Genomic DNA, 144,179 nt, shown 5'->3' with positions numbered 1-144,179 from the left:
CTGATATTAACTGCCTTCAAGACAATGAGTTTGCCTAGAATTCTGTCCTTTGTACTCAGAAGTTCAAATACAGATAACCATCATTGGCTGAATCAAAGTTGTTGGGACATCCATTCAGTCATGGGTCGTCTCTGGTTTGCCAATTTTTGGTTCAATATAATTTTTCACCTTTTTCTGCACTCTTAGCATAAGAATCAAATTCAACTATTATTTCAGTTGCCCAACTGCACCCTGTTGTACCAACTTTGTCAAGCAATACAGATTTTGGTGTAATATGATAGAAATGTTTAAAATTATAAAAGGATGGGGCAGGGTAGACAGAAGCTTCCAATAGTTGAGAGGACCAGAGCAAGGGGCCATAGACACAACAGATTTAGAATGGAAAGCAAGAGAGACTACTTTATACAGAGAGTTGTGATGGCTGGCAACATTCAAAATTAGATTGAATAGGTGGATAAAGGAGAAAAAATCTTGAAGGGATATGGGAAGAGGAAAGCGAGGGTTATGGGTACAGGACGGGTAAATATGGTCGGGGCTATTTTCTCGTGTAGAGGGTAAAAACCGACATGGAATTGATTGGGCTGATTGGCCTGTTTCCATGTTATAATTTCTATGTATAACTTTGTGCCATTTACTATGTACAAAATGTCTATCCAGGTCTGTATGAAATCTAAGTATAAATTTTAAAAGAAAATAAGAAAATATTTCTTTTTTTATGTTAGTTCCTGAGATCTGGGCATTGCTGGCAAAGTCAGCTTTTGTTGCCAATCCCTAATTGGTGGCAGTTAGCCGACTTCTTGCAGTTTGTGTGGTGAAGGTACTCCCACAGTGCTGTTACGGAGGGAGTTCCAGAAGTTTGACCCAGTGACGATGAAGGAACGGCGATATATTTCCAAGTCAGGATGGTGTGTGACTTGGAGGGGAACTTGGATGTGATGGTGCTCCCATGCACCTGCTGCCCTTGTCCTTCTATGTAGTAGAGGTCATGGGTTTGGGAGGTTGTGTCGAAGAAACCTTGGCGAGTTGCTGCAATGTATCTTTTAGGTGGTACAAACTGCAGCTGAGGTGCGCCGGTGGTTGAGGGAGTGAATATTTAAGGTAGTGGATTGTGTGTCAATGAAGCGGGCTGTTTTGTTCTGGATGGTGTTGAACTTCTTGAGTGTTGTTGGAGCTGCACTCATCCAGGCAAGTGGAGAGTATTCCATCACACTCCTGACTTGTAGATGGTGGAAAGGCTTTGGAGAGTCTGGAGGTGAGACACTCATTGCAGAATACCCAGTCTCTAACCTGTTCTCGTAGCCACAGTATTTATGTGGCTATTCTAGTTAAGTTTCTGGTCAATGGTGAGCTCCAGGATGTTGATGGTGGGGGATTCAACGCTGGTAATGCTGTTGAATGTCATGAGCCGGTGATTAGACTCTCGCTTGTTGGAGATAGTTATTGCCTGGCATTTGTGTGGGGTGAATGTTACTTGCCACTTATCAGCCCAAGCCTGAATGTCATTGAGGTCTTGTTGCATGCAGGCATGGACTACTTCATTATCTGAGGAGTTGTGAATGTAACTGAACACTCTGCAATCATCAGCGAACATCCCCACTTCATTGTTGAAGCAACTAAAGGTGGTTGGGCCAGGACACTGCCCCAAGGAGCTCTTGCAGCGATGTACTGGGGCTGAAACGATTGGCCTCTAACAATCACAACCATCTTCCTCATGCTAGGTATGACTCCAGCCAGAGGAAAGTGTTCCCCCATTATTCCCATTGACTTCACTTTTACTCTTATTAAGAGAAACTACCTGATACTATTGTTAGATGGTTACATGCAATAAAGATCCCATGGCAATAATCCTGCAAATATTTCTTCTTCAGAATGAGAGGGTGAATCAGAAAATAAAATGTTGTCAGGAATATAACTGTATTAATAGTTGAAAAGATCAATCTAGCTTTCAGAAAAATGATGTGGTCGATTTTGTTCTCTCTATTACCCACACTGACCGATGTGCCAAATGGTCTCCTTCTGTGCCGTAAATTTCTATGATTCCAGGTTGGCTGCAAGTTTGCAACAAGAGCCTCTTGTGGCTGAAGTGGTCCTCATCTCATGACAAGAGTGTCTGCTGTAGGCTGCATCTCTTGTGTGGTCCTGCGTCCCGCGCAGTCTGGCCCTGTCTCTTGTGTGCTATTTGAGCAGAGGAGCTTGGCGGGAGGCCTGGCATGCCCTGCTATCCTGAGAGAGCAGCATCATGTTAGATGACTGCAGCCATGCTACTGCCACTGGGCCCAGTCACAGAGTGGCCACTGATCAGCATGGGGCAGTTTTAATGATTGCCGCCAGATCCTGAAAATCCCAAGAGAGTGATCTTTAAATTCTGCATGGATTCTTCTAGTCTGCTACCATAACCCCTAGAGAAACAGGTAAATAGCTAAAACTGTTCAGTTACTCTGTTTATCTGGGATTTATGCTAGTCTACCGCCAATGGCAAACCCCCTGCAAAATCAGAGCAATTTGCCAGGATGGAAGAAACTTGCAGGATTTAAAAGCCTTCAGCAATTTAAGGTGGCAGCAGCATCTTCAAAGGTTCAGAAGCCTCCAGCTTTACATCAGCTTGTTGAGCTGCACTGAACTCACCCGACGAATTCTGGTGAGTGAAAGTCCTGCCATCTCGATGTTCCAACCTCCCAGATGGATCCGAGTAAAATCAGGACCTCTGTGTATAAAGGACATGGGAAGTTAAAATGAAGAAATGTTTTACAAGAAATGGGGGATCTCTTATTTAATAGATTCCCTCAAAATAGAATGATAAATGACACATAGGCCTAAACTAGGATCTAACTGCCAGAGTTGACTGTGGTCATGTGGCCCTAATCCAGGAATTAACAAATGTCAAAGCTGCAAGCAGTTACACACCATGACATCAGAAGGGGGTGGAAATTGTTATGAAGAAAGCACGAAATGCCACCATCGTTATTTCTCATCAGAATAAGGCGGGGATAATTTTATGGGCAAGATTAACATTTATTGACCTGGAATTTGTGGTCCGGATGACAGCGAATTGGCAGCGTTCACCATCATTCCGCCTTTGAAACTGCCCGCAACTTCTGGATTTGGCGCATGCGCAGACTGCTGCGGAAATCCTCAAGTTGCGGTCTGTGATTCACTGCTCCGACACAGACTGTGCTGTGCTGTGCCTGCCCCACACCGCCCCCCCCCCTCCCCTGCCCCCGGCCACAGAGCCGGCAATCAATGTAATCTCTCAAATTAGGAATACTGACAAAATCTTCGGCTCTTCCACAATCATTACGCTGTTAAATTCCCCACTAAAGGTTAGACCCAAAGATACTTTGATAAAGATACTTTGACAAAGATAAAGGTGTAACTGCGGTTTTAACAGCCTTTTGTCTGCGAAACAATGGTTATGGCCCTGTAAAAATAATTTTCATTTTGTAAAGTGTCAAATTTATCAACTTAAACAAAAATTAAAAATTTTAAGAAACTTAAAAAAGATATATATTTTTTAAAGTTTGTTTATCTTTATTTCATGTTTTCTCTCTCACATTTTTAAGAGCTTACTCACTTCCATGTTTGCTGTCTGTGAGAATTCTGCGTTATGATTAGCTTCTTAGACAGCTTGTTGATGTCACAGCAGTTCACACAAGGGGATCCTCACTACAGATCCTCACTGATTTCAATTACGCATCGGAAAACCCAAACTTCTTGATGCAGAGATCGCGAGATCTTTGTGCGAAACTTACTTCGGGGCCAGTGATGAATACCTTTGCTTCGCCGCTGACTACAAATTCAGGGCCTGTAAAATTTCCTGGAAAGTTTCAGTGGGCCCGAGTTTGGTCAAACCTGTGTTCCGCCCATGTACCATCGAAAGTATCTTGACGGTACTTTGGGTGGAAGTTTGGTGGAAAAATGGAAAGAAAAACGGCTGGTGGAAAAATTGGGCGTTACACACCAATTCCGGATGGCAGCGAGCGGTAGGTCGCATTCTGGGCATGCGATCCTCCACAACGTAATGCCGAGGATAGAGTCGGGCCCAGGGAGGGGGTAACGGGAAAAACTATTACAAATCCTTCAGAGGACCCTCTCCAACAAAATTGCTGCAAATGAAATGAAGAAAACCAGTTTACTAATCTTTTTTTGCAGGTCTTCATACTTACTATTCAGGTAAGACCAGCCTCCACGCGGCAGTCTTTTCCGCTGCTGGAGCGGAGGACCACCCGGACCGATCTCGGAAGGGAGCGGGCGGGAGGACTTTTGTCAGCATTGCACGCCAGCGCACGCCAGCAGATGCTTCCCAGCAGTCTTCTCCCTCCACTGGCGTGAGGGCCTCACCAAACTTGCTCGGAGGGGAGAATGCCGAAAAAAAGGAGACTGCTGAGAAAACTCGGCAGCAGCCGACGGTAAGTTCACCAAATTCGGGCCCAGTGTAACTACAGTGTAAGAGTGGAGTTGTGTTGTTTCTTCATGAGGAAATCCCCAAGTAATTGATTATGTCAATTTTATGCCAAAACACCGCTAAGCACGAATTTCCTCGATTAATTGTGCCGCTCCCAGGTACGCCCACTGAAATCTCCATTTAGCTCATTAACATAACTTTTCTGAAACATGCGCAGAAATGATGATTTGGATGGCTTCATGAGAATCATCCCTCCCAACCCCAATACATCAACTGTCCTGCAATCCTTATCAACACCATCTTTAGTACCATCATCCAGTTGTCTTCCTTTGATCTAGTCTTATGGGTCTTGCCCTCGCTTCACAAGATATATTAACACCAACACAAAATGCTTTTATCCAACAACTCAATTCCACCTGTGTAAAATATTTTACAGGAATAATTAAGAATTATCCTTACTATGTGCTCGTTTACCTATTATAGTGCTCCTGCCAAGTGTTTCCCTAATGGCTGCAGCTTTGGGGATGGAAAGCTGCTGAGATTCCATTGAGGACACTTCAGTTGGCTGTGGTGGGTAACCTCGAGCAGCTCTGGGTCTTGAGAGCCCATTTGCAGACTTCAGTGTGGGCTAGGGCAGTCTGGCCCAGCTGACTGTGTGGCACCGACAAGAATACTGGTGGAGTGGGCGTGCTGTCATTCTGAAGGATCACAGCAAATGCTTCTCGCATAACGCCAAGATCATTCTCTAGGATTACTACTGGGCATGAGAACAGAATGTAGGACTGATGTGACGTCCTGGAAGCTTCACCATGGTGGGTGTCACTTTCACGTTCAGGGAGCTGACTACTCGCTTCTTGTTGGACAGAATGGTCTCCATGCTCTACATGAATATAAGAACATAAGAAATAGGAGCAGGAGTAGGCCATACGGCCCCTCGAGCCTGCTCTGCCATTTTATACGATCTTGGCTGATCCAATCATGGACTCAGGTCCACTTCCCTGTCCGCTCCCCATAACCCCTTATTCCCTTATCGGTTAAGAAACTGTCTCTTTCTGTCGTAAATTTATTCAATGTCCCAGCTTCCACAGCTCTCTGAGGTAATGAATTCCACAGATTTACAACCCTCTGAGAATACATTTCTCCTCTTCTCAGTTTTAAATGGGCGGCCCCTTATTCTAAGATCATGCCCTCTAGTTCGAGTCTCCCCATCAGTGGAAACATTCTCTCTGCATCCACATTGTCAAGCCCCCGCATAATCGTAAACATTTCGATTAAGATCACCTCTCAATCTTCTGAATTCCAATGTAGAGGCCCAACCTACTCAACCTTTCCTCATAGGTTAACTTCCTCATCTCCGGAATCAACCAGGTGAACCTTCTCTGAATTGCCTCCAAAGCAAGTATATCCTTTCGTAAATATGGAAACCAAAACCGTACACAGTATTCCAGGTGTGGCCTCACCAATCCCCTGTATAACTGTAGCAAGATGTCCCTGATTTTATACTCCATCCCCTTTCCAATAAAGGCCAAGATTCCATTGGCCTTCCTGATCACTTGCTGTACCTGCAAAGTAACCTTTTGTGTTTCATCACAAGTACCCCCCAGTTCGCGCTGTACTGCAGCACTTTGCAATCTTTCTCCATTTAAATAATAACTTGCTCTTTGATTTTTTTTCTGCCAAAGTGCATGACCTCACACTTTCCAACATTATACTCCATCTGCCAATTTTTTTCCCACTCACTTAGCCTGTCTATGTCTTTTTGCAGATTTTTTGTGTCCTCCTCACACATTGTTTTCTCTCCCAATTTTGTATCATCAGCAAACTTGGCTACATTACACTCTGTCCCTTTTTCCAAGTCGTTAATATAGATTTTAAATAGTTGGGGTTCCAGCACTGATCCCTGCGGCACCTCACTAGTTACTGATTGCCAACCCAAGAATGAACCATTTATCCCGACTCTCTGTTTTCTGTTCGTCAGCCAATCCTCTATCCATGCTAATATATTACCCCCACTCCCGTGAACCTTTATCTTGTGCAGTAACCTTTGATGTGGCACCTTGTCAAATGCCTTCTGGAAGTCCAAATGCACCACATCCAAAGGTTCCCCTTAATCCACCCTGTTCATTACATCCTCAAAGAATTCCAGCAAATTTGTCAAAAATGACTTCCCCTTCATAAAGCCATGCTGACTCTGCCTGACCGAATTATGCTTTTCCAAGTGTCCCCGACACAAGTTGGAGCTAGGCTCCTCCATGCTCTAAGACATTGTGCATCGGTTCACTGGCAGGCTGCCTAGTGTTCCTAGCATTTCCTGGTGTATGTCCCCAGCAGCCTCTTTCGGTAGACTGGGAACTCGAAGTCAGCAGCTGAGACATCTGCAACAGAGCTAGTATGCGATCTCGCCCTTAAGTGAGCTGACACCTGCGGCATCCTATCGCCCTTCCCTAGCTCCTGCATGCTTGTGGCCCATGATTCACCACATGAAGAGCCCATCTCTAGCCTGCCTACCATCTAAAGTACGCGTAGTCCCAATCTCTGTGTGAATAAATGAAGAAGTTGAAGTGCGGTGCAGTGATTGTAAGAGGTGAAGGAAAGTGAGGCTGCAGTTCGTGCAGGTCTGATGAAAGAGTAGTTGAGCTAAGAAGTAAATTTCTTTCCTTAACAGATCTGGTGAGACCATTGAACTTCTTTCAACATTGCTGCCCTGTCCTGGATGCAAAGCTCTTGGCATTAACCTCTTCAGTGGCCTTTTCCCACTGGTGGTGGAGGTGTTGCCTGGAAGGTTTTCTGCCACCAACCCCCTACCCGACAGGAACAGGATCTCACTCCTCCTGTTCACTGTCTGGACCAGGGACTTCAAAGCTACATCAGAAAACCTAGGTGCCCTCTGTTATGTTCAGAATAACTCCACAAGGCTGTATATTGTAAGCTCAAACTGTTGTGATCTTGGTCTCTTTAATGTGACTCCAGAGTGAGGAAGCAGCATGGTAGATAACCTTTTATACCTGCTTACCCAGGGTGCACAGGTGACCCTTAGGTCTCCCACAGGTGTGCCCCCTGTTGACAAGTCTTACGTATTGGTGAGGTTTACATACATACATAACATCACTCCCTCCCAAAGTCTTATGTACAAGTTATTTGCAAGTTGAGGCGATCCGGCGCTCTGCATTCCGGGGTCGATCGCCTGAGTTGAAGTCCTGGCATGGGTGAGTTGGTCGGCCGCGCACGGCCGCGCAGCTGGTCTGATCGGACTGACGGGCATGGTGGGTTCATACTCGTGGTTGACCGCGAGGTCGATTGTGTTAGTGGGTCGCTGGAGGCCAGGTCCTTTCACAGTGGTTCCTGGTTATCTGTAGTTCGCAGTTTGGCCTGGTCCAAAAGCTTTCTGTGTTTTCCCATTACATGGTTTCAAAACAAACAGTCCATTTTCATCATAAACACTCCATTCCCCTCTTTGGCTAATACAGTGCCATGAACATGGTCTACATCATTTATTCTGATGTCGCGTGGAGGAGCCAAGCGATCATGGTACATTCTGTGCTGATAGCATACGGAAGGCTCCGTTCTGAGTGATTCTGTCCGGTGATGGCATAGCACATGGGATAGCCAGGTCTGTAGGGAGTCCACTGTGACACGTGTGATGCTTGGCTTTATGATTTGGGCTGCCTGCTCCGGATTCTTGTCGCTGACACGACCTCCCGCCACGATTGAAAGTCTCAAAGCCATATCGGCCATCCTTGGCTTGTCGCAGGAGGCCCTGGACCACTGACTGTGTGTAGCCTCCCTTCCTTTCTTTGCAATGTTGCAGGGTTGCCCCATAGAGGGGAATCTGATAAGAAGAGCATTTTGTCTTTGCGACAGATAAGCTGCAACATCCTATCCATTGTTTCGCCGTTAGCAGGTGGTAACGTGGGATCCTGGCTGGTCCAGATCCTAAACTGGGGGGCCATTACGGTTGACCCCTCGCTTTCTAGCACTTCCATAACAACGAGCAGGTCTGCGGGCTGCGCCATTTTCACCCCGGCGGTGGGCAACGTTAGCTAACTGAGGGCATCAGCGCCGTTTTCAGTGCTTGGCCCATGGCAGACCATGTTACAGTGCACAGACAGTGTTAGACATATTCGAAACAAAGCATTGATAATGATGCCTCTGCCCTTCAAAAACCATGAGATTGGCAGCTTGTCTGACTTGAGCAAATATTGGGACGTCTCTTTTGTCCCGTGAACACAGGCTACTGCCTTGGTTAACTTATTGGATACATGTACAACCGGTTGGGGCTCACCCGCTACTTTGGCTTGCTGCACAACATGCCCAACCCCGTGTGATAACACATCATTTGCTACAAGTACTTTGTCAGATACATATACAACCGGTTGGTGTTCGCCTGCTACTTTGGGGGCCAGGTCCTTTCACAATGGTTCCTGGTTATCTGTAGTTCGCAGTTTGGTCTAGTCCAAATGCTTTCTGCGTTTACCCCTGACCCCATATGATAATACATCATTGGCCGCGAAAGAGCGCTCACATGGGTTACACAGTGCAAACAACTTATTAGAACATCGTGGGTTCCTGGCCTTCTCAGCAATTGCCCCTTTACCTTTGCCCCAAGCCCAGTCGTCTTCCTTGCTGGGCAACACATGCCTCTGTTTCATTGTGGTGACATCCCGTGGTATGGGCGCTCTCTCGTCCAGTGGTCTGGATGCACTTTCGTCCCATATTCTGGACGCACTCTCATCCCGTGGTCTGGATGCTCTTTCGTTCCGTGGTCTGGACGTGCTCTCATTCGTGTCCGTGATGCCGACTGCCACGATCTTCCTCCCCAGGGATTTTGCCTCTGGCATCAGCAAGACGCATTCGGATCTTTTCGGCCGGAGTCCCACTCTGCTTGGTCGACCTGGAGCCTCTTCCATCGTCGCGAAAGGGTCGTCGGCTTTGGGTGGTGGGTACCGCGCCTGTACCACTGCTCGGTTGATCTTTACCTCCTTGTGGTCGTGATGAACGGCCTGTGCCCCAGGGATCTGCACTTTGATGCCTGGTTCAGCTGAAGGTGGGGGCTTGCTCAGCCTTTGAGCAAGGGAGATGTTGTTCACTGGAGAAGGTACACAGAGGTCTTCTAACGAATCTTCCCCATCCACCTTCTACCAAGCAGCGTGGCCCATCACCTGAAACAATCTACAGTGGTAAATCGTGCACCGCTCCCTCATGGGATACTCTTATGTCCGCACTACCAATAACTGGTATCAGTTCCTTGGTGTAGGTGCGCAGCTTTGCCTGAATTGAGATTAGCTTGGGTCATTGGCCACGAAGTACTGGTCGAGATGCTCAACGAAGGCTTCCCAATCATCACCCTCAACAAATCTCTCAAGAATACCAACAGCAGCCATTACCGCGTGAAAGTTTGTGATCCATTACTCGTCGCCAATTTGTTATGTTCAGAATAACTCCACAAGACTGTATTGTAAGCTCAAACTGTTGTGACCTTGGTTTCTTTAATGTGACTCCAGAGTGAGGAAGCAGCATGGTGGCAAGTCTTATATTGGTGAGGTTTACATACATACATAACACCCTCCTTGGATCCGTCTCAACAGTACAAAGAATAATGATTTCATAATTGCACCACTTCTCTGACTCAGAACTCCTGGAGCTGCTGGAGGGGCAAAGAAGATAACAACAACAACAGCAACAAAAACTTGCATTTATATTGTGTTTTTAACGTAATAAAACATCTCAAGGTGCTTCACAGGAATATTATCAATCAAAATTTGATACCGAGCCACATAAGGAGATATTAGGGCAGATATGCACAAGATTGGTCAAGAGGTAGGTTTTAAGGAGTGTCTTAAAGGAGGGCCTTGGTGAGACCACACCTGGAATACTGTGTATAGTTTTGGTCTCCTTATCTAAGGAAGGATAAACTTGCCGTAGAGGGAGTGCAAACAAAGGTTCACTAAACTGATTCCTAGGATGAGGGTATTGTCCTATGAGGAGAGATTAAGTAGACTAGGTCTATATTCTTTGGAGTTTAGAAGAATCAGACAGGAAGCAGAGAGTAGGGATAAACGGGTCCTTCTCAGAATGGCAGGTAGTGACTAGTGGGGTGCCGCAGAACTCAGTGCTGGGACCCCAGCTATTTACAGTATACATCAATGATTTAGATGAAGAAATTGAGTGTAATATTTCCAAGTTTGCAGATGACACTAAGCTGGGTGGCGGTGTGAGCTGTGAGGAGGATGGTAAGAGTCTGCAGGGTGACTTGGACAGGTTAGGTAAGTGGGCAAATGCATGACAGATGCAGTATAATGTGGATAAATATGAGGTTATCCACTTTGGTGGCAAAAACATGAAGGCAGAATATTATCTGAATGGCGGCAGATTAGGAAAAGGGGAGGTGCAACGAGACCTGGGTGTCATGGTACATCAGTCATTGAAAGTTGGCATGCAGGTACAGCAGGTGGTGAAGAAAGCAAATGGCATGTTAGCCTTCATAGCTCGGGGATTTGAGTATAGGAGCAGGGAGGTCTTACTGCAGTTGTACAGGGCCTTAGTGAGGCCTCACCTGGAATATTGTGTTCAAGTTTGGTCTCCTAATCTGAGGAAGGATGTTCTTGCTATTGAGGGAGTGCAGCGAAGGTTCACCAGACTGATTCCCGGGATGGCAGGACTGACATATGAGGAGAGACTGGATCGACTGGGCCTGTATTCACTGGAGTTTAGAAGAATGAAAGGGGATCTCATAGAAACATATAAAATTCTGACGGGACTGGAAAGGTTACAAGCAGGAAGAATGTTCCCGATGTTGGGGAAGTCGAGAACCAGGGGTTACAGTCTTAAGATAAGGGGTAAGCCATTTAGGACTGAGATGAGGAGAAACGTCTTCACTCAGAGAGTTGTTAACCTCTGGAATTCTCTACCGCAGAGAGTTGTTGATGCCAGTTCGTTAGATATATTCAAGAAGGAGTTAGATATGGCCTGACGGCTAAAGGAATCAAGGGGTATGGAGAGAAAGCAGGAAAGGGGTACTGAGGTGAATGATCAGCCATGATCTTATTGAATGATGGTGCAGGCTCAAAGGGCCGAATGGCCGCCTCCTGCACCTATTTTCTATGTTTCTATGTTTCTATGTTTCTATCTTATTGAAACACATAAAGTCAGTTTAATTTTCAAATGGCATATCCTATGAACTGTTGAGTTCCAAAATGGAAGCAGTGGCTTCAAGTCAGTGTTGCACACTGATTCACATCATGATCTGCCTGTACAGTATGCTGCTGGTAGTCATTAGGTGCACGCGCGCAAACCTCTTTACCAAGATAGCGTCCTGCGCACTTCCTGTTGAAAGTGTATGCGCGCATCTACGACCCCACTTTGAAAACTTAGATGGGAATGCAGCTTGTAAAAAATGAGAACTTAGCTGTCCAATTTATCCTCCATCTTACTGGGGAGCATGATGAATATCGAGATGCACGGACTTCCCTCATCCATGGTTTTAATTTCCCCTATCATTCCTACATTACAACAGTGACTACAGTCCAATATTACTTCATCGATTGTAAAGCGCTTTGAGATGTCCAGTGGTCATGCAATCCAAGTCTTTCTTTCTTTATCAAGTTGAGATTATCCATTTCAATATATATGTCCCTGTCGCTATCTTACTTTTGGTAGGTGTCTCACAAAAGTGCATGTTGTGTGGTTTACATTTTTTGACAGCTATCAGTGATTCCCTATGAGGTCCAATTGGTACTAGTCTTCTGCATTGTAACAGTCAGTAACAATTTGGATTAACTTGTTTTCTTCTTAAAAATGTTTAGATGCATTAAGACAGGCTTTTAATCTAAACAGAATTAAGATGTTTTTAAAAAGGGCTTTGGTTTGTTGACGGAAACTACTTTGAAATACTTCTTCCAGTATTCGTCCCTGAAAGGTTAAATCTCACCCACAGTCTTTGATCAATAGATAAAATCAAATCAGGATTAGCTACCATTCTATAGGGTGAATCCGCTTTTGATTTCCTTCAGTTCCCATGACAAACAGAATGTATGACCGGGCTAAAAGAGTTAATCCCTCCAAACACACACAGTAAAAGGGCATGGTCACAGCTGTGTGGATTAGCAAGATGCGCCAAGTAAATAATCTTTTTATGCAGCAAAAGATTCAAGTGTTTTAGACTGACTTAGGCTTCAGGAGGATGTGGGTTAAAGTAGACCTAGAAAGTGCGTAATTAATGAGTGCAACAACTCCAGAGGCTGCATTGGTTTATTGGCAATCAAAATTAATAGATGTTTGGAAATCTATACAAGTTGTAACAAAAGTCATTGCACTCCAAAAGGTGAAGGGCTTTGAGATGTTTTAACATAATAAGGCAATACGTCAAATCTAATTATTATATACAATGAACAATGAGCAATTTGTGAGACTTAATTCATTGACATAACATGTTGTAATGGCCATTTTCTAATTCCTGTCAAAACAAAGCAGATTTTGTTTTGCATCTAAGGCTTTTCCTCTACGGAAAAGCAGACTCAAATATAAAGCAAGGAATGTACAGGTAACTGTGATAAGCTTTTACACATATTGGATGTCCAGGCTACACTGCACAGGACTATTGCTTATTTTTGAGACACACCACCCAGAATAAAGTGTAGCAAACCACTAAAGGCTTCAGCAAGCTGAACAACCCAAACTGAATCTCTACTGTACAAAATAATTGTACACAAAAGAATAAATGAAAAAAAATTGTGTTTGCTAACAGGTCACAGCCATGAAATTTAGAAAGAATTAATATCCCAAGCAGGATGTGGAATGGTGGTTTTATTTTCCAGATAGTCTTGGAAGTTTGTGGGTGGGTGGTCACTCCACTTTAGCAGTGATGTTATGTCTGATCTCTTCTCAATCTTGATTATGTAGTTCCAATTTTGACCATTTCCTGAATAGGGGAACCTCCTTAGAATATTGACCTTTTTTGTGATTATCTAAACCTTAGGGAATTGTGATCAGTACACTTTTACTGGTTAGGTCTAGTCCTTTTAGCATAAAAATACTTAGATACCAATTATATTTTAGTATTGCAAGTTAATTTACTTCTAACAAACATTAAGTCACCCAAAGTTTCAATCTATTGCTATTAGAAGGCATTGAGTAAAAAGTGGTGAAATGTTGGTGAATTAAGCTAATAGACTATGTTAGATTCATAGAATGATACACCGCAGAAGGAGGCCATTCCGACCATCGTGCTTGTGCTGGCTATTTAGTAGAGCTATCCAATTAATCCCTCTCCCCTACTCTATCCCCATTGCCATGTATTTTTTTCTCTTCAAGTATTTATCTAATTCACTTTTGACTGTCAGTATTGAATCTACTTCCACCAGTGCATTCCAGATCATACCAACTCGCTATGTAAAAAACATTGCTCTGGTTCTTTTGCCAATTACCTTAAATCTGTGTTCTCTGGTTACTTACCCTTCTGCCACTGGAAACAGTTTCTTGTTATTTAGTCTATCAAAATAGTTCAAGATTTTGAACACCTCTATCAAATTTCCTCTAAACCTTTTCTGCTCTAAGGAGAATAACCCCAGCTTCTCCAGTCTCTCCACTGAAGTACTTGATCCCTGGTACCATTGCAGTAAGTCTCTTCTGTACCCCCTCTAAGTCCTTGACATCCTTCTTACTAATAATCACCCTTCTCCCGCCCCCTCATTGTATCATCGAATCATTTCTTAAATAACTCCAGGGTTTTAGCCTTCACTCTATCTGAAAGTTTATTCCACATGTTGATCACTCTTTGTGGGAAGTAGAATTTCCTGAACTTACTTATATTAGTTTGAATCTGTGACCCCGATTTTCAATTTTGCTTAAAAACAGGCATGCAGGGGCTAGGGCATGTGCTGCACGTGCCTGTACATGTGGTTGCAAGGACCATGTGAAATCGGTACTGGCAGCTCATTCTTATGACTCAAGCATGTAGTCAGCGCTACCTGGCTGCGCATCTGTCTGAGAGGGAGGGAAATTGGGCTTGACTGATGCCACTTAAAGAAAGCCAACACCTCTTAAAGGGGAGGTGATATCTGATGACAGACAGCGGGGAAACTGCATGTGGAGAAAGGAAGGGGAGACTCTATGGGTTCAAAAGGACAGATTGTGTTTGATCAATTTACTGGATTTGTTTGAAGCAGATAAGGGTGAGATAGTGGATTTTATCCACCAGGAATTCAGGAAGGTAGATGACAGCGTCCCACAAGATAGGCCATTTCACAAGGAGTGTATCCATGGGATAGATGAGAAAGTATCAGGCTGGATTGGCTCGGCTGAAAGGAAGATGTCAAAGGGAGGCAGTGCATGGAGGTCACAGTTGAAACTGGTTGTCAGTAGACTCCTTACTGGGATCAGTGTTAGAACCACTGCTATTTATATTTTTTATAAATGACTTAGAATATTGTCCAAGATTGCAGATAACACCAGCAATGATCAATGATGTTAACCAATGTGCGATTATCCTAAGGGATCTAGACAAACTAGATCAATAGGCAGAGAGGTGACAGATGAAGTTCACTGCCAAGAAGTCCAAAATCTTGTAGATAGAATGGCAATGGCAGCAACAGCACTTACCTGTAACAACCCTCTTGATGGTGTCTTACAAAATGGCTGATTAAATACACTGACATACAGAAATCTTCCAACATTGGCTGTTGGGTCTATTGAGTTGTCAAATATTGAACCAACACTGTCACCAAAACTGTACTATTCATCTGAATCCTCTTTGGCATTAAAGCCCATCTAGCAATACTATCAGTAATCTGTACATCCGTGGTTGGTGTTGAACAGTATGATACAGCCATACTGGAACTCACCAAACACTGACCAGGCTGATTCCTGTTACATGGGGACATTAACCTTGGTGGAATCCCAAACTATTCCAGATCTAACTACTCCATTTGAAAACATTGTCTCATTGTGAAATGCTTGCTAAATTTAACAGCACTTCTGTCCTAACCAGCCCACCATTAACTCCAGTAAATTGCTCCAGATCTCAATGGTCTCCATGCTACTCTCTCTAACCCTAGAAATATGTTCCATATTAATATGTCCTTACTATACAGTAAAAATGCACACGAGGCCCATACTAGAGAGAATGTCACTCTGTGACAGTAACCTTTATTAACCAGCACTGAAGTGGAGAAGATGGGTGGAGCTTCCCCTTTTATACCTGAAAGTCCAGGTTAGGAGTGTCTTCCACAAGTTCACCACCTAGTGGTCAGTGTTCTCACGGTGTACAACTTAGGTCAGTTTATACATGGATTACAATGACAGTTGAATACATGGCATCACCTCCCCCCCCAAAGTCTTATTGGGATCACAGGTTAAGCCTCTCTGGTGGTTTACGCTTCCTTGTAGAGCGCCTGAATTGGGGCTCCAGTTGTTGGGCGCTGGCCTGAGTGTCTGCTGTTTGCGGTGCCTCAGGCCTGTCCGGACTGCCCACAGTGACTGGGCTCTCCTCCACTTGGTTCCGGTGTTCGGTCACCTGTGGTGGAGTGAACTCCACAACGTGTTCTTCCTCTGCTTCTTCTATGGGGTTGTTGAACCTCCTTTTTGTTTGATCCACGTGTTTGCGGCAGATTTATCCATTGGTAAGTTTAACTGCCAGAATCCTATTCCCCTCTTTAGCAATCACAGTGCCTGCGAGCCATTTAGGCCCTGCAGCGTAGTTGAGGACAAAGACAGGGTCATTGACATCAATACATCGCGCCTTTGCATTCCCGTCATTGTGACCGGTGCCTGCTCTCAACAATTTCTTTCATGGTGCGGTGTATAAGGGATAACCTGGTTTTGAGCATCCTTATCATTAGCAGTTCTGCGGGTAGAACCCCTGTGAGCGAGTGTGGTCGGGATCTATTGGACAACAGGAGGCGTGATAAGCAGCTTTGTAGGGAACCCCCTTGGATTCTGAGCATCGCCTGTTTGATTATCAGCACTGCTTGTTCCGCCTGGCTGTTTGAGGCCGGCTTGAACAGTGCCGTTCTGAAATGGTTGATACTATTTCCTGCCATGACGTCCTGGAATTCAATGCTGGTAAAGCACGGGTCATTGGCGCTGACCAAGACGTCCGGTAGACCACGGGTGGCGAACAATGCCCGTAGACTTTCTACCGTGGCAGAGGATGTGCTTGAATTGAGAATGTCACACTCGATCCATTTGGAGTAGGCATCTACTACAACCAAAAACATTTTACCCATGAAAGGACCTGCGTAGTCCACATGGATGCGTGACCATAACTTGGCGGGCCAGGACCAGTGGCTAAGGGGGGCTTCCCTGGATGCATTGCCCAGCTGGGCACACGTATTGCACCTGCGAACACAAAGTTCCAGGTCTGCATCTATCCCTGGCTACCAAACGTGTGACCTGGCAATTGCCTTCATCATGACTATGCCCGGGTGCTCAATGTGGAGTTCTTGGATGAACGCTTCTCTGCCCATCTGGGGCATGAGTACTCGGTTTCCCCATAGTAGGCATTCGGCCTGAATCAAGAGTTCATTCTTGCGCCTGTGAAATGGTTTGAATTCCTCAGGGAATGCCCCGTACGTGGCTGCCCAGTCCCCATTCGGGACACATTTCTTGACTAAAAACAGTAGCGGGTCTCTATTTGTCCAGACTTTGATCTGACGGGCTGCCACGGGTGAGCCTTCGCTTTCGAAAGCTTCAACAGCCATGACCATCTCAGCAGCATGCTCGGTTGCCCCCTCGGTGGTGGCTAGTGGGAGCCTGCTGAGTGCATCAGCGCAGTTTTCAGTGCCCGGTCTGTGCCGAATGGTATAGTCATAGGCGGCTAACGTGAGTGCCCACCTCTGTATGCGGGCCGACGCATTTGCATTTATGGCCTTGTTGTCGGCCAAAAGGGACGTTAGGGGTTTGTGATCTGTCTCCAGCTCAAATTTCCTGCCAAACAGGTACTGGTGCATTTTTTTTTGCTGCACATACACATGCAAGCGCTTCCTTTTCTACCATCCCGTAGCCCCTTTCTGCCTGGGACAGGCTTCTGGAGGCATAAGCTACCGGCTGTAACTGACCCTTAGCATTAACAACACACACCCGACCCCATAGGACGACGCATCGTACGTTAAAACAACTTTCTTACATTGCTCATATAGCGTTAACAGATTGTTGGAGCATAACAAATTGCGTGCTCTATCAAAAGCCCTTTCCTGCCTGACCCCCAGACCCATTCGTGACCTTTGCGTAGGAGCACGTGTAGCTCTAGCAGCGTGCTCAATTTGGGAAGAAAGTTACCAAAATAGTTCAGGAGCCCCAGGAACGAACGTAGCTCCGTCGTGTTACGGGGTCTGGGTGCTCCTCTGGATCGCTTCCGTTTTGGACGCGGTAGGTCTGATCCCGTCTGCTGCTACCCTCATCCCCAGGAATTCTACCTCTGGAGTTAGGAAGACGCACTTCGCCTTTTTCAGTCGCAGACCTACCCGATCCAGTCTGCATAGCATCTCCTCCAGGTTGTGGAGGTGTTCTTCAGTGTCGCAACCCGTGATGAGGATGTCGTCTTGAAAAACCACCGTCCTTGGAATCGACTTGAGGAGACTTTCCATGTTTCGTTCAAAGATCGTGGCGGCCGAGCGAATTCCGAATGGACATCTGTTGTGCTCAAACAACCCCTTGTGTGTCGTGATGGTGGTCAGTTCTTCGACTCACGCGCCAGCTCCTGGGTCATGTAAGCTGAGGTCAGGTCCAATTTTGAAAAAAGTTTGCCACCGGATAGCGTCGCAAAGAGGTCCTCTGCTCTCGGTAGCGGGTACTGGTCTTGGAGTGACACCCGATTGATGGTGGCCTTGTAATCACCACATATCCTGACCGACCCATCCGCCTTGAACAGCGGCACAATCGGGCTCGCCCAGTCACTGAATTCGACTGGCGAGATGATGCCTTCCGTCAGCAGGCGGTCCAATTCGCCTTCCATCTTTTCCTGCATCACGTACGGCACCGCTCTGACCTTGTGGTGTACTGGCCTGGCGTCCGGGTTTATGTGAATCACTACCTTGGTCCCTATGAAAGTGCCAATGCTGGGTTGAAATAGTGAGTCAAATTTGTCCAGGACCTGTGAGCATGATACTCGCTCCACAGAAGAAATTGCATTGACATCGCCCCATTTCCAGTTCATGACAGCAAGCCAACTCCTTCCCAGCAGTGCGGGACCGTCCCCTGAGACAATCCAGAGTGGCAACCTGTTCTCCGAATCTTTGTGGGCCATGACTACCGTGGCGCTGCCTAGCACCGGAATGATCTCCTTTGTATATGTCCGTAGCTGTGCGTCAATCAGCAATAATTTTGGCCTCCTGGCCTTGGACGCCCACAACTTGTCGAACTGTTTGATACTCATCAGGGACTGGCTGGCCCCCGTGTCTAGCTCCATTGATACTGGGATGCCATTGAGGAGCACTTTCATCATTATCGGTGGCATCCTGGTGTATGAACTGTATATGTGCTCCACATGAACTCGCTGAACTTCAGTTTCCAGCGAGTACCCCCAGTGTCCATTTGGCCTCGTAGGGCTTACATCGGGCCCATCCTCCTCATACATGAACCTGACGTTGCAGTTTCTGCAGGTATATTGCTGATACCTGCAAGCTCTGGCTGTGTGTTTGCCTCCACACCTCCAACATGAGCCATTGTTGGAAACAAAAGGTCCATTACCAGTTGATCGTCTCTGACTGTCTCTGTAACTGTCCTTAAACGCACCATTGACCGGTGTTGATGGCCCCATTACTGGCCGCATTGTCCCTTGCGATGGCATGAATCGCCGTTCAGTTAGCCATTGTCTCTGTTGAATTCCCCCTTTGGGTTCGACTACATGCTCAGGCATGTCCGATTGCTCCTGTCTGCCTGGAGAACTGTGTGCCGCATTAACAATGTTGACTCCCTGTCCATTTGCTGCATTTAAAACAAGATTTTTGTCAAACATCATTCTGGTCTCTTCTTCCCCTGAGATAAATGTCTGGGCCATCAAAGCCGCCGTTTCCAGGGTCAAGTCTTTGGTTTCAATCAGTTTCCTGAAAACCCCAGCGTGTCCGATGCCCTCAATGAAAAAGTCTCGCAGCATCTCCGCTCTGCATGCATCTGGGAACTTACATAGGCTCGCCAGTTGCCGGAGGTCTGCCACGAAGTCTGGAACGCTTTGCCCTTCTTGCCGCCGGTGCATGTAAAACCGGTGTCTCGCCATGTGCATGCTGCTTGCCAGTTTAAAGTGTTCCCCAATCAACTTACTGAGCTCTTCAAAAGTCTTGTCCGCCGGCTTCTCTGGCGCTAGAAGGTCCTTCATCAGGGAGTACGTCCTGGATCCACAAACCGTCAGGAGATGAGCCCTACGTTTGTCGGCCGAATCCTGTCCCAGCCATTCCTTAGTGACGAAACTTTGCCGTAGTCTCTCAATAAAATCATCCCAATCATCACCTACACAGTACCTCTCGTCTGTGCTGCTAGTAGCCATGCTCGCGTGGTTTAAATCCCAGTTTCTCGTCGCCAATAATATGGCCTTACTATACAGTACAAATGCACACGAGGCCCATACCAGAGAGAAGGTCACTCTGTGACAGTAACCTTTATTAGCCAGCACTAAAGTGGAGAAGATGGGTGGAGTGTCCCCTTTTATACCTGAAAGTCCATGTTAGGAGTGTCTCCCACAAGTTCACCACCTAGTGGTCAGTGTTCTCACGGTGTACAACGTAGGTCAGTTTATACATGGATTGCAATGACAGTTGAATACATGACACATATCATCATCATAGGCAGTCCCTCAGAATCGAGGAAGAATTGCTTCCACTCCTAAAGAGAGTTCTTTGGTGGCTGAACAGTTCATCAGGAGAGCCACCGACCCTGTCACAGGTGGGACAGATATTCGTCGGGGGAAGGAAGGGTGTGGGATTGATTTGTCACACGCTCCTTCCCCTGCCTGCGCCTGACCTTTTCAAGCTGGCAGCGTTAAGATTCGAAGAGCTCAACGCTCTCCAAGATATATTTTCTCCACCTAGGGCAGTCTTCAGCCAGGGTTTCCCAGGTGTCATTGGTGATGTCGCACTTCACCAGTGAGGCTTTGAGGGTATCCTTGTAACATTTCCACTGTCCACCTTTGGCTCGTTTGCTGTGAAGGAGCTCCGTGTAGAGCAATTGCTTAGGGAGTCTTGTGTCTGGCATGTGGACTAAGTGGCCTGCACAGCGAAGCTGATCAAGAGTGGTTAGTGCTTCAATGCTGGGGATGTTAGCCTGGACGAGGACACTGATGTTGGTGCGTCTGTCTTCCCAGGGGATTTGCAGCATCTTGCGGAGACATCGTTGGTGATATATCTCCAGCGACTTGATGTACATCGTCCATACCTCCGATCCATACAGGAGGGCGGGTATTACTACAGCCCTGTAGACCATGAGCTTGGTGGAAGGTTTGAGGGCCTGATCTTCAAACTCTTTTCCTCAAGTGGCCAAAGGCTGCACTGGCGCACTGGAGGTGATGTTGAATCTCCGCATCAATGTCTGCCTTTGTTGACAAGAGGCTCCCGAGGTATGGGAAGTGGTCCACGTTGTCGTGCCGTGAATCTTGATGACTGGGGAGCAGTGCTGTGCGACGAGGACAGGCTGGTGGAGGACCTTTGTCTTACGGATGTTAAGCGTAAGGCCCATGCTTTCATATGCCTCGGTGAATACATCGACTATATCCTGGAGTTCAGCCTCAGAATGTGTGCAGACGCAGGAGTCGTCCGCATGCTGCAGCTCAACGACAGAAGTTTGGGTGATCTTGGACCTTGCCTGGAGGCGGCATAGGTTCAACAACTTCCCACTAGTTCTGTAAATTAGCCCCACTCCAGCGGGGAGCTTGTTAACAGTGAGGTGGAGCATGGCAGCGAGGAAGATTGAGAAGAGGGCTGGAGCGATGACGCAGCCCTGTTTAAGCCCGGTCCGGACGTAGATTGGGTCTGTAATGGATCCGCTGGTAAGGATCACGGCCTGTATGTCGTCGTGGAGCAGGCGAAGGATGTTGACAAACTTTCGGGATATCCAAAACGGAGGAGGATGCTCCATAAGCCCTCACGGTCGACAGTGTCAAAGGCCTTTGTAAGATCAAAAAAGGCCATGTATAAGGGCTGGCACTGCTCCCTGCATTTTTCCTGCAGCTGTCGTGCTGCAACGATCATGTCCGTTGTTCCCCGTAGGGGACGAAATTCACACTGTGATTCTGGGAGGGGAGCTCCTCGGCCACAGGGAGAAGATGGTTGAGGAGAACTCTAGTGACTGGAGAACTTCAGTGGTTGATAGCAGGGAGATTCCCCTGTCGTTGCTGCAGTCGGATTTGTTCCCCTTTTTAAAAATGGACATGATCACTGCATCTCTCAGATCTCCCGGCATGCTCTCCTCCCTCCAGATGAGAGAGATGAGGTCATGTATCTGCGCCAACAGCGTCTCTCCACCATATTTTAGCTCCTCAGCAGGAATTCCATCTGCACCCGTAGCCTTGTTATTTTTTAGCTGTTTTATGGCTTTTCCTACCTAGTGCAACGTTGGGGTGGTGGTGGTGGGTCGCATGCTGCGGGATGGTGTTGAGAACACTCGAGTCAAAGGCAGAGTCTCGATTGAGGAGATCCTTGAAGTGCTCCTTCCAGCGGGCCCTGACAGTCTCGGTGTCCTTGATGAGTGTTTCCCCGTTCTTGGCCAGGAGTGGGGTGGGGCCTTGGGAATTTGGACCGTAGGGGCCTTGACTGCAATGAAGAATCCTCGTGTGTCATGGCTGTTGGCTAGATGTTGTATCACCTGCGCTTTCTCCATCCACCACCTGTTCTTTAGGTCCCGGGTTTTTTGTTGGACCTCAGCCTTGAGCCGTCTGTAACGTTGTTTTGTAGCTCCCGAGTTGGGTTGTTGCTTGAGGCTCAGAAATGCTCTGTGCTTACGATCTATTAGCTCTTAGATCTCCTGATCATTTTCATCAAACCAGTCCAGATGTTTTCTGGCTGAGTAACCAAGTGTCTCTTCACAGGCAATGGTTATGGAGACCTGGAAGGCAGACCAAGTGCTATGGGCATTCAGCATCTCAGGGTCATCAAGGCACGCCAGGTTAGCTATGAGGCGCTGGCTGTATAGGGCTCTCTTAGCTGGGTCTTTAAGTGCCCTGGTATTAACTTTTTTGCGGCACTGGTCCTGCTGTCCCTCCGCTTTGGGGCTATGTTAATATCGATGATGGATTGGATTAGGCGATGGTCCGTCCAGCAGTCATCAGCTCCTGTCATGGCACAGGTGATGCGCACATCCTTGCGATCCCTGGCTCGGACAATGATATAGTCGTGCAGGTGCCAGTGTTTGGAGCGAGGGTGTTGCCATGATGTCTTTTATTTGTCTCTCTGGCGGAACAGGGTGTTGGTGATGAGGAGTTTGTGTTCTAGACATTTTGTCAGGAGTAGGATGCCATTGGAGTTGGATTTCCTTAACCCCTTTCTGCCAATCACGCCTCCCCAGAGGGCTGTGTATTTGCCGACCCTGGCATTATCGTCACCCTGGCAGGACAGGGATGTCTCGAGGTTGGAATAAAAACCCTCTCTAGCCTCATCCGTTGCATCGAGTGTTGGGGCGTACGCACTGATGACTGTTGCGCATTGGTTCCGGGTCAGGGTAGGCGAAGGGTCATGAGACATTCGTTAAACCCGCAGGGGTCACCTTTGAGGCGGCCGACCAGTTCATTTTTGACGGCAAAGCCGACTCCATGAAGGCGGCATTCTTCCTCTGGTTTTCCTTTCCAGAAAAAGGTATAACCTCCACCATGTTCCTTGAGCTGGCCTTCCCCTGCCCGCCGGGTCTCTCTTAGGGCAGTGACGTTGATGTTAAAGTGTCTAAGTTCCCGGGCAACTATGGCGGTGCGGCGTTCCGGCCTGTTGCTGTTGGAATTGTCCATTAGGGTCCTGACATTCCAGGTCTCGAACTTGATATTAGATGAGTGGAAGATGCCTGTGCATGATTTCTTTTAGCGTGGGGTGGTCGTTGCATACCGACTACCACACGGGCTTAGCTGAGCAAGGTCTTGGTCCAGTGGTAAGGTGGTCCAAGACAACTGACGACCAGGCACTGCTGTATGGGCCTGATTGCCTCCGGCGAGATATTGGCCGCAAGCTCGGCGCTGAGTAGCTGAGATATCTGGGAGCTGAGATATGTTCCATACCCGGGAGCTGAGATATGTTCCATACCCAGATATCTAATACCAGCATTTTCCCTATGTTCTCACAATATACTCCAAACATAGGACATTTGAAGACCACAGGCATTGTCCTCTAATTCTGTCCCTCTCTCTCTCTCTCTCTCTCTCTCTCTCTCTCTCTCTCACACCAAACTCTTTAAAGTCAGGATTCTTCCATGCTATTTATGGTATACAGTCAGGAGGGAGTGGCCTTAGGAGTCCTCAACATTGACTCTGGACCCCATAAAGTCTCATGGCTTCAGGTCAAGCATGGGCAAGGAAACCTTCTGCTGATTGTTGAACACCACTTGGAAACAACGCTGAGGGTAGCAAGGGCACAGAATATACTCTGGGTGGGGAACTTCAAAGTTCATCACCAAGTGTGGCTCACTATTGACCAAGCTGGCCGAGTCCTGAAGGACATAGCTGCCAGACTGGGCCTGCGGCAGATGTTGGGATAACCAACACAAGGGAAAAACCTACTTGACCTTGTCCTCACCAATCTGCCTGTCACAGATGCATTTGTCCATGACAGCATTGGTAGCAGTGACCACCGTACAATCCTTATAAGTCCCATCAGGAAAATAGAATCTGGACTGGTGTATTCTAATTTAATATAAAAACAGAGAATGCTGGAAATCTCAGCAGGTCAGGCAGTATCTGTGGAGAGAAAAACAAAGTTAATGTTTCGGGTCGACGACCCTTCGTCAGAACTGCGGAATGTCCTAAAAGAGTACATTCTTTAGCACTGAAAGGGGGAGGGGAAGGAAGTACAAAAGGGAAGGTCTGTGATGGGGTGGAAGACAGGAGAGATTAGAGAAACAAAAGGGATGATGGGCCAAATTGAAATGGTAATGGCAGAAGTCAGAAAAAGGTTGATCTGGATAGGGTGTGAATGGCGTAGTAATGACCAGCTGCCATTAGAGCCAAAGATAGGTTTTGCTTTTGTACTCTTAATTAATGTCCTATGTTTTGTCTGAGGCATCCTATGATATTGTACAAGCAGTGTCCCAGTTACATAGGGAAAAAATGTAACCCAACTCTTTAAGAAAGGAGGGAGAGAGAAAACCGAGAACTCTTCTTAGGCAGTCCCTCGGAATCGAGGATGACTTGCTTCCATACTAAAAATGAGTTCTCATATGACTGATAAGTCCTATGTGGAACCTATAATCTCTGTCACAGGTGGGGCAAACAGTGGTTGAAGGAATGGGTGGCTGGGGTGCCTGGGTTGCCGTGTGCTCCTTCCGCTGTTTACACTTGGCTTCAGCATGCTCTCAGTTTAGAGACTCGAGGTGTTCAGTGCCTTCCCGGATGCTTTTCCTCCACTTTGTGCGGTCTTGGGCGAGGGATTCCCAGGTGTCGGTGGGGATGTTGCACTTTTTCAAGGAGGCTTTGACGGTGTCCTTGAAGCGCTTCCTCTGCCCATGGGGCTTGCTTGCAATGTTGGAGTTCCGAGTAGATTGCTTGTTTTGGGAGTCTCGTATCGGGCATGCGGATGATGTGCCCACCCAACGGAGCTGATCGAGCGTGGTCAGTGCTTCGATGCTGTGGATGTTGGCCTAATCGAGAATGCTGATGCTGTTGCGCCTATCCTGCCAATGGATTTGCAGGATCTTGCGGAGGCAGCACCGATGGTACTTCTCCAGAGCTTTGAGGTGCCTGCTGTAAATAGTTCATGTCTTTGAGGCAGATAGGAGGGCGGGTATCACTACTGCTCTGTAGACCATGAGCTTGGTGCCGGGTTTGAGGTCGTGGTCTTCAAACACTCTCTTCCTCAGGTGACCGAAGGCTGCACTGGCACATTGTTGGACTTCGGCATCAACGTCTGCCCTTGTTGACAGTAGGTTCCCAAATGGTCCACCTTGTCCAAGGCCTCGTCGTGGATTTTGATAATCGGGGAGCAGTGCTGCACAAAGGGGGCAGGTTGGTAGAGGACATTTGTCTTACGGATGTTTAGTATAAGGCCCATGCTTTGGTGAAGGTATTGATAATGGCTTGGCGTTCGGCCTCCGAGTGTACGCAGACACACGTGTCGTCTGCCTACTGTAATTAGAGACAAAGAGAAGTTTTGCTTTTGTACTCTTATTTAATGCCCTATGTTTTGTCTAAGGCAGCCCATGATGTTGTAAAAACAGTGTCTCAATTACATAGGGAAAAAATATAACCCCACTAAGAAAGGAGGGAGAGAGAAAACAGGGAACTACAGACCAGTTAGCCCGACATCAGTAGTAGGGAAAATGATAGAATCTATTATTAAGGATGTGGTCACAGGGAAATTAGAAAAGAATAATAAGATTGGGCAGTCAGCACGGATTTATTGAAAGGGAAATCATGTTTGACAAATCTGATAGAATTTTTTCAGGTTGTAACTAGCAGAATAGATAAGGGGGGACCAGTGGCTGAGTGTGTTTGGATTTTCAGAAGGCATTCGATAAGGTGCCACAGAAGAGGTTATTAAACAAAATTAGGGTTCATGGAAATGGGGGTAATGTACTAGCATGAATTGAGGATTGGGTAATAGCCAGAGTAGGAATAAACGGGTCATGTTTGGGTTGGCAGGCTGTAACTAGTGGGGTACTGCAAAGATCAGTGCTGGGCTTCAATTATTCACAATATATCTCCATATTATAAAATGGATATAGATGCACTGGAGAATGTAAAAGAAGATTCACTAGAACGATTCTAGAACTGAAAGGTTATACCTATCAGGAAAAATTGAACAAGCTAGGGCTCTTTTCTCTAGAAAAGAGAAGACTGAGGGGTGACCTGATAGAGACCTTTAAAATTATGAAAAGCCTTGATAGGATAGGTGTAGAGAGAAGATGGTTCCACTTGTGCAGGAGTCCAACATTAGGGGGCATAAATATAAGATAGACGAATAAATCCAATAGGGAATTCAGGAGAAACTTCTTTACCCAGAGAGTGGTGTCGCGTACAAGTCCCAGAAATTATGGTGTGGCGTAAGTAATGGGGTAAGTCACTTGATTCATAATTTCCTCTTTGTCCTGTATGATATAGCTGGGTCATTGCAATGGTGCAAGTCTGCAGGAAATTCTGGGCTGAAGTATCAGAGGATCGCCAAGATATGCGCAAGTACATCGCAGATAAAAAGGCGAAGGCCCAGGAGCAGCATGGGCCAGCCCACACTGCGATATGTGTGTGCACTAAGTCCGTGCAGCAGAGCTGGTCTCCAGTCGTCTTGGTTAGTCCTTGCCACTGGACCAAGACCTAGCTCTGTCAAGCCCGTGTGGTGGCTGGTGTGCAACGGCCACCACACGTTAAAAAAATCCAAGCAAAGGCATCTTCCACCCTTCAGGATGTAGTTCGGGACCTGGAATATTAGGTTCTTCATTGAAACACCTGTGAACTCATCCCTTTTTGGCGTAGAAGCAAGTCATCCTCGATACAAGGGACCACCTATGATGATATCAATGATTTGAATGAAGTGAGTAAATGTAACATAGTCAAGTTTGATGATGATCCAAAGTTAGGTGGAATATAAGTTGTGAAGAGGCTTCAGGGTGCTTATAGACAGGCTAAGTGATTGGGCAAGAATATGGCAAATGGAATATAATGTGGAGAAATGTGAAGTTATCCACTTTGGTAGGAAAAATAGAAAAACAGTGTATTTTTTAAATAGTGAGAGATTGGCAAATATTGGTGTTCAGAGGTACCTGGGTGTTCTTGTACATGAATCACTGAAAGTTAACATGCAGGTACAGCAAGCAATTTAAGAAAGCAAACGTCATTTTGGCCTTTATTACAAGAGGATTTGAGTATGAGTAAAGATGTCTTCCAGGAATTATATAGGGCCTGGTGAGATCACACTTGGAGTATTGTGTATAGTTTTGGTCTCCTTACCTAAGGAAGGATATACTTGCCATAGAGGGGGTGCAACAAAGGTTCACCAGACTGATTCCTGGGATGGGGGATTGTCCTATGAAGAGAGATTGAATAGACTAGGCCTATATTCTCTAGAGTTTAGAAGAATGAGAGGTGATCTCATTGAAACATACAACATTCTTATAGGGCTTGAGATGCAGGGAGGATGTTTCCCCTGGTTGGGGAATCTAGAACTAGGGGTCACAGTCTCAGAATAAGGGGTCGGTCATTAAGGACTGAGATGAGGAGAAATGTCTTCACTCAGTGGGTGGTGAATCTTTGTAATTATGTACCCCAGAGGGCTGTGGTCACTCAGCTGTTGAGTATATTCAAGATAGAGATTGCTAGATTTTTGGATATTAAGGGAATCAAGGAATATGGGGACAGTGCAGGCAAGTGGAGTTGAGGTAGAAGATCAGCCATGATATTGAATGGCGGAGCAGACTCGAGGGGCCAAGTGGCCTACTTCTGCTCTTATTTCTTATGTTCTTATGAGTCAGAAGGCCATGTGCACAAGCCTCACCCCAGAGACTTGAACACACAGGCTGACACTCCAGTGCAGTATTGAGTGAATGCTGCACTGTCAGTGGTACCGTCTTTCAGATGAGATGTTAAATAGAGGACCAGTCTGCCCTCTCAGGTGGATGCAAAAGACCCATTTAAAGAAGAACAAGGGAGTTCTCCTGGTATTACTCAACCAACACCACTAAAACAGATTAACTAGTCATTAACTGTAGGGAAATCAAGGGATATGGGGATCGGGCGGGAAAGTGGAGTTGAGGTCGAAGATCAGCCATGATCTTATTGAATGGTGGAGCAGGCTTGAAGCGCCGTAGGGCCTACTCTTACTCCCAATTCTTATGTTCCTATGTTATTCAGCCAACTTCTCGACACGCCAATAGCCATAATTTAAATATGTGAAGAAAACTGTCTCGTCAGGTGGAAATGATTTCCTGATGACTATACTGACAATTTGTTCTGCCCAATTTCACAATTCCCCTCCCCGAGGCTTTAAATGGCATATTTAAATCTATAAATATACACATGGGGGTTATGAAGGTTACTTACTCAGGAAGCATGGGCTAGTACTTTTTTAAAGTCAGAGACCAGGAAATTGGAACCATTTGTGCCAGCCATTTAAAAAAAAAAGTCTGCTGCCATACGTCTGCCCACTTCCGGCGGGTCCCGCGTCGGCCGTCATTTTGGGCAAATCGGCAGCTTGCTGTTGCCTGCGTTCATTACAGATATGGAAATGAGGCAGATTATGAAGTGAATGAGTGTGCAACACTGATTCGATGCACAATCTGGAATTTTAGGCATCGCCTTTCCTTTTAACGCCCTCTCCAAATCATGACCAGGTGACCATGCGTTCGGCAGCAGGAAGGGCCCCCTAACCGTACGATTTAAAGAGACCACAACAACATGCAGCTGATTTGCTTTTTCATTTCTACTGGCTCTGTAAGTGTTTGCAACTGTTGTGAGCTTTCTACAGTTATTTAAAGTTCATGAGGTGACAGGGAATGTTGCTGTAAGTGGAAAGGGCTTTACTTCTCATTTTAAGGGGTTTTCTCAGACCACTTGTTCCCAGTCTTGAATCTCAATTGCAATCCCCCTCGCGCTTGAGTATGAAAGGGAGATGAAGTGGAGACAGCAAATAAGAGCGGGACAAGATGCTCACAGAGAGAGGAGGAGGAGGGGCAGGAGGGCTCTCAGCAGAAGGCCTTATCCAGTGAGGTCTTCCGAGAGCACTTCTCCGACCTGCACATAAACCAGAAGCAGTGTGTTCGGAGGCTCCACTTCACCAAGGAGATGGTCACAGAACTCTGCCAATTCCTCCAACCAGACTTACAGCCTCAGAGCAGGACGATGATGACACTGCCATTGGTCCTCAAGGTCACCGTGGCCCTCAATTGTTTCGCTGCCGGTTCCTTCCAGTCTGGAACAGGAGAGATAGCCAACATCTCCCAGTTCGCTGCCATTACTGCATCCTGGAGGTCACAGAGGCTCTGTACTCCAGGAGAAGGGACTTTATAGAATCATACAAATTTACAGCCCGGAAGGAAGTCATTTCAGCCCATCGTGTCCATGCTGGTCGACAAAGAGCTATCCAGCCTAATCCCACTTATCAGCTCTTGATCCATAGCCTTGTAGGTTACGGCATTCAAGCGCACATCCAAGTACTTCTTAAATGTGATGAGGGTTGCTGCCTCTGCCACCCTTTCAGGCAGTGAGTTCCAGACCACCACCACTCTCTGGGTGAAAACATTTCCTCTCAAATCTCCTCTAAACCTCTTACCAATTACTTTAAATCTGGTTGTTGACACTTCTGCTGAAGGAAATAGGACTTTCCTATCCACTCTATCTAGGCCCCTCATAACTGTATACACCTCAATAAGGCCTCCCCTCCGACTTCTTTGTTCCAAAGAAACCCAGTCTATCCAATCTTTCCTCATAGCTAAAATTCTCCAGTCCAGGCAGCATCCTCATAAATCTCCTCTGTACCCTCTCTAGTGCAATCACATCTTTCCTGTAATGTGGAGACCAGAACTGCACACAGTATTCCAGCTGCAGCCCAATTAGTGTTTTATATAGTTCAAGCATAACCTCTCTGCTCTTGTATTCTGTGCCTCAGCTAATAAAGGCAAGTGTTCTGTATGCCTTTTTAACCACCTTATCTAACTGGCTTGCTACCTTCAGGGAACTGTGGACATGCACTCCAAGGTACCTTTGTTCCTCTACACTTCTCAATGTCCTACCATTTAATGTGTATTCCCTTTCCTTGTTAGCCCTCCCCAAATGCATCACCTCACACTTCTCCGGGTTGAATTCAATTTGCCACTGTTCTGCCAACCTGACCAGTTCTTCTTGCAGTCTACAGCTTTCTACTTCATTATCAACCACACAGCCAATTTTTGTATCATCTGCAAACTTCTTAATCATACTCCCTACATTGAAGTTTAAATCATTGATATATAACACAAAAAGCAAGGGACCTAATACTGAGCCCTGCGAGACCACACTTGAAACAGCCTTCCAGTCACAAAAACCATCAACCATTACCTTTTGCTTCCTGCCTCCGAGCCAATTTTGCTTGAATCCCATGGGCTTTTACTTTTGTGACCAGTCTGCCATGTGGGACCTTTACAAAAGCCTTGCTAAAATCCTTATACCCACTACATCAAACGCACTACCCTCATTGACCCTCTTTGTTATCGCCTCAAACAATTCAATAAAGTTAGTCAGAAACTATCTTCCTTTAACAAATCCATGCTGACTGTCCTTGATTAATCCGTGTCTTTCTAAATGAACATAAGAACATAAGAAATAGGAACAAGAGTAGGCTATACGGCCCCTCGAGCCTGCACTGCCATTCAATAAGATTATGGCTGATCTGATCATGGACTCAGCTCCACTCCGCCGCCCACTCCCCATTACCCCATATCCCCTTATCTTTTAAGAAACTGTCTATTTCTGTCTTAAATTTAGTCAATGTCCCAGCTTCCACAGCTCTCTGAGGCAGCGAATTCCACAGATTTACAACCCTCTGAGAGAAGAAATTCCTCCTCATCTCTGTTTTAAATGGGTGGCTCCTTATTCTAAGATCATGCCCTCTAGTTCCAGTCTACCCCAACAGTGGAAACATCCTCTCTGCATCCACCTTATCAAGCCCCCTCATAATCTTATACATTTCGATAAGATCACCTCTCATTCTTCTGAATTCCAATGAGTAGAGGCCCAACCTACTCAATCTTTCCTCATGAGTCAACCCCTTCTTCCCCGGAATCAACCCAGTGAACCTTGTCTGAAGTGCGTCCAAAGCAAGTATATCCTTTTGTAAATATGGAAACCAAAACTGCACGCAGTATTCCAGATGTGGCCTTACCACACCTTGTATAGCTGTAGCAAGACTTAACTGCTTTTATACTCCATCCCCTTTGCAATAAAGGCCAAGATGCCATTGGCCTTCCTGATCACTTGCTGTACCTGCATACTATCCTTTTGTGTTTCATGCACAAGTACCCCCAGGTCCCGCTGTACTGCGGCACTTTGCAATCTTTCTCTATTTAAATAATAACTTGCTCTTTGATTTTTTTCTGCCAAAGTGCATGACCTCACACTTTCCAACATTATACTCCATCTGCCAAATTTTTTCCCACTCACTTAGCCTGTCTATGTCCTTTTGCAGATTTTTTGTGTTCTCCTCATACGTTGCTTTTCCTCTAAGATTTATCCTGTCGCTCAGAATTTTTTCCAATAATTTTCCACCGAGCTTAGGCTGACTGGCCTGTAATTACTCGGTCTATCCCTTTCTCCCTTTTTAAACAAAGGTACAACATTAGCAACACTCCAGTCCTCTGGCACCACACCTGTAGCCAGAGAGTATTGAAAAATGATGGTCAGAGCCTCTGCTATTTACTCTTTTGCTTCTCTTAACAGCCTGGAATACATTTCATCCGGGCCTGGGGATTTATCTACTTTCAAAGCTGATAAATCCCTTAATACTTCCTCTCTCACTATGTTTATTTCATCTAATATTTCACACTCCTCCTCTCTGCAATGTCTGCATCGCCCTCTCTTTTGTGAAAACGGACGCAAAATTTTCATTAAGAACCATACCCACATCTTCCACCTTCACACACAGATTACCTTTATGGTCTCTTATAGGCCCTACTCTGTGTTTAGTTTTCCTCTTGCTCTTAATGTATTAATAAAACATCTTTGGGTTTACTTGCCAACATTCTTTAATGCTCTCTCTTTGCTTTCCTGATATCTTTTTTAATTGCACCCTTGCACTTTTTATACTCCTCTAGAGTTTCTGCAGTATTGAGCCCTCGGTATCTGTCATAAGCCTTCCTTTTTTTCTTTATCCTACCCTCTATGCTCCTTGACATCCAGGGGACTCTAGATTAGTTAGTCCTACCCTTTTTCTTTAAGCGAACATACTTGCTTTGAACCCTCAAGATCTCCTCCTTGAATGCCTCCCAATGCTTTGACATTGACTTACCTTCAAGTAGCTGTTTCCAGTCCACTTTGGCTAAATCACCTTTCAGCTCAGCAAAGTTGGCTTTCCCCCAAATGAGAACTTTTATTCCTGGTCTATCTTTGTCTTTTTCCATAACTATCCTAAATCTAACTGAATTATTATCACTAGCACCAAAATACTCTCCCACTGATACCCTTTCCACGTGCCCAGCTTCATTCTAGAACTGCACCCTCCCTTGTTGGGCTTGCTACATACTGGCTGGAAAAAGTTCTCCTGAATGCAATTTTAGGAATTCTGCACCCTCTCTAACTTTCACACTAATTCTATCCCAGTTAATATTAGGGTAGTTGAAATCTACCCATGATTTCATTATCTTCTCTCTATACAGAGAGAAGCAGGAGGGGCACGCACATGGCTTTGCAGCCATCACATACCAATCCTGAGCTGTTTGTAACCGCAAAGGCTACAAACCTTTGAGCACACCCAGCGTATCATGATGGTGACTGCCCGATCTCCTGGCACCAGTCATGCTGCTTCCATCCTACGCCAGTCTGTGTGCCAGCACTCTTCCAGTCGCCATGTTAAACAGAGACAAGGGGGCCAAAATTCAGCCTCCTGATAAGCCCTGTGACCATCAGAAAGCGGCGGCCATGCGGCGGTGTCGATTTGTGGTTGAATAGCCGCCATTTGCAAAATTCTTCTCAGGGTTTTTGCAGCGGTGTGGAGATCCGCCCCACTCCCCGCACTTCCACCCCTGCAGATGCATCATTAAAGATGTCATCAGAGTGGGCACCGCAGCCTCTCTGCCCCGGAAGCTAAATTCAGTTTTTATAGTCAACTGGCCGTCTTTTGGTGCCTCAGTGCATTGTGCTGGCTCAAGATCGCCAGCGTGCATCTCCTTTTTTTTTGTCCAATATTTTTTTTGAGTTCTCAAAACTTTGTCACTCGCCCTTTTCATAGCAGCATTGAATGCTAGTGTGTTGGGGGCCTCAATTTGTACTCTACTGAGGCCTCATTATGGAGGTTGAGTTTGCAGAGGCAATGGGCTCAATGCTGGCAGCGGAACGCCTCCTGTACATTGTGCGTGGCAGGGAGACACGCAGGAGAAGGCAACGCCGTCTGCAACAGCTCCAGAGGCAGCAGGCAAGGGAGGCAGCAGCCATTGATGCTCAACATAGAGACGGGCCTGGAAATGGCGACAGACCTCAATGCAGAGAGGTTGACCAGGAAGGACCTGCTGTGAGGAGGAGGGTCAGGTACACTGAACCCCCGCACCAGAGAGTGAACGAGATAGAAAGAAGGCAGGATGCACAGGAGGCAGATGCTTGCCAGCAGCAGGCTGCAGAGGCCGAGGAGCATGAAGAGCATGAGGGAGAAGGCAATGAGCCAGCTGCCATTGGAGGAGCCGACCATAGAGTTGGGGGAAGAAGGCCCCATCGTGCAAGGGTCAACAGGCAGCAGTTTTCCTTCATTGACCTTACGGATTACCAACGTCTCCACAAACTTAGATTCAGGAAGGATATATTCAGGGAGCTGTGCAATCTCCTGCAGTCAGATGTGCAGCCCCAGACAAGGCTGAGGATAGCTCTGAGCATCGCAACCAAAGTAACCATAGCACTAAATGTCTAGGCAACTGGCTCTTTCCAATCTGTAACTGCAGACATTTTGAACATTTTTCAGTTCTCCGCCCATCGCTCAATCCGTCAAGTGACAGATGCTCTCTATAAGAAGGCGCGAATACATTTCTTTCCCGATGAGCAGGGAGAAGCAGATGGAGCGGCAGACCAGATTTCTGCGCATTGCGGGCTTCCCCAGGGTACAGGGCGACATAGACGGCACCTGTGTCGCATTGAGGGCTCCACAAACCAATGCAGAAATGTTCATCAACCGAAAGGGATTCCACTCGCTCAACGTGCAGCTGGTGTGCGACCACCAGCACAAGATCATGGCAGTTGATGCCCGGTATCCTGGCAGCAGCCACGGTGCCTTCATCCTGCACAAGACCGGTGTGCCTGCCATGTTTTCCGGGCCAAACCAAGATTGCGACTGGCTGCTTGGAGACAAGGGCTACCCACTGTGCACTTGTCTGCTGTCTCCCCTTCACAACCCCAGGACTGCTGCGCAGCAATCGTACAATGACCCTCATTCAACCAACTGGTGCATCATTGAGCAGACCATTAGAATCCTTAAACAGAGCTTCCGATGCTTGGATCACTCTGGTGGAGTGTTGCAGTAGTCACCTGAGCGGGTCTCCCTATTCGTGGTCATCTGCTGCATAGTTCACAACCTGGCAATCATGAGGGCACAACCATTGGAGGATGAGCCAGCAGTACCACCTGAGTAGGAGGAGGAGGCGCAGGAGAGGGAGGAGGAACAGGATGCGTGTTGCTGGCCAAGCAGGAGACGTTGTCGCTATCCCAACCCTGCAAAGGAAGTGCAGACCTGTCTCATTGCTGCTCATTTCTGATGAATTAATGGCCACTTCATCCTTCATCGTTGCATTTCCATGGCCATCCCAATGAGCCCTTTCACACATCATTGCCCACAGTGAAATAATACACCTGCACAAATATGGGAGCACAAAATAAAGAATTATTATAGAATAAAGAAAAGTGCAAAAAACATACACATAATCATTTATCACCCTTGTGCATCTCCTTATAACCCCTCTTACGCAAGCCTATTCTCGAACTACGCCGCAGTGTCTCCCCTGTGGCTGCCTCATGGGTCAGGTGCTGTGTTTCAGGTGTAGAAGCTACAGATGTCCTTCTAGGACCAGCTCAGGACTTGGTTGGGCCGGCTGCAGACTGGTCAGCACCCTCCTCGGTGCGTTCAGTCGGCCTTGGCTCTGGCAAGTCCAAGCTTCTCGGCAAGGGCGGAGTGACAGGTCTGGGGTCAGGAATGCTGTGATCCTGAGAGAGCACATCATCATCATCCTGGTCCGAGGAGCCTGTGCCACTCCCCAGGGGCAGAACATCACCATCACCACCAATCTGAGGGAGCGCAGGTCGGTGGTGTGGCGAGGCACCGGAAGGTCCCCCGTGGCCGTGGCGGACCCAGCCATGATGGCAGCAGTCAGATCTCACGTGGCATCCAACTGAGACTGCATAAGAGCAGACACAGTCTCAAAGCCACCAGCAGTAAGATATTCCGTGGCCAGTGCCCAGAGTATATAAGAGTATTCTGAGCTACCAGGGCCGCGGCCATCCTATCCAAAGCAGCACTCAGACACACGTTCCCTTGTGCCTGTGCTGTAATGGCAGCTGCCACATCGCCAATGAGTCACGACATCACAGCTGGATCCGCACAGTCATTCTGGGAGTCTACCATCGTCTGCACACTGGCAATGGTGGGCTCCATGGTGCGCGCAGAGCTGTCCACAATGCGGGAGGCGGACTCCTCCATGCTCCTGACCACTTGCGACAGCCTCTCCCATACCCTTGCCAATGGCCTCCACCCTTCTTTCATAAGCCCAACATCGATGGACTCGTTTGCGTCCTCTGCAGCAGAACTCGCATGCAGACTCGCCCCCTGGAGAGATGGCACCCGAGGTTCCCTTTGCCCCTCACCACGCTGCAGCCCGCTAGGCCCTGGTGCAACACCCTGTGCAAACCCGTCTGTTATCTCTAACTGATCGGACCGCATACTCCCAATATCTGAGCTGGCGCATGTGACTGTAGGAAGCAGTGACGTCGTGCTGCCAGCAGTATCCCCTTCTTCCTCTGCCTCCTCGGACAACACGCCAACATATGGAGTGGCCTCCAGGGTGTCGTCCAGGCTCACGCTCACAATTGCCTCTACGCTGTCGGCATGGCCATGGCTGCCAGTGCCCTCTTGGCTCTCCTCCAGGCTTTGGCTCCCAATATCCTCATCAGCCTGCTCATGGCCACGGTTGCCATTGCTCTTAAGGCTGTCTTCCTGGCTTGGCTTCCCAATATCATCATCAGCCTCTCCCTGGTTTCGGCTCCCAGTGCCCTCAAGGCTGTATTCCTGGCTTGCCATCCCATTCGCATCAGCGCTCTGTCCCTGGTCTTGGCTCAGACTCGAGCTCTCATCTGCAAGTATAAATGGCACAAGGGCTGCCGTGAATGGGAGCTAGGGCATTGACGAATGCAGGCTGCAACTTGCACACTATCAGCAAACGTGCGGCAGGCACTGGCGCTTTCAGGGAGAGATAATATTAAAGGAAGGCCTTCACTTACCAATGCTGCCCCCAGCGGGATCGGCACGACCGGTGGCCACAGGGAAGGCAACATGGGGGCCCACTAGCATCTGGAACCTTTCTTTCAGTGGAGTGAGCCGCTGTATATCTGCCTCGCCACCACCAGTCCTCTGTTGATCCACACAGTGTGAGAACCCTTCGCCTGCAAAACAAAGAAGGCTTGCTGAGTGGCAGTGTCATGAGGCCTCAGCAATGAGTGCACAAGTGTGTGTCCATGACATGCATGTGTAACATGAAAGGGAGCCTCCATTGTGAGAACGGACACATATATATACAGACCTCAACAAACAAATGCTGGTTCATTGACTATATAGTGAAGGTTGGAAATAAGAAAAGAATGAAGGAGAGGCTCACAAATGGAAGGTCAGAATTGGGAGGAATCAAGTACTCGCTTTCATCAGGCGAATTATATCATTCAGCCTTTTGCGGCATTGGGTTGCAGTCAAGTCATGAATGGAGGTCCCCAAGACCTCCTCAGCAATCTCGCTCCAGACATTCATGAACACATCGCAAGTCGCTCTGCCTGTATTGGGGTACAGGACGTTCCTCCTTCCCTCCACGGCCCCCATGAGGGTCTCCAGTTCAGCGTTGGAAAATCTGCTTGCTACTGCCGCATGAGCCATGGCCTCCGCTCAAATGGCTTCCCTGCTCAGAGCCTAGCAGAAATGCTGAATTTCACTCCAATGGCCACCGAAACCATTGCGGTGGTAAGGACCATCATCCATATGCCCGACACGAGACTCCCTAAGCAAGCGCTCTACTCGGAACTCCTACATGGTGCGCAGAAGAAATTTTTCAAGGACACCCTCAAAGCCTCCTTGATAAAGTGTAACATCCCCACTGGCACCTGGGAATCCCTGACCCAAGACCGCCCAAAGTGGAGGAAGAGCATCCGGGAGGACGTTGGGCACCTCCGAGTCTTGTCGCCGAGAGCATGCAGAAACCAAGCGCAGATAGCGGAAGGAGCATGTGGCAAATCAGACTCCCCACCCACCCTTTCCTTCAACCACTGTCTGCCCCACCTGTGACAGAGACTGTAATTCCTGTAGTGAACTGTACAGCCACCTGAGAACTCACTTTTAGAGTGGAAGCAAGTCTTCCTCGATTTCGAGGGACTGCCTATGATGATGATGAATGTCCAGCAAAAAGCGGTACATGTGCCCCATTTTGGGCGGAGGTGAATTTTTACCCCAAGGGCTCTCGGCACTGCACCTGGCTGATGACCCCCCTCTGCAACCCCACCACTCGTGGCCAGCAATCATATAATGAGAGCCATGTTGCCACACGGAACCTCATCAAGCAGGCAATCTCGGTGCTCAAGCAATGGTTCCGCTGCCTCGACTGCTCGGGTGACCTACTCTAGTGTTCCTACGAAAGGCTCCCCCAGTGGCTGCAGCATGGCTGGTGGCAAGCTGCTAATTTTCAGTGGGGGAGACTGCAGATGGCCTTGCAGGATGACCTCAAGTAACTCTGGGAGGTATGGGTGGCAGTCTGGGCTGGCTGGCTAACAGGCAGCAGCAAGAGCACTAGTGGAGTGACAGTGGTGTGAGTACGAATGCTATCATCCTGATCCCCCGGGGAGTAGGGTGCGGCGGGGTGGGGGGGAGGGGTACCTCAGTATTCCTAGACATCTGTTGGGGGACAGAATACTAGGGTGCTGTGAGACCCTACAAGCCCCTTTCCACACTCGTAAACCCAGCCACAATGACAGCAGTCTGAGCTTCTACTGCAGCAGTGAGATGTTCAGTCGCTTCCGCCTGTGCTGCAATGGAAGCTGCGACATCGCTCCCATCACACACAGCATCATGGTTGGGTCCACAAGATCTCTCATACAGTTGCCCATCATTTCCATCCTGGAAACCATGGGCTCCAAGCTCCGTGCAATGTTGGTGCCAGACTTCTCCATGCTCATTGACAGTGACAAGAGGCTCTCTGGCAGGCCTGCCATTGACACAAGCATTTCTCTGTGCGTGCCCATCACCCTTCTTCTGAAGGCCGCCCCATCAAGGTCATCTGAATCCTGTGCAGCAGAACTCGTGCAACAAATTCAGCCTCCGGGGAACTGGCACCAATGCTACCCTTTCCCCCAGGCCTGACTGCGGCTTACTCATGCCCATGACTCAACATGTGCAGATCCCACCCCTATACAACCCTCTAAAGTATGCGCAGTGCCATTTTCTGAGTGGGTGACTGCGAGTGTCAGATGCAGTGATGGTGTTTCTTCTTCTCCTTCACTCTCCTCCTGGGGAACTTCCCAGAATTCCTTGAATTTTGGGGAGGTCCCAGCAGATTGTAAAATCGCAAATATAACGCCCCTATTTAAAAAAGGAGGCAGACAGAAAGCAGGAAACTATGGACCAGTTAGCCTAACATCTGTTATTGGCAAAATGCTGGAGTCCAGTATTAACGAAGCAGTAGCAGGACATTTGGAAAAGCATAATTCAATCAAGCAGAGTCAGCATGGTTTTATGAAAGAGAAATCGTGTTTGACACATTTTCCGGAGTTCTTTGAGGATGTAACGAGCAGGGTGGATAAGGAGGAACCAGTGGATGTGGTGTATTTGGATTTCCAGAAGGCATTCGATAAGGTGCCACATAAAAGGTTACTGCACAAGATAAAAGTTCACGGGGTTGGGGGTAACATATTAGCATGAATAGAGGATTGGCTAACTAACAGAAAACAGTCGGGATAAATGGGTCATTTTCCAGTTGACAAAGAATAACTATTGGGGTGCCGCAGGATTCAGTGCTGGGGCCTCAACTATTTACAATCTATATTAATGACTTGGATGAAGGGACCGAGTGTAATATAGACAAGTTTGCTGATGATACAAATATGGGCGGGAAAACAAATTGTAAGGAAGACACAAAAAATCTGCAAAGGAATATAGACAGACTAAGTGAGTGGGCAAAAATTTGTCAGATGAAGTACAATGTGGGAAAATGTGAGGTTATCAACTTTGGCAGAAAAAATAGAAATGCAAATTATAATTTAAATGGAGAAAAATTGCGAAATGCTGCAGTACAGAGGGACCTGGGGGTCCTTGTGCATGAAACACAAAAAGTTCGTATGCAGGTTTCGCAAGTAATCAGGAAGGCAAATGGAATGTTGGCCTTTATTGCAAGGGGAATAGAGTATAAAAGCAGAGAAGTCCTGCTACAACTGTACAGGGTATTGGTGAGGCCACAACTAGAGTACTGCATGCAGTTTTGGTCTCCATATTGAAGGAAGGAAGCATTGGAGGCTGTTCAGAAAAGGTTCACTAGGTTGATTCCGGAGATGAGGGGGTTGACTTACGAAGATAGGTTGAGTAGGTTGGGCCTATACTCATTGGAGTTCAGAAGAATGAGAGGTGATCTTATCAAAACATACAAGATAATGAGGGGACTCGACAAGGTGGATGCAGAGAGGATATTTCCACTCATCGGGGAAACTAAAACTCGGGGACGTAGTCTCAGAATAAGGAGTCGCCCATTTAAAACTGAGATGAGGAGGAGTTTCTTCCCTCAGAGGGTTGTAAATCTGTGGAATTCTCTGCCCCAGAGAGCTGTGGAAGCTGGGTCATTGAATATATTTATGGTGGAGATAGACAGATTTTTGAGCGATAAGGGAATAAGGGGTTATGGGGAGCGGGTAGGGAGGTGGAGCTGAGTCCATTATCAGATCAGCCATGATCTTATTGAATGGCAGAGCAGGCCCGAGGGGTCAAATGGCCTACTCCTGTTCCTATTTCTTATGTTCTCCTCCATCACTTCGCTGACTGGCTCTGCTGGTGGGACTTCTTGGTCATCTGAAAGGAGAATGGCACAAGGGTAGGGTTGTAGTGAGGTGAAATAGGGAAAAGCAAAATATCAATGGATACACCATCACCAGCTTTTAAGTGAGAAGACTTTATCGGATGAGGGGGAAGTGGGATGTGAGAATTAGGTATGAGCATATCATCATCATCAACTTCGCCACTCAACGCAGACTCAGTAACGGCCTCAGCAATGATCCCCAGCACTGCTTTTTCCAGCTCTGTCAGGTTCTGCAAACAGGCTTCGCCTCCACCCATCTGCTGCTGCTCCCAATGGTTATGAGTGACCTTGGCCTGCAAGAGAAAGGGAAGTGTGATAGTGAGTGTGGTGCAATGTGTTTATGTGATGTGCCTTCCATGGTGAAGTAGCTGGCAATGTGTGCAAGGTGTTAGATGTGGGTGTGAGTCTTGCAGCAGTGGTAAATGTGAGAAAGTGAAATGAAACTATGATTATGAGGTGTGAGTGGTGATTGTTCAAGATTGTTGGTAGATGAGTGATGAGGGTGTGGTGCATTGAGAAGTATGCGATACTTTCAGTGTAGATGGTGGAATATGGCATTTAAAGATGCATTCACTCACCTTGACCACTCATCTGAGGTCATTAAACTTCTGCACTGGATCCTGGTCCCGAGAACAACACTCGTCACACTAGCGCATTCAGCTATCTCTTCCCACAGCCTTATGCTGTTCTGCCTTGAAGGCCACCTCCCCCCTGCTGGTAGAGGACCTGACATTGTCTTTGAACCCCCAGGACCAAGTCCTCCAATGCTGCATCAGAAAACCCCTTGACCTCTCTTTTAGCTGTTGAGCCATGACTCTCTCCACAATGACAATGCGGTGCCTCTGCAACAAAGCCTCTTCTTTTTAAGTAGTGTAGAGAGCCTAGGCATATTTTATTGGCCAGTAGACTGCACCCTGTGCTATATTCTTACGACAGCACTAAAGCACACACATACAAGATGGCTCTTACTGGGAACTGGATGCTTTTATTGTATTGACATGAGTAGCTGCATTACCACGGTAGTCCACTAGATGGAGCAGTAGTCCACTAGGTGGAGCTATATTACACTTCTCCCTCCATAATGAAGAAGTAATCATAATAAAATGAAATAATCATCTTACATAACCTGCATGGTTATACACAACAAAAGATATGGGGCTAGATTTTACACTTTTGTGCAGATTGCCCAAAAATGGGCGTTATTTCCGGTGTGGGCGGTAAAAATGGGTTTTCAGATCACCGGCTTCTCGCCCATTCTCAAAGCACCTAGTCTCCATTTTTTAAATTGGGTGTTACCGCGAGCGATATGAAATGGGCGGTAGCGTTAAATCTCTGATCTTCTGCCGTAAAGTGTCGCTGTCCTTAGCAAAAGCATGGCAACACTCGATTCCCGCGATTCAGGAGGTCAAAGGTCATCATGACATGCACAGAAGAGGAGACCGAGAGAGAGGGAGCAGAGAGGGACTGAAAGCGTGTGTGGCTGTGGTGTGTGCTTGTCTGGCTGTTGTGGGAGGCACGAGGGAGATTCACCAGCAGCAAAAAGCCTACTAAGCACCAAGAACATAGTTGGCACCGAGTTTTTGTTCAACAAATAAGATATAACATGGAAGGGATGGAGGAGGCCCTGGAGCTGGTAGCCAGGAACACTGGTGGCAGCAGGCTCCCAGTGGTCCTGGAGCATGGCACTGTACTCCAAGGTGCCGCACCCCCATTGCCAATGAAACATGAGAGCCAGGAGCAACATCTTGCTTCTGACTCGGAGCACATTCCACCTCGGGACCGTCCTCTCCCGTATCCATCCAAGCAGCGGTTCGGCCGTCATTCCACACCCCCCTGCCCCCCACACTGAAGCATCACCTGAGGAGCTCCTCGGCCAGGCAGCTTGGAGTCAGGAGGGGAAGGGGAAGGGGTAGAGGTGGGGAGGAGAAGTTGGCGGGGGGCGGGGGTGTGGTGGTGAAGGGCTTTTTTTTGACGTAAGAGTCTTGCAGCTATCATGCCACCACGGGCCCTTTCATGCGGTCTACAGTGGGGCGGGGACATGGCTTCGGCGTCAGCCTGATTGTCTGGGCCGATGTCAGCATCCACCTCCTCATCCTCCTCTTTCTCTCTCTGGTGAGGTGGACTGTCAGATTCTTCAGGCAATTCTTGTCCCCTCCTGATAGCCAAGTTGTGCAGCATGGAGCACACCACCACAAATTGAGCTACCTGCTCAGGATGGTATTGGAGCTCACCTCCTGAGTGGTCCAGGCATCTAAAGCGCTGCTTACGCACTCCAATGGTTTTCTCAACGATATTGCAAGTGGCTCTGTGGCTCTCGTTGTATCGCCTCTCGGCTTTGGTGTGGGTGTCACGCAGTGGGGTGTCATCAGCCAGGTGGTGAGGCCATATCCTTTGTCACCAAACATCCAGCATTGATCTTGTGGCTGATTGTTAAACAAGTCAGACACAGTGCTCTCACCCAGAACATAGTTGGCAGGTTAGATGTAGGAAGAATGTTCCCGATGTTGGGGAAGTCCAGAATCAGGGGTCACAGTCTAAGAATAAGGGGTAAGCCATTTAGGACCGAGATGAGGAGAAACTTCTTCACTCAGAGAGTTGTTAACCTCTAGAATTCTCTATCGCAGAGAGTTTTTGATGCCAGTTCATTAGATATAGTCAAGAGGGAGTTAGATATGGCCCTGACGGCTAAAGGGATCAAGGGGTATAGAGAGAAAGCAGGAAAGGGGTACTGAGGTGAATGATCAGCCATGATCTTATTGAATGGTGGTGCAGGCTCGAAGGGCCAAATGGCCTACTCCTGCACCTATTTTCTATGTTTCTATGTTTCTAAGTTTCTATGATGTGAGCATTATGGATGCTGCCCAGATATTTAGCATTTACTGCCATTATAATTTGCTGGTGGTCGACAACCAATTGGACATTCAGGGAGTGGAATCCCTTGTGGTTCCTGAAAACCTCTATATCCTGAAGAGGTGCCCACATCACAATGTGCATACAGTCTATTGCTCCCTGCACCTTGGGGAAGTTAGCAATTCAGGAGGATCCTAAAGTCGTTTAAGTCTGAGCCTCCCTGATCATAGGAAAGCTGATCAAGTCCATCCTGTGTGCGTACAGGGCTTCAGTGACTTGTCTAATGCAGCAATGTGTGGCATGCTGAGACAGACCCCAAATGTCACCAGCTGAGGCCTGAAAAGAACCCGACACGCAGAATGACAGTGCCGCGGTGACTTTGACCTCGACGGACAGTGCAGTACTGATGGTGCTGGCAGGCTGCAGATCTCCCTTTATGAGCTGGCATACCTCAGTGATGACCTCTTTGTGGAAGCGCAGTCTCCGAAGGCAGGTAATGTCAGGCAAGTCGAGGTAAGACTGCTTCTCCCTATACTTGTGGGGGGAGTAACGTCTGGTCTTCCTCATCAGTCTAGCACATCTTACAACGGGCACATAATGCTGTAGAGTGTACCTTCGGCCATCTCAAGTCTGCAGCATGTAATTGGTCATCAAGAGAGGGTGAGAAAGGACAGGCCCCATTGCAATAGCTCTTTGTTTTCCACTGATTGGTCACAAAGAATGAATGTCCCGACGAAGACACCTATTAATTTCCAATCGTTCACAGTATGATAAATTTGTTTGTACAGATGTTCACAGCACCTCCAAAGACCTGCAGAGTACATCCGACCTCACCAGAGGTTGAAGCAGAGCAGCCTTTTAAATGATGCGACATGTGATTTAGAACATGGCGTCCATAATGCTGTGAGTAGTTCCGGTTAGTTCCACTTTTTCCAGGCAGTTTTTTGGGCCAGCGATACTGTGGGCGATATGTGTGCGAGGTGGAGAAAGTGATAGAAACATAGAAACATAGAAAATAAATGCAGGAGTAGGCCATTCGGCCCTTCGAGCCTGCACCGCCATTCAATAAGATCATGGCTGATCATTCCTTCAGTACACCTTTCCTGCTTTCTCTCCATACCCCTTGATCCCCTTAACTGTAAGAGCCATATCTAACTCCCTCTTGAATATATCCAATGAACTGGCATCAACAAATCTCTGTGGCAGGGAATTCCACAGGTCAACAACTCTCTGAGTGAAGAAGTTTCTCCCCATCTCAGTCCTAAATGGCCTACCCCTTATCCTAAGACTATGTCCCCTGGTTCTGGACTTCCCCAACATCGAGAACATTCTTCCTGCATCTAATCTGTCCAGTCCCGTCAGAATCTTATATGTTTCATTCTTCTAAACTACAGTGAATACAGGCCCAGTTGATCCAGTCTCTCCTCATAGGTCAGTCCTGCCATCCCGGGAATCAGTCTGGTGAACCTTCGCTGCACTCCCTCAATAGCAAGAACGTCATTCCTCAGATTAGGAAACCAAAACTGAACACAGTATTCCAGGTGAGGCCTCACTAAGGCCCTGTACAGCTGCAGTAAGACCTCCCTGCTCCTATATTCAAATCCCCGAGCTATGCAGGCCAACATACCATTTGTCTTCTTTACCGATGGCTTTACCTGCGTGCCCACTTTCAGTGACTGATGAACCATGACACCCACGTCTCGTTGCACCTCCCCTTTTTCTAGTCTGCCGCCATTCAGATAATATTTTGCCTTCGTGTTTTTGCCCCCAAAATGGATAACCTCACATTTATCCACATTATACTGCATCTGCCAATCTGCCATGCATTTGCCCACTCACCTAACCTGTCCAAGTCACCCTGCAGCCTCTTAGCATCCTCCTCACAGCTCACATCGCCACCTAGCTTAGTGTCATCTGCAAACTTGGAGATATTACACTCAATTCCTTCATCTAAATCATTAATGTCTAAATATTGGGGGTCCCAGCACTGAGCCCTGCGGCACCCCACTGCCTGCCATTCTGAAAAGGACCCGTTTATCCCAACTCTCTGCTTCCTGTCTGCCAACCAGTTCTCTATCCACGTCAGTACATTACCCCCAATACCATGCGCTTTGATTTTGTACACCAATCTCTTGTGCGGGACCTTGTCAAAAGCCTTTTGAAAGTCCAAATACACCACATCCACTAGTTCTCCCTTGTCCACTCTACTAGTTACATCCTCAAAAAATTCCAGAAGATTCGTCAAGCATGATTTCCCTTTAATAAATCCATGCTGACTCGGTCCGATCCTGTCACTGCTTTACAAATGCGCTGCTATTTCATCCTTAATGATTGATTCCAACATTTTCCCCATTACTGATGTCAGGCTAACCGGTCTATAATTACCCGCTTTCTCTCTCCCTCCTTTTTTAAAAAGTGGCATTACATTAGCTACCCTCCAGTCCATAGGAACTGATCCAGAGTTGATAGATTGTTGGAAAATGATCACCAATGAATCCACTATTTCTAGGGCCATTTCCTTAAGTACTCTGAGTTGCAGACTATCAGGACCCGGGGATTTATCGGCCTTTAATCCCATCAATTTCCTTATCATAATTTTCCGCCTAATAAGGATATCTTTCAGTTCCTCATTCTCACTAGACCCACTGTCCCCTAGTACATTCGGAAGGTTATTTGTATCTTCCTTTGTGAAGACAGAATCGAAGTATTGGTTCAATTGGTCTGCCATTTCTTTGTTCCCCATTAAAAATTCACCCAAATCCGACTGCAAGGGACCTACGTTTATCTTTACTAATCTTTTTCTCTTCACATATTTATAGAAGCTTTTGCAGTCAGTTTTTATGTTCCCTGCAAGCTTCCTCTCTTACTCTATTTTCCCCTTCTTAATTAAACCCTTAGTCCTCCTCTGTTGAATTCTAAATTTCTCCCAGTCCTCAGGTTTATTGCTTTTTCTAGCCAATTTATATGTCTCTTCCTTGGTTTTAATACTATCCTTAATTTCCCTTGTTAGCCATGGTTGAGCCACCTTCCCAGTTTTATTTTTACTCCAGACAGGGATGTACAATTGCTGTAGTTCATCCATGTGATCTTTAAATGTTTGCCATTGCTTATCCTCCGTCAACCCTTTAAGTATCCTCTGCCAGTCTGTTCTAGCCAATTCACACCTCATACCGTTGAAGTTACCTTTCCTTAAGTTCAGGACCCTAGTTTCCGAATTAACTTTGTCACTCTCCATCTTAATAAAGAATTCTACCATATTATGGTCACTTTTCCCCAAAGGGCCTCGCACAACAAGATTGCTAATTAGTCCCTTCTCATTACACATCACCCAGTCTAGGATGGCCAGCTCTCTGGTTGGTTCCTCGACATATTGGTCTCGAAAACCATCTCTGATACACTCCAGGAAATCCTGCTCCACCGCATTGCTACCAGTTAGGTTAGCCCAATCTATATGTAGATTAAAGTTGCCCATGATTACTGCTGTACCTTTATTGCACACATCCCTAATTTCTTGTTTGATGCTGTCCCCAACCTCACTACTACTATTTGGTGGTCTATACACAACTCCCACTAGCGTTTTCTGCCACTTGGAATTCCGCAGCTCCACCCATACCGATTCCACATCATGCAGGCTAATGTCCTTCCTTACAATTGCATTGATTTCCTCTTTAACTAGCAATTCCACCCTGCCTCCGTTTCCTTTCTGTCTATCCTTCCTAAGTGCTGAATACCCCTGGATGTCACCCTGGAGCCATGTCTCCATGATGCCAATCACATCGTATCCGTTAACTGCTATCTGCACAGTTAATTCATCCACCTTATTCTGAATACTCCTCGCATTGAGGCACAGAGCCTTCAGGCTTGTCTTTTTAACACACTTTGCCCCTTTGAATCTTGCTGTAATGTGGCCCTTTTTGCTTTTTGCTTTGGGTTTCTCTGCCCTCCATTTTTACTATTCTCCTTTCTATCTTTTGCTTCTATCCCCTTCTATTTCACTCTGTCTCCCTGCATAGGTTCCCATCCCCCTGCCATATTAGTTTAACTCCTCCCCAACAGCACTAGCAAACACTCCCCCGAGGACATTGGTTCCGATCCTGCCCAGGTGCAGACCGTCTGGTTTGTACTGGTCCCACCTCCCCCAGAACCGGTTCCAATGTCCCAGGAATTTGAATCCCTCCCTTCTGCACCATTTCTCAAGCCACGTATTCATCTGAGCTATCCTGCGATTCCTACTCTGACTAGCACGTGGCACTGGTAGGAATCCTGAGATTACTACTTTTGAGGTCCTACTTTTTAATTTAACTCCTAGCTCCCTAATTCGTCTCGTAAGACCTCATCACGTTTTTTATCTATATCGTTGGTACCTATATGCATCACGACAACTGGCTGTTCACCCTCCCTTTTCAGAATGTCCTGCACTCGCTCCGAGACATCCTTGACCCTTGCACCAGGGAGGCAACATACCATCCTGGAGTCTCGGTTGCGGCCGCAGAAATACCTATCTATTCCCCTTACAATTGAATCCCCTATCACTATCGCTCTCCCACTCTTTTTCCTGCCCTCCTGTGCAGCAGAGCCAGCCACAGTTCCTTGAACTTGGCTGCTGCTGCTCTCCCCTGATGAGTCATCCCCCTCAACAGTACCCAAAGCGGTGTATCTGTTTTGCAGGGGGATGACCGCACGGGACCCCTGCACTACCTTCCTTGCTCTTCCTGTTGGTCTTCCATTTCCTATCTGCCTGTGGGCCCTTTACCTGTGATAAGACCAACTTACTAAACGTGCTATTCACGTCATTCTCAGCATCTGGGCGATCTCCTGGGCGGCGTGTAGTTTTGGCAAATGTGATCTTTACGTCAAAAAAAAGTGGGCGGGTGGTATTATTTTTTTCCCGGCGTTACGCACATGGGGAAAGTAACGCTCAGCGATAAGTCTCTGAAAAATGCCTGTCAGTTTCCATTTTGTGGCTAAATGGGCAATATCTGGGCGTTATATGTCATTTCAGCGGTAAAATGGCTGTTAAGTGGGCTTTAAGCATGCAAAAAAAGTGGAAAATCTAGCCCATGGACTTATTTTGCCATATTTACAAATCAAATTTAACCACTGGTTTTCTGTTTTGAAGAGGATGCCTTTGCTCTCGAACAGAACTTCCCAAACTTGGTATCGAACTTCGATTCATTCTAGGCTGAGCCTGAGGAGAATTTTACTCTAATGGATGCCCTTGATCTACATTTGAACTCTCTGCAACTTCAGATTGTTTGTCTGCCTGACTTGGATTCGGTCTTAAATTCTGACATTCTCTTAGACTTGTTTCCAGTACATCTGATGTCGGATTTGCTACTAGTACTCTACTTGTCATCAGAAATAATCGAATCATTCCAACTTTCAACTCCTTCCACATCTGTAGGTAAAATATGATCAATGTGAACAAACCTAACCTGTCCATGATCAAACATCTTGACCAAATATGTATGAGAGCCACATATCTTCACTACTCTTCCTGGTAACCACTTTAATCATTTATGGTGATGGTTCTTCACTCGAACCTTCTGATTCAATTTCAAATCTCTTACTCTACCTCTATCATGATTCTCATTCTGTCTTAATTGTTTCTCTTCTACTGACTGTGCCAAGTATGGCATTAACAACGAGAACCTGCTTCATGGCTATCGTTTGAGAAACAACTCTGCTGGTGTTTCACCAGTAGTTGTATGAGTATTACGATAAGTAATTAAAAAATTTGCCAATTTGTGGTCCAACGACAGCTGTCGTTTCTTTGGATTTGGATCCAACATTTGATTGATGTGGGCATGTTTTACCATTGATACTCTACGCTCTGCTGCACCATTTGAAGCTGGGTGATACGGTAGAATCTTGGTATGCTTCACACCATTTCTGCTCATGAACTTGTGCAAATTCTTCTGAACAAAATTGCGGCCCATTATCAGACACAATTTCTTCTGGGAGGCCAGCTGAAGAAAATAATCTTTGTAAATTGTCTAGCGTTTTACTAGTTGTTATTTTCTGCATCGGAAACATCTGTACCCACTTTGAATGGCCATCAATCATAATGAACAATTGTTGTCCCTCCAGCTCAGCAAATTCTATATGTAACCTTTGCCACACCCTGGGAGGTCATTTCCATGCTTAGAATGGTACTGATGGTGGTTCCTTGCTTACCGATTGACATATTGGACACTGACTAATGATGTACTCTATGGTCTAGATTTTCCATTATTTTGGCATGCATAACGCCCACTTAACATCCATTTTAACGCTGAAATGAGGTCTAACGTCCATACATCGCCCATTTAGCCACAAAATGGAAACTGACGCCCATTTTTCGGACACTTATCGGCGAGCGTTACTTTCGGCATGTACGTAACGCTGGGAAAAAATAATACTACCCACCCACTTTTTTTGGCAATAATCATCAGAATGGGCGAAATCAAAGCCCATAATATTACCCAGGATTACTTTCGGCATTTAATTAACGCCGAGATTCAATAATACCGATCGGCCACTTTTTTTTGTTATAAAGATCACATTTGACAAAACTAATGCCCAGTATATCGCCCAGCTTTCACCACCTCGCACACATCTCGCCCACAATATCACTGGCCCAAAACACCGCTCTGAAAAAGTTGAACTGTTCTGAACTAATCACAGCAGTGTGGACGCCATTTTTCAAATCGCAGGTTGCTTCATTGAAAAAGCTGCTTCAACTTCGGGGGAGTTTGGATTTACTCTGGAGTTCCTCTCAGGTGATGTGACCATCTGAACAGACATCTTTTCATACTGTGGACGATTGGGTTTTAATGTAGGTGTCTTTTAGTGTGGAAATGTATTGCTTGTGAACAATCGGCATTATACTTTTATTGGAATGGGGCCAGCCATTTCTCAGCCTGCATCAATTACAACACAGATACTGCAGAGTGCAAATGGCTCAACGTCTAATGCTCAGCATTATGTGCCCAATCTAAGACATGCCAAACTGAGGAGGAGGTCCAGATCATACACACCCTGCACTTACAGAGAGAAGCGGTCTTACCTCTGAGAACACCTGCCTTCGGAGACTGCGCTTCCACAAAGCGGTGATCAGTGAAATATGCCAGCTCATTAGGGCAGATCTTCAACCTGCCAGCACCTTCAGGACATCACTGTCCATCGAGGTCAAGGTCACTGCGGCACTGTCATTCTAAGTGCCCGGTTCCTTTTGGGCCTCCGCGGTTGACATTTCCCCTCTGTCTCACCATGCCACACATTGCTGCATTGGACAGGTCACGGATGCCCTGTACGTGCGTAGGATGGACTTTATCAGCTTCCCTATGACCACAGAGGCTCAGACTGACAGGGCTGGAGCATTCTACCGCATTGCTAAGTTCCCCAAGCTGCAGGGAGCAATACAGTGTACTCACATCGCCAAGCGGGTACCTTCTCAGGACCCAGATGTTTTTCGCAAAAGAAAAGGAGTTCACTCCCTGAAGGTCCAACTAGTCGTCGACCACAGCCAGATAATTATGGCAGTGAACGCCAAATGTCCGGCAGCTTCGATGAGACTCACATCCTGCGTGAGAGCGCTGTCTCTGACATGTTTAACAGTCAGCCACAAGGACAATGCTGGATGCTTGGTGACAAATTATATGGTCTCGCCACCTGGCTGATGACCCCCCTGCGTGACACCCACACCGAGACTGAGAAGCGATACAACGAGAGCCACAGAGCCGAATGCAATGTGGTCCAGAAAACAATTAGTGTGCTTAAGCAGCACTTTAGATGCCTGGAGCATTCAGGAGGGGAGCTACAATACAACCCTGAGCAAGCAGCTCAATTCGTGGTCGTGTGCTCCATGCTGCACAACCTGGCTATCAGGAGGGGACAAGAAATGCCAGAAGGGACTGATGGTCCACCTCAGGAGGGAGAGGAAGAGGAGGACAAGGGGCTGGATGCTGACCTCGGGCCAGACAATCAGGCTGACTATGCAACCATGCCCACGACCCCTCCAGACCGCAGGAAAGGGACCGTGGTGGCTACATAGCTGCAAGACTCTTACGTCAGGAGCTCATAAATGAGCGATTTTCCTGAAAGAACGTTGCTGTTATTGACAAAGCTGACACACTGCTGTGTGTGCAGCTCAGACATCAATGATGGACATCACTTTGGTGCCAGTTAAAGTTTAAGTTGATTCAAGTTAAGTGTAATTATACCCTTTCATGTTAAGGAATCACCAAAGTGGAACGGTCCAGCTATCTGAGACAATGCGCAACGAGGTTATATTGAATAAAAAATATTTAAAACGACCATTGGTCTGAAATCATAAGTATCATGGGCAAAAACACCCCACCCCACCTCACTTTTTCAAACATTGACATCACTCAAATGGTCAACATGTCCAGCAACACAGAACACAAATGCAAACCAACAGGGTGGCCCCCTCCCCCCATACATTACAACAAATTGCATACACTGAGATGGGGATATAACAAAGCCATCACCTGCGGACATGCACCTCACTTTCCTTCCCCCTCCCCTTCTTCTCCCCACCTCCACCCATTCCTTTCCTCGCTCCTCGCCGCCTGGCCGAGGAGGTCCTCAGGTGATGCCTCATTGGGGGGGATGAAGGCAGAGCCGATGGTTGCACGGGTACGGGAGCGAGGGGTACAGAGGTGGGAACATTCTCGGATCTTGCTCCTGCCTCCCATCTGTCGTTGGCACTGGGGGTGCAGAACCTAGGGTGGAGTGCCGCGCTCTGGGACCACTGGGAGGCCTATGACACGAGTGTTCCTGGCTATTGCCTCCAGGGCCTCCGCCATCCGCGGAACGTACTCCGTCATGGTGCCGGATATGCCCCCCAATGCATTTAGGATCTGGTCACCTATATCTACAGTTCTCTTGGACAACTTTACCATCTCTCCGCTCTCATCTGGCGTGTCCACGAAACCTCCGTGGGGTCGGCGCCGTCCTGGGGACAAATGGGGTGCATGTGGCAAGGTGCTTGGGTCTGGTACCTCCAGAGTGGAGGCGGGAATGGCCGGAAGAGCACAAGATGGCCTTGGGGTGGAATGCTTTCTGGAGCCTGGCAATGCACACTCCACAAAGTCCACGCTCTCATCCATTCAGAACAGACCCAGCTCATTGATGGGCGAGAATCGGACCTTCTCAGCAGCAGACGGAGGATCGTCCGCCGAGTCCGGCCCCGCACCCCCAACTTCTGGCCTCCCTGGTCTTGCCTTGGGACTCGCTGCTGGCTGAGCTGCAAAACACAAATGAGGTTATTCGAGAAGGGGGTGCTAGGGTCACAAGGTGAGTCCAGCGCTACACACAGCATATGCATGACAAAAGCACCACCCCTATCAAAATCATCACAGACATCACATTTCATGACCATATTTTGCATTGCAATGATTCTCATGAGGCCAGCATTATTTATAGGAAAATTTTAGAAATCATCTATATATTATTGTTCGGATATGAGTGAGTGTGGCATAAATTGACTTTACATCACGCAATGGTGTATACTTTAATCACGTGGCATTACTTCAGGGTCTGCAACTGCCTGCGTGGCCATCCGGGTGTGCCTCCCCATTAGTGCGAGCACCTGCTCCTCCATGACAGTGATGTCGCCGGTGACTGGTGGCCCCCCACCCATTCGCCTCTGCTCGGACCTATTCATCAAGAGCTTCTTCTGTAAAAGGTAACAGGACGACATGGCATGAGCTCATTGCATGATATCATTGCTAGGTACTGTCACAGAGACTGATACAACACATAACCGACAGATGTAATCATGATTATTATGATAATTATCATTCTTTACCTAAAGACGTGCACCATGACCGCAGGTTATGAGTACAACATTCTTGGTAAAAGTGAAAGACCTCACATCTGATGATAGTCACTCATGACTCTTACAAATCAAATTATATAAATACATAAGTATATGTCAATCAATGTAATACTTACTCTTGCGGATCCGACAAGGTTGTTCCATCGCTTGCGGCATTGGTTGCCCTCACGCACCTTGTTGGTCGCCAATGAGACCACCTCTGCTATCTGGACCCATATTTTCTGGTAGGCCTTTGGGGTGGGCTTCCCAGGCCTTCCCTGCATCAAATCACCCCAACATGACTCGACCTCCTGCAGGAGGGAGGCATTTGCCTCGTCCGAGAACCTCCTCGCTCTTTTGCATCCTCCAATGTGTTCCTTTCCCAACTCACTGCTCTTGCCAGCATCAGTCTCCACAGCATGCTGTGTTGCCTCCTCCTCTCCCTCCATTAAAGGCACCAAATTCAGAAAAATATCTGGCTGGTAACAGCTAATTTTTTTTGTCACAATTTGCTATAAAGCTTGAAACTCTCCCTCCTTCCTCCCAAAGCAGCCACACCACACCCACACACGCCTTCAGTCCCTCTCAGCTCCGTCTCTCTCTGTCTCCTTTTTTGCCCATGTAATAATGACCCTTGACCTCCTGAATCACAGGAATCGAGCATTGCCATGCCATTGCTAAGTGACACTTTACGGCAGAAGGTCAAAGAGATTTAACGCTAATGCCCATTTCATATTGCTCGCGGTAAAATGGAGACTAGGGGCTTTGAAAATGGGCAACAAGCCGGCGAACTGAAAACCCATTTTTACCACCCACGCCGGAAATAACATCCATTTTTGGGAAATCTGCACAGAAGTGTAAAACCTAGCCCTATATCTTTATGTAGACCAGCCCACCATAAGTAACTGCGGCAAAACTCTTAGTCAAGCACATTCTCAGGTGCTGGTCATGAAGATCTCCTCATAATTTGGACCTGAACTTATTTGGAATAACTACTCTTGCACCTCACATGATACAATCTTTATCCACTGACAATTCATTCCTACGAATAAAGTATGGATTAATATCGTTCTCTGATACCAGCCATGTAATCATACACCTTTGACATAACTGGGTCACGTTTGTTTGCTCTATCAATCTCTTCAGCTGGGACTGGCAGTTCATCAATATATGAAAAATAGAACACTTCTTCCCCGTTGGGTGTAACTTGTGATGGGGATGGCAACCTGGACATAGCATCAGCATCACCATCTGATTTAGGTACAATAACAATGGGTGTAGTCCAATTACTTAGATCTACCTTAGAGATAAAAGGCTCAATTTTGCCCAAGCCCGTTTTTTTGCATAGTGCCAGAGTTACGTTCTTTTTTCTAGGCCAGAAATGCACCAAAAATATTTGTCCGAGTTTCCCCACTGTATTTTTCAAATTTGGCACCATGCAGCGTGTTCAGTCACCTCAGGGGGTGGAGCCTGCTGTCTGCACTGAAAAAACAATGTTGCACCTTCTGCGCATGAGCGATAAAAAAGGATGTTTTTGATGTGATCCCAATGAGCGTGCATGTGCAGTACAGCTCCGGTTCTGCAATCGGCCATTTTTAAAGAGCCCGTTGTGTGTGTGAGAACATTGAGTGCTGTGTGAGAGCATTGGAAAAATTAGAGCTGCAATACAATATGCAACGCAGTGCAAGAATCAAAAATTTCTTACAAGCTGAAGTTGAGGTACTAGTTACTGTGATTGAGGCCAGATGGCAGGAGCTGGACACCAGCAGAGGTCACATAAACTTTTGAATAAAATATATTTTACATTAAATCTGAATCATTTTCATTATTTATTCCATTATTAACACAAATTTTGGAAATCAAGAAGAGTCATTTCCATTATTTGTTCGATTATTAACACAACTTTTAAAGTAAACAAGAATCATTTCACTCAGAGAGTTGTGAGCATGTGGAATTCTCTACCACAGAAAGTTGTTGAGGCCAGTTCGTTAGATATATTCGAAAGGGAGTTATATGTGGCCCTTACAGTTAAAGGGATCAAGGGGTATGGAGAGAAAGCAGGAATGGGGTACTGAAGTGCATGATCAGCCATGATCATATTGAATGGTGGTGCAGGCTCGAATGGCCTACTCCTGCACCTATTTTCTATGTTTCTATGTTTCTATTTCCATCATTTGTCCCATTAACACAACTCATCAGTATGGAACAGGTCCAAACAGTAAACATAGTTCCTGTGGAATAGTTGTCGCTGAGCCTTCAGAAAGCAAAGCGTTCATGGATGAGCTGCTGGCGCAAGGCTCAAGCAATCGTTAAAGGGGCACGACGGCCCGCCCTCCTCTGCCGTCATGCTCCGGGTTCAGGTAATTGCATGGCTTCCTCGTACTCGTCATCTGCATCTTCCTCTTCATTATCATGTCACTCTCACCACAGGTGGGTCTTCTCCTAACAGCTGCTGCTGCCTCATGATGGCTAAGTTATGCAGCATGCAGCACACAACAGTGAACTGATTGACAATCTCAGGGGAATATAGCAAATAGCCTCCGGAATGGTCCGGGCATCGGAAACGCTGTTTCAAGATGCCAATGGTTCTCTCTATGATGCTGCGCGATACAATATGCGACATGTTGTATTCCCGGTCAGCTTCCGTCCGGGTTACGCATAGGGGCGTCATGAGCCAGGTGGCGAGACCGTACCCTTTGTCTCCCAGTAGCCAGCTCTGCCGTTCTGGCTGCTGCTGAAAGATGGCATTTTAACGCTGTCATAACATTAAAAAATCGTAACTAACTCAGTTACGCAGGCACAGATTCCTGGGGGAAACTTTAATTTAAATACCTACGCCAAAAAAAACGGCGCCGCCAAAAAAACAGTGCAAATGACCAGGGAAAATTGAGCCCAATGTTCTCAGTTTTTAGTCTTTTGAGTTCTTGCTCAACTTTCTCCTTGAGTGTGTATGGTACGGGATGTGGCTTGCAGTAAACTGGTCTAACGTCCTTCTGTACCCTGACACTTGCCTTGAAACCTTGGTTTAGACTGCCTGTTTCACAGAAGACCTTTGGATACTGTTTGATGACATCATCCTTTGATGTAATCCTCATTTCAACACGAAAAATCTAATTCCAAACCAGCTTCAGTGATCCCAACCAAATTCTCTACCATAAAGGCAGGCTTGTCTCCTGCCGCTACTAAGAGAGGCAAGCTCTGAAAGTGTCCCTTGTACTTCACCGGTACAGTGATACGTCCTACCACAGGGATTTGCTCTCCTGAGTAACCTCGCAGCTCTATCTTCGACTTCTCCAGTGGAAAATCCCGCAATTTGTTAAGGTATAACGATTCCGGTACTACGCTCACGGATGCAGCATTGTCGATTTCCATAGTTATCCTGGTTCCTGCAACATCTACTTGGATGACGATACTTCATGAATCATTGTTAGATACCCTTGTGCTCCTGTTGACGTAAAACTCCAAAACCTCCTCATACTGTTTCTTCTTTTCAAGGCTATGTAGTCTCTGACGATTTCTACTTATAGCATTGAACATCAGTTTACTCTTCAGTCGGCATGCCTTCACTAGATGCCCAGTTTTCTTGCAGAAGAAAAACTCTGCCTTCACATATGGACAATTTTGAGCAATGAGTTGTCCCAGACACCGATGGCACGATTTCAATTCACTGTTACCTTGGTCAGTTGCTGAGGCTTTGGGGCCCAAATGCCTTTTACTTTTAACCTGAAGCCGATTCACCTTGGTCATCTGATCACTGGAAATGGTGCGAAGTTCTCAGGTGTATTGCTCGGCCATATCCATCGACATAGCTGTCTGACAAGCTAAATCAAAAGTCAAGTTCGGAGTTGTCAACAACTTCCATCTGATTCTTCATTTTTCATCCCACAAACAAAGCGGTCACGCTCGGTCCTGAAAGTTTCCGAAATGACATTGAAAGGAAAACTTTTTTAATGCTCCAATGTACTCACTGGTACTTTCATCAGTTAATTGATTTAGTATTCCAAAATGATAACTTTCAGCAATTTCCAGAGGCTCAGGATTGTAGTGTGAGGTTATGCACTTTGGCAGAAAAAAATCAAAGAGCAAGTTATTCGTTAAAATTTGTACTTGCTTAGAATCTCTGTCAATAAGAACATTAGAAATAGGAGCGGGAGTAGGAGTTGCCCTTCCAGCCCCTCGAATCTGCTCCACCATTTAATACTCGGGTCCACTTTCCTGCCCGCTCCCCATAATCCCTTGCTCCCTTATCGGTTAAGAAACTGTCTATCTCTGGCTTATATTTATTCAATGGCCCAGCTTCCACAGATCTCTGAGGCAGCGAATTCTACAGTTTACAACCATCTGAAAGAAGAAATTCCTCCTCATCTCAGTTTTAAATAGGCGGTCCCTTATTCTAAGATTATGCCCTCTAGTTCTAGTCTCCCCTATCAGTGGAAACATTCTCTCTGTATCCACCTTATCAAGCCCCCTCAAAATCTTATATGTTTCGATAAGATAACCCCTCATTCTTCTGAATTCCAATGAGTAGAGGCCCAACCTATTCAACCTTTCCTCATAAGTCAACCCCCTCAACTCCGGAATCAACCTAGTGAACCTTCTCTGAACTGCCTCCAAATCAAGTATATCCTTTCTTAAATATGGAAACCAAAACTGTACGCAGTATTCCAGGTGTGGCCTCACCAATACCCTGCATAACTGTAGCAAGACTTCCCTGCTTTTATATTCCATCCCCTTTGCAATGAAGGCCAAGATTCCATTGGCTTTCCTGATCACTTGCTGTACCTGCATACTAACCTTTTGTGTTTCATGTACCAGGACCTCCAGGTCCCGTTATACTATAGCACTTTGCAAATTTTCTCCATTTAAATAATAACTTGCTCTTTGATTTTTTTTCTGCCAAAGTGCGTAACCTCACACTTTCTAACATTATACTCCATCTGCCAAATTTTTGCCCACTCACATAGCCTGTCTATGTCCTTTTGCAGGATTTTTGTGTCCTCCTCACACATTGCTTTTTCTCCCATCTTTGTATCATCAGCAAACTTGGCTACTTTACACACGGTCCCTTCTTCCAAGTTGTTAATATAGATTGTAAATAGTTGGGGTCCCAGCACTGATTCCTGCGGCACCCCACTAGTTGCTGATTGCCAACCCAAGAATAAACCATTTAGATTGGCTAACTAACTTCTCTGTTAGTTAGCCAATCCTCTATCCGTGCTAATATATTACCCCTAACCCCGTGAATTTTATCTTGTGCAGTAACCTTTTATGTGGCACCTTGTCAAATGCCTTCTGGAAGTCCAAATACACCACATCTACTGGTTCCCCTTTATCCACCCTGTTCTTTACATCGTCAAAAGAATTCCAGCAAATTTGTCAAACATGACTTCCCCTTCATAAATCCATGCTGACTCTGCCTGACTGAATTATGTTTTTCCAAATGTCCTGCTACTGCTTCTTTAATAATGAACTCCAACATTTTCCCAACCACAGATGTTAGGCTAACTGGTCTATAGTTTCCTGCTTTTTGTCTGCCTCCTTTTTTAAATAGGGCATTACATTTGCAGTTTTCCAATCTGCTGGGACCACCCCAGAATCCAGTGAATTTTGGTAAATTACAACCAATGCATCCACTATCCCTGCTGCTACTTCTCTTAAGACCCTAGGATGAAAACCATCAGGTCCAGGGGATTTATCCATCTTTAGTCCCATTATCTTACTGAGTACCACCTCCTTAGTGATTGTGAGTTGATAATGGTGTGTCCTTTGGCTTAATAGGAACAAGCACATTTTTCAGGGTTTCATACACCTCGGAGCCTGCTTCAGTCAAGAAAATAGCCCCTTTTCTTTCTATCACCACCCAGTTATGGTTTATATCATCGGGGACTTCGAGGATATTATTTGCGGTGAAAAACATTTCTAGCCGCTCCACATATGCTCCGAAGTCTCTCGATCATGATGGAAATCACCCAAGCACCCTATTATTCCCATCGACGCGTCTATTTGGACTCCAGTTCAGCCAAGTGTGCTTGAAATTTACCTTGAATTTTTAGTTGTGCTGCAAAACAAAGAACCTTTCAAAGTCTCTCTATTGGTTGGCTGGATCATCCACCAAAGAAATTTCAGCTAGGGAATCTGATTATCCTACTCTCGTTCACTATCTTCTTACGACATCACTAAAGCACACTTATTGGGAACTTGTCAGATGACCTTGTCACATGATGCTTTTATTGTATTTGCATGTGTAGCTGCATTACCACAGTAGTCCACCAGGTGGAGTAATATTACACATCCAACATTGGCCCGCCATTCAGCATTAAGCCAATCAGCAACGTGTTTAGCGTTGAGATCAGTGCTGCAATCATAATAATGAGCAGGCAGTACAAATTTTGCATGCTGCCTGTACCACTTGGAATGGCATTGCGCTGCCCGCGCCCATTTTCGGGTCTCATCCAATTTCTAGGCCAGACACTTCTTTTTAGCTCTCCAGTTTTCTCTGCTCCCTTCATCTTCTACAATCATTGGCTCTTGCTGGGTAGGGTTCCAGGGGCATGGGCATTATCTACTACTCCTAGTTGCTATTATTCATTGTAAACCTTGGAAATCAGTGTCAGTAGTCTATTCAACTATAGGAGGTGCCACAGCCAAGCCCAACCCTAGCTTCATTCAATATCCATGAACATGCAGGCCCTGACTGAATCTGGTTATCCCCTCTCTTTCCCAGGAACACAAGCCTAGAAATTCGACATTGCCAACCTTATATTTATCTACATTATACTCCATCTGCCAGCTTATTGCCCATTCATTTAACCTGACTATATCCATTTGCAGACTCTTTGTGACCTCAGACCAGAGCTCAGGGTCAGTGAATATATCTTCGAAAGCTGTTTCCATCCCACTGCACCACTCGGCTCACACATTTCTCAATGCACAACTAACCCCATACCCCCAATCATTCACCTTCCAACAATCTGTACCAAACAATTTGGCACACCTCCTATTCCTAGCTTCACCTCACCCCCTTGGAGGAGCCGGTGCTGGCCATTCTTGGTAGAGGCATTACTGAGATTTGGCTAGCGGTGGGGCTAACAGGATATAAGCTGCTGATATCCCCATGCGTTATCCTCCTTCTGGCTTTCCCACCCTCCCCTCACCATAATTCCACCCTTGTGACTTTCTCACTTCACACACCCAAGAAATGCAGCTTGCCCAGCCAGTGATTAACCAAGAAGAGAGAGAGGGGAGTGAAGAAGAAGAAGAAGAAGAAAAAACACCTTCACTCAATTTAACTCCCAGCCACCAGGTCCTCAGGCCATTTGCAGTCTCCCCCACTGAAAGTCAGCAGCCTTCCACCAGCCATGCTGCAGCCACTGGGGTAGCACTGCATGACATCATTAGGATAGGCAAAGGCACACACAAGACAGTCACTAAGGGAATGCATAGGGTGATTAGTTGATTTCTTGATATATTGGATGGATAGATATATAGGGTTGGATGAAAAGCTTGCTTTGTGACGGCTTTTATTTCGCATTGTGGTCAAGAGGACACGACGATAATCAGTAACAGAGGGAAGGTAAGGTGTGGGACTAATGTGGAAAGGGGAATTGGGGTTGTGGTCACTGGTATTTGGATTTCCAGAAGGTATTTGATAAGGTGCCAGATAAAAGGTTACTGCACAAGATAAAAGCACACGGGGTTGGGGACAGGGCCGGATTAACCCATAGGCAAATAAGGCTATAGCCTGAGCCCCTCATATTTTTTAGGCCCTCGACGTTAGGCACTAATTTTTATATCATTAACCCTAAATCTTTGTCACAAGGTTGGTTAAGCAATATCATATATAACTGCATAATTATATCTTCAAAATATTGTGTCCTTATGGCTCAAAGTGTGTATAAAATTCTGTGACAATCTTGAAACATATATAAATATCCCCCCAAAATTCACCCAGAGAGTCATATGTGCTGTTCATAGGTTAAATGCATAAATAATATCAGGTTTGACCATTGTGAATGCCTACAAAAGGATGAAGAATTTTCATTTATCTTTTGAAAGTGGCAATGTAGATGTCTAAGTCAAATGTCAAAAGAATTTAGTAGAGTAAGTATGTCCTCATAGCTACCCCTAGATATCCCTCATAGATACCCCCTAGATATCCTACTAGAAACTACTAGAGGTAAAACAGCAACATTCCAAATTAAGTCTGAAAGACTATCGGGACAAAATTGGTGAAGGCTATGGCCCGCCCAAGTGCCGCCCAAAGGACCGCCGATAGCCTCCGAGAGACCGGGCGGTACTTTGCCTGGAAGATTCCTCTAAAAGAGGTGGCAGTACCGCCCGGCGGCAAAACAATGGCTTACGCCATCAATCTGGGCGGCAGTGGGTGGGAGCTCTCAATCTTGGTGACAAAGGCTCTTGTCGCCCAATTGCAGCTGAGGATAGAATCGGGCCCAGAGAGGGTGGAAGACCTGCAAATAAAAATCATAGGAAACAAAAAAAAACACCGGAACATCTTCACGGGACCCCATCCAGGTATGTCCCTGTAAAAAAAACATTTTCAATATTTTCAATCACCTTTCTTTCCCTTCTTCATACCTACCGTCGGGATTAGAACAGCCTTCCCTCTGCTGGTGCCGACTCCCACCGCACCAATCTGGCACCTCGGTAGACGGGAGGTCACTTGCGCTACTTGGCCGCCACAGGACGTTGGCAGGCAGTTCTCGGCGGTACTCCCCTCCCGCCTGCTCCAGCCCAAGTGGAAACTGGGAGCGAGAGGAAACCGGAGGCAAAACTCGGCAGCAGCAGGTGGCAGTGGGCGGTAAGGCCACCAATATCAGGTCCTATATTGGAATTCTGAGCATTGAGCATTGAGAGTGAAATTGTCAGGTCTTTAAATTTTGATGATATTACTCACGAGTTTGCCACAGCTAAGGCCAGGAAAAAAACCTGTCTTTGTTTGAAGAGACGTATTCAGAGAATTTTTTGTTTGATATCGCAGTTTAAGCAAAGAAGAAACCAATCTCTGCTTGAACTGTATACTGTTTTTGCTGGGTTTTTTTAATGTACATGGCATTGATTTTCATAATTTGTTTGCCACAGTCAAGGCCAGGAACTTACCAGTCTTTGTTTGAAAAGATGTATTCAGAGAATTTTTTGTTTGATATCACAGTTTAAAACCAAGAAGAAACCATTCTCTGTTTAAATTGTATGCTTTTTTTTAATGTACAAAGCTTTGATTTTTGTTCATTGTTAAATTTGGATAAATGTACAATTATATTTGTCTGATGATTTTATGAATTGTATGCAATATATAGTACTTTCTGTAGGGGGTGGTGTGTGGGGTCAGGTTCACCTCTGACGTTCTGAGCGGTTCGAATCGCTCCCACTCCCTGGGTTCTAGACTCTGGATTTATTTGGGGGATGTGATAAAGTGCAAGAGACAACAGGTTTGGTGCAAAAGAACTTTGATTTTATTAAAGGCAAGAAAATACAATGTCAAACTTATAATCACTCAAGTAAAGAACAGTATATCACACATTCAAAGGGGTTACAGTGAATAATACACCTCCCACCTCCCAATGCCTAACACTGACTAGATTAAACTCCAGGGCAAACAGGGACTATGCTCACCGATCCTTTACTGGTAGTTGGCGGTGGTTCATGATTTCGGGGTTCTCTGGATTCTGTAGGTACTGCTTGCCGTACCCCGAACATCGTAGAAGACTTCTTACTGCACAATCTTCAGTTGGGTGGTGTCCGCTGATGCGGTAGGGCGCGTTTTGGACTTATGGGGTAAGTACCCACTTTCTTTCGTTAGAAATAGGTTCAAAGTCTCTTTAGGTAATCTTTTCGCCTGTTGGTAGTCAGGCCTAGGTTGCAGAGTGAAAACTTTCGATTCTTCGGTTTCTTCCTTGCGGAGTTTTGTTTTCGAAGTTGGTCGATCGCGGTGTCTTTGGTGGTACCACGTTGGCTGTGGTCGGTTGCTGCCACGATGGTGATGTTCTTCCTTCCTTTTCGGTTGCAGAACGTCGAGGTTGGAGAAGCTAGTTAAAACTGCTGCGGTGATCTTTGTCCCTTCTTGATGCTCTATAATGCTATGCTACTGTGTGCATACCTTCTGCTAAGCATGCCTAACAGTGTCTTCTGAAGCAAAAGCATACCCTTTGTTAAAGCATGGCTCAGTTATACTTTTGGAACTGTTCTAATCTTCATGCCAAATCAGCCCGGATTCTTTGTTTAATTTTGGCGTGCTTGATATTTCTTTGTCATTATTTTGGCGGGCTCATTAAATGTTAACCTATCTCGGATGTGTCGGACTTTTAAATCTGTTTTCTTGATGGGAATATTAGCTTTGGTATTTGCAATGTCTATCTGTGCTTGGGTTATTTCATGTGGGTTGGATATGCCATTGTTATTATGTATGCGCTGGAATGGTTTTCCAGATCAGGATGCTGGTTAGCTATCTCTGGGTCAATTGTTGCTATGTTAATGTCTCCTGGGGAGAAGGGTTTTCGAGTATCCACAATTCTCCAGACAATTTGCTTTAGCTTCAATACCCCAGACAGCTTCAATACTCAAACTGCCTTCTTTGAAGGATAGTCCCTTTAGTTCTTAGCCCTGTCCACACAAACTGCTTTGTAAAATCCAAATTCGATTAAAGTTTGTAGTTTCTTCCATATGCACTTTAGGATCTTAAACTTTCTGGTAGATAGTTCCAAATTAAATTTCCTTTCCAATGAGTCCAAACACTGGGGGGGGGGTTCTCCCCCGAATTTTGCAACCCTTCAGTCCTCCCTGTGAAACTCTACACACTTGAGTGTCATGCTAGGCGAGCAAAATTCCTGATCTCCCGAGAGTCAACCTTCCCTGTATTTACCTATCTAAAATTTTAACGTGCATCCCCACTTGAAATGCAATGCGGCGAGGACAGGCTGGTGTAGGACCTTTGTCTTACTAATGTTTAGCGTAAGGCCCATGCTTTCATAAGCCTCGGTGAATACGTCGACTATGTCCTGGAGTTCAGCCTCTGTGTGTGCAAAGACGCAGGCGTCATCCGCTCAATGACAGAGGTTGAAGTGGTCTTGGACCTGGCCTGGAGGCAGCGAAGGTTGAACAGCTTCCCACTGGTTCTGTAGTTTAGCTCCACTCCAGCGGGGAGCTTATCAACTGTGAGATGGAGCATGGCAGCGAGGAAGATTGAGAAGAGGGTTGGGTGATGACGCAGTCCTGCTTGACCCCGGTCCGGACATGAATTGGGTCTGTAATGGATCCGTTGGTAAGAATCACGACCTACATGTCGTCGTGGAGCAAGCGGAGTATGGTGACGTACTTTTGGGGGCATCCGAAATAGAGGAGGACGCTCCATAGACCCTCGCAGTTGACAGTGTCAAAGGTCTTTGTAAGGTCGAAGAAAGCCATGTATAAGGGCTGACGCTGTTCCCTTCATTTTTCCTGCAGCTGTCGCGCTGCAAAAATCATGTCCGTTGTTCCCCGTAGGGGACGAAATCCGCACTGCGACTCCGGGAGGAGCTCCTCAGTCACGGGGAGAAGACGGTTGAGGAGGACTCTAGCGACGACTTTCCCAGTGGCTGATAGCAGGGAGATTCCTCTATAGTTGCCGCAGTCGGACTTGTCCCCTTTTTTAAAGATAGTCATGATCACTGCATCTCTAAGATCTCCCGGCATGCTCTCCTCCCTCCAGATGAGAGAGATGAGGTTGTGTATTCACGCCAGTAGTGTCTCTCCGCCATACTTCAGAGCCTCATCAGGGATTCCATCCGCTCCCGTAGCCTTGTTGTTTTTTAGCTGTCTTATGACCTTTTCTACCTCATGCAGTGTTGGGGTCTCACTGAGGTGGTGGCGGGTAGCATGCTGCAGAATGGAGTCGAGAATACTCGAGTCAAAGGCAGAGTCTCGGTAGAGGAGATCTTCGAAGTGTACCTTCCAGCGGGCCCTGACTGCCTTGGCCAGGAATGGGGTGGGGCCTTGGGAGTTTGGTCCGTATGTGGCCTTGACTGCGGTGAAGAATCCTCGCACATCATGGCTGTCAGCCAGCTGCTGTATCTCCATCCACCACCTGTTCTTTAGGTCCCGAGTTTTTTGTTGGACCTTAGCCTTTAGCTGTCTGTAATGCTGCTTTGCTGCTCCTGAGTTGGGTTGCTGTTTAAGGCTCAGAAATGCCCTGTGCTTGCAGTCTATTAGTTCTTGAATCTCCTAATCATTCTGATCAAACCAGTCCTGGTGTTTCCTGGTTGAGTGACAGAGCGTCTCCTTGCAGACACTTGTTATGGAGGCCTGGAGGACAGACCAAGCCTGTGGGCATTCTGCGTCTTGGGGTCATCAAGGCACGCCAGGTTAGCTGAGAGGCGCTGACTGTAAAAGGCTCTCTTAGCTGGGTCCTTAAGTATTGACTTTTTTGCGACACTGCTTCTGCTGCCCCCTTCACTTTGGGGCTATGTTGATGTCAATGATGGATCTGATTAGGCGGTGGTCCATCCAGCAGTCATCAGCTCCTGTCATGGCGCGGGTGATGCGCACATCCTTGCGATCCCTGGCTCGGACGATGACATAGTCGAGCAGGTGCCAGTGTTTGGAGCAAGGGTGTTGCCACGATGCCTTGTATTTGTCCCTCTGTCGAAACAAGTATTGGTGATGACAAGTTCATGCTCTAGACATTTTGTCAGGAGCAGGGTACTGCTGGAGTTGGCTTTACCTACCCCCTCTCTGCCAATCACACCTCCCCAGAGGTCTGTGTCCCTGCCGACCCTGGCGATGAAGTCGCCGAGGAGGATCAGTTTGTCACCCGCGAGGACGCAGGGCAGGGATTTTTCGAGGTTGGTGTAAAAACCCTCTTTGGCCTCATCTGCTGCATCGAGTGTTGGGGCGTAAGCACTGATGACTGTGGTGCACTGGTTCCAGGATAGGGTGAGTCGAAGCGACATGAGCCGTTCATTAGTCCCACAGGGGGAGTCTTTGAGGCGGTCGACCAGCTCGTTTTTGAAGGTGAAGCCGACTCCGTGGAGGCGGCGTTCTGCCTCTGATTTCTCTTTCCAAAAGAAGGTGTAACCTCCATCTTGTTCCTTGAGCTGGCCTTCCCCTGCCTGCCGGATCTCACTTAGGGCGGCGATGTCGATATCAAAGCGTCTAAGTTCCCGGGCAACTATGGTGGTGCGGCGTTCCGGTCTGTCGCTGTTGGGGTTGTCCATGTACGTCCTGACATTCCAGGTCCCGAACTTCATGTTAGAGGAGTGGAAGATGCCTGTGCGTGATTTCTTTTAACGTGGGGTGATCGTTGCACGCCGGCTACCACACGGACTTAGCTGAGCAAGGTCTTGGTCCAGTGGCAAGGGGGTCCAGGATGACTGGAGACCAGGCACTGCTATATGGGCCTAATTGCCTATGGCGAGGTGTTGGCCGCAGGCTCGGTGCACTGGGGTTCAGAATGGGGGGGCAGGGGGGGTCACAGCCATTATACTCACCACATGCTGGAGGAGGAGAGGAGGCCAGGCCATCAGTGGGGAAGGAGAGGTCCAGGGGGAGGTGGAGGCCCGATAGCCAGATCCAGCCGCCCAGTCGCCGCAGGAGGTCCAGCCGGGAGGTCCAGGTCACGTCGAGTCGTCCAGTCGCCGCAGAAGGTCCAGCTGGGAGGCCCAGGTCGTGCTGAGTCAGCAGGAGGTCCAGCCGGGAAACGCCGATGTGCAGTGTGGTGGAAGGCCTAAGGTAGGCCTGAACTTTTAGGAATCGCGGGGTTGGGGTTAGGGGCTAGGGTGTGAATTTAAGTCTTTAAGATCCCCTATTGGGGTCTATTAGGGCTAGGGCTGGGGCTTGGGGAAGTTTAGGCAGCGGGAGGGGGGAGGTTGAGGGCCGAGGAGCTGTCTAGCAGGGGAGCTCCCGAGGGAGCTGCTGCCCCGACGTCCATCTTACGCAATATAAAGGTACATAGTCAAACACAATTTTAAGTACAGTAAAAGAAAGGTACACAGTCAAACATATTTTTCCGTAACATTCTTACAACACTCGTTTTCTGCGTTTTTACAGCAGGTGAAAATTAAAACAAATCAAACATGGTAGTATGGTGTCACCCCTCCCTGCGCGATCCCCAAGTTTGGCCAAGGACCGTACACCACCCTTTGGTGTCTGACCTGACGGCCTCTGCGTTTCACTCGGCAAGTGAGACACCATAAGTAAAGAATAATTGCGAGCTGACAGACAACCAAAACGTGGGAAGCGATTCTGATCCCGGCAGGAACTTTCTGAAAATGTCCCATCAAGGTGGAATTGTGATCTCTAGAATCTTTCTCCCTATCTCAATTGTTTTCTGTTCCAGAGTATAGAAATGTTTTTGCGAGATTATTACAGCTTTTAGTAGAGCGGTAAGATGTTCGGGTAGAGGGGGAATTTCATAGCCAAAATGTGTAACATAATCCTGCAGGTTTGTGATGTTTTCTCTCACAGTGAGGTGAACAGTGGAGGGTTCAGGAATGTGGACAATCCGTTCCTGGACCACTTGAACTGATGCCTCAGGTTTGAAGCAAAAACTGCTGTCATTGACCGGACACCAGAAGTGTTCATGCTGGTAGTGGGGCGCACTGGTGGTGACACAATATGTCCCACCCCCTCTGTATGCTACCTGTGGGGAACATGGTCTTGTGCCATTACCTCCATGGTGCAGTTAATAGGCTGTGCGCCAGCTGCTTTAAACCCACAATGTGATTTAGAATGGGCACTCAAGTACTGGGGACACAGTATTATGTGTGCACCCCGGCTCCGGCACCTGGAGAGGTCAGTACTCGTCATAGCGTGCTCCCACTTTATGACATACGGTGGGACTGCTGTGAAACGAACGTGTGCACCTCCTTCAATGACTCCAATATTCTCCACCCTGCATACCGGTGCGGGTCAGGCTGACCCACCCATGACCGGCATCGTTAGTACTATCCCCATGATGGTATGATTAGAACGCCCGCAATCTACTGGGACAGGGTAGGCTTCAGAAGCTAGGCGGAACTGGCATGGGCTTAGTGAATTACTGTACGGGTGGAGGGCTGCGAGATACTTGTTATTGATCCAGGAGGGGACTAAACCTTGTTTTAAATCCTCCAGGTTGTTGCGGCCCTCGCCCAACAACCATGCCCCATACAGCACGCACACCTCGTTCTGTGCAGCCTGGTCCGAAGCGTTTCTATCCTCCCGCATGAGTGCATTCACTGTCTGTGCATGTTTTTCCAGCTCAGCCACAATTTCTTTTAAATGGACCATCATAGCCTGGTCCTCATGTAGCTCTGAGCCTACTACTGTGTTTTCTTCTTTTAGGATCTTTCTCATTTGGTTCTTTAGACCATTTATCTGCATTTGCATCTAGGCTATTTATCACAGAGGATCCTGTATTATATGTAGTAAAAATGTCATTCAAGGTTCCCTTTCTAGGTCGCTCCGTGCCCATGGTGTGTCCCTAGCATATAGGGTGTATACATTCCCAAAGTCTAACTCGTAAAATTTCTTGAACATTTCTCTGAGTAGTGCCTGGTATAGCTGGTCTGTTTCCTTCGGGCACCATGCAGATAAGTGCACCTCGGTAAGGTTTAAAATTACTGAAACTACTGCATAGTGTACCCCCTGGTATAACACCTTTTCGGTCGGTACCAAAACTAATCCGTTCCCTGTCCCTTGATGGTGGTAGGACACCTTTCTATTATTGTGCGCATTGGCGGGGTTATGGGCAGGGGTTTCTTAATGTGTGCTCTAAGTTCGGTGGCGTTAATTGGGAGTGGGGAGTGTGGGACCGCGCACCCATGTAGACTGGAATCCCACCCCATCCCTTCCCCGTCATCTTGCCATTGCCTGGCGAAGGCGATTGATATGCCTGCTGGACAGATCTCCTCTGACCCCTACATGCAGACGTAACTTCCCTGTTCAGACTCCCACACACCTTCACTCCTCCCCGTGTCCCCGTGATGGTATGGTACGTGTCATTACCGAGAGTTTCCCAGTCAGATTCCAGGTCCCCGCGTCCTTGCTCAGCTTCCTGAGCCACCAACATCTACCCAGGGGAACCTGCCCTTTGCAAGCCAAACACACACGTTTTCCCTCCGTAACACTGACCCATGCAGCAACGACCCATATCCTGGGGCATGGAAAGGACGCCTCCCCATAGGTAAACCCTTCCTGGCTGGATTAGCGGGTGGAATTAGACCCCAGCCACCCTGGCCACCTCCCTTCATGGGTATAAACGGCGAGCTCTTCCACACCCGGTGTGCCGCCCCCTGTAGTCACGATCGGTGCTCTCTCTCCTGAGCACCCATAAATGAAGGATTCTTCACATCGCCTCTGGCCTCTGGGTTTCCAGCAGGGCCGGTAGTAAGTCGGCCTGTACCGCAGGACCAGGAGTGTCCTGACCGGAGTTGGGTCTGAGTCCCACACTTTTGGGGGAACGTCCCCTCCGGTGCTACAGCACAGTCCACTGCCCCTCTAGCTGCAGTCTGTGGGTCTGCCACGTCCCCTTTGGCACGGCTCCCTGTTTCTGGCTGTCCTTTATGCTTAGCTGCTATCCCGGGGTTGAAAAGTTTGCACTGGTTTATGTGGAACCACTTTGTACGGCAGGGCATTTTCACGGCATAGACCATGGGGCTTGTCTTGTTGACAATGTGGAACGGTCCCATGTACAGCACCTCAAAAGCCCCTACTCGAGCGTAGTTCCTTACCATGACCTGGTCCTCTATCTCCCACTCGTGGTGTTTGCAGGGCTCTAGCAGCAGTCAGTTGCTCCGATGCTGTTTTCCCATGTTGTTAGCAGCCTGCCAGTGAATCTGTTTAAGGTGTTCAAACAGATTCCTGACAAAGCTGTCCCGGTTCACTTCCCTGAGTTGACCTTCGTGAGTACCGGGGCTAATACATGGGTGGGGGTTCGCATGGCTCTGCCGGTCATGAGCTCGTATGGGGAGTACCCCGTGATCTTTAACTGGCTGGCCCGAATCCCCATGAGGACCAGTGGTAGGTCCTCTACCCAACTCCTGGGTGAGTCCCCTGTCTCTTTACGCAACCTTTCTTTTATAGTATGGTTTAAACGCTCCACAGACCCGAATGACTGCGGGTTGTGGGCGACATGCCATTTCCCTTTGATGCCGAGCACCTTAAGGGTCTCCTGCATCACCTGCATGGTGAAGTGACTCCCCCGGTCGGACTCCACATACTATGGTAGACCCCATCGGGAGACCACCTCCCTTACCAGGATCCTAGCTGTTCCCAGAACAGTAGCTGTTCGGCATGGGAAGGCTTCCACCCATTTGGCGAACACGTCCACTAATACTAGGCAATACTTATAGCCTCCCTGGGCGGTGTGTAGGGGCCCGATGTAATTGATTTGGATCGACTGCCAGGGTCCCCCCACCCTCCTGTTATGTCCCATAGTCACCTTCCTTTTCTTGGGGGGGTCAGGGTTGTTGGCAGCACACACCAGACAGCTGGCGCAGAACTCGCGGATGTCTTTCCTGAGTCCCGGCCACCACTCTGCCTGTTCCACCCTTTGCCAGATGGCCTCATGTCCGGAGTGTCCTGCTCCTGGACCCTCGAGGGCCAGCTGCAGGAATTCTCTCCGGTGTTGTTGCGGCACTACCCATTGCTCCCCCCTGAACAGCATGCCTTATTTAATGGCAATAGCTGCGGTGCCGTACGGGGCGTCTACCCTTTCCCCTTTAGCTAGCGTGTTCAGGATAGTTTTGAGGATGGGGTCTTGGGTCTGAACCGTTTTCAGGTCCGGGGGCAAAGCTACCACTACCCTTCCTGTCGTCCCAATCCTGCCCGACTGCTGCAATAGGCCTGGGTTGTACGGGTCCCAGAGCTTGCCCGTGCGGGCACCTTGCTTGGCCAACATGTCAGCCTGCTGTTTTCCCTCGCTATGGGGTTCAGTGGTGGAATGTGCCTTCACTTTATGTATATAGACCTTTCCTTCCTCCCCCACAGCTGTCATGATCTTTTCCAGTAAAGGCTTAATTGCCCGGGGTCTCCCATCTGTGGAGGTGTACCCGCGGCGAGACCAGATAGCCAGATACTCCATAGACGAATTGCATGTGAACATACTGTCCGAGCAAATCGTGTATGGGGTAGGGAATTCTTCGGGGTGTGTGACCACATACACCACCGCAGACAGTTCAGCATGCTGGGCACTCATAGAACTGGGGAGTTTAATCGCCAGGGCAATGCCTGCCTCAGGGTCATAAACTCCACAGCCTGTGAGTCATTCGCCCGCAGATACCGTGCTCGAACTGTCCAAATAGATCTCTCGGCCTGTGGGGTGTAACCCGGCCCGAAAGCCTATGTTAATTTCCCATACCCCTTCTACGGAACGCCGGTGGGCAATCCCTGGATAGAAAATGTTGGCTGCGAGTCTTGGCTCGCAGAGACCCTTTACCCTTAGGTCCATCTGGGAGAGGAGTAGGGTCCAGCGAGCAATGCGGGCACTGCTCACCGCCCCGTCCTTGATTCTCCCGACCAGGAGCATTTGGGTGGGCGAATGGTGGGTAAGGAGTGTGATAGGGGACCCCCCCTGTGAAGATCAGTGATCTTTTCACAGCCCAGTGAGTGGCTAGGACGTGCCTTTCACAGTTGGAGTATCCCTTCTCCACGTCCGTGAGTATTGTGGAGGAGTAGACCACTGGCCTCAGCCGGTCGTGCCGCTCTTGGAGCAGTACTGCGCTCAGGCTGTCCCCGTTGGCTGCTACCTCCAGGAAGAACTCTTTACCCCCATCAATAGCCCCTAGAGCTGGCGCGGTCTGCAGGTCTTTCTTGAGTTGGATAAATGCTGCCTCGCAACCTTTGTCCCATTCCCACTCCACTCCCTTGTGTAGGAGTCAGAGCAGAGGGGCTGCTGTGGCTGCATAATCTTCAATGAAATCTCTGCAGTACCCGGTTAGCCCTAGAAAAGATCTTATTCCTGTTACTGCGTTGGGGGCTGGTAACTTATGCACTGTTTCCCTTCTAGCTTTGTCAATGGCCCTTTCCCCAGCGCGCATGGCCAGCCCCAGGATTTTTACTTCCTTCAGGCCGATCTGTGCCTTCTTGGGATTCACATTAAACCCTTCTTCTTTCAGCAGCTTCAGCAGCTCAGCCAGCAGTGGGCCATACTCCTCCCCCTCGTTGGTGAACAGGAGCAGGTCATCTACATACTGTACTAACTGCTGGGGTCTGCTGAAGCTCTTTAAACAGTTGGCCATACATTGGTGGAAAATGCTAGGGCTGTTGTGGAAGCCCTGAGGGAGACAGTTCCAAGTGTATTGCTGTCCTTTAAAGGTAAATGCAAACTTGTACTGGTCTTCTCTTCTTACAGGTATGGACCAAAACCCGTTGGAAATATCCAGCACCGTGAAGGTGGTCGCAGAGGCTGGAATACTTCCAATGAGGTCGGCGATGGCAGCAACGGTGGGTGCACAGGCGGGGATGTTACGGTTGAGTACTCGATAGTCCACAGTGGCTCTCCAGGGGTTGTCCAGTTTCTTAACCGGCCACAATGGAGAGTTCACATGGGTAGCTATTGGTCTCAATACCCCCTGTTTAACCAGCGAACCCAAGGCTGTTTCCATGTCTGCCTCCGCCTCCCTGGGGAAGTTATACTGTTTCTGCGATCGGGTCGTGGGGATCCCCATCTATGCTAACCTCGACCCTGTTTATCCTTCCACAGTCATGTTTGTGAGTGGCAAAAGCTGCAAGGTTTGCCCTCACATACTCTTGGTACTCCATCAGAGTGTTACTGACCAGTGATTCAAGGTCGTAACCCTCCTTTGGCTTCATGGTGCACACCGTCCCTTTTCCCCGTTTTTCTGGGATAACCATCACCTCACTCTCCTGTCCCATACATATTGACCCCCAAAGACAGTGGTTTCTTAAATCCACTAGGATCCCGTGGCCTAGAATGAAGTCAGCCCCCAGGATCCCCCTTCCTTCCTGTTCCCACTTCATCAGGACACAAGTCCACTTGATGTGGAGGGTTCCCAAACGAATAGAGAGTGGAATGGAGAATGAGCCAGTCTGCTCGGCGCCTGTGAAACTCACCAAGCTGTAGGGGACCCCGCTAGACAGAGGTGAGGCGGTGGGGTTAGCTGCATAGATGAGGGTGCTTGATGCACCGGTATCCAGCAGGTAAGTCCCTTTCACCTTTTCCACTTCCATCTGAACGGTCATTGTTTTGGCTGGGATGGGGCAGATGGGATTTCGGTACCAGTGGCGGCGGCCAACCTCCCAGGGCCATCTAGCATTGTACAGAGCGCAGTCATGAATGTATCAAACATGTGGGGAGGGACTGGCTTCTCGGTCTCAGTCGTTTGGGCAGGGGCTGGAGAATTCTTCCCTGTGCAACTCTTCCATGGGTTTCGACAATCCTTTCTCCGGTGCCCACTCTTTCTGCACCCGAAGCAGGTACCTTTTGTATCGGAGGGGTTGCCCCCCCTCGTGGCGCCATTCGCTCTTATCCTGACTAGGTCTGATTTTGTGGACCCTTCCCTTGGATGGGTGCTCTTCCGTCCCCCTGCCATTCCGGTAGGCTAGGGTCAGTTGCCTGACCACTCCCTGTTCGGTGGCCTGGGGATCTCTCGGGTCAAATGAGGCCTCAGCCTTTGTTCTTATTCGTGGCAAACTGTTTGCCACCAGGCTTCGGAGCCAATGGACTCTCTCATCCCGGCTTAGGTGATTCCGGTTGAGGTCCCCTGCACAAGCACTCTGGTACACAGGCCACAGTCTGTCTGTGAAAGCCTGTGGGGTTTCCCCTATGAGCTGCACTGTTTTCTCTACTCTGGAGAAGAGACTCCTGTCATTACAGCCCATGGCTTCTAGAATGTCTTCCTGGATGGCGGCACATGTCCTCTGCCCCCTTTTGCTCTTGGCAGAGATGCACTGGTACAGCTTGCCGTCCAGTGAGAGGAGGAGAATCTTTGCTATCTCGGCATCATCGGACCCATTAATATCCCCTGCCTGTTCCACATCCATAAAGTGAACCGAGGGGTCTCCCTTTGGAGTGAGCTTTCCCAGGTGGCTTATCATAGTCCTAAGCTGTTGGGTAGTGTGGGGAACCACAAACTGACTTTCCAGAGGCCCCTGACCCCCAGCACCGGTGGGAGGGCCGAACTTCTGCTGCCGGACCGGGCACATCGGCCCCGGCTCTGGCTCTTCCTACTCTGGCTCGCCCACCCCTCCCTGCTGCCAAAACGAGCTGAACCTCAGCATCACAGGTGGTGGTCCATTATCCCTGTCCGCCCTGTAACCCGTTCGCCCCTCCTGCTGCTGAATCGGTATAGTCACCGGTGCCTCAAGTGGTGGTTGAACAGTTTCCTCCTTCTCGTCCAGGTTTACCTGGGCTGTACCTGGGTTTATTAGGCATACCATGCCTTTGGCCTTGGACAGTGCAAGAGTTAAACTCTTGATTTGTTGCTGACAGGGACCGTGGTCTCCTGATTCGAACCCATTAGAGCTAGCTACTTTATATGCTGCCTGTACGTCGCTTAACTTCTCCTCCAGCTCTTTTACTTGAAGGGTGAGGCGAGTGTTTTCCTCCCGCAGTATCTTTTCATTATTCCTAACCTCAGTAACCTGACACTGAAAATAATCCTGACTGTTCTTAAACCTTTCCATTAGCTGTGCCTTTCCATGTTTTAGCTTACAGAGTTCTCCCCATAACCTTTCTCCTGCCATAGCCCTTTCATTTGATGTCTCTGCACATTCCCATAGTTCTGCCTGTAGTGACTTGATGCTTTTGTCTAGGAGTTAGACCTGTCGCTGTCGACAGACCAACCAAATAGCCTTTTCTACTGATTCTTTATGGTCCTTGCTTGCTGTCCACTGGGCTGCAGCGTCTCCCGGATGCTCAGCGCGCAATAGACCAAGCACCCATTCCTTAGTGACATTCACTTTCTTATACACATCGGAGGAAATCCTCTCTTCCATATTGGTTCTTTCTTCCAAAACAGCACTCTCTGCACCACATCCCTCACACCAGAGTCCTGCTGCAGTCGCCATTTCTGTAGGGGGTGGTGTGTGGTGTCAGGTTCACCTCTGACCTTCTGAGCGGTTTGAATCGCTCCCACTCCCTGGGTTCCAGACTCTGAATTTATTTGGGAGATGTGATAAAGTGCAAGAGACAACTGGTTTGGTGCAAAAGAACTTCGATTTTATTAAAGGCAAGAAAATACAATGTCAAACTTATAATCACTGAATGAAAGAACAGTACATCACACATTCAAAGGGGTTACAGTGAATAATACACCTCCCACCTCCCAATGCCGAACACTGACTAGATTAAACTCCAGGGCAAACAGGGACTATGCTCACCAATCCTTTACTGGTAGTTGGCGGTGGTTCACGATTTCGGGTTCGCTGGATTCTGTAGGTACTGCTTGCCATACCCCGAATATCGGAGAAGACTTCTTGCTGCGCAATCTTCAGTTAGGTGGTGTCGGCTGATGCGGTAGGGCGCGTTTTGGACTTATGGGGTAAGTACCCACTTTCTTTCGTTAGAAATAGGTTCAAAGTCTCTTAGGTAATCTTTTCCCCTGTTGGCAGTCAGGCCTAGGTTGTAGTGTGGAAACTTTCGATTCTTCGGTTTCTTCCTTGCAGGGTTTTGTTTTCGAAGTTGGTCGATCGTGGTGTCTTTGGTGGTACCACGTTGGCTGTGGTCGGTTGCTGCCACGATGGTGATGTTCTTCCTTCCTTTTCGGTTGCAGAACGTTGAGGCTGGAGAAGCTAGTTAAAACTGCTGTGGTGATCTTTGTCCCTTCTTGATGCTCTATAATGCTATGCTGCTGTGTGCATATCTTCTGCTAAGCATCCCTAGCAGTGTCTTCTGAAGCAAAAGCATACCTTTTGTTAAAGCATGGCTCAGTTATACTTTTGGAACTGTTCTAATCTTCGCGCCAAATCAGCCCGGATTCTTTGTTTAATTTTAGCGGACTTGTTATTTCTTTGTCATATTTTGGCGGGCTCATTAAATGTTAAGCTGGGTCAGATGTGTCAATCTTTTAAATCTGTTTTTTTGATGGGAATATTAGCTTTGGTATTTGCAATGTCTGTCTGTGCTTGGGTTTTTTCATGCTGGCTGGATGTGCCATTGTTATTATGTATGCGCTGGAATGGTTTTCCAGATCGGGATGATGGTTAGCTATCTCTGGGTCAATTGTTGCTATGTTAATATCACCTGGGGAGAAGGGTTTTCGAGTATCCACAATTCTCCAGACAATTTGCTTTAGCTTCAGTACCCCAGACAGCTTCAAATACTCAAACTGGCTTCTTTGAAGGATAGTCCCTTTAGTTCTTAGCCCTGTCCACACAAACTCAATCTGCTTTGTAAAATCCCAAATCCGATTAAAGTTCGTAGTTTCTTCCATATGCACATTAGGATCTCAAACTTTCTGGTAGATTGTTCCACTTTAAATTTTCTTTCCAATGAGTCCAAACACTGGGGCGGGGGGGGGGGGTTCTCCGCTGAATTTCGCAACTCTTCAATATATAGACCCTTCCCTCCTATTAGCCTTAAGTTTCTCATAGCCTTAATCCGGTCCTGGTTGGGGGTAATATATCAGCATGGATGGAGGATTGGCTAACTAACAGAAAACAGAGAGTCAGGATAAATGGGCCATTTTCAGGTTGCCAAACTGTAACTAGCAGGGTGCCACAGGGATCAGTGCTGGGGCCTCAACTATTTACAATCTATATTAATGAATTGGATGAAGGGACCGAGTATAATGTAGCCAAAATTGCTGATGATACAAAGCTAGGTGGAAAAGCAAGTTGTATGGAGGACGCAAATAATCTGTAAAGGGATATAGATCGGCTATATATAGAGTGGGCAAAAAATTGGCGGATGGAGTTGTAATGTTGGAAAATGTGAGGTTATCCACTTGGATAGAAAAAATAAAAAAGCAAATTATTATTTAAACGGGGAGAGATTACAAAATGCTGAGGTACAGAGGGATCTGGGGGTCTTTGGATATGAAACACAAAGTGTTAGCATGCAGGTAAAGCAAGTAATTAAGAAGGCAAATGGAATGTTGGCCTTTATTGGAAGGGATATGGAGTATAAAAGTAGGGAAGTCCTGCTATAACTGTACAGGGCGTTGATGAGACCACACCTGGAGTACTGCGTACAGTTTTGGTCTCCTCATTTAAAGAAGGATATACTTGCATTGGAGGCAGTTCAGAGAAGGTTCACGAGGTTGATTTCTGAGATGAGGGGGTTGACTTATGAAGAAAGGTTGAGCAGGTTGGACCTATACTCATTGAAGTTTAGAAAACTGAGAGGTGAAACGAACAAGATTCTGAGGGGGCTTGTCAGAGTAGATGCAGAGAAGATGTTTCCCCTCATGGGGGAATCTAGAACTAGGGGGCATAGTTTCAGAATAAGGGGTCGCCTTAGAAATGAGGAGGAATTTCTTCCCTCAGGAAGTTGTGAATCTTTGGAGTTCTCTACCCCAGAGAGCTGTGGATGCTGGTTCATTGAATATATTTAAGGTGGAGATAGGCAGATTTTTGAATGATAAGGGAGACAAGGGTTATGGGGAGCAGGCGGGGAAGTGGAGTTGAGGCCAAGATCAGATCAGCCATAATCTTATTGAATGGCGGAGCAGGCTCAAGGGGCCAAATGGCCAAATCCTGCTCCGATTTCTTATGTTCTTATTGTTATATATGTGGACCTGAATTTACTCTGTACATCCCATAATCCCTTGGGAGCACAGGTATTTAAGAAAGCTTCACAGGTTGGGGAGGCAATAAAAGACTACGGTAACACTTTACTTTGAGCTCACAGTGTTCAGTCTGACTCTTTCTCCATACACAACTGGCAATGAGCTACAGATAGCGAACCCAAAGATGCAGAGAACAGTGGGCATCCTGGAGAAATTCTCGGAGGGAGATGATTGGGAAACTTTTGTGGAGCGACTCAACCAATACTTCGTGGCCAACGAGCTAGATGGGGAAGAGAGTGCTGCCAAACGAAGGGCGATCCTCCTCACCGTCTGTGGGGCACCAACATATGGCCTCATGAAGAATCTGCTCACTCCAGTGAAACCCACAGAGAAATCGTACGACGCGTTGTGCACACTGGTCCGAGAGCATTTGAACCCGAAGGAAAGCGTTCTGCCCTACAAAAGGTCTGAAGGCCAGGAAGTGGCAAGTTATGTCACCGAGCTAAAACGCCTTGCAGGTCATTGCGAATTTGAAGGACATTTGGAGCACATGCTCAGAGACTTTTTCATACTTGGCATTGGCCACGAAACCATACTTCGCAAACTTTTGACTGTACAGACCTCAACCTTGAGTAAGGCCATAGCAATAGCCCAGGCGTTCATTGCCACCAGTGACAATACGAAGCAAATCTCTCAGCACACAAGTGCTGCTACAAGTACTGTGAACAAAGTGATGTTGTTTTCAAATCGTAATGTACAGGGCGGGTCACACATACCTGCAGCTGCATGTCCGCAGATGTCTCAGAGTCCACCATCAAGGGTGATGAATGCAAGGCCATTAACACCTTGTTGGCGCTGTGGGGGGTGATCATCGTTTCCATTCATGCCGATTCAAAGAGTACGTTTGCAAGGGCTGTGGAACAATGGGACACCTCCAACATATGTGCAGGCGAGCTGCTAATCCAGTTAAACCTGCAAACCACCATATTGCAAAGGTGGACAGATCCACGGAGGATCACAACGAACCAGAGCCTCAGATAGAGGAGGCAGAGGTACATGGGGTGCACACATTCACCACGAATTGTCCCCCGATAATGCTGAATGTTGAATGAAATGGACTCTCGGTGTCAATGGAGCTGGACACGGGCATGAGCCAGTCCATCATGGGCAAAAAGACTTTCGAAAGGTTGTGATGTAACAAGGCCTCAAGGTTAGTCTTAACTCCAGTTCACATGAAACCAAGAACTTACACTAAAGAACTGATTCCTGTAATCGGCAGTGCTACCGTAAAGGTCTCCTACGATGGAGCGGTGCACAAGCTACCACTCTGGGTGGTACCGGGCGATGGTCCCACGCTGCTCGGCAGGAGCTGGCTGGGAAAGATACGCTGGAACTGGGACGATGTCCGAGCGCTATAGCCCGCTGACAACACTTTGTGTGCCCAGGTCTTAAACAAATTTCCTTCGCTGTTCGAACCAGGAATCAGGAAATTCCAAGGAGCAAAAGTGCAGATCCACCTAATTCCGGGGTCGCGACCCATCCATCACAAGGCGAGAGCAGTACCGTACATGATGAGAGAAAGGGTAGAGATCGAGCTAGACCGGCTGCAAAGAGAGGGCATCATTTCACCGATCAAGTTCAGCGAGTGGGCCAGTCCTATTGTCCCAGTCCTCAAGGGAGACTGCATTGTCAGAATCTGTGGCAATTACAAAGTAATTATCAATCGTTTCTCCACTACCAAAGGCCGATGACCTCTTTGCAATGCTGGCGGGAGGAAAGACGTTCACGAAGCTGGATCTGACTTCAGCCTACATGACGCAGGAACTGGAGGAATCATCGAAGGCCCTCACCTGCATCAATACGCACAAAGGTCTTTTTGTTTATAACAGATGCCCATTTGGAATCCGATCAGCGGCGGCGATATTCCAGAGAAACATGGAAAGTTTACTGAAGTCGGTCCCGCACACCGTGGTCTTACAGGATGACATCTTGGTCACAGGTCGGAACACAGTCGAGCACCTGCAGAACCTGGAGGAGGTTCTTAGTCGACTCAACCGCGTGGGGCTCAGGTTAAAATGCTCAAAGTGCACTTTCCTGGCGCTTGAAGTGGAGTTCTCGGGAAGGAGGATTGCGACGGATGGCATCAGGCCCACCAACGCGAAGACGGAGGCAATCGAGAACGCACCGAGGCCACAGAATATGACGGAGCTGCGGTCGTTTTTGGGACTCTTGAACTACTTTGGTAACTTCTTACCAGGTCTCAGCACCCTGCTAGAACCACTACATGTCTTATTACGAAAAGGGGGCGAATGGGTTTGGGGCAAAAGCCAAGAAAATGCCTTTGTAAAAGCGAGAAAATTGTTATGCTCAAACAAATTGCTTGTGTTGTATGATCCATGTAAGCATTTGGTACCAGCATGTGATGCGTCGTCATATGGCGTCGGGTGTGTATTGCAACAAGCTAATGATTTTGGGAAACTGCAACCGGTTGCTTATGCATCCAGGAGTCTGTCTAAGGCTGAGAGAGCCTACAGCATGATTGAAAAAGAAGCATTAGCATGTGTCTATGGGGTAAAGAAAATTCATCAATACCTGTTTGGGCTAAAATTCGAATTGGAAACTGACCACAAGCCACTTATATCCCTGTTTTCCGAGAGTAAAGGGATAAATACCAACGCCTCGGCCTGCATCCAGAGATGGGCACTCACGTTGTCCGCATACAACTATGCCATCCGCCACAGGCCAGGCACAGAAAACTGCGCCGATGCTCTCAGTAGGCTGCCATTGCCCACTACGGGGGTGAAAATGGCACAGCCCGCAGATCTAGCCATGGTTATGGAAGCATTTGAGAGTGAGCAATCACCCGGCAGATCAAAACCTGGACAAGCCAGGACCCCTTATTATCTCTAGTCAAAAGCTGTGTGCTTCACGGGAGCTGGTCCAGTGTCCCAGTGGAAATGCAGGAAGAGATAAAGCCATTCCAGCGGCGCAAAGGTGAAATGTCTATACAGGCAGACTGCCTTCTGTGGGGCAATCGAGTACTGATCCCCAAGAAGGGCAAAGACACCTTCATCAATGACCTCCACAGTATTCACCCAGGCAACGTAATGATGAAAGCGATAGCCAGATCCCACGTGTGGTGGCCCGGTATCGATGCGGACTTAGAGTCCTGCATTCACAGATGTAATACATGCTCGCAGTTAAGCAATGTACCCAGGGAGGCGCCGCTAAGTTTATGGTCTTGGCCCTCCAAACCGGATGTCTAGGGTACATGTCGACTATGCAGGCCCGCTCTTGGGTAAAATGTTCCTTGTGGTTGTCGACGCGTATTCCAAGTGGATTGAATGTGAGATAATGTCGGCTAGCACGTCCGCTGCCACTACTGAAAGCCTGCAGGCCATGTTTGCCACTCACGGCCTACCCGATGTCCTAGTGAGCGACAATGGGCCATGTTTTACCAGTGCTGAGTTCAAAAAATTCATGACCCGTAACGGGATCAAACATGTCACATCTGCCCTGTTTAAACCAGCATCCAATGGTTAGGCAGAGAGAGCAGTGCAAACCATCAAGCAAGGCTTGAAGAGCGTAACTGAAGACTCACTACAGACTCGCCGATCCCGAGTCCTGCTTAGCTACTGCACGAGACCCCACTCACTCACTGGGATCCCACCTGCTGAACTGCTCATGAAAAGAGCACTTAAGACAAGACTCTCGTTAGTTCACCCTGATCTACATGAACAGGTAGAGAGCAGGCAGCTTCAACAAAGTGCATACCATGATAGCGCAAATGTGTCACGCGAGATTGAAATCAATGATCCTGTATTTGTATTAAATTATGGACAAGGTCCCAAGTGGCTTCCCGGCACTGCTGTGGCCAAAGAGGGGAGCAGGGTGTTTCGGGTCAAACTTTCAAATGGACTCATTCATCGGAAACATTTGGACCAAATCAAGCTCAGATTCAAGGACTATCCTGAGCAACCCACCTTGGACCCTACCTTTTTTGATCTCCCAACATACACACCAGTGGCAACCAGCACCACGGTTGACCACGAAGCAGAACCCATCATCCACAGAAGCCCTACAGGGCCCAACACACCAGGCAGCCCAGCAAGGCCAGCTGCACAGCAGCCCAACGAGGGCCCAACAAATGATTCAACAACACCAGCTTTCACACCGAGACGATCAACCAGGGCAAAAAGGGCCCCAGATCGACTCACATTTTAAATAGTTACACTATTGACTTTGGGGGGAGTGTTGTTATATATGTGGACTTGTATTTACTCTGTACAGCCACCAGAGGGTTCATCCCCTGGAGTCCCAAGAGATCCCATAATCCCTTGGGAGCACTGGTATTTAAGGAGACTTCACAGGTTGGGAAGGCACTCTGGAGACCTGCAATAAAAGACTAAGGTCACACTTTACTTTGAGCTCACAGTGTTCAGTCTGACTCTTTCTCCATATACAACACGTATGGTCTTATGTACCACAGGCAGATGATTCCATCCCATATATCCTGGCCAGAAAGTGGCTGTCTGGGTTGCCTCCTTTTTTCCTCTTCTGCTTCCTCCTCTTCTGCATCTTCCTCTTCTGGGTCGTCCTCTGCCCTCTGCGAGCAGCTGCTGTAAATCTGAAATAAAAGCAGAAAATATTGAAAATATCAGCAGGTCAGGCAGCATTTCAACCTGGGACAGAAATTCCCCAATGCCCCGATTGGAGGCGGTAACTGACTCGGGCGGGACGTCCTATGCCCAGTGCAGAAGTCCTGCCCCAGCCGCGAAATTGTAGTTACCATCCCTCAGAGCACAATCTCATGTGCTCCACTTGCTCTTGGGGCGGGTTCTGGGGCACGATCGGCAGCGCTACGTGGGCTGATGTGTTTCAATGCCCTACTCCTTCGGTTAAAGGAGAGGGCCGCTGCACACTCTGCCGGGCCTCTAATGGCCTCCACTGCACGATGGCGGCCCAGACCATGCAACAGAGCACGAAGTCAGACTGAGAAGGTGAGTCAGCCAAACAGATAAGATAGTGGCACGGGATGCTCCCAACCTCCTCTTTAACTTCCGTCCCGTGAGCGGATGTCGGCCCGGTTCACGATTCGCGACGCTTGTGCTGACACCGCTCGCAGCAGCTTCGCAGGGCAATTTCCACTGCGGGGTGGAAAGGAGTTGGTGCACAGCGCTAAGGTGTCACCGTGCATAGCGACGATGTCAGCGCTGATTGCGTGGCGGTCCAGGGCGTTACCTGCGGGGTGCGGTGCTAACGTGGCAACATCTCCGCTAACTCCTGCGCAATTTTGCAGGAGCCGGTAGTGCCCCCCCCCACACCCCAGGTGAAAATGGGCGTCGCAAAAAGAGGCAATTTTGACCCCTGTTTCTCTCTACATGGATGCTGCCTAACCTGTTGACAATTTTCAGCATTTTCTATCTTCTCAGAGGCCTTCCTTTCCCATCAAAGGCCTTGCAAGCATCCAGCAACACTCCCTGCACACTTAAAAAACTTTTAACATGTATTGCATCAAGCCTTTACTTCAATAAATTAAAAGAAATCCAGTCCAAAAGCTCAATGCAAACTTACCTGAAAGATGTTTATGTCCCCTTCAGAAGTGCCGATAGCGTCTTTGTCAGTCTGCTGCACACTCACTTTTCAGGGTGAGCTTACACAATCAATAAACCCCTGAGCCATTGCCATAACTCGAGGTCTGAGCTTAATCCATAAAATAATCTTTTAACTGCCATCATTGATTGCCAATGCAGCTTAAGGTTGGATTGCAAAATCTTCCCAAACAATTAATTGGGCTCAATTTTGCCCAAGCCCATTTTCTGGCGTATTGCCAGAGTTACGCCAGGTTTTCTAGGCCAGAAATGCGCCAGAAATATTTTGCCAAAGTTTCCCCGATGTATAATTCAAATTTGGTGCTGCGCAGCGTGTCCAGTCGCCTCGGGAGGTGGAACCTGCTGTCTACGCTGAAAAAAACGATGTCGCACATCCTGCGCATGCGCGACAAAAAAGTGATGTTTTTGACATTACTTCAATGGATGTGCATGCGCAGTACAGCTCCAGGTTGGCAATCAGCCTTTTTTAAAGAGCCAGTTGTGTGAGAAGGAGTGCTGTGTGAGAACATTGGAAAAATCAGATCTGCAGCAATACAAGATGCAACGCGGTGCAAGAACCAAGAATTTCTTACAGGATGAAGTGGAGACACTAGTTACTGTGATTGAGATCAAATGGCAGGAGTTGGACATCAGCAGAGGTCACATGAAATTTCCACCCAAAGAAATGAAAAAACGCTGGAACCAAGTTGCAAAAGATTACTGTGCAATGGTGACCACCACGAGATCTGGAGGCCAGTGTAAAAAGAAGTGGCAGGACCTTGGTCAAGTAGTTAGTGTTATATCTTTAGATGCTCTGATAATGACTCCATGAGGCAATGTGTTGTACTTGAACTGTAGTGACCTTAGTCCTTTATTGATAACTCCAGAGTGAGGATCACACCTGGTGGCCTGCCTTTTATACTGGCCTGGCACATCTGTACAGATAACCTACAAGTCTCCCACTGAGGTGCCCCCTGGTGGCACCTCACTACAAGCAGTAACCATGTAGGATACATGATATCACTCTCCCCCAAGCCTTTAGTACAAATCGCCTTCATGTATTGACTGTGCTCTGGGCTTAGCTCTATCTGGTTGACCCTTGGAGGGTCATTTCCATCTTGGGTGAGTAGGTGATGTTTCGTTGGCAGTAGAGGTGCTGGTGGTTTCTGTTTGTGTGTCCATGACCACGCCATTCTCTCCTCCCCCCCACCCCCCCCGCCACATATAGGTTATGCCGGTGGTTCATTACATTCATATGCATTCAAGTCCAAAAAATAATTGCACTTGCATCATTACATTTGAGGTACAGTTGTGAGGCAAGTACATTTGACTGGTGAGGTACATACTTGATATATACTTGGAATCAGTACTGGTGTGTGAGGACAAACTAGTTCCAGAACTGCTGGATGGTGTCCAGGTAGTCTGGTGGTAGTGCGGTGCCCAGTGCTGGCAGTGGGAACCCGGTTGGCTCAATTTGCCTGTTTTCGGGGCCATTGTCGTTGCTCCTAGCGTCGGGCAGGTCCACAGATGCCTGTGACCTCCCTGTCCTTTCCTTGTGCCCTGGGTCACTGCTGCTCCCTGAGAAGCAGTCGTCTAGCAATGTGCAGGGAACTGCTGACTCGCTTGCTTGGGCGTTATTTGGTTTGGGATCCTGGCTGATCCCAGTCCCATTTGGGAGAACCGTTGCGGGTGGCCCTTTGTTCCCAGGTGTAGCCTTGGTCGTGATAGTGTCTGGAGGCTGCACCTTAGCGTGGTTTGTTCTTTCAGGCTCATGGCGGTTGGTGCCATTGGGTGCCTGAGAAGTGGAGCCGATCAGGGGCAGGGTATCAATACCAGTGCCGTTGCCCTCCTGAGATAGCTTGCTCTGCGGCTTGTATGTATTGGCTGCTTGTGGCCACAGTCCATGGTGCATAACTCTGGTCCCAGGGATGCAGGCTACTACATTGGGTAGCTCGCTGGACCTGTGTGCTCCCGATGCGTGTCTGCCTGCTATGTTGACTGTATGCAGTTGAAATCCTACATTGCACAACATTTCATTACTCATTGTAAATAACCTGCAGCTCCGGTCGCGATCTTTTTCTTTGCTTATTGCATGTACATAGCTCTGATCATCAATTGCACATTTTACATCTAACTCACAGTTGCTCTTACATTGATTGAGAGTGTGGAACTGTGCCTTTAAATGTAGTGAGTTGCAGGCTTCCTTTAAGAAAGCCTTGTTATCTTTTCCCCAATCCTCTTCTCCGTTTGGTGCCACGTGTTGCTCCATCAGCGCTGCACTTCATGGTCTGGCCACGGCCATCTTTTTCTTCAACGCATCACCTCTGGTTTGGGCGCCATCTTTCCTCCATCCATGATGTCGTCTGCGATGATCCTTTTCTCCCGGGTTCTGCCACCGAAGCTGGAAAGTCGCCTTTGGATTTTCTTCCTCCGAAGTCCTGCCACTGGAGCCTGGAAGGTGCGTTCAGGTTGTCTCAGCTGGATCATCTCCACGCAGTCGTGCTGAGCGGTCTGTGCCCCGGGTGCTGTGCTGGTCTGCTCTCTGGTGCCGGATCCAACCTCAGGTGGAGGCTTGCTTTGCCTCTGAGCGCGGGGGATGTCGATCGCTGGAGGGATGAAATCTTCCCAACTCCAATGGATCTTCTCCATCCACCTTCTTCCGAGTAGCATTGGTCCATCACCTGCAACAATCCATAGAGGTAACATGTGCACCGCGCCATCATGGAGTACCTTTACATCCGCACTACCAACGACTGGGATCAGTTCATCATTGTAGGTGCGCAGCTTTGCCTGAACCAGGACCAACTTGGGTCATTCAGTTTGATTGTCCCATAGCCTCTCAAAGGCTTCTTGATTCATTATTGATTGGCTTGTCCCCGTGTCCACTTCTATGAAGACTGGAATGCCACTTATCTCGACTTCCATCCTCAACAAGTGGTGCAGGTAAACATGCTATATACCTCATCGTGGGGCTGAGCTGCCTCTCTGACTATCGCTTCATAATCCACACTGGATTCATGGCCATCTGCAGACTCTTCATCAACACAGCGAGTCATATTTCTTTTACACATTCGCTGGAGGTGGCCCTTTGTGCTGCAGCCTTTACACACATAGTCTTTAAAACGGCACTGGTGAGCTCTGTGATTCCCTCCGCAACGCCAGCATGGTGCTACTCGATTAGCACCTCTCACCCCTGAGTTAAGGGACTCGGGGGCCTGTTCTCTCTTTCCTGAGAAGGTTCACGTTCTACAGTCCAGCCTCTAAAAGGCGCCAATCTGTGCACAGTACTTGCCAGGTTTGAATCCTGAGGATGAGTCATCTGCCTAGAGCCACAGGTCAAGGTCATGAATGCTTGGCTCAAGGAGATGGCCTTCTACAGTGTGACTATGGTATCCGCAGACAGTAGCTTATGAAGAAGGGCCTCATGGCCGATTCCAATGACAAAGATATCCCGCAGCGCTTCGGTGAGGTGGTCGCCAAAATCACACGGTGCCGCCAGCCTCCTGAGGTCTGCAGCATATTTCGTGATTTCCTGACCTTCGGGCCGTCGGTAGGTGTAAAACCGGTGTCTGGCTGTGAGGATGCTCTCTTTGGGCTTGAATTGTTCTTGGATCAGCGTTACAAGCTCCTTGTACGTCCTGGTCATTGTCTTCGCTGGTGCCAGCAAGTCCCTGACGAGTCAATAGACGGTGGGCCCACAACTAGCAGGATAGCTCTGCGCTTATCAGCCAGTGTGGCCGGATTGTCGCCTGCCAGGTCATTTGCTGTGAAGAAATGGTCGAGCCTCTCCCAATCATCACCATTGGTGAACTGCTGCAACGTACCAAAGGTAGCCATTTTCGCGTGAAGGTCCGTAATCTCGTGGCAATTGTTATGTCTTTAGATGTTCTGATAATGACTCTACGAGGCAATGTTGTACTTGAACTGTAGTGACCTTAGTCCTTTATTGATAACTCCAGAGTGAGGATCACACCTGGTGGCCTGCCTTTTATAATGGCCTGGCACACCTGTAGAGGTAATCTACAAGTCTCCCACTGAGGTGCCCCCTGGGCACACCCTGTAATAGTACAAGCAATAACCATGTAGGATACATGACAGTTAATGTAAGTAATATTTTCATTCATTCAATGGAAGTGCCATTGTAAATGTGACCAGCTGTATATGTCCCACCCAGCAGAAAGAAACCCTCTCTAAAAAGTTGCATTTTCAGCTTTGCAAAGGAAGGTGGCACACAATAAAAGGGAAAGAACCCGAACAGGAGGAGGCCCAGCAAATCTGCAGCCACTGACACCATTGGAAGAGAGGGTTGCTGCTTTAATGGGTCCTGCCTGGAGAAAAGCAACCATCATTGCACAAGCTGGGCCCACACTCGAGGGAGAGGGTAAGTCCTGCAAATTCCACAGTCTGGCTTTGCTAAATGTTAAGTACTGCGAGGACGAGCCATGCTTCGGTTCATGGGGATGTCTCCATCAGTTACACTTCGGTTGATGCAATGTGCTATCATTCATCGTGGTCCTTCATATCAGCCTGCTGCCTGGCCTGTGTGAGCCTACTCATACCACCCTGCCCCCTCCTCTGCTGCTAACCATTTGTCTGTTCTGTTATATTTTGCTGAACTTGAGGCCGACCCTGATGATTCAGAAGAAGATTCAGATGAGGACGAGCCTGAAGAGGAGAACATCTTCCAATCCCACCTTCCAGATCAAGAGCATGGGGATGAGGTTGAGGGGGCGGTGGAGGGGATGGAGATGGATGATGCGCCCACCGTTTTCCTGACTTTGATGGAGGTGCTGCCCATTGAGGTGCCTGCCCCTTCAGTGACGAGTGATTTGAGTGTTGATGACATTCCATGGTTTCCTAAGGTCCGAGGCTGTGGATCCCAGAGGTGGGGTGCAGCGAGGCACACCCAGGGCCCCACCATCCGAGGCTGCGGGTCCCAGTGGTGTGGTGCAGCGAGGCACAACCACGGCCCCAGCTTCAGAGGCTGTGGGTCCCAGTGGTGGGGCGTGAGCCACACCCAGGGTGAGAAGGGGAAGTAGAGCTCAATAGCGTTCTCCTGAGGTGCAGGATCTAACAGATGTGGTTCAGATGATGGTAATGAGTGGGGAGATCATTGACATTATGCGATCACTCCTGGACACCATCAGTGGGACGGGTGATGAGGTAGCGGGACTGTTGGGAGAAGTAACAGCAATCCCACAAGAAATGGGAATGATGTCCGGGACTATGAGTGAGTGAATATCTCAGTCAGCAGAAACCATGTCAGTGACCATGAGGAAGGGAATGTCACAGGTAGCTGAGACAGTTTTGCTCAACATGAGGGAGGGAATGTTGCAGGTCGTTGAGACACTGTCAGAGTGCATGAGCAACCGCATGTTGGAGTTAGCTGCTGCAATAAGGGAACACGCCCAGACCCCACGACCATTGACAGAATCAACTGCCATTCCCACTCCAATCCCCACACCGGCCTCTGAAGAGCCCCAAGCCGGGCCCTCCACATTGTCGCCTGTCGCCCCCCCGCCCCCAACAAGGCCGCACTACCCGAGATCTTAGAAAGAATAAGCTTGGTACCAACCCCAGAAACACTGTGCCACCGCCTGCGGGCAGGGGTGGTGGAGTCACCAAGAACAAGTGCGGCGGGCGATCTTAGAATAAAGTGGAGGAGAGATGGGCGCAGCCTTTCTTTGCTGCTGCTGTTGTTGTTGTTATTATTGTTACTGTTGTAACTGTGGTCTCAAATTAAAATATTTTTGTAAGTTATGTAAATTTACAAGTTTAAAAGTTAGTCAGTGATATGAAAGTTTTTAAGTGATCTTAAAGTTTGTAAGTGATCGTAACTGAAAACTTTAAAGTTGATACAAGAATAATTTTATAGTTAAGTTAAGTACAAAGAACTGTTTGTTAAACTTTTGAATAAAATATATTTTAAATTAAATCGAAATCATTTTCATTATTTGTTCCATTATTAACACAGCAGGCAGGACAGGTTCTTTGTTCTCTCTGCCCGAGATCTGTATGGATGGACCACACCCAGATCTTGTGACTTCTCTCCCCCCGCTCCCCCAACCTCATTACAGTCTTATGCCTAGGGCAGCAGCCTTCCGATCGCCACATCCCTCCCCCCTCCTCCCCGGGCTTGTTTTCCAGCCGAGCCCCACGCCCCTGTGTCTGGGCGCGGGGCCGATTCTGACGCTACGAGCCCCGCTCCAGCCCTGCTTGAAGATGTTCGGTGGTGGCGTGTGAGTAAAAAATACATGAAAACTTCAGAAATCCAAGAAACTTCCATGTACTCCGTTGAAAGGTTAAAAAAAAAAGTTGAACTTTATTATGGATATTTAAAGTGTTCTTGAATCCCTCCAAAATCTTCGATGAGAAACAATGGCGTCTTTCAGCTCAGCGCCGATTTTTCACCGTGCGTTGCTTTCTGTTAATTCACCAGAAGGTTTTTCGGGAGTGGCTAGATACGCCGACCTAGGATAAAAACATTTCGGGCAAACTGTGAAAAATGCTGAAAACTAACTGACGCAGACATGAGGGAGTGATGTCAAAAAAACTTAACATAGAAAAATGGTAACTAAAGCAGTTACATCGGCGCAGACTCCAGGGGGAAACTTTGAATTAAATAATTACGTCAGAAAAAACGGCACGCCAAAAAAACGGCGCAAATGACCCAGGAAAATTGAGCCCCCTTTCTTGGATATATATCTCCTTTCCTTCATTGTCACTGGAATCCAAGAATTCCTTGCATAACAACATTGAGGAAGGACCATCACCACAAAGACTGCAGCGGTTCAAGAAGAAGGTCCACCATCACCATCTCAAGAGCAACTAGGGATTAACAGTAAAAACACTTTACAATCACGTCTCAGACATCTCCTTACAAAGACAAAAAGCCCAACCTCTGCAGCATTTTTTCATAACTCAGATTACCTAACACTGGGATTCAATCTTGTGGCTGCACTGCCTCCAACATTTGAAAATCTCCCTTGTGCCTCGGAGACCAGAACTGAACACAATACTCATGGTGCAGTCTGACCAGAGCGCTGTGCAATTTGATCATTACATAAACATAAGAACATAAGAAATAGGAGCAGGAGTAGGCCATACGGCCCCTCGAGCTGCTCCACCATTTAATACGATCTTGGCTGATCCGATCATGGACTCAGGTCCACTTTCCTGCCCACTCCCCATAACCCCTTAGTCCCTTATCGGTTAAGAAACTGTCTATCTCTGTCTTAAATTTATTCAATGTCCCAGCTTCCACAGCTCTCTGAGGCAGCGAATTCCACAGATCCACAACCCTCTGAGAAAAGAAATTCCTCCTCATCTCAGTTTTAAATGGGTGGCCCCTTATTCTAAGATTATGTCCTCTAGTTCTAGTCTCCCCCATCAGTGGAAACATCCTCTCTGCATCCACCTTGTCAAGCCCCCTCATAATCTTATACGTTCCAATAAGATTACCTCTCATTCTTCTGAATTCCAATGAGTAGAGGCCCAACCTACTCAACCTTTCCTCATAAGTCAGCCCCCTCATCTCCGGAATCACCCTAGTGAACATTCTCTGAGCTGCCTCCAAAGCAAGTATATCTTTTCGTAAATATGAAAACTGCATGCAGTATTCCAGGTGTGGCCTCACCAATACCTTATATAGCTGTAGCAAGACTTCCCTGCTTTTATACTCCATCCCCTGTGCAATAAAGGCCAAGATTCCATTGGCCTTCCTGATCACTTGCTGTACCTGCATACTATACTTTTGTGTTTCATGCACAAGTACCCCAAGTCCCGCTGAACTGCAACATTTTGCAATCTTTCTCCATTTAAATAATAACATGCTCTTTGATTTTTTCATTGTATTCAACTGTTATACCTATATAGTTCAACATTCCATTGACTTTGTTGATTGCTGCTCTGAGTTGGTTGGCTGTGCTTAGCATCAAAACTATTAAGACAAGGTCAAGAAATTGAAACCTTTAGTGCCGTTAAGGCTGGTTTGGAAGAAAACAGGCAACCTCCTCGTTTCCACCTGATTCTGGTGAAGAACGCAGCGGCCGCCATTTTGGGCAGGTCGGCAGCGCTGCCATTGCTTGCGCTCACTTCCCATATTGAAATGATGCATATTGTGACGTCATTCGGCATGCAATGCCTGAATTGAAGGACGATCTGTGATTTTTGGACATTCTTAATAACGCCCTCTCCAAACCACAACAGAGTTACTGCCAGCACTTCTTAAAGGGACACATGAAACTTTCAGGTAAGTTTAGATTTTTTCTTTTGTACTGGTTTATTTACATTTTATTGGAGTAGTGGCTTGGTGCAAGACATTTAAAAAGTTGTTAAAGTGTGAAGGGAGTGCAGGGATTGCTACTGGATGTTTGCACGGCTTTGGCTTTTAAAGGAAGGTCTCTGGGAACACCACTTGCTCCCAGTCCTGGGAGCTCTAGTTGCAGATCACCTTGGGCTAAAGCATGACATGCAGATGAAGCACAGGCAGCAAAGGGGACAAGCTGCTCACAGAGGGAGGAGGAGGAAGAGGAAAAAGCAGAAGTGGATGAATCGGAAGGAAGGAGGCAACCTAGACAACCCCTTTCTGGCCGGGATATCTGGAATCGAATCATCTGCCTGCAGCACCAGTGACCATAACCCCAATTCCCCTTTCATAATTTGTCCCACACCTTACCCTCTCTCAGTTACTGACCATCACAGCGTCCTTTTGGCCATAATGCTGAAATAAAAGCCACCACAAAGCAAGCTTTCCAATCCAAATCTATTCATATATGCATCGAATATTACATCAAAAAATCAACTAGTCACCCTTGTGCATTCTCTTTGCGACTGTCTTGCCTGTACCTTTGCCTACCCTAGTGCTCCTGTGCAGTGCTACCCCAGTGACTGAAGTATGGCTGGTGGAAGGCTGCTGACTTTCACTGGGGGAGACTGCAGATGGTCGTGTAGGATGACCTCGAGGAGCTGGTGGCTGGGAGTATGAAATCGAGTGATGGTGTTTCTTTTCATTATTCTTCTTTACTCTCCTCTCCCTCTTCTTGTTGACTCATTGCCTGGGTAGGCTGGATTTCTTGGATTCCACTCCCACAATGTGCAACCGGTGTGTAACCATAGGCAACTCATCATGCAGGTTATTGCCTGGTATCATGGCAGCAGTCACGATGCTTTCATTCTGCGGCACTCCTCTGTGCTAGCTGCATTTCAACCACCATGGCAAAGCAAAGGATGGCTACTGGGTGACAAGGGCTATTTGCTGCCAACATGGATTAGGACTTCAGATCTCAAACTACAAACACATGTGCAGCAAGCATGCAACGAGAGCTGTGCTGCCATAAGAAATCTGATAGAGCACATAATTGGTGTCCTGAAGCAACGGTTCCGCTGCCTGGTCTGCTCTGGAGGAGCCCTGTAGTACTCGGCTGAGTGGGTCTCAAGGTTTGTCATTGTATGTTGCATGCTGCACAACCTTGCCATCATGAGGGAACAGCCTTTGCTACCACATATCAGGCAAGAAGCTAAGGAACAGGAGCATGAGGAGGACGAGGCAGAGGTGGAGGGAGAGGAAGTTGAGGATGAGGAAGGGAGACTGCAACCTAGACAGCTCCTTTATGGCCGGAAAGTATGTGGACAACTAATTTTAGAACGATACCAGTAATCTCTACCCTAATTTCCCATTCATCAACAGTCCCACACTTCTGACCATCACATCATCTTCTTGCCCACAATACAAAAATAAAAGCCAACACAAAATACATATTCTAATCCAATTTTATAAAATTAATATTGCATACAACAATAAACTAATCACCCTTCTCCAGTTCCTTAGTGCTTGTCTTCTGTGTGCCTTTGCCTATCCTAGTGCTCCCACGAGGTGTTGCCCCAGTGGCTGCAGCATGGCTGGAGGAAGGCTGCTGACTTGCAGTGGGGGAGATTGCAGATGGCCTTGGAGGACAACCTCAAGTAGCTCTGGGCCGAGAAGGCCCGGTTGTAGTCTACATCACCTCGGCATGGGCGTCAGGAGTCTGGGCTGGCTGGCTGATAGGAAACACAACAGCAAGGGCAGAGTGGCATGCGAACATGAATGTTGTCATCCTGAGAGAGGACAGCAGGTTTGAGCTCCAAGGAACCACTGCCACTCCCCCAGAGTGCTGCCTCAGTAATCCTAGTAATCAGTTAGAAGACAGATTGCTGGACTGCTGTGACGCCCTGCAAGCCCCTTTGAACACTGATATCCAGATCTGTGATGGCAGCTGTCTGAGTTTCCGCTGTAGCACTCAGTCGTTGGGTGACTGCTGCTTGTGCTGCAATGGAAGCTGATACATCAGCCATCAGACACTGCATCATAGTTGGTTCCACAAGTGTGCTGATGGAGTTGGCCATCATTTCCATGCTGGAAATCATGGGTTCCAAGCTCTGCACAAAGCCCTGTGAAAGGTTGGTGCCGGACTCCTCCATGCTCCTTGACATTGAATGCAAGCTTTCTGGCAGGTTTCCCAATGCACCAATCATTTTGGTGTGTACTCCCATCAGCCTTTATCTGTAGCCTGACCCATCAAAGTCCTCATCTGAGTCCTCTGCAAAAGAAATTGTGTGCGACCACGCCCTCTGGTGAGCTGGAACCTGCACTATCCTTGCCCCCTGCCCTAGCTGCAGATCACTTGTGTCCAGTGTCTCACCATGAGCAGATCCTGCCTCTATGCATCCTCTAAATTACGCACAGTGTCATTATCTGAGCTGGTGGCTGCGAGTGTGAAATCGAGTGATGACAGTGTGTCTTTATCTTCACTATCTTTCTGCTCTTCCACAACTGCCTGGACAGGTTACAGTTCTTGGGTGTCTGAAAGAAGAAAGGCAGAAAGGTAAGGTTGTGGTGGGGGGTGGGGGGGGGAAGTGGTGCATGCTTACACCATCTGCAGATTGTAGGATGAGGGGAAGCGGGATGTGAGAAGGAGCATTAGGTATGAGGATACCATCACCTTCAATGGATTTAGCCCCACCAGCGGCCACAGCCTCAGCAATGGCCCTTCCAATAATGGCCAGCACAATCTTCTGCATGGGGGTTAGAACATGCAGGCGCACCTCTTCTCTTCAGCTAGTTCCTGCTGCATCAGGTTGTGTGCCACCTTCTCCTGCAAAAGAGAGGGAAATGCGTCAGTGAGTGTCATGCAATATGTTTGGATGTCATGGTTGAATAGCTGGCAGTGTGTGCAAGCTGTGAGATGTACTGCAAGTGATCAGGAAGGCCAATGGTCTCTTGACTTTTATTGCAAAGGGGATGGAATATAAAAGCAGGGAAGTCTTGCTATAGTTATACAGGGTATTGGTGAAGCCACACCTGGAATACTGCGTGCAGTTTTGTTTTCCATATTTACGAAAGGATATACTTGCTTTGGAGGCAGTTCAGAGAAGGTTCACTAGGTTGATTCCGGGGATGAGGGGGTTGACTTATGAGGAAAGGTTGAGTAGGTTGGGCCTCTACTCATTGGAATTCAGAAGAATGAGAGGTGATCTTATCAAAACGTATAAGATTCTGAGGGGGGCTTGACAAGGTGGATGCAGAGAGGATGTTTCCACTGATGGGGGAGACTAGAACTAGAGGGCACGATCTTAGAATAAGGGCCCACCCATTTAAAATAGAGATGAGGAGAAATTTCTTCTCTGAGGGTTATAAATCTGTGGAATTTGCTGCCTCAGAGAGCTGTGGAAGCTGACACATTGAATGAATTTAAGAGAGAATTAGACAGTTTCTTAAATGATAAGGGGATAAGGGGTTATGGGAAGCGGGTGGGGAAGTGGAGCTGAGTCCATGATCAGATCAGCCATGATCTTATTGAATGGTGGAGCAGGCTCGAGGGGCCGTATGGCCGACTCCTGATCCTATTTCTTATGTTCTTATGTTCTTATGTGGGTGTGAGGCTTGCAGAAGTGCTAAATGTGTGAAGGTGAGGTGAAGCATATGAATGTTAAGTATGATTCCTGATTGATAGAGATTCTTGGTAGGTGAGTGATGTTGGTGTGGTGAGTTGAGCAGTGGCTGAGACTAGTAGTGCAGTTGGTATGATATGGCATTTGAAGATGCATTCACTGGCCTTGGCCACTCATGTGAGGTCATTAAACTTCTTGCAGCACTGCATCCAGGTTCTTGGGGCTATACTCCTGGCATTGATCTCTGCGGCTATCTGTTCCCACTGCCTTCCCATCATGTGTTTGGAAGGCCTTCTGCCTCCCTTAGGATACAAGACATCTCTCCTCCTTTTGACCTTCTCCACCAAGACCTCCAGCGCAGCATCCAAAAACCTGGGCGCCCATTTTGTCCCATGGCCAGCCATTCTTCTCTCTTTCTCAGGTCAGATTCATTTGCAGAATGACTCCCAGCTCCTGCTCCAGCCACAATACACCTCCCCTTTAATTAGTGCAGACTAGCTTTAATTAGTGCAGACTAGATTTCATTAATGCAAGCTAGCTTTAATTAGTGCAGGCTAGCTTTAAGTAATACAGGTTAGTAACGATATTGGGCCACATACTGATGTATGCAGCCAATGAACAGCATGGATAGTGCTGGATGCTTGCAAAAACCATTATAATTGGTGAGCAGCTCGAAATTGGTGTGCTGCCTGCATTACACCAACCACGTGCGGGTTAATTGGGCATCACAAACCCTGCGTCTGTTTTTGGGGGCTAATCAATTTAAGCCCCACTTCCACTACTTGAGAAAAGAAATAAATTGTATTTATATAGTGCCTTTCCTGATCTCAGGACGCCTAAGCACTTTAAAGCAAATTATGTACTTTTTTGAAGTCTAGTCATTTGTAAGGTAGGGATCAAATGAATACAGTGCCATCTTTTTTATCATTAACACAACCTGTCCCAGCTTTGTAATATTAATTCTTTAGCTGTAACATGCATACAATTTACGGAGTTGACAGCCCCCGTGTACAAGAATGGCACAGCATTAAACAAACCACACAATAATAGATGTCATGCACTGTTGCCTTTTTCCATATACAGTTAGGGTACAATAGATGTCCACATTCCAATTCTCTCAGTAATTAAGGTAACTTTCATGATTAAAACAAAATTAATGCTATAGGCTGTTTAACAGTATTAGTATAGGCCTTGGTAACATTTGCTGATTCATTGTTAGAATAAAGGTTCAATAATTAAATTAGTTATAATTGTTCATGACAATAGTCCAATGACTGACACCATGTAGATTATTACAGTATTATACGAGCTTAATATCAAAAGTTACACCAGCAGTTCATAACTTATACCTCATAAAATATGTGAAGTGCATAAGACTAATTTCTGAACCTTTTTCAGAATTAAAAAAAAATTAACAGCACAATTTTTAGGACCAACTTTTTAAGGAAATCGTTACTTCCTTAAACTCTGCTTGCAAACCCATAGAATGAACTCAAGTTTCCCCTGCAGCAAGGGTCTACATGCTGTCACTTTTCTTGACTACCTAAAGCTTTAATTTACTTTCTGGAGGAACTGCCAAAATCAGCTCTCTGTGCAGTAACAAGATCCATATGTTGCACTTTCCTTACACTGTGAGTCTATTAACTGCAGACCAGTTTGAACAAGATTGCACAAAAGGATGATTTTGTCTGCTGCGGGCTCATAAATTTTTGAAACAATTTTTAACCAAACTAAAGCAAAAGAAGAAAATTGCTGTTTTATGTTACCGTTCTGTCTTCAATTATGCCCCATAGCATCAGATCTTCACTACAATACTAAAATTACAGTGTTTCTGTTCATCCAGGAAATGCTAGTAGTAAAGAGCCATTGTTCTATGTAGCCTGGTTTTCTTGACAACGCTTAGCATCTTAACTACACAATGTACAATTGTTTTCGAACAGAAGATATATTATTTTGCAATGATTTGCCAAACAGAATTTGCATCAACAGGGTTAGCACTTGAATTACTAGATTTACAAATAAAACTCTCCACAGTAGGCATACAAGGAACCAAGGCTTAGAAATTTGACAGCACAGTGCCCCTTTTCAGGGTGCTAAACAGCCTGTCAAGACTCCAATATGGTGGGTAGCAAGTGCCCGCTCATTCCGAGCCAGACATGCGCAGGCCGCCATATTGGTATAGGCAAAACAACTGGCATAAATTGACAGCTGTTGTCCATTTAATGCTTTTTTAAGTGGAAAAATATTAAAGGAATAATGAAGGCTCTTTAGTGCAACTCTTCCATAAAATCAGAGGTAAGGGCAGATTTTCCTTCACTCTGTATCTGGAGAACACACAGTGTCCTTGCACAAAGCAGAGGAAAAAGTGGGGAGACGCACAAAAGCAGTTCTTTGTCCCTTTAGGTTTGTCAGGAATTTCCTGTTCTGAGTGGGCACAGCCATGCAAATCCGGCAGATGGTTACTAATGGGACCTTCCACTTCATTTTCCTCCAGATACTCCAGGCAGGTGCCCATTTGAAGCAGCACCCAGAAGAAGCAGGCGTCAGGCCATATGCCAACACCACCCAGAACAGTGCATCTGAGCAGGGCCTAGATGTCACCGAAGGCTACTAGAAGCTAAATCTTGTTCTTCAACAGGGTTGACAGGACGGGGATAAGGACAGAGGGGCTTCTGTCATTGGACAGCTGCCGGAAGGTCCTGTACCAAGCGGCCATTATTGCTGTTACACCCCTAAGAGGTTAGATTGCCATCGCCATTTACAGGCATAAGTCTGCCAAGGGGAAGGTCTGCGCCAGGAGTATATCAGACTGACTTAAGTGGGCTGAACCCAAAAATTCAGGCCAGGTGAAGCGCACTTTGGTGCTGTTTGTGCCTACCATGTGTCTAGGTGGAGGGGTCATTCTTATTAGCAACATCTTGTTTGAAGTTGGCAAAGTGATGTACATAAGGTCCTTCCTGCTGATGTATTACACATCTAATAACAAGCAGGCAGCTCAAGTCTGTTAGGATTTTATAATAATGACAAGGCCTCCATCTAAGCATTTCATAAGGATCCTTCTATTGCAATAATTAAAATTGATGTTTTCTGTGAAACTACAGTAGATTTGATCTATTGCCATCTTTGTTGTTGCAAAACTCACTACTCGATCTGCAATGAGACTGCACTGATGCAACATATGGCAAAGCTTTAAAGAAAGCACAGCAGATTTCAATTGTGTTTAAAACTACTTTAATAACTAATTAACACATGAACACATTTTGTAAAGTATCTTAAAAGTGCACTAATTTTTTCAATGTATTTGACCATTATAGTAATCAAAAGTAGCAAACAAGCTAGGACATTGTTAGCCTACAATCATGGTGCATTGTGCATGGTGCAACATCAGTGTTCTTGATCAGTCCAACATCCCCAGCATCGAAGCACTGATCACACTCGACCAGCTCCATTGAACAGGCCACATTGTCCGCATGCCTGACACAAGACTCCCAAAGCAAGCGCTCCACTCGGAACTCCTTCACGGCAGGCGTTCCCCAGGTGGACAGAGGAAACGTTTCAAGGACACCCTCAAAGCCTCCTTGATAAAGTGTGAAATCCCCACCAACACCTGGGAATCCCTGGCCAAAGACCGCCCTAAGTGGAGGAAGAGCATCCGGGAGGGCGCTGAGCACTTCGAGTCTCGTCGCCGAGACCGAGAGCATGCAGAAAACAAGCGCAGGCAGCAGAAGGAGCATGCAGCAAACCAGCCCAACCCACCCTTTCCTTCAACGACTGTCTGTCCTAGCTGTGACAGAGACTGTAATTCCTGCATTGGACTGTTCAGTCACCTAAGAACTCACTTTTAGAGTGGAAGCAAGCCTTCCTTGACTTCAAGGGACTGTCTATGAGGATGTATTGTAACTAATACCATAAACAGGAATTCATCAGAAGCAAATGTTATACCTTTATACGATAGCTAAATATATTTTGCACCAATTATAATGGTAAAATTCACTGAGTTTGTATTTTCATTTTTCAATTTATTTTCTGTTTTGAAGGTGTCAGATTAGAACAACGCGGTGCAGACTGGTACTTATTATGTCAGATAAATGACCTTTTACACCATATTTAGAGCCATCATAAAGTACTTTTACAACCTCATCCCCTTTCAAAAAAATACCTTTGGGAACAAAAGTGCTTGGGAGAAACAATTTAAAACAATGATGTCAACATAAAAATGTAAAAAAAATACGTGTGAAATAGCTTCTGAAATTAATGACACGGTGGAAAGCTATTTTGCTGTGACAATAGTAATTTTGACACAACACTGTATTGGAAGTCATATTGTCAGTTAATCTAACATGAAAATTTAGATGCTAACATTACAGTCCCTTAACATATAAAACAACCAGATTATACTCTAATGCAAAATAATTCAGTTAGAAATAAGTTAGAGTTGATGCTAATCTCTTTCATCCAACATGGCCAAATCACACATAGCAGCTTTCCTTAATACTTAGTGGGCCTGTTTTCTGTACATCTGTGCGCCATAACCCCATTAAAGCTTATTTTCACAGACAGTGAATTTGTTCTATAACACTGTTTTTGGCACCCACACAAAAAAATGTTATAGCACGTGGTGTTTGAAAAGTAAGATGTTTTATACGACTTATTTATTAAAGAAAGCTATAATACGAAGAAGCGTTGACAGTAGTGATGGAGAAATCTATTGGCTTGACCATCCTGCTCTCGAAACTGGAGGAAAATGGCAACAGAAATGACGACCTAGTCAAAGGGGAATGAAAATATGACTACAGAAAATGTCAAGATTTAAGTTCTAGCACCAGTGAAAATTAACTGAAATAGTTATTATTTATTTGTTCCAGAATGTGTATGTATGAATCGAGCTTTAGACTGCATCATTCTAAAAAGGTTAACCAAAGATTTTACCCTCTCTTTTAAGCTTTCTGAGAACAGCTGAAATTGCTGGAGGCAATACATCAGTTAACTGAAGGATTCCTCATGGGTTTAGTGCACGTACACAAATGTCATTAAAATAAACTTGTCCTAATGCTCTGCTGTAATCATGTAGTTCTTAATGTGGTTGGCATACAACAAACTCACTTCCTAATTAAGGTTAACCGTATAATGCAGAACAGGACCCCCTTTGTATAAAGACCATGTGAAAACTCGTCATGAATCCCCAGGATCCACTAACTTCTGCACTCAGTACTGGTAATTAGTGCACGAGAGCCAGGTACAGCACCAACAAACGCTTTGACACTGAACTCCTTAGTCAAAGCCAGATGTCAGTGAAAGATTGTGGACCTACATGTTGCAATTGTATGACACCATAGTCTCAGCTAGTAAATTATAACTTGTTTGTGAGAAGAGAAACTTGAAAGCAAAGTGGATGATCCTCCCCAAAGGCTTTAAAATGGGGTGCCGTGGTTTGTATTTTTTTAAAACTCATCAAAAACTAGCGTCAGCACTTTCTGAGCAAACTATATGGTTGTCCTCTTTAATCAGCGATGCATGGTTCACCTGCCAAGCAGCCAAAAGGAACAGAATACTGCATCCAGAAAGAAAGGAGGTAAATTACAACATGCTCTATCATTCCTACTTTATCCAATCGTGTCAGGCCAACAAAAATATCCTATTCTCTGGGATTTATTTACTTGAAAACTTGGTTTATTGAAAATCAAGAATGTTTTCCATAAATTATTTAATACATGCTGAGTTGTAGAGTGAATTTAAAATGTTGTATTTTATATTTTATATTTTCACAGCCCATTGGTTCATATTGTAGTTTTGCCAGTTTTATTATATATTGTTAAATACTGCAATATGATATAATTGGCATCATGGAGACATGGCTCCAGGGTGACCAAGGTTGGGAACTCAACATCCACGGGTATTCAACATTCAGGAAGGATAGACAGAAAGGAAAAGGAGGTGGGGTAGCGTTGCTGGTTAAGGAGTAAATTAACGCAACAGTAAAGAAGGACATTAGCTTGGATGATGTGGAATCTGTATGGGTGGAACTGCGGAATACCAAAGGGCAGAAAACGCTAGTGAGAGTTGTGTACAGACCACCAAACAGTAGTAGTGAGGTTGGGGACAGCATCAAACAAGAAATTAGGGATGCGTGCAATAAAGGTACAGCAGTTATCATGGGCGACTTTAATCTACATATAGATTGGGCTAACCAAACTGGTAGCGATACGGTGGAGAAGGATTTCCTGGAGTGTATTAGGAATGGTTTTCTAGACCAATATGTCGAGGAACCAACTAGAGGGCTGGCCATCGTAGATTAGGTGATGTGTAATGAGAAAGGACTAATTAGCAATCTTGTTGAGCGAGACCCTTGGGGAAGAGTGACCATTATATGGTAGAATTCTTTATTAAGCTGGAGAGTGACACAGTTAATTCAGAGACTAGGGTCCTGAACTTAAGGAAAGGTAACTTCAATGGTATGAGACGTGAATTGGCTAGAATAGACTGGCGAATGATACTTAAAGTGTTGACGGTGGATAAGCAATGGCAAACATTTAAAGATCACATGGATGAACTTCAACAATTGTACATCCCGGTCTGGAGTAAAAATAAAATGGGGAAGGTGGCTCAACCGTGGCTAACAAGGGAAATTAAGGATAGTGTTAAATCCAAGGAAGAGGCATATAAATTGGCCAGAAAAAGCAGCAAACCTGAGGACTGGGAGAAATTTATAATTCAGTAGAGGAGGACAAAGGGTTTAATTAGTAGGGGGGAATTAGAGTAAGAGAGGAAGCTTGCCAGGAATATAAAAACTGACTGCAAAAGCTTCTATAGATATGTGAAGAGAAAAAGATAAGTGAAGACAAACGTAGATCCCTTGCAGTCAGATTCAGGTGAATTTATAATGGGGAACAAAGAAATGGCAGACCAGTTGAACAAATACTTTGGTTCTGTCTTCACGAAGGAAGACACAAATAACCTTCCGGAAATAATAGGGGACCGAGGGTCTAGTGAGAAGGAGGAACTAAAGGAAATCCTTATTTGACGGGAAATTGTGATAGGAAAATTGATGGGATTGAAGGTCGATAAATCCCTGGGGCCTGATCGTCTGCATCCCAGTGTACTTAAGGAAGTGGCCCTAGAAATAGTGGATGCATTGGTGATCATTTTCCAACAGTCTATCGACTCTGGATCAGTTCCTATAAACTGGAGGGTAGCTAATGTAACACCACTTTTTAAAAAAGCAGTGAGAGAGAAAACGGGTAATTATAGACCAGTTAGCCTGATATCAGTAGTGGGGAAAATGTTGCAATCAATTATTAAAGATGAAATAGCAGCGCATTTGGAAAGCAGTGAGAGGATCGGTCCAAGTCAGCATGGATTTATGAAAGGGAAATCATGCTTGACAAATTTTCTGGAATTTTTTGAGGATATAACTAGTAGAGTGGACAAGGGAGAACCTGTGGATGTGGTGTATTTGGACTTTCAAAAGGCTTTTGACAAGGTCCCACACAAGAGATTGGTGTGCAAAATTAAAGCACATGGTATTGGGGGTAATGTACTGATGTGGATAGAGAATTGGTTGGCAGACGGGAAGCAGAGAGTCGGGATAAATGGGTCCTTTTCAGAATGGCAGGCAGTGACTAGTGGGGTGCCGCAGGGCTCAGTGCTGGCACCCCAGCTATTTACAATATACATTAATGATTTAGATGAAGGAATTGAGTGTAATATCTCCAAGTTTTCAGATGACACTCAGCTGGGTAGCGGCATGAGCTGTGAGGAAGATGCTAAGAGGCTGCAGGATGACTTGAACAGGTTAGGGGAGTGGGCAAATGCATGGCGGATGCAGTATAATATGGATAAATGTGAGGTTATCCACTTTGGTGGCAAAAACACGAAGGCAGAATATTATCTGAATGGCGACAGATTAGGAAAAGGGGAGGTGCAACGAGACCTGGGTGTCATGGTGCATCAATCATTGAAAGTTGGCATGCAGGTATAGCAGGCAGTGAAGAAGGAAAATGGTATGTTGGCCTTCATAGCTAGGGGATTTGAGTATAGGAGCAGGGAGGTCTTACTGCAGTTGTACAGGGCCTTGGTGAGGCCTCACCTCGAATATTGTGTTCAGTTTTGGTCTCCTAATCTGAGGAAGGACGTTCTTGCTATTGAGGGAGTGCAGCGAAGGTTCACCAGACTGATTCCCGGGATGGCAGGACTGACATATGAGGAGAGACTGGATCAACTGGGCCTGTATTCACTGGAGTTTAGAAGGATGAGAGGGGATCTCATAGAAACATATAAAATTCTGATGGGACTGGACAGGTTAGATGTGGGTAGATTGTTCCTGATGTTGGGGAAGTCCAGAACCAGGGGACACAGTCTAAGGATAAGGGGTAAGCCATTTAGGACTGAGATGAGGAGAAACTTCTTCACTCAGAGTTGTTAATCTGTGGAATTCTCTGCCGCAGAGAGTTGTTGATGCCAGTTCATTGGATATATTTAAGAGAGAGTTAGATATGGCCCTTACAGCTAAAGGGATCAAGGGGTATGGAGAGAAAGTAGGAAAGGGGTACTGAGGTGAATGATCAGCCATGATCTTATTGAATGGTGGTGCAGGCTCGAAGGGCCAAATGGCCTACTCCTGCACCTATTTTCTATGTTTCTATGTTATTATAATGTAATATCATATACATATTACATTTAAACATAATTACAACTTGTGGTACATTTGGACACTGAAGCTGCCAATTTCAAATTACTGTGGGGAGGACTGATGTCTCAACATACCTCATTTGAGGGGCCACTTTCCCAGCATCACAATTTTTAAACACAATTTGTTCCCTTTAAATGGAAAATAGAAATGTAAATACTGCTGTTGATGATATTAGTGATTGTATTTATATGCCATTCCTTTGACTATGATACTTCCTTACCTGCTCATCCCACAGTCTGCTGCTGAATTGTGCAGGAAGAGCTGACTTTTTAAAGGCTGCACTCTAATTTCCATCTACTACTGAAAAGTATATCCATTTTACATGAAGTTTTACGTTGAACTTTACTCCAATGTGGATGCAAATGAGCTGGCCCAGGAAACTCTCGTGTAAATTTATCCCTCCTGACCACTGGTAGGCAAAATCTTTTTCCAATGGCGTAAAGGCCACACAACTCAATGCCTAGAAATTCACTCCCTGTAACTTTATGCAAATCAGTGCCTCTGTATAGTATATTTGTAGGTGATTTACAGTTTGTGTGCTCTCTGTAGAAGGTGCCTATGTTTGCACCTTACTATGCTGAGAGTATACTTTAGGCATACAAAGGAAGTATTGTATGCATTGAGTTGCAGCTGTATTGGATGAGATCAGGTTTGATCGAAGAGGTCATGACTGATAATGAAGGGCATGTGTGACAGCAGGGTTTGCATTGAAAATGAAAGTGGAATGATCAGCCTTCTTTAAAAAGCAGACAGGCTGCCTTAAATAGTATCTCCCTCTGAGACTTAGACCACTTCATCTGTTTGAAAATTAACCACAGATGTAATTCATATTGCTTCTACCTTAGGTAAAGTACTAATTGTTTCCATGCAACCAGCTCATTTCATGCATTAACAAGCAGTTAGCAAGTTCTTGATGAGCTATTTTTTCTGGTTTCCATTTTCATTATTTGCATTTTAGCATTTTAAGAATGGGAGGAAATTAGATATTGGTGAGCGTATCACTGTTCCCAGAATATTTTCAAATAATTTCTCATCAGTTAACCTTTTTATAACAATTTACACCACAAGAAAATTATATTTGCGCCTACTGCTGTAATAGGCCTGATAAAAGTCATTAAAATTATTCTAAAATGTTCATCCACACTTTGTGGTTTTGCTCCGCAAGATCCTACAAATCCCCTGGGAGGACAGACGCACCAACATCAGCGTCCTTGACCAGGCCAACATCCCCAGCATTGAGTTACTGACCACACTTAATCAGCTCCGCTGGGCGGGCCACATTGTTCGCATGCCAGACACGAGAATCCTAAAGCAATAGCTCTACTCGGAACTCCTTCACGGCAAACGAGCCAAAGGTGGGTAGAGGAAACGTTACAAGGACTCCCTCAAAGCCTCCCTGATAAAGTGCAACATCCCCACTGACACCTGGGAGTCCCTGGCCAAAGACTGCCCTAAGTGGAGAAAGTGCATCCAGGAGGGTGCTGAGTACCTCAAGTCACATCGCCGAGAGCATGCAGAAATCAAGCACAGGCAGCAGAAAGAGGGTGCGGCAAACCAGTCCCACCCACCCCTTCCCTCAACGACTATCTGTCCCACCTGTGAGAGACTGTGGTTCTCTTTTTGGACTGTTCAGCCACTAAGAACTCATTTTAAGAATGGAAGCAAGTCTTCCTCGATTCCGAGAGACTGCCTATGATGATGATGATGTCACATTAAGTTCTTTAACATAGTATTATTCTGTATGCCAATCTCAAAATTAATCAATATTATTTTCACAGAGCAGGCTAGTAGATCAAGAAACTGAGCACTTGACACCAACCTAAGGGCAGGAGTTTCAATCCTAGAGTTATCTATCACTCAAACTTGTTGTCACCACTGAGGAAACTTTGCAGATCTTGGCCAGAAATCATAAGAATGTGTGGAATGTGTGGAACCAAGGAATCACAGAATTGAGGCTACTTTAAATTGTACCACTATGAATTTTTCCCAACTTGTTTAATTGATCATTAGAGGCAAATAGATGTGGTCAAAGGACCCAAAAAACCACAGGCATTTGAGCATTCTCCTGCTGTATTTTCAACAAAAGTCCATCAAGACAGTTTGAATCTAGAACAGGACAAAGGTACATTGGGTTTTGGTCTTACATTGGAGATTCATAATGATCTGTTGGGAGCGGAGCTACTACCCATCCCAAACACAGCCACTGGCACAAGAAATGGTGGGGCAGAGGATGGTCAGTCCCAATGTTGGGAGTTCCCAGAACTTTGGTCCTGAAGAGACCTGGCTTATGATCAGTGGAGGTATGCTTGGTTAAACCAGATTTATCCAGTTATGCCAAACTACAATTTAATCACTAGACACAGCTTTTTGGATGAAAATTCAACCCAACTCATGATCTTGCTATTCACTTCAGCAAACCCATGATTTTAAACATTGTCTGCAATATTGTTGATATGCTGAGCAAACCCGGATTGTGCACTCCGCCACACACTACACAAAAGAGTCCAATTTGCTGGGCATGCTGGGAGATGTAGTCTATTCTCATCATAACACTGTCCAGAGCTGCACAAGACCAGCTCGACAAGTGATGCATTTGCTGCAATGCACTGCTTCACACCAACTTCCACTGCTGCAAAATGCAACATCCTGCTGATTGCAGAAGTGACTCTTGGAAAGGGCGAGCAGCACACACCAGCTATGTCATGTATCCTACATGGTTACTGCTTGTACTATTACAAGGTGTGCCACCAGAGGGCACCGCAGTGGAAAACTTGCAGGTTACCTGTACAGGTGTGCCATGCCTAGTATAAAAGGCAGGCCACCATATGTGATCCTCACTCTGGAGTTATTAAAAAAGGACTAAGGTCACTACAGTTCAAGTACAAAACATTGCCTCGTGGAGTCATTATCACAGCATCTAAAAACATAACAACTGGCGACGAGATTACGGACCCTCACACCGAAAATGGCTACGCTTGGTACGTTGCTGCAGTTCGCCGATGGTGATGATTGGGACACCTTTGTGGAGAGGCTCGACCATTTCTTCACAGCAAACGACGTGACAGGCGAAAACCCGGCCACACTGGCTGATAAGCGCAGAGCTACCCTGCTAACCAGTTGTGGGCCCACCGTCTATGGCCTCGTCAGGGACTTGCTGGCACCAGCGAAGACAATGACCAAGACGTACAAGGAGCTTGTAATGCTGATCCAAGAGAAACTCAAGCCCAAGGAGAGCATCCTCACAGCCAGACACCGATTCTTCACCCACCAATGGCCCGAAGGCCAGGAAATGGGGAACTATGCTGCAGACCTCAGAAGGCTGGCGGCACCGTGTGATTTCGGCAACCACCTCACCGAAGCGCTGTGGGATATTTTTGTCATTGGAGTCGGCCATGAGGGACTTCCTCATAAGCTACTGTCTGCGGATACGACAGTCATACTACAGAAGGCCATCTCTGTGAGCCAGGCATTCATGACCTCGACCTGCGGCTCTAGACAGATGACTCATCCTCAGAACTCAAACCCAGCAAATACTGTGCATAGAGTAGCGCTTTTTGGAGGCTGGACTGTAGAACGCGAACCTTCTCAGAGAAGAGAGACAGGAACCCGAGACCCTTAACTCAGAGTCTGCCGAGGGGGGATAGGCGAGTAGCTCCATGCTGGCGTTGTGGAGGGAATCACAGGGCTCACCAGTGCCGTTTTAAAGACTATGTGTAAAGGCTGCAGCACAAAGGGCCACCTCCAGCGAATGTGTAAGAGAAATATGACCTACTGTGTTGATGAAGAGTCTGCAGATGGCCATGAATCCAGCGCGGATTATGAAACGATAGGCAGAGAGGCAGCTCAGCCCCATGATGAGGTATATAGCATGTTTACCTGCACCACTCAGTGTTCCCCATTGAGGATGGAAGCCGAGATAGATGGCGTTCCAGTCTTCATGGAAGTGGATACGGGGACGAGCCAGTCAGTAAGGAATCAAAAGGCCTTTGAGAAGCTATGGGACAATCAAGCTGAACGACCCAAGTTGGTCCTGGTTCAGGCAAAGTTGCGCACCTACACCGATGAACGTATCCCTGTCGTCGGAAGTGCGGATGTAAAGGTACTCCATAATGGCATGGTGCACAAGTTACCTCCGTGGATTGTTGCAGGTGATGGACCAACGCTACTTGGAAAAAGGTGGATGGAGAAGATCCATTGGAAGTAGGAAGACTTCACCTCTCCAGCAATCGACATCTTCCGCGCATGGATGCAAAGCAAGCCCTCACTTGAGGGTGGACCCGGCACCAGAGAGCAGACCAGCACAGCACCCGAGGCACAGACTGCTCAGCATGACTGCGTGGAGATGATCCAGCTGAGACGACCTGAACGCACCTTCCCGGCTCCAGTGGCAGGACTCTGGAGGAAGAAAATCGGATCCAAAGGCGACTTCCCAGCTTCGGTGGCAGAACCTGGGGAGAAGAGGATCATCGCAGTCGACATCGTGGATGGAGGAAAGATGGTGCCCAAACCACGAGGTGATGCGCTGAAGAAAAAGATGGCGGCGGCCAGACCACAAGGTGCAGCGCTGATGGAGCAACACGTGGCACCAAACGGAGAAGAGGATTGGGGTACAGAAAGCAAGGCTCTCTTAAAGGAGACCTGCAACCCACCACACTTAAAGGGACAGTTCCACATTTTCAAACAATGTAAGAGCAACTGTGAGTTAGATGTAAAATGTGCAATTGATGATCAGAATTGTGTGCATGCAATAAGCAAAGAAGAGTTCCAATGTAATAGCAACTATGAGCCAGATGTAAGATGTGAAATTGATGATCAGCGTTGTGTACATGCTATAAGCAAAGAAAAGAGTCGCGATTGCGATCGGAGCTACAGGTTGTTTACCATGAGTAAGGAAACGTTGTGCGATGTAGGATTTCCACTGCATTCAGTCAATGCAGTGGGCAAACACCCAACAGGAGCACACAGGTCTAGCGAGCAATCCCATGCTGTAGCCTGTGTCCCTGGGACCAGAGTTATGCACCATGGAGTGTGGCCACAAGCAACCAATACTTACGAGCTGCAGAGCAAGCGATCTCAAGAGGGCAACGGCACCGGTATCGATACCCTGCCCCTGATCGGCTTCACCTCTCAGGCACCCAATGGCACCAACCGCCACGAGCCTGAAAGAGCAAACTGTGCTAAGGCGCAGCCCCCAGACCCCATCGCCGCCAAGGCCATACCTGGGAACGAAGGTTCACCCGCAATAGTTCTCCCAAAGGGAACCAGGACTAGCCAGGATCCCGAACTAATCACGCCCAGGCCAGCGAGTCAGCAATTCCCTGTGCACTGCTAGACGACTGCTCCTCAGGGAGCAGTAGTGACCCTGGGTGCAAAGCAAGGACAGGGAGGTCACAGGCATCTGTGAACCTGCCAATGCTAGGAGCAACGGCAAAAGCCCCAAGAGCAGGCAACTTGAGCCAACCAGGTTCCCACTGCCAGCACTGGGCACCACGCCGCCACCAGACTACCTGAACATCATCCAGCAGTTCTGGAACTAGCTTGGCCTAACGCACAGGTTACCGATCTCTGGTACATATCAAGAATGTATCTCACCAGTCGAATATACTTGCCTCACAACTGAACCACAAATGTAATGCTGTAAGTGCAATTTTTTTTTTCTGCACTTGAATGTATGTGAATGTGATGAGCCTCCGGCATGGTCTATATGTGGGGGGTAGGCGGGGGGGTGGGGGGGGGGCGGCAGGGAGGGGTGGGGAGAGAATGGTGTGGTCATGGACACACAAACAGAAACCACCAACACTCTACTGCCAACAAAACACCTACCACTCACCCATGATAGAAACCAAGTGTCAACCAGATAGAGCTAAGCCGAGAGCACAGTCAATGCAGATGGCGATTTGCATTAAAGGCTTGGAAGTGATGTCATGTATCCTACATGGTTACTTACTGCTTGTACTATTACAAGGTGTGCCACCAGAGGGCACCGCAGTGGGAGACTTGTAGGTTACCTGTACAGGTGTGCCTGGCCTAGTATGATCCTCACTCTGGGGTTATCAATAAAGGACGATGGTCACTACAGTTCAAGTACAACAGATTGCCTCATGGAGTCATTATCAGAGCATCTAAAGACATAACAAGCTACTACCAGTCACCGGTTTCCCCGGGAATGGGAGTCGGAGTTGCCATGGTGCAACGGGTTCCATATTGATTTTGCACGTGTTGGCTCAGTCCCCGCTGGCACTGATAAGAAGCGAAGTGGCAACCGGTAGCGAGCGCTACTGGTCCCTGGCCAAGGCCCACCTGCTCTGGCTGCTGGCAGCTGGGGAAGCAGCGGGAGCCAAGATTCGGCCGAGACTCAGGCCGCAGCCTTGGGCTGGAGTAGGAGGTAAGTGGGGATGGGAGTGCGATGAGGTGCTTTTGCTGCTACTGCCACCCAGTTTGGTGGTTATTTTATAGTGGGTTATTTGGGCTCATTTAAAACTGCAGTGAAGGCTTATAGGCTTATCGCGGGGGTCTGGCCTTGCTGTGTGGCTACCCACACGGTGCCAGGGTGGTGCATTTCCAGCCTAGGCCACTGGGGAAGCCTGGCCTGGGGTAATGTCTGCAAGTTCCATCATCCAGGAAGGGAGAGAGGAATTGTAAGTGTTTCCAGATGTGTCCAGGTAACCTGGGCTGTGGCAGTGATGTGAATGTAACCTGTTTATAGATACCCCAGGTATAGGATAGCTGGTTTGTATAACGAGAACATCCCTGTGGCCCAGTTAACCCATCAGGTAAATTGCAAATGCATTTCAGAATAGTTTGTCCCCCATTGTGATCACAGGTTAGTTATGCATGAGGAAAACTATTCGTCCCATCTGCAAAGACCTATATTCTCCATTTGCAGCATCCAATTTCCAAAATTATTCCAAGGTTTTTGCCATCAGGATTGTATCTAGAAGCTCAATCCATATATTTGTAGGAACTAGAACTTCCTGATATCAGTCCTAAATTTAGCTTTTACTACTGTGTCCCTTGTTCTACTGTTTAATGTAATATCCTGCATTTAATTTTTCCATTCCCTTAGCTATGTTGTATATCTTTATAAAATCTCCTCTCAGATGCGTAAGAATTGCTAGACGAAGAAAGACCAAAGTCTGTGCAAATCGCCTTCTACCATCCTGGTAGTTGCATGATACAACAATACATTCTTTTCCTGGCTGAATATCAGGTTTGGCTCTTGATACACGTTAACAGGGAGCAAATAGGCTTCCTTGATTGCTAATTGAGTAAATGCACCTGAGATGGCAGTAAGGAAAGGAATTAACAGTAATGCCAACTCTCGCGATTTAATCGCGAGACACCCAATCTTTAATGAACACTTACCCCAACTGGTGATAACGGGTAGAATTTTTTTTTTTTTAATTGTAAAGCATTTTCAGATGCAGTAATATAGATTTTGTAAAGAGCCATGATTAGTTAGAGTTAGAGATTAAATAAAGCCACTAATGAGGTTTATAAATCAAAAAGTACCTACTCATGATTCCTTACCAAATCTCATGATTTTTAAGATTTTTTTGTCTCATGAGACAGTGGGATTGGCATTACTGTTTATCTTCCCGACAGCAGCTGTTGTGGGAGTCACTTGTGGTCCAGGGCAGAATTTTGTTTTTGAAAATATTCGATGTGCCCTGCTTATAAAGGGACTGCCAGGGACACTATCAAATTATTTTGGTGGGTAGAACCTGGCACCCTCTCAGCCTGGCAACCTCAACAAGATTTTGCAGCCAGATGCCAATAGAAGGCATCCCAGTAATACCCAGTGGCACAGGCACCTGCCGTTGGCATTGACCTGAAGGGGCCTCCTCCTGACCCCATGAATTTTGGCAAAGTCATCGGTCACGGGCAGCAAAATGCAAGGATGCAACACCCTCTGCTTTGACAGAGTTTTGGGGCCAAAGTCTACAAAGAAAAAATATTCTGCCAAGTTTCTCACTGCTTCAAAAATCAATAGAATGAATAATCCAGGATTTCAATCTAACATTATGGGAGTAATTTTACGAGTCCATGCTGACAGCAGTGGACCCTGGCCCACTGATAGCACATATCAGAAATTCATACAAATGCTGCTCATGATATGCGAATAATTGATGACCATAGAAATATTGCCCAGTATACAAAGGTGGGCAAGGGTCCCCAACAGTAGGACCAATTCTCTCAGAAATGTCTCAGAGACCTTCACTTGTAACGAGTACAATGACTGTAATGGATAAAAAATTGTCAGCCAATGTGCACACAGCAAAATCCCACAAACAGCAACAAAACGAATGATGTGAAGAACACATATTAGCAAAGAAATCGGGAGAATGTGACGCTCTCCTTTGAATAATGCTGCGGGATCTTTAACATTCACCTCAAACTGAACAGACAGCCTAGACAGCAGGTTAATATCTCATCCAAAGAATGGCACTTCCAACAATTCAGCTTTACCATTCCCTGACTATTCTTACATAAGAACATAAGAAATAGGAGCAGGATTAGGCCATCTGGCCCCTTGAGCCTGCTCCGCCATTCAATAAGATCACGGCTGATCTGATCTTGGCCTCAACTCCACTTCCCCGCCTGCTCTCCATAACCCTTGACTCCCTTCTCGTTCAAAAATCTGTTTATCTCCACCTTAAATATATTCAATGACCCAGCCTCCACAGTTCTCTGGGGCAGAGAATTCCAAAGATTCACGACCCCCTGAGAAAAGAAATTCTTCCTCATTTCCGTTTAAAATGGGCGACACATGGCGCGTGTCGTTTTTTTTGGCGTAATTATTTTTTTCAAAGTTTCCCCCTGTGATCTGCGGCGGCGTAACTGACTTAGTTACGATTTTTCTAGGCCAGTTTTTTTTAATGTCATGGGACCTCATGTCTGCACCAGTTTTTATAATTTTTCGCAGTTATGCCAACATTTTCTCCTCCTAGGTCGGCGTATCTGGCCACTCCCGAAAAACCTTCTGGGCAGTTAAGAAAACCAGCGCACATTCACAAATCAGCGCTGAAAGACGCCATTGTTTTTAATTGAAGATTTGGAAGGGAGTTAAGAACACTGTCAAAATCAATAATAAAGTTCAACTTTTTTTTACCTGTCAACGTAGTAAATGGAAATTTGTTGGTTTTCAGAAGTTTTCTCTTTTTTTTAAAACTCATCCACCACCGAACGTCTTGAAGCAGGATTGGTGGGTCGCAGCTTTGGCCGGCAGAATCGGCCCTGCACCCGGACACAGCGGCTCAGGGATCAGCTAGTAAACAAGCTGTGAGGGGCGGGGTGAGATAGAGAGTGAGATGCCAATCGGAAGACTTCGAGCCCAGGGAGCAAGGTGCCGATCGGATGGCTTCTGAAGATTGCAATGAGTTGGGGGGTGGGCGGGGGGTGGACAGAGAGAAGGAGAGAAGTCACAAGACTGCAATTAGTTAAGTTGAGGGGTGGGGGGGGAGAGAGGAGAAGTTACAAGACCTTGGGTGTGGTCCATCCATACAGACCTTGGGAGAGAGAGAACTGTGAACCTGTCCTGCCTACTTTTCTGCAGTTTTGAGCTTCTTTCAAAGGTTAAAATTAAGTATGGGGGCAATGCTGACAATGCCATACCTTGTGCGCGCCTTCTGCATCATGGTGCTATGTAGGAGACAATTGATTCGATATCATCACATCAGGAACATCAGAGCCCGTAGGGTGCTGGGCAGGAGGACTTACCCATCTCGGGTATATCGAGACAGGCGTTCGTACCTCCACCTGAGTGATGCAGACTGTGTCAGAAGGCTGCGTTTCCGCAAAGAAGTTGTAACAGATCTGTGAGTTGGTCAATGCAGACCTGCAACCTAGAAGCATCAGGAGGACTGCTTTGTCAGTTGAAGTGAAGGTTACAGCTGCACTTTCATTCTATGCCTCTGGGTCGTTTCAAGCTGCTTACAACTGGGGATGTGTGCGCCATATCTCAACATGCAACACATGTCTGCATTTGCCAGGTGACAGCTGCACTGTATGCGCGGAGGAATGACTTCATAAAGTTCCCCATGACCGCCCAGGCAATCCATGACAGGGCTGTGGGCTTCTCCAGGATTGCTGGCTTCCCCAAGGTACAGGGCTGCATTGATTGTACCCATATCGCCTTGCGAGTACCTTTGGAGGATTCCGAGATGTACAGGAACAGAAAAGGCTTCCACTCCATTAATGTACAGCTCATGTGTGACAATATGCATCGTATCATGTCAGTCGATGCAAGATATCCTTGGAGCACCCATGATGCATTCATACTATACGACAGCGTTATAGCTGCCACGTTTCAGCAGCAGCCAGAAGGACAGGCCTGGCTACTGGGAGACAAAGGGTATGGCCTCGCCACCTGGTTCATGACGCCCCTACGCATAACTCGGACGGAAGCTGACATGTCGCACATTGCGACGCGCAGCATCATAGAGAGGACCATTGGTATCTTGAAACATCGTTTCCGATGCCTGGACCATTCCGAAGGCTACTTGCAATACACCCCTGAGATTGTCGGTCAGTTCACTGTTGTGTGCTGCATGCTGCATAGCTTAGCCATCATCAGGCAGCAGCACCTGGTAGTGGAAGACCCACCTGCGGTGAGGGTGGCTGATGATAATGATGCGGAAGATGCAGATGACGAGCAGGAGGAGGTGGTGGAGGCCAAGGAGGATGAGGAAACCATATAAGTGCCTGACGCCAGACCACGACGGTGGAGGAGGGCGGGCCATCGTGCTCCTTTAACGATTGCTCGAGCCTTGCGCCGGCAGCTCATCCGTGAACGCTTTACCAATGCCTGAGGGCTCAGCGATAAGTATTCCACATGGAACGTGTTTACTGTTTGGAGCTGTTCCGTAATGTTGTGTTGTGTTAATGGAACAAATAATGGAAATGATTCAGTTTTAATGTAAAATATATTTTATTCAAAAGATTAACAAATAGTTCTTTTGTACTTAACTTTAATAACATTATTCTTGTAGCAAACTTTACTTTAAGATCACTCTTTAAGATCACTTAAAAACTTTAAGATTACTTACAAATTTTAAACGTAAATTTACATAACTTGCAAGAAACTTTTAGTTTGAGAACAGTTACAACAGTAATGACAATAATAATAACAACAACAACAACAACAGCAAAGAAAGGCTGCACCCATCTCTCCTCCACCTTATTCTGGCGTATTGCCAGAGTTACACTCGTTTTTCTAGGCTAGAAATGCACCTGAAAGAATTTGCCAATGTTTCCCCGATCTATAATTCAAATTTGGTGCCGCGCAGCATGTCCAGTCGCTTCAGCGGGTGGAGCCTGCTGTCTGCGGCAAAAAACGATGCCGCACCTTCTGCGCATGTGCGGGAAAAAAAATTACGTTTCTGACATCGTTGCAATGGACGCGCATGTGCAGTACAGCTCCGAGTTGGCAATTGGCCATTTTAAAAGAGCCAATTGTGTCTGTGAGAACGTTGAGTGCTGTGCGAGAGTATTGGAAAAATCGGAGCTGTAGCAATACAAGATGCAACGCGGTGCAAGGACCAAGAATTTCTTACAGGATGAAGTGGAGGCACTAGTTACTGTGATTGAGAACAGATGGCAGGAGCTGGACACCAGCAGAGGTTACATAAAAGTTCCACCCAAAGAAATGAAGAAACGCTGGAACCAAGTTGCAGAAGATTACTGTGTAATGGTGACCACCACGAGATCTGGTGGCCAGTGTAAAAAGAAGTGGCAGGACCTTAGTCAAGTATTTCGTGTAAGTAATATTTTAATTTATTCAATGGAATTGCAATTGTAAATGTGACCATCTGTATGTCCCACCCAGCAGAAAGACACCCTCTTTAAAAAGTTAAGTATTCATCTTTGCAGAAGAAGGTGGCACACAACAAAAGGGAAAGAACTCAAACAGGAGGCGGCCCAGCAAATCTGCAGCTATTGACACCCTTGGAAGAGAGGGTCACTACTTTGATGGGTCCTGCCTGGATAAAAGCAATCACCACTGCACAAGCTGGGCCCACACTCGAGGGAGAGAGTAAGTCCTGCAAATTCATCGTGGTCCTTTAAATCAGCCTGCTGCCTGGCCTGCGATGTGTGAGCCCACTCATGCCACCCATCCTGCCCCCTCCTCTGTTGCTAACTATTTGACTGTTGGGGGTATTAACTTAACAATGGTGATACCACTATTCTTATGCTATGGAATGGAAAATGATATGGGTATAGGAAACGGCTTTGAATCTCAAAGTCTGACATCAGAGAAAATTTCTCTTTCCTACATGCTCCTACTGAGGGTCTACAGACCTCGAAGGACTTATTTAGACTTTTCTGACCTTCAGTGCCTCAGAAGTCTATGCTTCCTCTCAGACATTATTGGGGAAATATATCAACTGTTGGCTGAGGACCTGCATTTTCTGTACCAGTCAAGGTCACCCCTGCCTTGAATTTCTTCATACTGGATCCTGCCAGGCAGTATCGGGTGATTTTTGCCACATTAGTCAGGCAACTGCTCACTACTGCTCTATTCAGGGGGCTGCACAATTCAGATATTTCCCAGTGGAGGAAAAGAAATAAAGAGAGAGCTATCCAATTCTACAGACTGGTAGGGTTTTCACAGGTACAAGAAGCAATTCACAGAGGATCTGTGGCATTCAATGCTCCATACAGGAGCGGGAGTTCGGGCGGTCGAGCGGCCTATAAAGGACCGAGAGTCGGAGGAGGCGACCACAGGAGCGGGAGTTCGGGCAGTCGAGCGGCCTATAAAGGTCCGAGAGTCGGAGGAGGCGACCACAGGAGTGGGAGTTCGGGCAGTCGAGCAGCCTATAAAGGCCCGAGATTCAGAGGAGGTGGCCACAGGAGCGGGAGTTCGGGCAGTCGAGTGGTCTATAAAGGCCCGAGAGTCGGAGGAGGCGGCCATAGGAGCGGGAGTTCGGTCAGTCGAGCGCCCTATAAAGGCCCGAGAGTCAGAGGAGGCTAGCTGGTGTAGGGGCAGGGTCAGAAAGTAAACAAAGAAGTAAGAAGAAATCGAAGTGGGACGTCACAGCCAAGCGGGTAAGTGATTGGCTGGTTGGTGAGTATTTGATCTTTTATTTTTCTTAGCAGTAAGAAATCTTTTGCATTGTTACAAATTATTTAATCTAAGGGTTAAGTCTTGGCAGGAGAGCACAGACCATGTCATGTTCCTCCTGTGCTATGTGGGAAATCAGGGACACTGGTAGTGTCCCTGACTACTACATATGCAGGAAGTGTATCCAGCTGCAGCTCCTGACAAACCGCATTGCGGCACTGGAGCTGTGGATGGATTCATTTTGGAACATCCACGATGCTGAGGATGTCGTGAATAGCATGTTTAGTGAGTTGGTCACACCGCAGGTAAAGGTTGCACAGCCAGATAGGGAATGGGTGACCATCAGGAAGAGCAGTGGAAGGAAGGTAGTGCAGGGGTCCCCTGCGGTCATCTCCCTCCAAAACAGATATAACAACATGGGTACTGTTGAGGGAGGTGGCTCATCAGGGGAAGGGAGCAGCAGCCAAGTCCATGGCACCAGGGGTGGCTCTGCTGCAAAGGAGGGCAGGAAAAAGAGTGGGAGAGCTATAGTGATAGGGGATTCTATTGTAAGGGGAATAGATAGGTGTTTCTGCGGCCGCAAACGAGACTCCAGGATGGTATGTTGCCTCCCTGGTGCAAGGATCAAGGATGTCTCGGAGTGGCTGCAGCGCATTCTGGAGGGGGAGGGTGAACAGCCAGCTGCCGTGGCACATATAGGTTCCAATGATATAGGTAAAAAATGGGATGAGGTCCTACAAGCTAAATTTAGGGAGCTAGGAGTTAAATTAAAAGGTAGGACCTCAAAGGTAGTAATCTCAGGATTGCTACCAGTGCCATGTGCTAGTCAGAACAGGAATCGCAGGATAGCTCAGATGAATACGTGGCTTGAGGAATGGTGCAAGGGGAAGGGATTCAAATTCCTGGGACATTGGAACTGGTTCTGAGGGAGGTGGGACCAGTACAAAGCGGACGGTCTGCACCTGGGCAGGACCGGAACCAATGTCCTAGGGGGAGTGTTTGCTAGTGCTGTTGGGGAGGGTTTAATTTAAAATGGCAGGGGGATGGGAATCAATGCAGGCAGGCAGAGGGAAGTAAAAAGGGGGCAGAAGCAAAAGGTAGGAAGGAGAAAAACAAGAGTGGAGAGCAGAGAAATCAAGGGCAAAAATCAAAAAGGGCCACATTACATAATTCTAAAAGGTCAAAGAGTGTTAAAAAAACAAGCCTGAAGGCTCTGAGTCTCAATGTGAGTAGCATTCGTAATAAGGTGGATGAATTAACTGAGCAGATAGCTGTTAACGGATATGATGTAATTGGGATCACGGAGACATGGCTCCAGGGTAACCAAGACTGGGAACTCAACATCCAGGGGTATTCAATATTCAGGAAGGATAGACAGGAAGGAAAAGGAGGTGGGGTAGCGTTACTGGTTAAAGAGGACATTAAAGCAATAGTAAGGAAGGACATTAGCGGGGATGATGTGGAATCTATATGGGTAGAGCTGCAAAACACCAAAGGGCAGAAAACGTTAGTGGGAGTTATGTACAGACCACCAAACAGTAGTAGGGAGGTTGGGGACGGCATCAAACAGGAAATTAGGGACGCATGCAATAAGGGTATATCAGTTATCATGGGCGACTTTAATCTATATATTGATTGGGCTAACCAAACTGGTAGCAATACTGTGGAGGAGTTGTTCCTGGAGTGTATAAGGGATGTTTTTCTGGACCAATATGTCGAGGAACCAACTAGAGAGCAGGCCATCCTAGACTGGGTCTTGTGTAACGAGAGAGGATTAATTAGCGGGGCCCCTTGGGGAAGAGTCACCATAATATAGTAGAATTCTTCATTAAGATGGAGAGTGACACAGTTAATTCAGAGACTAGGATCCTGAACTTAAAGAAAGGAAACTTCGATAGTATGAGACGTGAATTGGCTAGGATAGACTGGTGAATGATACTTAAAGGGTTGTCAGTAGATAGGCAATGGCAGACATTTAAAGATCACATGGATGAACTTCAACAATTGTACATCCCTGTGTGGCATAAAAATAAAAAGGGGAAGGCGACTCAACTGTGGCTAACAAGGGAAATTAGGGAAAGTTTAAATCCAAGGAAGAGGCATACATATAAATTGGCCAGAAAAAGCAGCAAACCTGAGGACTAGGAGAAATTTAGAATTCAGTAGAGGAGCACTAAGGGTTTAATTAGGAGGGGGAAAATAGAGTATGAGAGTAAGCTTGCAGAGAACATAAAAACTGACTGCAAAAGCTTCTATAGATATGTGAAGAGAAAAAGATTAGTGAAGACTAATGTGGGTCCCTTGCAGTCGGTATCAGGTGAATTCATAATGGGGAACAAGGAAATGGCAGACCAATTGAACAAATACATTGGTTCTGTCTTCACTAAGGAAGACACGAATAACCTCCCGAAAATGCTAGGGGACCGAGGGTACAGTGAGAAGGGGGAACTGAAGGAAATCCTTATTAGTCAGGAAATGGTGTTAGGGAAATTGAAGGTACTGAAGGCCAATAAATCCTCAGGGCCTGATAGTTTGCATCCCAGAGTACTTAAGGAAGTAGCCCTAGAAATAGTAGATGCATTGGTGGTCATTTTCCAACATTCTATGGACTCTGGATCAGTTCCTATGGATTGGAAAGTAGCTAATGTAACCCCACTTTTTAAAAAAAGAGGGAGAGAGAAAACAGGGAATTATAGACCAGTTAGCCTGACATCAGTAGTGGGAAAATTGCTGGAGTCAATTTATTAAAGATGTAATAGCAGCGCATTTGGAAAGCAGTGACAGGATCGGTCCAAGTCAGCATGGATTTATGAAAGGGAAATCATGCTTGACAAATCTTTGAGTTTTTTGAGGATGTAACTAGTAGAGTGGATAAGGGAGAACCAGTAGATGTGGTGTATTTGGACTTTCAAAAGGCTTTTGACAAAGTCCCACACAAGAGATTAGTGTGCAAAATTAAGGCACATGGTGTTGGGGGTAATGTACTAACGTGGATAGAGAAATGGTTGGCAGACAGGAAGCAAAGAGTGGGAATAAACGGGTCCTTTGCAGAATGGCAGGCAGTGACTAGTGGGGTACCGTAGGGTTCAATGCTGGGCCCCCAGCTATTTACAATATACATTAATGATTTAGACAAAGGAATTGAATGTAATATCTCCAAGTTTGCAGATGACACTAAGCTGGGTGGCAGTGCGAGCTGCGAGGAGGATGCTAAGAGGCTGCAGGGAGACTTGGACAGGTTAGGTGAATGGGCAACTGCATGGCAGATGAAGTATAATGTGGATAAATGTGAGGTTATCCACTTTGGTGGGAAGCACAGGAAGGCAGATTATTATCTGAATGGTGACAGATTAATAAAAGGGGAGATGCAACTAGACCTGGGTGTCATGGTACATCAGTCATTGAAGGTAGGCATGCAGGTACAGCAGGCAGTAAAGAAAACAAATGGCATGCTGGCCTTCATAGCTAGGGGATTTGAGTGTAGGAGCAGGGAGGTTTTGCTGCAGTTGTGCAAGGCCTTGGTGAGACCACACCTTGAGTATTGTGTGCAGTTTTGGTCTCCTAATCTGAGGAAGGGCGCGCTTGCTATTGACGAAGTGCAGCGAAGGTTCACCAGACAGAATCCCGGCTTGGCAGCACTAACATATGAGGAAAGACTGGATCGTCTAGGCTTATACTCACTGGAATTTAGAAGAATGAGAGGGGATTTCATAGAAACGTATAAAATTCTGACGGGACAGGACAGGTTAGATGCAGGAAGAATGTTCCCGATGTTGGGGAAGTCCAGAACCAGGGGGCACAGTCTAAGGATAAGGGGTAAGCCATATAAGACCGAGATGAGGAGAAACTTTTTCACCCAGAGAATTGTGAACCTGTGGAATTCTCTGCCACAGAAAGTTGTTGAGACATATTCAAAAGGGAGTTAGATGTGGCCCTTCCGGCTAAAGGGATCAGGGGGTATGGAGAGAAGGCTGGGGTGGGGTAATGAGGTTGTATGATCAGCCATGATCATATTGAATGGTGGTGCAGGCTCGAAGGGCCGAATGGCCTGCTTCTGCACCCATTTTCTATGTTTCTATGTTTCTATATGCCAATCCCTTCAATTTTATGAAAATAAAGGATTTCATTTGATTAAAATGTAACTAATATATGATTCTATGCAGCTTATACTGTATGAGAGTATCACGTACCCGAGAAGCTGCTGTGATGCTTTCATCATGTGACAACTGAGCTATAACCACCCTGATGGCTTGGAGCCATGCATGAGAATGGTTGATTGCAAAGCTTATCCTGAGATAGGTAGAATCATAAGAACATAAGAATTAGGAACAGGAGTAGGCCATCTAGCCCCTTGAGCCTGCTCCACCATTCAACAAGATCATGGCTGATATGGCCGTGGGCTCGGCTCCACTTACCCGCCCGCTCCCCGTAACCCTTAATTCCCTTATTGGTTAAAAATCTATCTATCTGTGATTTGAATACATTCAATGAGCTAGCCTCAACTGCTTCCTTGGGCAGAGAATTCCACAGATTCACAACCCTCTGGGAGAAGAAATGTACAGCACAGAAGGCCCGTTGTGCCTGTGCTGGCTCTTTGAAAGAGCAGTAGTGCTTAGACCCACATCCTGCTTTGTGTGTCCATAACCTTGTAAGTTGCTCACCCTAAAGTACCTGTCCAACTCCCTTTTAAAATTATTTATGGAATCAGGTTCCACCACCTTTTCAGGTAGCGTGTTCCAGAGCCCGACAACTCTCTGAGTGAAAAAATTCTCCTCACCTCCTCTCTAGATCTTTTTCCAATGATTTTGAATCCATGACCTTTAGTTATTGACACACCCACCAGGGGGAATCGTTTTTCCCTATTTACTCTATCAAAACCTCTCATCATCTTGAAAACCTCTTAACCTTCACTTGCAAGGAGAACAGGCCTAACTTTTCCAGCCTCCCCTCATACCTGACGTCCCTTACCTTGACCAAAAGACCTTTGTCAAGTTCCTTCATAGGGCAGAAGCCTACATCTCAAATCATCCTCTAAACTCTTAACTTTTAAAAGCACTTGCAAAAATTAACTCAGCTCTTGTGATCAAGCCACGTTTACTTTACAGACCAGCAATTACAAAGAATTGCCAAAAGTTCCAATCACCCTATGGACAGCTATTTTTTAACATCATGTCTACCCTTTATGTCAGCTAACTTACTTGCTCAAGCTCCTGATCTACTACTCCCAAGGTGCTCCCTGAGTGAGATGAGCTGGGATGATTTCCCTGGAACCTTAGGAGGTCTGAGGTAACTCTCATCTCAGTAATGCTGCTGGCTAAGAGGAACTAGCTTATGGCAATCTTTCTCGTGCAATGGCCAGGACTGTGATTGAAGCTATCTCACATTTAGACATTGCAGAGAGCCTTAAGAAAGCAAGCCCATTGCTACAATTCAGTGACACGGTGAGGGCTAGAAACCGCTATGATGTCCAATCACCCTGGCTGTCTGCTTGCTCCTCCTCTTCTTCTTCTCCCTCATGGCAGAGGTAAGCAGGAGATCCTAAGAGAAACAACATTGTTCCCTGTGATGAATTCCTAAAGTTGGAAAAAAGGTCATTGCACCGAGCAATGCTTAACCTATCAGCAAGGATGAGGTGGAAAAGGCACAAAGTATTCAGCAGCAAAATAGAAGGTAGTACAGAATCCTCAGAAGGTGGCATCTAAATCCACTTTCACCATTCAGCAGCCACCTAAAAATTCTCAACTCCACTTTTATACTGGTGTTCAATTCAGGAAGGATGGAAATTCAGCATGAGACACAGCAGCCCAATTTAAATATGGGGCCCAGAAATCTCGGCCTCCCCGGGTCTGTACGGAGTTTCTATGGACCCGGGAAGACATCGGAAAAGCCGGTTTTCAGCGTACAATGCGCATGCGCTGTAAACCGGCTTTCCCAATCTATCAAGCTGGAGCTTGACAGATGATCCTCACCTCGGGAGCGAGGAAATTTGCTTGGCCAAGATTGCAATATTTACCCATATCTTGCCCAGCAAATGTCCTCAAAATTCTTGCGCCTGAAAAAGCAGGCGCATAGCCTACTTTTACAGGCGTAAGTGTTTAAAAACATCCACAAATATAATTAAATTAAATTAAATAAACACATTTTATTGTTAAAAACTCTTCCCACAAAAGGTACATTTATTTTTAACCCGAATTACAAAACTTTAAAAAAAAAATCAGAAAAATATTGTTTTTTTTTAAAGCATTTATTAACTTTAATTTCAATTAATTTTAATTACGTGAGGTCTGTTTTTTATTTTTTATTAGTGTATTTGTTTTTTTTTCCCATTAATAACAATGAGAACTCGTAGATACGGAGTTCACATTTCTATTGATGGGAAAGCTGTGGAATCCAGTATCGCCGGACAGGAGTGCGCTTCGCAGTGCGAGAAGAGAAGACCTCCCCCGACGGAATCACAGGCTCCTCCCGGACCACCAGGTAATTTTGTAGAAATGTTTCAGGTCGGAGGTAATTGCTCACGGGAAGCCTCCCACCATCATTTCCGGGCCATGATTTTCATGTGGTGGCCAGTATTTTGGCAGATGCTGGGAAATAATTTTTGCAGGGTTTTGGGCAAGGGGTGTTCGCTGCATTTGCCCAATCAATTTCTGGCAAGCCTGAATCCTCTGAAAATGGGCAGACAACAAAAGGAAGATCTGGACCACCACGTGGTGCTGGTGGATTCAAATGCTGGGGAGCTGTAGTCCTCATGATATAGGGGGAAAAATGTTAAGCACTGTGTGAGGTTTTCTAATTCTTGAATAGGTTTCTGCAATTCAATCAATAATGAAGGCTGTAACCTTCTTTCCTGGGAGAAATAAAAAATATCTGAGTCAATAATTATAAAAAATAGACAAAGTTAGAGAACAAGATCACTAATGAATCTAAGGAGTGGTTAAGTAATTGTTTTTACATTCAGAGTTGTCAGAAGATTACATGCCCTTTCAGAAACAGTAGCGGAAACCCGAATCCATGATAACTTTCAAAGGGAAATGGGCAAAGATTCGAAAAATAAATTTTGTAAAATGTATGGTGAACAGGACCTTAAGTGGTTACCTCTTTTAGAGAGTCAGCATAGGTGTGATAGGGCCAAATGGTCTTCTGAACTGTAATGTTCTATAATTTTTTTAAAAGATGTAGAAATATTTTGGAGCTGCTGTACATTATGTTGAATGCTCCATTAAGTTGTGAAATGGTTAAACATCTGTGAGAGTCGCCTGAACCTAATCTTTAGAACTGTTTACTAAACAGCTTGGTGACTTCAGCTGGCAAACCTTGTAGTATGGCAAATAAGGGATCAACTAGGCTACAGCTGTGGTATAAATAGAAACAGATTGTCAATTATCATGGGGAAGATTCTAATTGTTACTTTCCAAGAAGCCATTTTTAAACCTAAAGCTGTTTTAGAAGTTAAAGCTTGGTTGAATAACTATATTGAAGTAGTGTGGCAAAAAACCACAGTGGTCCATTGATGAAGATTACATCAATGTACATCACTGCAACAGAAAGGACATAAGAAACACTAAGCCATAAAACCAATTAGCTCATCTTGACAGTAATCATTTTGTCCTTGCTCACTTCCCGCTAGCCTGGGGCTTGTGTTTACTGGACTAGATCCAGTCATCTGGTGTTGCTATAATCCATTGCATGTGGCTCAGTACAGTACACTACTAAAGCCAAAAAATAGCTGCCAATCTCAAAAATTGAGGCTAGTCTGCTCTGGGAAAAGGTGCACATTGTAAGATGTTAACATTTGAGTATCCAGATGTGTGAATGCTATGATTTATTTAACAGTCCTAACTATTATTATACCTTCAACAAGATTGTTTCCTGTAGAATTTTTTTAAATTATAAATTGATAATGAGACACATGTACTTATAGTGCCCTGGGAACAGTAGGAATCAAAGGAAACACAGTGTACGCACATGCTGACAGCACAGAAATATCCCATTCATCCTGATTATCCAGGGAACAGTTTGCAAGAATGGTCTAGTGCTGGACTTTGAGTCATATAATAGCTGCAATAAGTTGACACTATGGATTCTATTCATAAAGGTTTGGTAAACTTGCCAACTTCAGTTTCTCAGAATCTTTTCTGCAATCTGTTTTGGTGAAAGTTTATAAAATCAGATTTGTGTAAATTGCACAAACCTAGAAAACAATCGCTCATGCTGAATCAAGCCATGTGAAACTTTGGTGTTGTGTTTGACTGAGAGCTAAGCTTAAAATCCCACATCTTCTCCATCACTAAGACTGCTTATTTCCAAGGATGTAGCTTAATTTGCCTCCATCTTGCCTCCGCAACCTCTTCAATCCTTATGTCTCCTCTCAGACCCTTCAATCCTCTGAGTCTAGCCTTCTGTGTAAACCCCTTCCCTTTGCCCACTTCAACCACCTCAGCCCTGCTCTCTCCCCTAAACCATTCCACCTTTAAAATACTTCTTAAAATCTTTGAACCAAACTCTTGGTGACCTCTCCTAACTCTTCCATCATGTGCGGCATCTGTTCCTTTTTACTTTTTCCTCTTGGGGGGGATTTTAACGCCTAACATGGGTGGGTTGGGGTCAGGTGGAAGGTAAAAGTGTTACAAAACTAAATCCTGATCCCAACCTGCCTCCAACATTTCAGGTTTTAATGCAGGCAGGCAGCCAACTCACTCCCAGGAGGCGGGTCTCCCATTTAAAGATTATAACAAGGCTGCAAGCCTCATGGTGATCCACCATTTCAAATTTAACTCTGGCTGGCCGGGTTTCCCGAGGCTCGGGAAAAGTAAGACAAAGTAAGACCAGATAAAGTAAGGCAAGAACTGCTGGATCCAGTAGGTAACTGCCTTTCCACTGACCTACTTGTTCCAACGTGCCTGCCTCACTCACCCCCCACGATTGGACATCCCCCCTTGAGACCTCTGATCCTTCCCCCCACCCCCCCCAAGGCTTCCGATTCCCCCCACCCGAGGCCTCCGATCTCCCCCCCCCACCACCCCGAGGCCTCCGATTTCCCCCCCCCCCAAGAGGCCTCCGATCTCCCCCCCCCACCCCCGAGGCCTCCAATCTCTCCCCACAGCCCCCCCACCCCGAGGCCTCCGATCTCCCCCCCCCACCCCCGAGGCCCCCGATATCTCTCCCCACCCCAAGGCCTCCGATCTCCCCCCCACCCCCGAGGCCTCCGATCTCTCCCCCATCCTGAGGCCTCTGATCTCCCCCTCCACCCCGAGGCCTCCGATCTCCCCCCCTCACCCCAAGGCCTCCGATCTCTCCCCCCCACACCCAGAGGCCTCTGATCTCTCCCCCCATCCCAAGGCCTCCGATCTCTTCCCCCCCACCCCCCCCACCTTGAGGCCTCCGATCTCTCCCCTCACCCCGAGGCCTCCGATCTCCCCCCTCCACCCCAAGGCCTCCGATCTCTCCCCCCACCCCGAGGCCTCCGATCTCCCCCCCCATCCTGAGGCCTCCGATCTCTCCCCCCATCCCGAGGCCTCTGATCTCCCCAACCCCCCCCTGAGGCCTCCGATCTTCCCCCCTCCCAGAGGCCTCCAATCTCTCCCTGACCTCCGACCCCCCCAGAGGCCTCTGATCCCCCCACCTCCAGCCCCGATTGCCTTCCCGGCCTCCCCCCTCCAACTCCGGTGCTCCTTTGGCTCCCAATGCTTCTCTAGCTCCCACGTCCCGATGAACCCACCCCCCAACGAATTCTCCTCTGACTCCCGATGCCTCTCCAGCTCCCAGCTCCCGATCACTCACCACTTCCCCCCCGCCCCTCCCTGATTCTGCTTTGGCCCCCGATGCTTCTCTAGCTTCAGAGTCCTAACCGTCTCCTCCCCCCGATGCTCCACTGGCCGCTAATGTTCGACCACCCATCCCCGATGCTCCTCCGGCTCCCAACCACCCACCCCCACCCACCCCCCCGAATCATCCAGCTCCTGATGACCCTCCCCCTCCCCAATGACTCACCTTTGCAACCTAGTGCCGCAGGCCTACCTGCTGCTCCATTTGGTTGGTTGTGGGTGAGAAACAGAGCTTTCAAAAGTTAATCAGGCCCTGCCATTAGATTTGGCAGGGCCTATGGGAAACCAATTATCTCAGGTTTCCTGACTGCTTTCTAGCGCCCCACCCCCCATTCCCAATCCGCCTCCAGATTAGAATTCCGGACTGGATGTTTTTCTACATTAATGATGCTATATAAATATAAGTTGTTGTTGTAAATGTTATATTTATTTAAGAAAAGTATCAAATGCAATGATGGTTACTGCACAATTTGAAGCTTTCTCAGTTGCCATACCCTAAGGTTTTGTCTTTCCCTATATCTATTTTATTTTATGTTTGAAGCAGTGATTTAAACGTCATTAAAAACTGACAAAAAAGAATCAATGGGGGCCAGATGAGCATCGGGGAGGGAGAGGTGGTGAGTGGTCGAGAGCCGGGAGCTGGAGAAGCAAGAACCTCAGTCTAGGTGGTTACACTGATCTTAATTCTAATACCAATTAAAATATCCAAGACATTACAAATTGATTCAATGTAATTTGTAAATGACCAGGTATAAACATTGATTAAAAAAAAAATCTATAACCATGGCACAGAACTAGGAAGAATAGCAGGGCATAGGCCAGATGAAGGAATGTGTCTACCTTAGAGAATTAAAAATAATTATTAGCTAGTTGAGATCAAGCATCACATTGGGCTTGCTTCAGCACAGTTCAGTAAATGAGATAAGCTACAGTACAGTAGCATCATCAATTGGATGAAGATCTAATTGCATGAAACCTTGTTTTCTCAGCACCATTTTCTTGTACTGAGCATAATGCAGAATACTAAAGAGAAAAGGTGAGCAATGCTTTCTGGTTATTGTTACATAAATACTTTTTTATGTCAATAGAAAGGACAGAATTCAAAATAAGAGATTTAGAAAATAAGACATTTGGAGTATTTGCTACATATCTGACCCAATCTGCCTTGTTAATGAAAATATCATAAAGACAAATAATACAAATGCCAGGAGAATTACATCAAAGGAGGGATGAAAAAAAGCTATATTTGTATTTTACAGCCAAAGAGTTACTTTTGAAATGCAGTCACTCTTTCAGCAGCCAATTCACACACAAGGTCCTGCAAATTGTAATCTGATAAATGACCAAATAATATGGTTTAGTGGAGCTCATTGAGGGATAAACAGGTTACCAGGAATTGAATATTGAATCATCAACCAAAGCTGGATCTCCTAAATAAGTTCAAGGACAACAAACCTAGCATTTCCTCAACATTCTGCCAATCCATATTGAATAAGCAATTTATTTAACTTGGAGTCATGGTAGTCTAGCCTAAAGAAACAATACAGTTCTAGGGATCTCATCAAATCTAAAATAGTTACCTTTGCCACTATAGAGTAAAGTTTGCAAATTACACCTTTTGCATCTTTATTCCAGCCTACTTGGTCAAATGCATTTCACATTGCCCTATGTAAAAAGCAAAGTACATGTGACCAAAAATGTATTCTATAATGAAAGCACACCTGATTGCATAAAATACACATATAATAAAATAGCTTTGGCCCTTTAAAATAGAGTAGCCATGTATGGTGGTGTCCCATTTCAGCAGATTGCTGAGGTTGAATTTAAGAGGGACAATTGCCATACAGATTGGGGAAAAAGCCAAGTTTATGCCTCTTTCATTATAGCATGAAGCCAGGCATTTGGTGAAAAGTGTAGCCTTGGTGAAAGAGACTCTGAAAGCAGCAACTAAGAAAACTAAGAAAGGATGATTATGAACAGAAACATATAAAACTCAATTTTTTGTTTAACATTATAAAATTATTCATTTTGAGTACAAATCTCTGGATTGGCTTTATTAAGTCACCGCTGGCGTTGCATGTGAAAATTATTTCAATTGTTTTTAGAAATGAGGACATATTCAGATTGATTGGGAATTGAAAATAAAAACAACATATTCTACTGGATATGAAGTATCCCTGATTATAACTGCTCAACAATCATGGCCATGCCTTTAGCTGCTTGGGCCCTAAGCTCTGGAACTCCCTCACTAAACCTCTTTGCCTCTCCAACTCTCTTTCCTCCTTTAAGACGCTCCTTAAAACCTACCTCTTTAACAAAGCTTTTGGTCATCTGCTGTAATTTCTTCTTCTGTGGCTTGGTGTCAAATTTATCTGTTTTGTCTTATAACACTACTGTGAAGCGCCTTGGGACGTTTTGCGACATTAAAGGCACCATATAAATAAAAATTGTTGTTGTTGGATTTTTCTTCAAATTACTGCACATTTTTGGGTTGTTTTAAGACACTAAACTAAGTAAAATGGGCCGGTAAGCTCTACCATGTCCCTATAATTATTCTTCTTCTTCTTCGGCAGCCCCTCGGAGTCGCGCATGACTTGCTTCCACACTAATATGAGTTCTCAGTTGACTGGAGTCCAATGCAGGACCTGCAGTCTCTGTCACAGATGGGGCAGACCGTGGTCGGAGGTACAGGTGGATGGGGTGCTTGGGTTGTCGTGCGCTCCTTCCGCTGTTTGCGCTTGGCTTCCGTGTGCTCCCAGCGAAGAGACTCGAGGTGTTCGGCGCCTTCTCGGATGCTTTTGCTCCATTTTAAGTGGTCTTGGGCCAGGGATTCCCAGGTGTCGAAGGGGACATTACACTTTATCAAGGAAGACATTTCCTCTGCCCACCTGGGGCTCGCTTGCCGCGTTGGAGCTCTGAGTATTGGGAGTATTGGGCATGCAGATGGTGTGGCTTGTCTATCGGAGCTGGTCGAGCGTGGTCAATGCTTCGATGCTGGGGGTGCGAGAACATTGACGTTGGTGCGCCTATCTTGCCAATGGATTTGCAGGATCTTGTGGAGGCAGCTTTGGTGGTACTTCTCCAGTGCTTTGAGGTGCCTGCTGTACATAGTCCATGTCTCTGAAGCATATAGGTGGGTGGGTATCACTACTGCTCTGTAGACCATGAGCTTGGTGCCAGGTTTGAGGTCCTGGTCTTCAAACGCTCTCTTCCCCAGGCCTCTACAATGCCTGCTGTGAGACTGCATGTATACAAGCTAACCCGCCCCCTATACCATTTTCCTCAACCTCTGCCCTAATTATTATCATTGCTATATCAGTGGCAATATCAGCAGAACAAAGGTATCGCTAAGATAGATAATACATTGAAAAGGCCATTCTATTTGCTGGACTTCAAAGTTTGTGTTATCCAGCCAGCATATCAATTTTAGCTGTTAGGTGCTCTGGTGGTTTTCTTAATACTTTTTCTGTATTTAGGGTTAGGGTTAGGGTTAAGGTTAGGGTTAGGTTTTTAGTAAGTTCCTCAAAAAGCACTGGTGGATGGATTTCTCAATAGGAATCTCAATATTCCTATGCTTTGAGAAGAAGCGTGATGAGGCGATGGAAACGCTAGATTGGAAACACTTAGAGTGAGGCATCATAGAAAATATTTGCTCCCTATACAAAGATACCCACTCAAGGTTTCCTACTTAAAGGACTTATTTATGCAACCTGTCCACATAATTTCGTCCTTCAAACATTGATAATATTCTCATGAATCTGCACTGTGCCCCTCCAAGGCCAATATATCTTTGTTTTGGAGGCTAAAACTAAACTCAGTACTCCAGATGGGGTCTGACGAAGGCTCACTATAATTGCATCATCACTTCCTCACTTTTGTATTCCAACCTCCTTAAGATAAAGGCCAATATTCAATTAACCTTTTGGATTCCTTTTTGCTCCTGTGCACTAGTTTTTAGTGATCTGTATACACCCAAAGCCCTTTGCTCCTCCACAGCAAGTAGTCTCTCACCACTCAAGAAATATTCAGATTTGTCTATCTTGGATCCAAAGTAGGTGACCTTACATTTCTCCACATTGAACTCCATCAAACATAGTTTTACAGACTCAGTCTTGGCTATGCTTGTGAGGAGAAAACTTTTGCTCTGTGTGGCAGTTTTTGGGTTGGTGAAAATTGCATTGACTGCTTCAGTGACTTGAACCACTTTCTTTAGGGAATTCCTGTCCTCAGTGGCCAACAGTTGATCGCCTCTTGCCCTTATTTTAGGCACCAACAACTCCACAAATGTATCCAAGAATGGAACCCCTTCCTGCTGCTCGCTCATACATCTTGCACTATACTTAAAAAGTGAACTCGCCCTGTAACAAGCTGTATTTTTTTGAAGGTTGCAAAAGCAATCAATTTCCACCCCTCCCAGCAGTGGTAAATATTGTGTATGCAATAACTCAATAGACTGAATACTGTAAACTCCAAACAGGTAGAAATCTGGCTCTACTTTATTAGGGCCCAAAGTGATTACATTACAAGATGGCTGGCCTTTTATACCTGGGACGCACACACGTGCGCACAGCCCAATGACCTCCGACAGTGGCACCACCTGGTGGCTAGTAAACCCAAGCATACATACATGACATTATCCCCCTTTAAGATATAACTGACGGTCTTTTTACAAATTGAGATGGTCTGGGGCTTTCTGTTCCCGAGTTGATCGTCTCAGTTCAACTCCAGCCTTGGGCGAGCATTCTGAGTCTGTTATGACTGGGGGCTGGGTAGCCGATCTGATGGGAGTGGCATTGACCATGTCAGAGATTGAAAGTGCAGATTCGTTGACCATGTCAGTGATTGAAAGTCCAGATTCATTGATGACAGCGGAGTCCTCTGATGACTGAGGGTAGGTTGGTTGGTCACTGATTGTATCTTCCTCAGACTGTTCCGGTTCATCCACATGCTGCAGCTTTATCTGATCGACCTGTTTCCTGCATGTCTGCCCATTCTTGAGCTTAACGATAAACTCTCTGTTACCCTCCTTGACCATAACAGTACCGGTGATCCATTTGGGACCTTGACCATAATTCAGTACATACACAGGATCATTGATAGAAATGGCGAGTGACACAGTAGCGCGATCATGATACCCTTGCTGACTTTGACATCTGTTTTTGACACAATTATTCAAGTCATGGTGGACAAGAGAGAGCCTGGTCTTGAGACCTCTCTTCATCAATAGTTCAGCAGGGGAGACGCCGGTAAGCGTATGGGGTCTTGTCCTGTAACTAAGCAAAATGCGTGACTAACAAGTTTGCAGTGAACCTTGAGTTACACGTTTCATACTATGCTTGATGGTTTGGACCGCACGCTCTGCTTATCCCTTGGATGCAGGTTATAATGGTGCTGACCCCACATGTTTGATACCTTTGAGTTTCATGAATTCTTGAAACTCCATACTGGTGAAGCAAGATCCGTTGTCGCTTACAACGATGTCAGGCAGACCATGCGTAGCAAACATGACAAAAGGTTCTCAATGGTAGCTGTGGATGTGCTGGATGACATGATTGTACACTCTATCCACTTGGAATAAGCATCCACCACAACTAACAACATCTTTCCCAGGAAGGGACCTAAAAGTCGATGTGGATCCTGGACCATGGTTTAGATGGCCATGACCAGAGGCTCAGCAGCAATTCTGCTGGTGCTTTACTAAGCTGCATGCAAGTGGTGCACTGATGCACACATGATTCCAGAACAGACTCAATTCCAGGCCACCATGGCAATGGCTTTCATCGTGACAATACCGGGATGCGTGCTATGTAGATCATGCACAAATTTCTCTCTGCCTTTCTTGGGCATAACAATACGATTACCCCACAGTATACAATCTGATTGAATGGATAGTTCGTCTTTGTGACGGATGTAAGGTTTGGTCTCCTCACACATTTGCTTGGGTATGGCAGACCAATCACCACTAAGGATACAACATTTCACAACTGATAATATCGGGTCCTGGCTGATCCAGGTCTTAACTTGTTGGGCCGTAACAGGGGTTCCTTCACTTTCAAAAGCATCCATGACTAACAGTAGGTCTGCCGGTTGTGGTGTTTCCACCTCTGGTGTGCGCAATGGCAGACAGCTCAATGCATCGGCACAATTCTCAGCGCCAGGTCTATGGCGAATAACATAATCATAGGCAGATAATGTCAGCGCCCACTTCTGGATGCGGGACATAGAAACATAGAAACATAGAAAATAGGTGCAGGAGTAGGCCATTCAGCCCTTCTAGCCTGCACCACCATTCAATGAGTTCATGGCTGAACATGCAACTTCAGTACCCCATTCCTGCTTTCTCGCCATACCCCTTGATCCCCCGAGTAGTAAGGACTTCATCTAACTCCCTTTTGAATATATTTAGTGAATTGGCCTCAACTACTTTCTGTGGTAGAGAATTCCACAGGTTCACCACTCTCTGGGTGAAGAAGTTTCTCCTCATCTCGGTCCTAAATGGCTTACCCCTTATCCTTAGACTGTGACCCCTGGTTCTGGACTTCCCCAACATTGGGAACATTCTTCCTGCATCTAACCTGTCTAAACCCGTCAGAATTTTAAGCATTTCTATGAGGTCCCCTCTCATTCTTCTGAACTCCAGTGAATACAAACCCAGTTGATCCAGTCTTTCTTGATAGGTCAGTCCCACTATCCCGGGAATCAGTCTGGTGAATCTTCGCTGCACTCCCTCAATAGCAAGAATGTCCTTCCTCAAGTTAGGAGACCAAAACTGTACACAATACTCCAGGTGTGGCCTCACCAAGGCGCTGTACAACTGTAGCAACACCTCCCTGTCCCTGTACTCAAATCCCCTCGCTATGAAGGCCAACATGCCATTTGCTTTCTTAACCGCCTGCTGTACCTGCATGCCAACCTTCAATGACTGATGTACCATGACACCCAGGTCTCGTTGCACCTCCCCTTTTCCTAATCTGTCACCATTCAGATAATAGTCTGTCTCTCTGTTTTTACCACCAAAGTGGATAACCTCACATTTATCCACATTATACTTCATCTGCCATGCATTTGCCCACTCACCTAATCTATCCAAGTCACTCTGCAGCCTCATAGCATCCTCCTCGCAGCTCACATTGCCACCCAACTTAGTGTCATCCGCAAATTTGGAGATACTACATTTAATCCCCTCGTCTAAATCATTAATGTACAATGTAAACAGCTGGGGCCCCAGCACAGAACCTTGCGGTACCCCACTAGTCACTGCCTGCCATTCTGAAAAGTACCCATTTACTCCTACTCTTTGCTTCCTGTCTGACAACCAGTTCTCAATCCACGTCAGCACACTACTCCCAAATCCCATGTGCTTTAACTTTGCACATTAATCTCTTGTGTGGGACCTTGTCGAAAGCCTTCTGAAAGTCCAAATATACCACATCAACTGGTTCTCCTTTGTCCACTTTACTGGAAACATCCTCAAAAAATTCCAGAAGATTTGTCAAGCATGATTTCCCTTTCACAAATCCATGCTGACTTGGACCTATCATGTCACCATTTTCCAAATGCGCTTCTATAATTGATTCCATCATTTTACCCACTACTGAGGTCAGGCTGACCAGTCTATAATTCCCTGTTTTTTCTCTCCCTCCTTTTTTTAAAAAGGTGGGGTTACATTGGCTACCCTCCACTCGATAGGAACTGATCCAGAGTCAATGGAATGTTGGAAAATGACTGTCAATGCATCCGCTATTTCCAAGGCCACCTCCTTAAGTACTCTGGGATGCAGTCCATCAGGCCCTGGGGATTTATCGGCCTTCAATCCCATCAATTTCCCCAACACAATTTCCCGACTAATAAAGATTTCCCTCAGTTCCTCCTCCTTACTAGACCCTCTGACCCCTTTTATATCTGGTATTGCATTGGTATTGATACCTTTGTTTTCTGAAAACAATTAAATGTGGCTTGTGATCTGTTTCCAGTTCAAACCGAAGACCAAACAGGTACTGATGCATCTTTTTAACCTCATACATACAGGCTTTCTCTACCATGCTGTAGGCTCTTTCTGCCTTTGACAAACTTTTTGAAGCATACGCAATAGGTTGTAATTTGCCCGACTCATTAGCTTGTTGGAGCACGCAACCAACTCCATATGACGAAGCATCACAGGCCAGTACAAGACACTCACACAGATCATAAAGTACCAGCAGCTTGTTAGAGCAAAGCAGATTAGTAGCTTTCTCAAAGGCTCTATCTTGAGACACTCCCCAAACCCAGTTGTCACCTTTTCTTAGCAGCATGTGCAGTGGCTCTAATGAAGTGCTCAATCTGGGTAAGAAATTACCGAAGTAGTTGAGTAGACCAAGGAACGAATGCAGCTCCGTCACATTCTGAGGCTTGGGTGCATTTTTGATGGCCTTGGCTTTTGAGTTCGCAGGCCTGATACCGTCAGCAGCAATTTTCCTCCCCAGGACTTCGACTTCAGGTGCCATGAAGACGCACTTCGAGCGTTTCAGTCTGAGTCCCACTTTGTCCAGACGATGTAGAACCTCTTCCAGGTTGTTCAGATGTTCGGCGGAGTCATGATCTGTGGCCAGTATATCATCTTGGAACACGACGGTTCTGGGGACGGATTTCAGTAGACTCTCCATGTTCTTCTGAAATATGGTTGCAGCCGAACGAATTCCAAAAGAACACCTGTTGTAGATAAACAGTCCTTTATGAGTGTTGATGCACGTAAGTTTCTTCGACGTATCGACAAGCTCTTGTGTCATGTAGGCCAACATCAGATCCAGTTTTGTGAATGACTTCTCACTGGCTAGCACTGTAAACAGGTCATCAGTCTTTGGTAATAAGTATTGATCCTGTTTCGAAACTCAGTTGATCGTAACCTTATAGTCTCCAAAAATCCTGACAGTGCCATCACTTTTCAACACGGGAACAATGGGGCTGGCCCTTTGACCGGTGATATGATCCCTTCACGCTGGAGTCTATCCAGTTCAATTTCGACCTTCTCCCTCATCATGTATGGAACTGCCCGAGCTTTATGATGGATGGGACTTGCATCCGAGTCCACGTGGATCTGCACCTTGGCTCCCGTGAAATTGCCGATGCCTGATTCAAACAGAGAGGGGAACTTGCTCAGCACTTGAGCACATGGAGTATCCTCCTCTGATGACAACACTTTGATCTCATTCCAGTTCCATTTGACCTATTTCTAACCAGTTCCTGCCGAACAGCGTTGGACCATTGCCTGGAACAATCCATAACGGTAAATCGGGAACCGCACCATCATACGACACCTTGATTACTGCACTGCCAATCACCATTATGAGTTCTTTAGTGTACGTATGCAACTTGGCATTGACTGGACTCAGCTCAGGCCTCACAGCCTTAGTATCCCACAGCCTGTCGAATGTCTTCTGGCTCATTATTGATTGACTCGCTCCCGTGTCCAATTCCATTGATACCAACACACCATTAAGTTTTACGTTAATCATTATCGGTTGCTCTTTGTTAGGAACGAATACAATCCATACACTTCCTCCTCTGGTATCTCGGATTACATATCCGGATCCGTGCTAGACTGGTCATCATCCTCCATGTGCAGTGTCGCAGCACGCTTGCTCAGTTGCGGACACATGCGCTAGAGATGCCCTGCTCTCGAACAGCCTTTACAAATATATTGTTTGAAGCGACACTGATGATGCTGATGATTTCCCCCACAACGCCAACATGGTGATATCGGATTCATTCCCGTTGGTGGACTTTAAGCAGCTACAGGTTTCGCATATGCAGTCGGGTAGGCCCTGCCATGCAACTCTGCTAAACGACGATACTATCTTGTTTACGGTACTTGCCGAGTTCCGATTTTTCAATGATATCTGCTTTAAGCTTTTGTCCGTCGTCATGCATGCTTGGGAAATCATGATGGCCTTGCTCAAATCCAGCATCTCTGCTGCCAGTAGCTTACACAGGATCGCCTCGTGGTTGATGCCGATTACAAAGAAGTCCCGCAGCATGTCTGCCAACGCAGTTTCAAACTTACATGGACCAGCTAGACGTCTTAGGTTGGCAACGAATTCCGATACATCCTGACCCTCAGAACGAACGTGCGTATAAAATCGATATCTTGAGATGATGATGCCTTCATCTGGTTTGAGATAGTCACATACCAGAGCACACAATGTTTCATAGTCCTTCTCCATTGGACTTAAGGGTGAGAGGAGATTCTTTATGAGTCCATAGATTTTCGGACCGCAAACCGTGAGGCGGACCGCCCGGCGGCGAACTGCGTCTGCCTCTTTCTCCATTTTGTTGGCCACGAAGTATTGGTTCAAGCGGGCTACAAAGTCTGCCCAATCTTCTCCCTCCATGAATCGCTCCAGAATTCCAATTGTGCTCATTTTTGCATGCGAAGGTTCTTGTTACCTCGTTGTCAAATGTTGTCTATGCAATAACTCAATAGACTCCGAACAGGTACAAACCTGGCTCTACTTTATTAGGGCCCAAAGCGATTACATTACAAGATGGCTGGCCTTTTATACCTGGGCCAGACACACGTGTGCACAGCCCAATAACCTCAGACAGTCGCACCACCTAGTGGCTAGTAAACCCAAACATACATGCATGACAATATCCCCCTTTAAGATATTAGTGACAGTAAACCAATGAGGAGCACTAATACCTTTCCTAACCCACTTGCATTGATAAATACGGCACTGAGTGAAAAGTCCAGTGGCTTAGTGACGAAGTCATGTAGGTGGATGAAAATCTTGCCCACCACTAACCCGTCAATAGGAGGAGAATCAAGCCCATTTTGCCATTAATTATGACTTCTGTATTTTGAATGGATTGTGATTAAATGATCAAATTAGGAGTTCTGTACAATGAGTGGAGGGATTGCACAAGGCAATGATGGAAACGTCTTCTTCTTGTGGTACAATTGTGAAAGCAAATGTATGGAATGTGAAAAGGTTATTTGGCTCATGAAGCACATTCCTTCAAGTGGAACATGAACAATTTGCATTGCCTTGGCCTCTTAACTTACTTATATTTCCTGAGGGAGATGACCAAACACAGGTAAAGCTCCCAAGAAGCCTAAAATGATGAATCTCCACCAGATAATATTACCACAGCCTGAAAAGCATGTCTCTTAATATTTCATAAACCATTAATTATTCTTATTAACCAAAATCCCATTTACAGCCCAATAATCAGCCAACTACTTTTTTTTTTTAAAAAGAGTTCATTGAATTAGTACTAATTTGTAGGAAAACTTTTTCCACACATCAAATTTGAAGCCTTGTGTAAATGCTCTCTTGTCACTTAGGCCTCGATTTTAACTAGGGGAGTTGGTGCATTCGAGATGGGTGGAGGCGCGGGTGGGAGGGAAACCCGTATGGGGATCTCAGTGTAAGGCCCAGGCCATTTGAACTCACGGCCCTCATTTAAATAATATGAGATATCTGCAATCCTCCATTTCTGGTCTCTTCTGCATCCCCGATTTTAATTGCTACCTGGGGCCGGCCGTACCTTCAGCTGCTTATACCCTAAGCTCTGGAATTCCCTCCCTACACCTCTCCACCTCTCTACCTCCCTCTCCCTCTTTAAGACATTCCTTAAAACCTATGTCTTTGACCAAGCTTTTGGTTATCTGTCCTAATTTTTCCTTATGTGACACTGTGTCTGTTATGTCTGTAATGCACTTACGAATGATTCCACGGGGCAATGTGTTGTACTCAAACTGTAGTGACCTTGGTCCTTTATTTGTAACTCCAGAGCAAGGCACAAGCATAGTGGGCAGCCTTTTATACTGGACCCTGCACACCTATGCAGGTGACCCTCAGGTCTCCCACTGCAGTGCCCTCTGGTGGACAGCCTCTGCCACAGGGGCAGGAAACCCCGGTCTCCACCAGTTGCACCCTCTAGTGGTGCCAGCAAAGTATATACACAGTGTAAACCTTATTGATAATACATCAGGCAACAAGTCTCCATCTTATGCAACTATACAGTGACTACACAGAGAGTATAACTATAGTCTGCATATATAAGTGTCAAATTTTGTTTGATAATGCTCACGTCTTGGAATGTTTTGCTACATTAAAGGTGCTATATAAATGCACGTTGTTGCAGTTGTTTGACAGTCTCCCTACTGAAACTGGTAGACTGACTTCAGGGTCAGTGGGTAAGTGTGAGAAATCAAGGGGGCCTTAGGATGCGAAGGAATCAAGGGAACAGTCCTCAGCATACAATCGGGATTGGGCAAAGATTTTGGCAGCCGATGGCAGTGCTGAGAGAAAGAGAGAGAGAGATGCAAGGCCAGGCTGGGGAGGCCTAAGGACTCCTTGTGGGAACTGATAGATTTCACTGAAAAGTTATTCTTTAAGCTTACCTTGGGCTCATCCAGATTTCTCTGGGTGAGTCTCTCCCTGCGTCATCATGAAAATCACATCGCGGCTCCAATGATGTCAACTGGCCACAAAGTTTTAATTTAAATGAATCCCTCGATTGCCAGCAGCGAGAGCCTCGGTCAAGTTCAAAGTCACTGAAAATACGAGGTCGCCGGATGGGAATGAACAGGTACTGCGTAAAAGTAATTTTCTGCCGAAGTAATTTTTATTTGTTCAGGGGAAGAGGGCGTTGCTGGCAAGACCAGCACTTATTGCCCATCCCGAATTATCTGAGGAGTTGTGAACATTGTACAGTCATCAGCAAACATCCCCACTTCTGACCTTATGCTGAAGAGAAGGTTATTGATGAAGCAGCAGAAGATGATTGGGCCTAGGACACTGCCCTGAGGAACTTCTGCAACGATGTCCTGGGGCTGTGATGATTGACCTCCAACAACCACAACCATCTTCCTTTGTGCTAGTGACTCCAGTGGAGAGTTTTCCCTCTGATTCCCGTTGACTTCAGTTTTACTGGAGCTCCTTGATGCCACACTTGGTCAAATGCTGCCTTGATGTCAAAGACAGTCACTCTTACCTCACCTCTGGACTAAGGCTGTAATGAGGTCTGGAGCTGAGTGGTCCGGGTGGAACCCAAACTGAGCATCGGTGAGCAGGTTATTGGTGACTAAGTGCCGCTTAATTGCACTGTTGATGACAAATTCCATCGCTTTGCTGATGATTAAGAATAGATTGATGGGGCGGTAATTGGCTGGATTGGATTTGTCCTGCTTTTTGTGGACAGGATATAAGAACATAAGAACATAAGAAATAGGAACAGAAGGCCATACGGCCCCTCGAGCCTGCTCCGCTATTCAATAAGATCATGGCTGGTCTGATCATGGATTCAGGTCCACTTCACTGCCTGCTCCCCATAACCCCTTATCCCCTTATCAATTAAGAAACCGTCTATTTCTGTCTTAAATTTATTTAATGTCCCAGCTTCCACAGCTCTCTGAGGCAGCGAATTCCACAGATACACAACCCTCTGAGAGAAGAAATTTCTCCTCATCTCTGTTTTAAATGGGCGGCCCCTTATTCTAAGATCGTGCCCTCTAGTTCAAGTCTCCCCCATAAGTGGAAACATCCTCTCTGCATCCACCCTGTCAAGCCCCCTCATAATCTTATACGTCTCGATAAGATCACCTCTCATTCTTCTGAATTCCAACGAGTAGAGGCCCAACCTACTCAACCTTTCCTCATAAGTCAACCCCTTTATCCTCAGAAACAACCTGGTGAACTTTCTCTGAACTCCCTCCAAAGCAAGTATATTCTTTTGTAAATATGGAAACCAAAACTGCACGCAGTATTCCAGGTGTGGCCTCACCAATACCTTGTATAGCTGTAGTAAGACTTCCCTGCTTTTATACTCCATCCCCTTTGCAATAAAGGCCAAGATACCATTGGCCTTCCTGATCACTTGCTGTCCCTACATACTATCCTTTTGTGTTTCATGCACAAGTACCCCCAGGTCCCACTATACTGCTGCACTTTGCAATCTTTCTCCATTTAAATAATAACTTGCTCTTTGAGTTTTCCACATTGTTGGATAGATGCCAATGTTGTAGCTGTACTGGAACAGTTTGGCTAGAGGAGCAGCTAGTTTTGGAGCACAAGTCTTCAGCCGCTTGATTGCACTGTTGACGACACCTTACATCACTTTGCTGATGATTGAGAGTAGACTGTTGGGGCGGTAATTGGCTGGATTGGATTTGTCCTGCTTTTTATGGACAGGACATACCTTGGCAGTTTTCCACATTGTCGGATAGATGCCAGTGTTGTAGTTGTACTGGAACAGCTTGGCTAGAAGTGTGGCTAGTTCTGGAGCATAAGTCTTCAGCACAACAACCGTGATGTTGTCGGGGCCCATAGACTTTGCTGTATCCGGTGCACTCAACCTGTATCCCTCACCACCAACATTCCCCTCTCCCTTCCAACCTCAGTTACTTTTGCATCTGTCCTGGAACAAAATCTTCCCCAGTTACTTACAACTGCGCTTTCAAACTTTCAACTACCTTGCCTTGAGTCGTCCATTCACCATGATACGTCTTCAATTTGCAAACTCACACTTCAACTTCATCTGGCCTTGACCACAACAAAATAATAACTGTCTCCCAACCTGATCCTAGCCTTGGTGTGGCCCGCATCTTCACTCTTTCGTGTCCAAGGAGTGCAAATTGAGTCACTTCAGACCAGCTCTAACTTTCTGTGGCAAGTTTAGTTCGTGTATACCACGCACATACAGAAACTTCATGTCATTGTTACATTTCAATGGTGAGCCAGAGAGCGAGACACCATTTTCGCAAAGATAACAGTGGATCAGCACATCTGGGAGAGAAACTTTTGGATTGCCACGTTTAACCACGCATGTGCCCTCACCTGAAGTTGCTGTAGAGTTTGCGCATAAATAATGGTGAGCGCAATTAGCCTCACCGTTATTTTGACTGCAAATTATGGGACAACCTGTTCAGGTGCCTCAATTGCTTCCCCCTTTCCCTTCTCCTTGCAAACCAAACCTCCATCAGGCTACTCCATGCCCTCGCCATGAGCCTTCATCTCTCTCTGGCTTCTCACTCTCATTTCCCCTCATGTCCTCTCCAAGTTCATTTCATCCATGAGATCCACCTCTTGCTTTCCTAACCCCATTCTCACTAAAGGATTGACCACCCAACCTACCTTCCTGGCTCCCATGCTAGCTAACATTGTAAATGCTTCCTTCCCCTCAGATACTGTCTTCCTCCCTTTTAAAACTGCTGTCATTACCTCCTTTATTAAATCAAATACCCTTGAATCCTTTGACCTTGTAAGCTATCACCCTATCTCCTAGATTTAACCATTTTTTTGTTGGCTTGTTTTGATTTTTTTAACAAATAATTTTAACAAAAGTATAATTACCCTTGTTGCTGTTTATCAAAATTTGGATCTGGTTTCTGGAGCTAGCCACTCACAATGTGGCTGGGATTTCGTCAACAGAGGCGAGTTTAATGCGGAGGACATAGGTGTAGCGTGGGAAACTGACTCCGAAATGCAGTCTGCCCTCTCCCTTCAATCATCCGTGACTGGGGCTTGTTAAGCCCACCCTGCGGGTTTCCCGGCCAATTAACAGAAAGCAGGTCGGATGACGTCACCTGATGACGCGTCATCAGCCGATTTCCTTAAAGGGACCATGCCCAACTTTTTTTTGACAGTTCATCTCTCAGCCTTTTGCAGCATTGAGCTATTGCAAACAATGACAAGCATTGCACAAAGGTGCACGGCTGCACCCAGGCTCTCCCATGACCCCCTCCAGATGCTTATGGAGGGAGTCACAGCATGCAGGGAGGTTCTCTTCCATTCCAATGGATTGAAGAGAACTCTCCAGGAGACCAACGCAGCCTGGTTGCACATTGCACAGGAGGGCACAAGCAGGGATGTTATTTGGAGGAGCTGGCTTCAGTGGTGCAAAACTTCCAATGATCTCAGTAGATCACAAAACGTTACTACAAAGCCACACTAAACCTCATCCTGCTGTGCCCCTCATCACATCCCGATCACTCTGCCTTCCCTACCCTACTCCTGCACATCCTTACTCACACTAGCTTACCTTGCACCTCCACCCATCCCTCTCTTTCTGTCTATCTACATTATCAATTCCCCATCTCACTGGCCACCTCTCACACTCACCCTCATTCTCGTCCAAACATACCAACTAACAACACACAAGGGTAGGCACTCGGGTCCTTTAGCCAATGTTCATGTATAGTTAATATTGATGTGCTGTCAAACATTGAAATCTTTATTTTCAGGACTTTGCATTCTTGGACAGATTTGTGGGCACCTTTGGAAGTGGCTTAGTGAGTTGTAGTGAATGGTGAGACATAAGGGTACCCCCCACAATGGTGATGAGTGTGAAAGGAATGGGTTGGACATTGCAGGAATGCTTTATGGAGCTGGTGTGGGGTGGTGCCAACCTGGCACATCATGTGGCATTCCCTGACCTCCTGGGCAGCAATGTGGTCAGGTGCTGATGCCCTGTGTCCTGTGCAGCATCAGGTGATTGCGGAGAAGATTGGTGTTAAAACATAGAAACATAGAAAATAGGTGCAGGAGTAGGCCATTCGGCCCTTCTAGCCTGCACCGCCATTCAATGAGTTCATGGCTGAACATGCAACTTCAGTACCCCATTCCTGCTTTCTCACCATACCCCTTGATTCCCCTAGTAGTAAGGACTTCATCTAACTCCTTTTTGAATGTATTTAGTGAATTGTTCGTGGTGATGCTGGTGTGTTTAGTGATGTTGGTGTTGGGGCTGATCGTGGTGGGATTCTAAGGACCAAGGTGAGATTTTTTTCAAGGGCACCGATGCTGCTGGAATAGATGGCAGGTGAGGTTGAGATGACAGAAGACAATGGTGAGAGAGGTTGTTCCAAGGAAGTGACAGTGAATAGAGAGTTCACTGCAAACTCTTCCAAAGTGCATACAGCTCAAAAGTCTCTTCCAAAACCTGAAGGCTTCAGCTTCTGAGATTGGAAAGTGAACAGCTGTGAAATGGTAGTTTTTATACCACTTCTGCAGCTGTCAACTAGCCAAAGCAATAGAGAGTCACTGCGAACCCAACTCCACTTACCTGGAGTCACGGCAAATCCGTCAAATGTTTGGTAATATTGTAAGTGCCTGCTTTTCAGCTTCTTAACTAGCATTTAAGTACCTTTTAATGATGTTAATTACCTGTCCCACCGCTTGCTGTCGAATCTGCTATCCAAACGCAGATATGACAGCTGAGAAACTCACACGGAGGCGGGTTCAGAATGGGATCTCACGCTGCTGTCAATCAGGGCCATTTTGACAGC

General features: G+C 46.6%; 1 long non-coding RNA gene across 1 annotated transcript; it reads right to left on the bottom strand.

The window, feature by feature from the left end:
* Positions 1 to 75,237: 75,237 nt before the first annotated feature.
* LOC139237106 (uncharacterized) lies at positions 75,238 to 142,388 on the bottom strand. Its single transcript, XR_011588511.1, has 3 exons — positions 142,246 to 142,388; positions 82,300 to 82,442; positions 75,238 to 75,978 (listed from the first exon to the last, which is right to left on the bottom strand). It is a non-coding gene; the product is annotated as an uncharacterized lncRNA (long non-coding RNA).
* Positions 142,389 to 144,179: the final 1,791 nt, after the last annotated feature.

This window comes from Pristiophorus japonicus, chromosome 1 (genome assembly GCF_044704955.1).
Source record: "Pristiophorus japonicus isolate sPriJap1 chromosome 1, sPriJap1.hap1, whole genome shotgun sequence".
In the NCBI taxonomy this organism is placed as follows: domain Eukaryota; kingdom Metazoa; phylum Chordata; class Chondrichthyes; family Pristiophoridae; genus Pristiophorus; species Pristiophorus japonicus.
The sequence above is the reverse complement of the archived record's forward strand: the minus strand, read 5'-3'. Positions and strand labels throughout refer to the sequence as shown.